Genomic DNA, 117,222 nt, shown 5'->3' with positions numbered 1-117,222 from the left:
ATAACCATTTTTTTGATTTGGAAATTTCAATTTCTACTCGGTTAATGGCAGTTTGACCCATATAATAATCGTAGTTAACTAAACTAGAAACCAAATTGATAAATTACAAATATATAAAAACATATATAATGTGATTACATATTATATAATATTTTAATAATTTAAATTAAATTTTTTTTTTTATAACGATTTAAAACTTAGGTTGGATACTTTTTTATGTTATGTTTTTAGATTTGAATTTAGATTATGAATTTTGTTTGTGTTCAATTCATGGTGGATGTTAATTTAAAATTAATAAATTTAAAAATTCTTATTAAGTTTTGAATTTTAAAATTTACAAGTTGATTATATGGAAGAGAAAATTATTAATTTGTATTTATTTTAGAATTTTTAATTGAGCCTAAAAGTTTGATTTGATTAATTATTGGCTGTCAGCTGAAAAATTAATTAATTGAATTTTGATTAACCTTTTTAGAAAATAGTTTGACTTAAGTTTGCATTTTTTGACAACATCAAGTTTCGACTAGGTTATGATTCCAAGGGAATAGTTCATTTAATCAAATCATATCCAACTTTACTTATATGAAATGTGAGTATCATTCATTGTTACCGAGAAATTTAAAAATCCAATTCCTCATTCTAGTTTTCCAATCAATAAATATCTCAAAAGTATGAAATTATGATTTTTTTTATTGCAATTTATGGTCTTAATTTAAACCTTTTTTAGGTATTGTGTGAAACTTAGAAAATCTTAGAAAAAAAAAAGAAATATAAAGAAATATAATTTTTTTATATTTGATTATTGAAGAAAGTAAAAAAGAAAAAAATATTTTAAATTAATAAATAAAAATATGATTTTAAACATCATTTATATTTGATTTAAAAAAATTTTTAATCATATTAAAATAATTTTTTATTTTTAGTTGTATTTGATATAAAGAGAAAATATAATAATAATAATAATAATAATAATAATAATAATAATATAAATTTTTATTTTCTTTCTTTTCCCAACTAAGAACCTTATCCAAAGGCATTATGCTAGCTAGTATATTTTCTTTATAATGATACTCATAAATCTTTGTCTCAAAATGGTACAAAATGTCGTTGATAACTTTTTTTTTTTTTTATAGTTACAAGAAATGTTATGTAGATTTTAAGTTTTTAATACATGTGCCTTATTCTCTAATATTCCTAAAAAAAGCTATAAACCAAGAAAGGTTCATAATGAGAATAAGAAAAATTCACAAAAATTAAGAAATCAAAAGGATTTTGGGAAAAAAATAAATAACGATTTTATTTGTAGAAAAACACAAAAATGAAGAAATCAAAAGGCGTGTTAATGGAACCAATGAATAAGAAACTGAAAAAGACCCTTCAAAAGCACAAAATAAAATTTTTTTAAAGAAAAGAAAAAGTGTAAGGTGGGCTCTTTCACTTCCTCGGAAAGTGCACTCTTGCGATGTTAATTTGTTATTAGAATGACTTGCATAATTTTCACTGATTCCTCGGGAAAAGAAAGGACGTGATACTTGTGGAAGAAAGGTTTAAAATAATTAAATGTTAGTATCTATATCAACAAAGTGTACTTTTTCTTTCGGGAGTCTTTTCATGAAAACTTCATGATTAAACATGCTTAACTTGGAGTAATCCTGGGATGAGTGACATTTTGAAAAGTTTTCTCAAGAAGTGTGTGAATGAAGACAAAACAAATTGAAAAAGATATGTATTGGTCTGTGGGGTCAGTCATTAATCCGATAAGGTCCGCCCCCCTGTTGTCTGGTCCAGGTGGAGAAGGAGAGACGTAGTGCTTCCTAATAGACTCAGATTGGGGCGTTACAAAGGAAAAGTAAAAAAAAGTTATTTTCTCTTCGTCTTCCTAGAAAGTAGCTTCACCCATTTTAGAGCATGCTTTTGTGGTTGGTTTAATTTTAGCCTTGCAATTGCATTCATTCTTCATTGAAATCAATCAATTGATTAAACAATCTTGCTTCTCCTGAATCTAATTTCCATTTCCATTACATACCTTCGTCTCGTTTTAAATAGTAACTCATTTAACGAAGGATCTAACTGATCTATCTAACTACTTACTTCTTTTGTCATCTTTCAAGTATTATAGGCTTTTTTTTTTTTTTTTTTTTTTTTTTCATTTTTCATTTTTACTAAAAAGGGTGACGCATCCTTTTATTTATTAAAATGCTCTCACTTTTGACGGAAGAATACCGAAATTACAAGACAAGCAAAAGGGAGATTGGGGTGAGAAAAAATGAAATAAAAATTTGAATAGGGACGTGATGAAATCAAGGGAGAAATTCAATTCTATTCCTATTGGTTATATTCGATCAATTACTACAAACCAAATATGCAAGAAGTACTATTTGTTTATAGTTGCATTTTAATTTTATTTGTTTTTTTTAATAATTTTTAGTTTAATTTTTATAAATATACAATATATAAACATACCAACTAACAAGGGTTCAATCCAATCCTCAACTGGTTTGTTTTGTGGAATAGCTAATTTTTGGAATAAAATGAAATATAGTGAAAATTTTGGATGTAAGTAATAGTTATTTCTTGATCATTCTTTATTATTTGGACACAACAATTTAATTAATTTGATTCAAAGTTTTCTCTCTCCTTTTAAGTTTTTATTTGACAAATATTAGTAATAGTTATTATTAGAATAAGTTCCAAGATTTTTTTTTAAAAAATGTATACAAATTATCTTTAAATTTTTATTAGTAATTAATTATATATTGCAATTGACTATTAGAAAATTATGATTGATATCTTTAAAATAAGTTTCAGATTAACCTAATATTATATAATATATATATATATACACATATGTCATGCTAACTGGTTCGACTAATGGTTTGACTAATGGTTTGACCCATCATTCTAACAAGTTCCACGAGCCCAATAGCTTTATCGAGTCGGCCACCAGTTTGGGTTTAAAACCATGTCTAGGAGTGTCAAATTAAAGAAACCATCTTGGCTCTTCATTTAGAGCTAATCTATGCAATTTAAATCTATCTAATAAGACTTACTTAGAGCTCATGTAAATTTTAACTTGAGGGTCCACCAATCAAAATATTCTTAAAGCATGATTAAAATTTTGAATTTTCATGTTTGAGAGGTATTAGATTCAAATTTTAGAAAAGCTGAAAAGTAATATGGCATGAGAAATGAGCTACATTTCACTTTTAATTTATGATCTTTCGATAAACAAACATTTAATGTTTTTATTATCTACAAGTGTGTAAGAAATATTCATTAATATATTGCTTATAGATTAGAAAATAAATTTATATGTTTTTCTATATTTTCTAATTCATTAAGGTAGATGCAGCACACACACACACACACATATATATATATATATATATATATATATATATATATATATATGCACATGCACACTTAAAAGAGAGAATTGTAAGTACAAAAATATCATCATTATTTTATGATATTTTAATTTCCATCCAATTATCAATTGTGTCATGTGTAGCATTTGAAAAAAAAAAAAAAAAATTTAGTTAATTATTTTTTTTTTCTGTTTTGATTAAAATTTTTATGCTTTTCATTTATTTCAAAATTAGTTTTCTAAAATTAGCAATAAAAATTAAAATACATCGTCCAATCAAATTTTAATTTTTTAAACTTTAACATAGAAGAAAATTCAATCGTATAATTGGAAAAATAAGTCTAATTCAATAGAAATAGCATATATGTATCTATGTTGACCCATGCCTCCCACTTGATTCTTCGCCATTTATGACATTGGACCAGGTTAAAAGTGTGTATGCATTGTAGGTAGCTAAAACCTTTGATGTGTGTGGATATATATATATGGGAAGATGTGTTTTGCTTGAACTACTTTATGTAATTTCAAAATCATATATACGTTCAAATGAACGTATAAATCAATTATTTATTCATAATTAACAATTCATTTTATTTTAGTTAATAGGAAAAATTAGGATATATTTAGGGGAGTTCATGTAGATACCCGAAAAATTTAATTTATGAGAAAATAAGGAAAATGAAAGAAAAGAAAAGAAAAGAAAAACAAGGAAAAGAAAATTTGAAAGGGCACATAGTAGGGACTCGTCGACGAGAGTCCTGCGCTCGTCGATGAGGAGATCCTAAGAGTTAGGGAATTTCAGAGTATTTAAGGATCGTTGACGAACCTGCTTCCGTCGTCGACGAGTGTTCTTCATTGACTCGTCGACGAATCTTATGTACTCGTCGACGAGTACACATGGACAACTGTCTATATATAGGCTTAAAATCACTTTCCAGCGAAGAAAAATTTCTCTCTTCACTCTCTCTTTCTAGATTTCGGCCCAGCCTCCTTCTCTCTTCGATTTCAACTCAGTTTTAACCCAATTCGACGATTAGGAACCACCATGAGGTTCTAGGGACGATTCTCTGTAAGTTAACCAGAGCGATTTTACAGTTTTGGGTTCTTGGACACCACTCCAAAACTAAGGTAAGTAAGATATGTTAGGATTTAATTGATTATTTAGAGTATTTCGGCCTTAGAAATGTGAATGGGATTATTATTTTCGGGTTGAGTTGATTGGGGTTTGTGGAATATAGGGTTTGGTACGAATGTCGTAGGCATAGGCTTAGGATCCTTGTGTGCGTTTCCTTAGGAAATTAGGTAAGGGGATAAGTTATGCCAGCTATGTTTAAAAATTTTACCAGCTAAAGTATAGTATATGATTTTTCTAGATATTACAGGTTATGAAATTATGGGTGTGAAAATTATGGTTTTCATATGTTATACATATTCGGGAACTTAGAAATTCGGATCTCAGTATAGATGACATGTTAATTTCATACAGCAAAAATATAATTTTTCCATACAGTAGAAAATACAGTTTTCCATACAGATTATAGTATTGTTTGTGTTACTCAAATTGTGTAGCGTGAGAAATATCAGTTTAGTACAGAGTTTTATTACAGAATTTTATACAGTTATTATGAACCATGATTTACAGTAATTACAAAACCATAATATACAGTTATTATAGAACCATGACTTACAGTAATTACAAAACCATAATATATAGTTATTACAGAACCATGATTTATAGTAATTATAGAACCATGATATACAGTTATTACAGAACCATGAGTTATAGTTATTATAGAATCATGATATTACAGTTATTACAGAATTAGGGTATTACAATTTATACCGAATCATGGTAAAACAGTAATATATATAAATATTATTATATAGTATCAAAACCCTAATGGACTAGAACAGAATACAGAGCACGATACTGTAGCTAATACAGTATAGATAGTGCAACCACACATCTTAGATAGAGTGTGGTGTTGACAGTCGATTGTGCCTCAGAGGAGAGTAAAGGAGTTCCCTGGCAGTCCGGACCAGGTTGAGCAGGCCTATCGTACTACAGACGAGTTATAGTTTGACTTAACCTAGTAGCCCAACCATGGTTAAGTCCAGCCTATAGGGCGCACAACCCGATCATGCGGGGTTAATTCATGATTACAACTATCTATCTAGGGAAGTTTTCATAGTTATATATATATATATGTACAAATTTACAGAAAACAGGAACTATGTACTACGACAAAAAGTATGATCAAATAGAAAACTTATTTTAAATGACATAGGTGTGAGTTATAGTATGTATTTACATTCAACTGATATACAATTGTAACTTAATTAATGGTTATGTTATGTATGTAAAAGTCATTTGCCACATACTAGTTGTAACTTATCTCATCTTACTGAGAGGTGTCTCACAATTATATATACAAAGTCTCTCTCTCTGGACAATGAAAAATCAAGTATGTCCTCTCCTCCAAGATGCGAGCCTCATCTGATGGAACCAAGCGTTCTCATTGTGATAATATGAAACATACTCGTGATACTTGCTTCAAACTACACAGGTATTCCGATTGGTGGAATGACCTTCAGGCTCTAAAACGTCGTGATGGAGGACCAGGTAAGGTTGCGATGGCTACAAAAGAACCGAGTCTCTCTTTCTCCCCTCACGTTAAGACCTCTAAGGGAGATTTACCCATCACCGATCTAGGTAAATATGGTATTGCTCTCTATAGTTCTTCTCAAGACGTGGATGAAAATGCTTGGCTGCTTGACTTTGGAGCAGCCGACCACATGACCTTTGATGCCTCTAATTGATTTCACACAAACTTCCTTTCCACGGCACACCAGCATTGCAAATGCCAATGGGGTTCTCTCTCCGGTCACAGGGGTTTGCACTGTGAAGCTATCACCCACTTTATCACTGTCCCATACTTTGCTTGTTCCCCCTCTTTCCGTAAGTTGCCATCTATTAGTCAAGTTACCACTGCCTTGAATTGTTTTGTTCTCATGTATCCTACCTTTGTCTGATTCAGGATATTCTTACCAAGGAACATTGGGCGTGGTACTGAGAGAGGGGGGCTATATTATATGTAGGCTTTTAGTATGGGTCGTGCACATCACATACATCCTCCGATTGACAAACAAGAGCGACAACTTTGGCTTTGGCATCGTCGGCTAGGACATCCATCTTTTGGTTATATGAAACATTTATTTCCTGTTTTTTTTTCTAATATGTTGAAATTGGACTTCAAATGTGACACTTGCATTCTAGCTAAGAGTCATAGAACTGCATACCATTTGCGTATGAATAAAAGTTATGTTCCTTTTGCTTTCATTCACTTTGATGTATAGGGTCCTTCCCTAGTTTCAACTATGCCTGGTTTCCGCTGGTTTATGATATTTGTTGATAATTTTACTTGCATGACTTGGCTTTATTTGCTGAAACATAAAGAAAAAGTACTGAGTGTCTTTCAGTCTCTATATACAATGGTTCAAACCCAATTCTCAATGAAGGTTCAGATTTTTCGCTCCGATAATGGTGGTGAATATGTCAACCACCAGTTTCGTGCTTATTTCCATCATCATGGTCTTATTCATGAGACCTGATGCTCACAAACACCTAAAAAATGGTGTGGCTGAGAGAAAAAAACTGACATGTCCTTGAAACAACCCAAGCTCTATTACTTGGAGCTTATGTACCTAACAGGCATTGGGCTGATGTTGTTGCCATAACTGTGCATCTCCTTAATTGGATGCCCTCCAAGGTTTTGAATCCTAAGACTCCACTTCAGACTCTTTCGACTTATGTTTCCTTACCTACAATGTTACTAATTCCTCCTTAGATTTTTGGATGTGTCGCATTTGTCTACCTTCATAAGAACCAGCGCATGAAGCTTGATCACTGTGCCATAAGATGTCTCTTCTTGGGGTATGTTGTGCATCAAAAAGGGTACCGGTGTCATGATCCAGTCATCAAACACACATAAGTGACTATGGATGTCACTTTTCTGGAATCTAAATCTTTCTTCTCTTCTTCATTACCCAATTCTCCTCTTAAGGGGGGAGATTAGTGATAAAAAGCTGAATTGGTTAATATTCGATTGGCTGGGATTTTTTGACATTGAAATCACAGTCAATGAGGAACCAAATTCAGAGCTAGGTGTGTCTTCAGAAGCTTATATAGGTTCCAGAGTAGTATCTACACCACCAAAAGCTGAAATAGAACTCTCTCATATCTCAATACCTAAAGACCCATCTCCCGAGAATATCCTTGAGGTAACCTCTCCTACTATGTAACGACCCAAAATTTATTTCATTATATATATATATATAAAATAATAATAATAATAATAATAATAATAATAATAATAATAATAATAATAATAATAATAATATAACTATATACTATTCCAATATCTGTATGTAATGGCACCCCTATGCAACAAAAAAACATAAATATCCATATATACAAATATACCATACCAGAACTCAGTATTTCCAAACCACAGCTATATAATACATCTCTCTCTAATATCTCCTAACCCAAAAATACACCACTCTGCACATACTTACCTATAACTAAGGTAACCAAGTAATCTCTATCCGCGAGTCTGATCTGCTCGCCTAGCTGGCTCACTTGAAAATGTTAGAATAATTGGGTGAGTCGACGCTTAGTAAGTGGAAATATGCTATTACTAGTGTGTGACAACTAAATCACATAACCATAATAACAACATTTGATACTGTAAAATCTGGCAAATCAGTAGAAATATCTTACATTTATTGTAACTTAAAATATAACTGTATCATCTGAATTGTCTATCTTTCATACTGCTAACATCATACCATATTTATCAAATGCTGTAAAACTGTATATATATATATATATATATATATATATATATATATATATATATATATATATATATATATACAACTGTGTTTTTTCCTTGGAACTCTATATGTCATGATTTGACCCCTGATGATAGGGTTGTGCGGCCCGTAGGCGGGACTTAACTCTGGTTGGCCCACCAGGTAAGTCACTATACTCTACACTACCTTAGCCCAGCCAAACTGCATCCTCTCCTAGACACTGAATTGGACTACTACCTCGTCAAACTGGCCCCCTCCATCCAGCGAACTGGGGAGCTGCGTCCACTCCGAGCACAATTTGATGGTATTCACACACTATCTAAGATATGTGATTGCACTCTATTCTATATATAGCAACTGTACTGTGCTCTGTAAACTGTATCTGTCTGTCATATTTCATAGGGATCTAATATTATATAAATATATATGCTATAATTATCTTTATTGTTTTCATCATGTTTCCAAAATAACCATAACACTATAATTCTATACTGTAAATATTGTAATCTCATATGTAACGACCTGCTTATTAAATTGATTTTTTTTTTACACTAATATACTACATGATCTGATACCATGCTGGGGGTAAATCCAACCAAAACCTAAGCAGCAAGAAGCGGAAATCATGTAACATAACCATAAATCATTACGTACAATACCAGAGTTCTGAAATGTTTTTCAATATATACATATATATCCGCTTTCCCAAAATACCCTCAACTAGCAAGGGTAATACAAAAATGCTCCCAAAAATGATACTCACTCTCTGTCAGGGCACTACAAAAGCCCTTCTATTTGCGAATCTGGTTTGCTCGCCTACTTGGATCACCTGAAAAATATATCAACACTGGGATAAGCCAACGCTCAGTAAGAAGAAATATGCTATTACTAGTGTGTGGCAAATGAGCTAATATATATCATGAAATATGTTTCATATATAACCTTGAATAACTGAGTACAAAAGTATAGCACAAATAATAAAGTACACTACCCCTTTTTCCCTAATGCTTGACATATCAGTATTATGGTTATAATTCAAAATACTTCTAGTGTATATAGTAGGATCCCCGTTTCTGTAAATCAATATGTAAGTAATAGTAACTGAAACTGTTCCTTGTGGCTATCTGTGTCATGACATGCCCCTCATAATGAGGTTGTGCGGCCCGTAGGCTGGATTTACCCTGGCTGGCCTGAAATTTGGATAGCTTCCCAAGAGTTGGGTGAATTGGGAATTTAAAAACTTTCTTTTTAATTCCTTTTAAGAATACTTAACTTCTTTTATTGTTTATCTAATTCTTTTACTTGTTTGTTTAATTTGTCAAACACACAATAACTTGGTTTCTTTTATACAATCAACAACACAAGCACTTAAACAACTAAATCACCAATCAACCTTTCAATTAACCACACTATCCAAACTAACCAAACACAATTTGAAGGCAAACAACCAAACCAAAATTAAGATATACAATAGTAAGAAATTAGGATGGTTGTTTGTTTATGTATGCCTTATAAATATGAATCAAGCCTTGTAGTTGAATGATATGCTTGTTAAAATAAATTTGCTTCTTTTATATGATTTACAACCACACATCCACACTCTTCCCAAAATTCAGAATTCAAATAAACTCTTAGTTAATTTTCTTTAGGTGTTTTAACCAAGTAACGTACTCCTGTATGGTTTTCGCAAAGTATGGTTTAACCAACGTACTCCCTTTCGGTTTCCGCAACACAAATCAAAATTAAACTTTAAGTTTGTTTGATTTCCAAATAAATGTAGTGTATATGATTTCAAATTTAAACCATCCACGCAATATAAATATGCTGAAAATAAAGAGTAAGGGAAAGAGAGAGTGAGACACAGGATTTTACGAGGTTCGGCTTCAACACAGCCTACGTCCTCGCCTTTGGCAAAACCACCAAAGGATTCACTAAACCTGTTCCTTTACCGGGTGGAACAATACCTTTATACACTCCTTCATAAGGCTAGAGCAGCACCTCTCTAAGCGATAATCCCTCGCCTAGCCAACGATTCAGCAAACCTGGAATCGTTACAATCTACAAGAATATAATATAAATTCTGCATACAAAAAATACTCCCAAAATTTAGAGCAGGTTGTACAAATTGAAATGTAAATTGTACTTTAAAAAACCAAAGCAAAATATAATATATGAAGCTCTAAAGTTTTTAGAAGTCACCAATGGTTCGTTTAAAAGAGAAATGGAATTGCAACTTGGAACCGAACTTTGATATTTTCAATCTACCAAAATTGTAGAATTCCTCTCTAGCAAAAGATATGAGCAAAGAAGAACTTCAGAAGAATTTCAGCACAAGATGAATTTCAAATTTTGTCTGATTTCTTTCTTTTCTTGTGTTTTCTAGTATTGTGTTGTTTTTTCATTACTCAAAGAGGTATTTATAGGCAATTTAAAAGATTAACTTCCATATCAAATTAGGTAAACTTTGAAAAAACATTTAATTTGTTAACTAAATTTTGAATTTCAAAATTTTGAAAGATCAACATTCACATCAAATTAGGTAAACTTTGAAAAAACATTAAAATTGTTGACTAAATTTTGAAATTCAAAATTTTGAAAGATGTTGTCCATATCAAATTAGGTAAACTATGAAAAAACATTGAATTGTTGATTAAATTTTGAAATTCAAAATTTTGAAAGATGTTGTCCATATCAAATTAGGTAAACTTTGAAAAAATATTAAATTGTTGATTAAATTTTGAAATTCAAAATTTTAAAAGAAGCTTCCCTTTGAGATCTAAAATTTGCTCCACGTGGCAGTCATCTGCCATGACATGGCAGTCATCTGTCATAGTTAAAATTTAAACCCAGAATACTTTTATTAAATCCTTTAACTTGCCAGTCATCTGTCTATAGACAGACAGTCATCTATCAAGTGCACTGCTTATCAGAAACTCACTTTTTATTTTGAACACTTTCCTTCCTTTAAGACCTTTGTTACTTTAATTTCAAAAACATGTTTTAAGCTCTTTAAAACAAAGTGTTTCTTAGTTTCTTTTGATTTTATAAAAGCTTCACATATCTAAATGACATTTGATTTTGAAGCACTTACAACAGTTCTTCTAATTATGGTCTTCTTAAATCCTTCAGGCTTTTGAGGTTCACTTTTGACTTTGGGTTTGCTTGCCCTTAAGCTTCTTCATTTGTTATTCATTGCCTTCAATATTCTGAGACGCTTTCACTAGATTAATATTGAGCTTCAACTTATCAACCTTGAGAGTTCTTTTACCTAAAACACATCACTTAACATCATATGTTAAAGCATCCTTCATTTTGTTATCATCAAAATAGGATTGAAAAGTCCAGTTAAGTCAACATGGCCAACCAAGAATAAATCACTGAACTCCGCCAGTCGACCTGCCCACCTCAACCCATATTTGGATGGGGAGCCTAACCTCTTCAAGGGCCTAAGTGGTCGACCGTACCATGTATATCTGAATAGGTGGTTGCACTCATAAAGTAACATAGTATTTGTAGCAATGGTACCATGCTTTGTAGCTTCAAGTCCAGCAGGGTCTGATATCATATAATATATTTCTATACATAACTAACTGATTTACCATGATTCTGAAGCACTGAATTAATCATGATGTTGCATAACGTACTGAAGTCTGAATAATCATAATATAGAACTGCATATTTGTAATACTGGAATTCATATAATCATGGTGCTAAAATATCGTAAAATCATGATACTGAAATCCATAAAATCATGATACTAAAGTTCGTATAGCCATAATACTGAAATTCATAAAATCATGAAACTAGATTCATAAAACATATCCTCGTACCACATATACGTTTCACAAGCCACACCATACTAAAATACATAATTTTCGTAAATAAATAAACTATATAATATTTAGAAATTTCCTAGCATAACATATTTTCCTTACCTTAACTTTGAAAAGCCCCTAGGGAATACAAGCCTAACACCCGCAGAGCCTTCTACAAAACACCCTGAAACCAACATATGCCAGAACTAAACATCAGTATTTTTCTGCCTACATCATTTCCTATGATTACTAGAAAGTCAAAAACTGGATAAAAGTTCTTACCCTGAATTTGGGATGAAATCCAACTCTATGTTCCCGACGATCCGCTCTGGCATTCTTGTAGAGAACTCTGCCAGGAGCGTCGTGGTAGCTTCGGATCGTCGATCCGGTGAACGGTAGGGCCGAAAATGAAGAGAGAAGGAAGAGAGAGTCGTAGGAGAGAGAGAGGAGCGGTGAAAAATGAGAATTATCCTGGATTTCCACTATTTATAGGGTCAGGTTCGTTGACGAGACCCTGTGTTCATCGACGAGCCCTTCACAAAATTCGTCGATGAGGCCCTGTGTTCGTCGACGAAATTCAGAGCAGCCCGAATCGTCTCTCGGTATTTTCTCGTCGACGAAATTTTGAAGACCTTCATCGACGAAACCCTGTGTTCATTGACGAAACTTGGAAATTTCTGAAATTTTGATTATTTAATATTATCTCCAAAATGCAATGTTGTTGATGAAGTCTACGGCCTCCTTTTGTTTTTGGTTCTATTTTCTCTCCCTCTAGTATTTAAAATGCTATTATTCTTTGGGTCACTACATCATAACTGTAGCATCTTGATGCTATAACTGTATATCTGAATGTATAAACTGTCTATATAATCTGTCTATATAAACTGTCTGTATAACATGCTATACTAGAAAAATTTGTACAAGTTTTATATCAGTTAAATATCTACTTAGGCCACATAAACATTTAAAACTTCTTATTCTGTATAAACTGGATAATAAACTGGTATATATATATATGAAATCTCTGTTAACATTGTTAAAAAATCCTAGCATAGCATATTTCCCTTACCTAGTTTTCTGAAAAGCCCCCACTGTACTCTAGCTCTATACCCGCAGGGTTTCCTGTTCAACACCCTGAAAACGACATCCCTCAGAACAAAATATCATTATTTCTTTGCATACAACATTTCTTATAACTGTGAGGAAAGCAAATACTGAATAAATTGTCTTATCTTGAAATTGGGATGATTTTCAAACCATCTCCACCAGCGATACGCTCCGGCAGACTTGTAGAGAACTTCCCCAGGAGCGTTGTGGTGGCCTCTGATCGTCGATCCGACAAAAAACAGGGCTAGGATCGAAGAGAGAAGGAGAGGGAGACGTTTTAGAGAGAAAGAGAGAGGGGTTTTCCTACGCCAGAAATCTATCAAAAATATGAATTTTAGCTATTTATAGAGCAGGATTCATCGACGAGACACGTCATCTCGTCGATGAGTCCCTGAATAAGTTTGTCGACGAACCTTCACCCATCGTCGATGAATTTCAGATTATCCAAAAACCCCCTCTCGGTATCTTTTCGTTGACGAGACGTGCCCTCGTCGATGAGGTCCTCGTGTACCCTCGTCGATGAATCCCCTGTGTTTGTCGACAAGGCTTTGATTAATTTCTTGGGTTATTACATACTATACCTCTAAACTCTGATGATATGGATAATTGTAAATCCCTTGATACAAGAGTCAATCTTAATTCTAGCCTACAATTAAGTATAACTTAGAATAGATAGAATTCTTTACTATATATACATACTAAGTCATGTACAAAAGAAGAAGAAGAAGAAAGGAAAATATTTTTTTAATGAATTGAAACACTTAACCACCCTCTTGCTTTGTTTAATTTATATTGAATCCAACTTTACATCAAGCAATGCAAGGCTTGCACCAGAAGCAACAATAGCAGCAGTAGCAGTATATGCGCATCAATTAAACATAATTAACTGCAGTACATACTCCTTAATCAATATTGTGAACTTTTGTATAGTAAGAATTAAATTAAACCCCACATACATACTTATATATATATATATATATATATATATATATATATATATATATATATATATATATATATGAACCTAGTTTAGTGCATGAACTATTTCCTAAACCCTGGAGCGGTTCTTCCCAATATGGGGCCCTAGGCGAATGATTTAATTAGGAACCCTTAATATTTTAATTAATTTTTATTTTTATTTAAAATTAATTTTTCTAGGTACATCAAGTAAATTTAGCTGCACTGCATGTGCACTCCACCCACCAAATACGTGAATTCCATGAAACTAACAATGATGGAGAATGGTGACTGCATGCAGAAGTACTGAGTATTGACATAATAACTAGTAGTTACATATATTGTTGACATTATTATATTTAAAAAAAAAATTTGGGGGCCCCAAAATTTTTGGGCCCTAAGCAAGCACCTTAATGACCTTAATGAAGAGCCAGCCCTGCCTAAACCATTGCATTTTTATAAAATTTTTATTATATTCTTATTAAATTCTATTCTTCCCAAAAAATAATTATTTTTTGAATAAAAAATAATACAAATCTTTGGTGTCATCTTACAAAAAATAAGTATTTTTTGAATAAAAAATAATACAAATCTTTGGTGTCATCTTATTTAAATAAGTACATCATCATTATTTTTTTTATGTAAATATCTCAAGAACCTTGTGTGTATGCTATATATATATTATAGATTTTTTTTATTAATTTATGCTGCAGAACGTCACCAGATTGTGGAAGTGTAGTCACAAATATTATCTTTTTTTTTTTTTTTGGATATCGTCTAGGTGTCCCCAGCCGGCATCTACCAGATTACCCTAAGATGCATCACAGCTGAGACTAATCCCCATGCCCCACAGAACCCACCCCAAGGCCCTGCAGGGAGGTAAATCGAGATTTGCTCAAGGCAGCAGGAATCGATCCCGAGCAACTAACCTGGGTCACAGGCTACCCAAAAGCACCTGACATATATAATAAGATGGTGCTTTAAATGCTTAAAGTTTTAACACACAATATTTAAAAGATTTTATTTAAAATGATCTTACGCCGTCGTTTAGTTCATATTAGTTTATGATGTTATATATTAAAACTTTAATCATACAAAACATTATTGCAGTTGATCCTAAGCCCAAATTTTGTACTTACCATTACGCAGAACTCTATTTCTTTTGATAGAGCAATTTACAGAAAAATAGTTGTTGGGAGGAAGGGATCCTAGAGCAACAATCACATACGAAGAATAAACACAAATACATCCACACTGGAACACCGAAAATTATGTGGTTTGGTTGAATCGACCTATGTCCACAGAGCACACACCACTGCACTATATTGGGAGAAATATTACAAGGAGGAGCCGTTGCTTAACTCTCTCTGTCTCTCTCTTCTCTCTCTCTTACTGCAACTCTCTGCACACACTCTCGCTTCACGCAACTTACACTACTCAACACTCACTGCAACTCACACATACATAGCTCACACTGCACACACACATACATATATATATATATATATACACACACACACAGGGAGGGGAAAAATTCAAAGACAGTGGCTGCAGTTTCAGCAAAGTCTACAAAGTAGGTGGCCATCGGTCTTCAATGTCCAAGTTAGCGACTGGGCTGGTGCGGCTGTCGGCGACTCCACACGTACAATCTCAACAATCTCCCACTTGGAGACGGAGATAGCATCTCAACCAGTTTATAGGCAAATGATGTGCTTATGTCTGTCTTCAAGCATGAATACCAACTGAAGTTGAGCACAACTTCAGTTTCTCTCTAGTCACCACCTTCCTGTCTGCTAGATTTTTGCAAACTAATATGATGGTTGTCAGGTTCACAACTGGTGCAAAGATGCCCGTGCAGTCAATCCCTTCCTTCTGTTTGAAGCCTTTGACTACCAACCGAGGCTTGTACCTTCTGGAGCCGTTATGCTCCTCTTTGATTCTGTACACCCACTTGTTGTGAAATACCTTCTTACCTTTGGGAAACTCAGCTAGTTCCCACGTTCTATTGGAGGTGAGGGACTTCATCTCGTCCTTCATCGCAAGCACCCACTTGCTCGCATCTCTTGCCTGACATGCTTCATCATAGCATTCGTCCTCTCCTCCATCTGTAAGAAGTAAATAATCTATATACCTTCTGTTTGGTACATGGGGCCGAGTAGATCTCCTAAGCTCCGAAGTTGGAGTAGGAGGCGGTGGTGTGACGTTCTGCTCCATTGGTTCCTCCTCCTGAGGATTCTCGACATTCTGTTGTTGTGTCCCGACACATTCTGGGACATCATCCATATTTACATAGGTTGATTCTCTATGAACTGGTTCGGTGGACTCTGCTATGTGTCTATCTTTGTACATCACCTTTTCATCAAAGATCACATCTCTACTTTTGATCACCTTTTTGTTTTCATCATCCCAAATGCGGTATCCAAATTCATCTCCACCATAACCGATGAAAGTGGATTTCCGAGATTTCGAATCCAGCTTATCCCTGACATGATCATTGATATGTACATATGCAACACAACCTAAAACTTTCAAATGTGAAAGTCTTACCTCTTTGTTACTCCAAACTTCTTCTGGTAGACTATAGTCCAATGGTACTAAAGGACTTTTATTAATCAAATAAGCTGCTGTGTTGACTGCTTCTGCCCAAAACATCTTTAGCAAGCCTGACTGCATACGCATGCTTTTGGCTTTTTCTGTCAACGTTCTGTTCATGTGCTTGGCTACGCCATTATATTGAGGCGTACTTGGCACAGTCCTTTCCATTCTGATACCATGCTCATAGTATAATTTCTTGAATTCGGTGTCAACATACTCTCCACCGTTATCTGTTCTCAGCCTTTTGATTTTCAAACCAGTTTCATTTTCTACCATCGCTTTCCAAATTTTAAAAGCATAAAAAACATCAGATTTATACTTCAGGAAGTAAACCCATACCTTCCGTGAATGATCATCGATAAATGTGACAAAGTAATGCTTTCCTCCTGTAGACGAAATGGTTGTTGGTCCCCATACATCTGAATGGACTAGCTCAAGTCTCTTATTCTTTGGGGTACTTATGTTTGTCTAGAAACTGACTCTCTTCTGTTCCCCAAATATGCAATCCTCACATGTGTCAATCTTCACCGACTGTAAATCACTCAACTTACCCTTTGAGTGCATCACCCTGAGTCCCTTCTCACTCAGGTGTCCGAGTCGTTGATGTCATATGTTGCTATCATCATTTCCTGTAGCAACTGTAATAGACATACATGCATCAGGAGTTACCTAAAGAGTACCACTTTTCTTACCTCGAGCAATTGTCAATGCACCCTTCAAAATCTTCCATTCATCACCAATGAAAGATGTGTTATAACCTTCATTTGCCAATTGACCAACTGAGATCAAATTCTTCCTTAGGTCTGGAATATACCTAACATCTCTCAGTTTCCATACTGACCCATCATTTTGATCTTCACTATCCCCTTACCGGAAATGTTGCAAGGTTGATCATTGCCCAGATATAATTTACCAAAATTACCTGATGTATACTCCTTTAGGCAATCTCTGCTGCAAGTGGCATGGAATGAAGTTCCACAGTCTAACACCCAAGACTTTTTTTTGCTCTCCAAAGAGTAGATCAACAAATCATCATTTTCGGAAGCAATATTTGCTTCTGTCTTTGCCCTCGTCTCGTATTCTTTCTTCTGACTTCTGCATTGGTTCTTGTAATGACTAGTTTTTCCACAGTTCCAACACTCAATAACTTTTGTGCTATAGGAACCTGTGTCCTGAGTACCTTTGGGATTTCTGGATTTAGACCGCCTAGGCCTAGATTTGCCGCGGTTGTTTGATCTTCCATGCTTGTTTCCACTGCCTCGACTCTCCATGTTCAAAGCTGAACTCGAAGTGGAGCCATGGTTTGACTGCATTCTGATTTCCTCCGTCAAAATCATGCTGACGACCTCATCGTATACAAGCTTTGATTTTCCTGTGGAGCTACTGATGGTAGTAACAACACCATTCCAACTTTCAGGTAACTGACAGAATCAATAAAGCCCGAATCTCATTATCAAACGTTATCCTGATTGAAGCGAGTTGATCCAACAACTCGTTGAAATTATTCAAATGTCTGCTGAAACTTTCACTTGTAGACATGTTCATCGTAAATAGTCTTTTAATGAGATGTACCTTGTTTGCGGCTGAAGGCTGCTCGTACATATTAGAGAGTGCATCCATCTGAGACTTGGTGGATGTTATATGCTTGATATTAAATGCCACAGACTTTGACAACGTCATTCTAATGGCTCTGAGGGCTTTTCGGTCAAGCAACTCCCACTCGCTCTCCTTCATGGATTCTAGCTTCTTCATCAATGGTAAGTGCAACCCTTTACCAAACAAATAGTCTTCAATTTGCATTTTCCAGAAATCGAAGTTTGTGCCGTCAAACATCTCGATCTAAGAGCTCTTTTCATTTGATATCTTAATTTGCTGATTTAGAGATGAAATTAGCTCAAATGGATAGCACAGTTGGATCCAGAACGGCCAAAAACCTTAGAAATGGCTTAAGTCGTTTGAAAAACTGACCCGAAATGGCTTCGAAAAGCCCGGTCAAACTTTCGGTCAAACTTGGTCGACTTTAATGGAATATTCCTCTCACGAACAGAATATTCCCTGACGGCGTTATTGACGCCGTTAACAGGCTGTTTGCTGACTTGGCACGTGGGGCCACTGCTGACGCGGCAATGTGGGGCCCACATACTGACGAGTGATTGTGGGACCCACTTGATGATGTGGCGTGGGAGCGGGGCTGACGTGGCGGCTGGCTAGGCGCGGGTCCCGCCTGACGTGCGCTGACATGGATGGGGGATGTGGCGCTGACATCACTCATCTTTAACCTCCATCTATTCTCCGGCGCATGGTTGTGCGTGTGGGAACCTACCGAGTCTCTGCCGGCGCGTGAAGACACGTCTAGGCACGTGGAAACATCCCCTATACGTTGGAGGAGCGTGCGGTCTTGTCTGTGGTTGTTTGAAGCTCCAGTTACCACCGTTAGCTTCGTCTAGACCAGAGGAATTCGATGGTGGCCTCAAAATTAAATTTTGAGCTACTGGACGGAGGCTCAAAATTCAGGAATTTTTCTCTGAACTGGTGATTCTACTCCAACCAAAGCTCTGATACCAATTGTTGGGAGGAAGAGATCCTAGAGCAACAATCACACACGAAGAATAAACACAAATACAACCACACTGGAACACCAGAAATTACATGGTTCGGTCGAATCGACCTATATCCACGGAGCACACACCACTGCACTATACTGGGAGAAATATTACAAGGAGGAGCCACTGCTCAACTCTCTCTGTCTCTCTCTTCTCTCTCTTTTACTGCAACTCTCTGCACACACTCTCACTTCACGTAGCTTACACAATAACCTCCCTTGAGATTATAAAAAATTTGGAGACATTCTTGTAGATTTCAAAATTTTCATAAACCTCTCATGAGGTTTTCTAATAAGTATTTTGTAAAAAAAAAAACAAGAGTTTTGAACTGTATAAGTGACCCCAAAAATAAATGTCAAGAAAGGTTTATGAAAGTTTTGAAACCTCAAGAAAGGTATTGGAATTTGTGCAACTTCTCAAGGAGGTTAATATCTTTTCTGAAGGGAAACCAATATCTTTTGGTCTTATCATAATTTTGATATAGCCTTTGTTTTTATGTATAGGTATTAATGTGCTTTCCTTTCATTCCTCTAACATTCTCTTAGTTTTTATAATAAGACTAAATAGGTTATTTAACCATATAATCCTTCTATCTCCTAGACATTTTCAAATTTCATTGCGATATTATCGGATCTTATAAATTTCTCACTTTCATTTTTTCAAATCATCTTAACTACAGCAGCTTTGACTCTGTAAGTAAATTTTATTGGCCAAAATAAATTAATTGAAGGGTATTAGAAGATTTATGATGTACCTGTTGGGAATTAACACGAAATTCCCTAACTTATGGGAAAGAAAAATAGAGAAACAATCCACGCTAAAGAAAAATAATCACACGCACAAGACAATATTTACGTGGTTCGACAATTTTGTTTACGTCCACGGAGTTGCACGGATTTCACTATAATCAGAAAGATAAATACAAAGAGTGCACTGTACAATAATTTTTCTCGCTCTCTCTCTAACTATGACGGCCTAACCTAATCACCCAAAAACTGATAGTTTTATATGCTGCGCACAGGGTTCCCAATGGGCTACAAAATGGGCCCAAAAGATTTTTTTAGGGGCCACGACTACGGCTTGGGCCGCTTAGTCAATGAGCGCCGAGGCTTGGGCCCGCTCCATGGACTAAGCCTTACAATAGAAAACTCTTATTGAAGAAACCACGCAGCATTAATTCGAATTAGATCATCATTCAGTTCAAATAAAGCCCAACAGTACCTGCAAAGCATACATAGGGTGAATTGATGTACATACCCATGTTGTCATGCACCATTACCCATGACGAGCCAGTGCACTATTGTTGAGATTGTAGGTGTGGAGTCACCGACAGCCGCACTAGCCTAGTCGTTAACTTGGACATTGAAGACCGGCGGCCACCTACTCTGCAGACTTTGCGGAAACTGCAGCCACTGTCTTTGAATTTTTCCCCTCCCTGTGTGTGTGTGTGTGTGTGTGTGTGTGTGTGTGTGTGTGTGTGTGTGTGTGTGTGTGTGTGTGTGTGTGTGTGTGTGTTGTGTGTGTGTGTGTGTGTGTGTGTTGTGTGTGTGTGTGTGTGTGTGTGTGTGTGTGTGTGTGTGTGTGTGTGTGTGTGTGTGTGTGTGTGTGTGTGTGTGTGTGTGTGTGTGTGTGTGTGTGTGTGTGTGTGTGTGTGTGTGTGTGTGTGTGTGTGTGTGTGTGGGTGTGTGTGTGTGTGTGTGTGTGTGTGTGTGTGTGTGTGTGTGTGTGTGTGTGTGTGTGTGTGTGTGTGTGTGTGTGTGTGTGTGTGTGTGTGTGTGTGTGTGTGTGTGTGTGTGTGTGTGTGTGTGTGTGTGTGTGTGTGTGTGTGTGTGTGTGTGTGTGTGTGTGTGTGTGTGTGTGTGTGTGTGTGTGTGTGTGTGTGTGTGTGTGTGTGTGTGTGTGGCGTGTGTGTGGTGTGTGTTGGTGTGTTGTGTGTGTGTGTGTGTGTGTGTGTGTGTGTGTGTGTGTGTGTGTGTGTGTGTGTTGTGTGTTGTGGTGTGTGTGTGTGTGTGTGTGTGTGTGTGTGTGTGAGTTGCAGTGAGTGTTGAGTTGTATTTTTACCAAATTTCAAAAGAAATTAGTATTTTGTGCTTATAATAATTATCATATAATTAAATTAATGAGTCATATGATGAAACAAGGGAAAGACTAATTGAACAAGGAATGAGAATAGAAACTAGGGTCTCAAATAATCATTTTGGTCTTATGTTTGAGAGAAAGTCTATTTACTAAAAATATTAATGGAAAAGTTTAAGGAAGAAAAAGAGGGACTTGCATATTGACTTAGAAAAAGTATATGTTGATTTTATAGAGAATATGTAAAGAAATTTTTTGATGGGTTTTGGAAAAGAATTGGAGTGTGCACATAATAGATATAATTAGGTTGTAGGACAAAAATGCATATCGAGCTTCTAATACTCCTGGATATGTATAGCCCAATATCGCATAGAGAGATAAACATATGATAGATAAATTTATTATAGAAAATACAACAATTTTTTAAATATCACACAATAAATACAAACAACAAGACTAGAATTTAGGACCTCCTAATAATCAATTTCAATACTATGCTGGAATATCACTTTACCTAAAAGTTTAAATTGTTAAATTGTAAGTCAATAATGTATATCAAGCTTTTAACAAATCTATTTGAGGTTTCATTAGTACATAACTATTTAAAAATTTTAGTTATCTCAACTTTATATAAGATTAACCCCTCACCATTAGGCTTTGGTCTAATATCAACTCCTTAATGTAACTTTTACTTTTTCTCCATTTGCTAACTATGTGTAAATAATCATAGTTACAATCTCTCTCTCTCTCTCTCTCTCTCTCTCTCTCTCTCTCTCTCTTTTTGGGATTACGCCGGGTTTCTTAGTTCATTAGGTGCCGACCCTTGTCAAGACTAGTTCCACGCTTGCGCTAGCCGAGCCCACAACCATCACCTTCATCCTAAATTTCTGACACCAGCTCCTACCAGAAACCTTAACTCATTATTGAAATTGGACCTCCTTATTTTAACTCCCCAAACTTACAATATAATCCCAAACTATAAAATTAAATGTTAGTCCACATGTGAAAGACTTGATTGAAATCTTATAAATTCTCTATTTTTGCCTCTAGAGATGAGATGGACAAAAAATAATTAAATTTTTTTTGAAGTTCGAAGAGGTTCTTTTTTCTTTTTTCCCCATTTTTTAAGTTTCTATACCCCTTTCTCACACATTTACCTCAAGTTTTTTACGGAAATAATAACAAAAAATAATAAAAAAACATAAAAATAGATAAAATATGTAATATTTACCAAATTATACCCAACCGACTTTCCAAAAGTCGGTTTGGGTTTTGAATCCAACCCCAGCCGCAACTTTTAGTTTTTAAAAAATAAAATAAAGGGATGGGGGAAAGGCTGTCAGGGAGAGACGTTTTGGGGGGTGGGGGGGCCTGGGGGGAAGGGAGATTGATGGGAGGGGAGGGAATTTTGATTGTCAAACAAAAAAAAAACACACACACAAGGGGGTGAGGGATGTACGTGCATGTGTGGAGCGATGGGGGGGGGGGGGACGAATTTTTTTTTTTATAAAAAAAGGAGACCAAACTAAGTTTGGTGATCAATCTCACTATTTAATTTTAATTTTTTTTAGCAAAATAAATGTGAAGTCTTAAACTTATATATGTATAGATTGGTATGTTACTTAATATAAGTTTATATTTCAAAATACAAAAATTTAAAGTTAAGATTTCAACTTCAATTTGCTTGAATAGTAACTCTGTATTTGGGAGTATAAATTTAAAACCTTATATGAATTCAAGCACAAATTTAGATAAAATATAATATAAATTTATATTATTTTTTAAAAAACTCATGAAAATATAATATAAAATTATATTAAGTAAGACCTAAGTGATTGGGATAGTTTATTTAGGTAAAAAGTCGAGGGCAATCCGGGGGCAAAATCGTCAGCGTTCACGTCAGTGTTTTAATTTGGATCAGAAGAAATCACAATTGTAGCAGTGGCTGCACATTATTATGTGAAGTATAGGGAGAGAGGAACATTAAAGTAAGAATGATGCAAGCAAATTTACTTATTTTTTGTAATAGTCACAAGATATGTACTAATTACAAATTTGAAATTAACAAGTTTTTGTTAAGTAAATTTTGTTTTATTTTGGTAATTTTAGCAATTTGGTATATCGATTATATATTCAACTTTAATATTCTTTTCTTATCATTCATATTTCTTACATTGTTCCAGTTGTTAATAATTTATTTTTTAAAGATGAGTCATGTGATTATAAAGCTATGAGGGGACTTCTGCATGCATGCCCGGGAGATGCATGCAGAGAGGTGAGGCTAGGCCGAATTTTTTTTTTTAAAAAAAGGGGAAGCATAATAAAAAAAAAAAAAAGAAAAAAAAAAGTGAGGGATAGGTGTCGGGAGGGGGAGAGAGAGAAGAGGGGGGGCTCACCTAACAGTTGCATGCATAAGTACATGAGTAGTGTGCAAACCGACTTTTGGAAAGTCGGTTTGGTATTAAAAAATTAATTCCTGCATTTGGACATGCATGAATAGTGTCCAAACTGACTTTTGGAAAGTTGGTTTGGTATTAAAAAATTAATTCTTCAAAATAGTGTCCAAACCGATTTTTGGAAAGTTGGTTTGGTATGAATAGTATCCAAACCGACTTTTGGTAAGTCGGTTTTGTTATGCTAGTCTCCTATATATTTGTTCATCATCCCTCAACCATTACTCAACCTTTCTCCTTTTTCATTTATTTGTTGATCCTCCAACCTTCTTACCACCTTGCAGATAAACTCTACTTTTGATAAGTCATAATGACGTCAAATTCATCAGTTAATAAAGTTACGGTCTTATTATACATTGACTGTGAGATTATTCATGGATCAACCGGTATTGAGTACAACGCTGGGCCAACGAAAGCCATTCGAGTTCGAAGGAGGATGAAGTTAGAAAGTTTGAAACGCAAAATATATGAAGGATTAGATATTGATCCAAAGGAATACATGTTAGAACTGACATCGAGATATCCGCAACGAGGGGGTGGTGGAAATTTGTTCTACATTGATGTCCCAATAAAAAATGATGCAGACGTCGCGATTGCGTTGGACCCGTAGAGTTCTTGTCCGGACGTATATGTTGTTGAGATTTTTGTTAATCGCAGTCCTTGAAGTAGTAGTATAGGTGGAGCCCCAACTTTGCAAGGGGAAGCATTCATCCATTCTCAACCATATACCGAATATGGTACCGGTGAGACGAGCAGACTATTTGATCACCTTTCACAGGTGACTGCAGCGTTAGATTTGAATGACATCCCCAGTACATCATTTCAACCAGAATTCTTGACAACAGAGCTTCGACGTGAGGAGTCTACCTTGCAGGGATTCAATGTGGGAAGCAATTATTATCACGAAGCAGAACAATCAACAAAGTATAGGCATGACCGAAGTTCAACTGGAGCTGTGTCCATACCAAACTTCCAAACAGTTCCATCTATTGTCATGAATGAGAGGAGGGCATACACGGTTCGGCCAATGCTACTTGATATGGACTGCAACCGTGAATTTGAGGAAGAAGAGGATATAGAAGAGGATTTTGAAGAGGCAGACGCAGGGGTAGATGAAGCTGGTGAACAAAATGAATATGGGGTTCACCATGAAGAATTTGTGATGCCTCCTCAGAACACACATGTTGGTCGCAGGTGGGTACGTGACGTGTAGCCGTTAGCATACATGGTTGATCTTGAATCTGGTCATATTAGAACTGAAGTTGAAAGTTCACTCGAGGGCACCCGATGGGATGGTGTATCAGAATTTGGGAAAGGTATGATTTTCAACATGAAGGATGACCTCATTCACTCCATGCGCGTCCACCATGAGCAAACACACCACAACTTTAAGGTGGTGCAATCCACCCCAACAATGTGGATGGTTAGGTGCAATGCAGACGAGAGTTGTATTTGGCGGTTGCGTGCAACTCAACGTAAAAAGCATGGGCTGTTTGAAATTACACAATACAGAGGGCCACATACATGCATAAACGAGACTCTCTCGTAGGACCACCCACAACTGAAGTCTAGCTTAGTTGCAAATGAAGTCGTAGAAATTATCAAAAGTGATGCCAGTGCTTCTATTGCAGCTTTGCAAGCACACTCTAGGTCAAAGTACCAGTACCATGTATTGTACAGAAAGGTATGGCTCGGGAAGCAATTAGCAGTTGCAAGGGTGTTTGGAGATTGGGATATTTCATATCAACTGCTTCCAAAATGGATGCATGCTATGTGTGAAATAAATGCCGGTACAAAGGTGAAGTGGGCGTGGACAGAAATCCCTGATGCTAACAACGCTGCTATTTTGACATGTGTGTTTTGGTCATTTGCAGCATAAATAGAGGGATTTCTTCATTGTCCTCCAGTTCTCTGTGTGGACGGAACACACTTGTACAGAAAATATTAAGGTAAATTATTAATTGCAATGGCCCTTGATGCAAATTAACAAATATTTCCAATAGCGTTTGCCATCGTTGAGGAGGAGAGTTTGCGCACATGGTCCTGGTTCCTTAAGTGCATTCGGGATGAAGTGATTGATCGCGATAATTTGTGTCTTATATCAGATAGACATATCGGTATTCTTGCTGCCATTCGTCAGAACAATGACTGGAAACCGCCGCGTGCGCACCATCGGTTTTGCTTACATCACATTGTTAGCAACTTCAACCAAAGGGTGCACAATACGATGCTCAAGCAGATGGTTGAAATAGCTGGTAGGGAGCACCAAGTTTGGAAATTCAATAGTATGATGGAAAGAATCCTAACAGAGTGTGGGCCAATTGCAAAGTCCTTTTTTGAAGAGATACCTCCTCACATGTGGATGTAATGTCACGATGGTGGTCGAAGGTACGGAAACATGACCACAAATCTTGTTGAATGTTTTAATGCCATCTTGAAAGGAACTCGTAGTCTACCAATAACGGCTATTGTCCAGATGACATTTTATCGCGTTGCACAGTACTTTAGTGCCTGGCGAGAGGCATCTCACCAAGCAATGGAGTCGGGGAATGGTTACACACCACATATGTTGTTGCAAATGCAGAGGAGGGAGATGGCGTATGCTGAACATGAGGTTATCAACTTCAACATTGAAAGGGGGTTGTTCAGCATTCAAACTGCACCGCGGCCACCAAATAAGGGTCGAAATATTCAAACAGTTGACATAAAGGGACGTCAGTGTACATGTGGGAAGTGGCAGAATCTACACTACCCTTGTTCTCACTTGTTAGCTATCTGTGGTGCAAGAAGATTGGGGTATAGAAGCTATATTGACCTTTGTTTCACTGTACAGGAGCATTATGTGACATATGCGATGAATTTCATTCCCATCCTCCATGAACAATATTGGACGGATCCAGTAGCTCCAATATTATACGGTAATCAAAATTTGCTTAGGCAGAAAGGACGTCCTAAAAGTTCAAGACTTTGTAACGAAATGGATGTGCGAGAGGGTAGTCGGAGGATGCGGTGCAGGTTTTGCCACGAAGAGGGTCATAACCGCAATCGATGTGCAAGGAGGACTGGAGGTCATGACAATGCTGGACCATCATAATACATTCAATATATGTACTTAATGTGTAATGTACTTGAAATTTGTGAGTTGCCATTAAGCTTTTTAGCTTTTGAAATTAGTGAGTTGTACTCGAGTTCTATTTCGTTGTTCTATTTTGTTATTAATTTATTTCATGGTCAATTTATAAATATAAATTTAAAAAAATTTCATACAAAAAATTTATATACAATTATTTTTTATTAAATATGATTATTATTATTCATTGCTCGAAAAAAAAAAAAAGCATTAAAGTATACGTGCTTAATAATGTACTCTTGCGTCACTAAGTCCCACATGGTCGCGGTCTCCTTTGTCTCGGCGGTTGTTGGCGTCGTTCTTGCGGAGGTTGACGTTGCCTTCTGCGATGTTTAGCTGCCCCTTCCGCACCATCGTTACCTTCAGCTGTTGGAGGGATATGTTCCTCTAGTTCGGCATCAAGCGACCTCCCATCAACGAAAAGATCGAATGGGATCGGCGATGAGCTTGGAAATTGATGGTATTGCTATTGTTCCCGATACATTGGAGGTGGGTCGCTTTGTATGGACTGCAGAGCCTCTGGATGGTATGGTGTACTGGTGGATGCCCCATACTGATGCTGATAACCCCCATATGGCATATGGGAAGAAGAAGCCTCTACGTGCCACATGGAGGTTTGTGCCGGTGTGAACTGTGGTGTTGATGCTCCCCAATCACTTTTTGTTCACTGGGATGGTTGGGTGGGAGCCCCCCCCCCCTCAACTTGAACACGCCCCCCCCCCCAACGACTCCGACGAAATCCACCACGACCTCTTCCATGCGATGCCTGCTCAGTAGCTGTGACGTCATCATCTGATTCGGGATCCTTTGCGTTGGCGTGGTGAGACTTATGAATTGATCGACGAGCTTCCTCAGCTATAAACTGCATACATGCCTCTGTAATTGGTCTAGCGGGACATGTCAGGACACAGTCTGATAAGTGGATGGTCCCCATCATATGCTCCTACAAAAAAATATGTTGGACATAATACGAATAAGTTAATGATATAAAACTAGTATGTTTTTTACATACGTTTAGTTATTTTTTCACTCACCACTGTCATGTGTAAATTGGCGGTTCTACTCACGCAGCGAATCGTGATGGATCGATACCAATCATTATATTTATCTTCCGCCAATGAAGGTGTATGCTTAAGGAGTGGAAGCTCCCTAAGTATATAGATGGCATTGTCCAGCCTGTGTTGCCACATCTGGAGGGTACGCTCGTACTTAGTGCGAATGTTGATTTGATGACTGTCGCGTTGGTCACAGTCATGTAGATCTGAATGATAGTTGTTGGGGTTGTAACCTGTCTGAGCTGGACGAGGGATCTACTGCCCCAACCCGAATTGCCGCATTACATGATCCGGCAAGTGCCACTCCATGATCTAAAAGAAAATCATAAGAGTGCGAACAAGCCAAATTTGTACACCTATAAGGCATATAGGGGGTAGATTCGTGTAGACATCTGCAGTGTACGACATCCATATAAACTGCTAACAATGAATTTATATCAGAAAATTACTACGAATAGTAAACTTTCCGAACCCATAGTGAACGATTCAAATGAAATAAATACAATATTACCTGGTTCTCACGCATCATATCAATGTCATATCGATAGGACTGCAGAGTATGTTGAGGGATGTGTGCAGCATGAAATGAAGCTCGCCATCTAACCGCAAGTGGGAATGGGCCATCATCGACGTCAGCAGGCAGATGTGGCATGCCAACTCTAATTGGAGCAAGAAAGGGCATGTGCTCCCATGCCCAAACCTGTAGGAGGAATAGCACACCTCCAATTGATTGCGTCTGCACACGATCAACTTGGCACATCTTTCTGTACAACCATGCAAGTGCAGCGCTACCTCAGCTATACGTCGATGCCCTCTCCAAGTCACTCAACAGAGGGAGGAACATCAACGACGCATAATGTTACGACTTGTTCACGAATAACAAGCCGCACATTAGACGTAGTATGTACCCTCGAGTGTACTGCAATACGACCTCCTCAGATGCTTTATCAAGAAGATCAAGTAAGTTCCCATCCATCCATGTCATAGATAAGGACGCGCCGTTTCGTTCGCTCCGGCCAGTGGGGGGTTTGCATCCGAGTAGGCTTTGACACATCGTCTCCTAGTCTTACTGCATCGTGCTCGTAACAGCGTCACCATCAATAGGTAATCCTGTGATGATTGCGACATCCTGCAACTTTATCGTTGCCTCGCCGCAAGGAAAATGAAATGTGTGTGTCTCAGGCCTCCAATGCTCCAACAATATACTAATTAAATGATGGTCTAAGCGAATATACCGAATCTAGTACAGTGGATAGAACCCTGCTCGTTGAATTCAAAGAATGCTTCTAGGATGGGCATGCCACATGGTTTCTAATGTACGCACACACTGACGCCCTTTGAAGGCATCAAAATGATCCTCCTCCCATGCCCTATAGGAAGGATGTACAATCCCCAATGTCAATATAGATGAATCAAGTGGACCAAACTTCATCTCTAAGTGTTAAATATAGTGGGAGTGTGCAAACAAAATAAATATTTTTGACAACGAAACTAATGCAAATAATGCAATTATAGAAGTGATAGTAGATGAGAGCAGTTGGAAGATGATATGAATATATAGAAAGTCGTTTTGGTCCTTTTTTAAAAAAAAAAAAATAATCCGGCCCAGCCCCCCCTCTCTCCCTGCCTTGCTGTGCATGCAAAATTTCAACAAAAAAAAAAAAATTCGCCCCCCCCCCCCGGTTATCTCCCTGCCCCTCCACGCATGCACGTAAGTCCCTCACCCCCTTGTGTGTGCGTGTTTTTTTTTCTCTGACAACCAAAATTCCTTCCCCTCTCCTCAATCTCCCTTCCCCCAGCGCACCCCCCCCCCCCCCAAAAACCTCTCTCCCTGACAGCCTTTCCCCCACCCCTTTATTTTATTTTTTTTTAAACTAAAAGTTGCGGTTGGGTTGGATTCAAAACCCAAACCGACTTTTGGAAAGTCGGTTGGGTATAATTTGATAAATATTACATATTTTTATCTATTTTTGTGTTTTTTATTTTTTTTTATTATTATTTCAGTAAAAAACTCCATTTACCTCTAGCATAAAAGTCTCAATTCTTTAATTATTAAGATGTCTATCGATGCGACATTTTGTTTGGAGTGCCGATGAAGGGAATAACGATTTCCAAACAAGAAGAGATTGAGAAAGAAAGGAAAAATAGATAAAAACATATGCAATATGGGGTTGCCAAATTATTCTTTTTTTGAAAATGAAGAAAAAATAAAGAATTTTTTTGAAAAGTCTACAAAAATCAAAGAGTGAGTTTCACGAGTGTATTTATGCGAAAGAAAGGTGATTATCTAACTATCTCATAGATGGTTAGTCAATCAATACCTCTATCAACATTTTGTTCACAAAATGATTATGGCGATTACATATGAATGTTTTCGAAAGAAAAGAAATAGAAAATGAAAAAGAAAAATCTCTTGTGGTCCTCAAGTTGTTAGCATCAATATCCAATAATACTCCAACATACTTCAAGAAGTTTAGAATATTACCGTGAAAAGGGATTAACTTCATAATCCTAATTTGAAAAAAAGTATAATGATGATGATGATAGAAAGCATTTGGTTTGAAAAAAATATATCATATTTGTATTACCAAATTAGAAATAAAAGTTTACAAAAATACTGAATTTGTATTACTAATCTTTGAAGAAAATGAGTGAGAACATTATCTTAAATAGAAATTTGAGTTAAAAACATGATTTGATGAAATGCATGAATATATTTTTTTTAAATGACTAAGGCTTCATCATGTCCATTAAAATTAAGAAAACACTTAAAAATATACATATTTTTTAGAACTTTTTTCAAACACAAACTCCAATACTGGTAAACAAACTTGTTCATTTCATCTAACTCTATTAATCAATACTATACACCCTATTGAATCATTTAATTTTTTGCAAATTAAAATTTTTTATTTTTAATTTAAAATAAAACGGTATCATTTTGGTTTACACATGCGCGTGATGTATGCACGTGCGGTCATGCGTCAAATTATTCTAATATATATATTAATTTTCAAATATATTTTAATATCACGTCTTTAAAATTTTAAAAATTTATTAAAATAAATAAAAAATATGTGAGGTCTTCAAAAAAAAAAAAAAATCATCCTATTAAACCTTAGTGAGTGTTTTGCTTTTCACTCACAAATAGCATTGCTATATTGATAATATAATAAAAACATACATTTAAAAAAACACGTTAAAATTAATAAAAATATTTTATTAATCTTTTTTTACAAATACAACTGTACAAGGCCATCATTTTATAGGAGAAGAAGGCATACAAGGGTACAAGGGTATTTTAGGAAGATATACTAACATCCCCCTCAAACTCAAGGTGGTATCGAAGATGATATTTGGAGTTTGCAGATTAAAACACGATGACGATCAGGTGGATAAGCTTTCGTGAAGATATCAATCAACTGATCAGCCGAAAGAACTGACAAGAGGTGAAGTCATCTTCGGCGCCCGAGCGGGGGAAGGATGGGACCAGAGGGATTTCGGTCGACGATGGCAAGGAAGGGTGTTCAGAACTCGTCAGATTTCGTGAGCGGCAGCAAGGAGGTTTTAAGAAAAAAGAAATTAGGTTAACTTGGCTCTGATACCACGTTAAAATTAATAAAAAAAATTTATTAATTTTTTTTTACAAATACAACTCTACAAGGTCATCCTTTTATAAGAGAAGGAGACATACAAGGGTACAATAGTATTTTAGGGAGATATACTAACAAAACATTTTTGTAATTTTTTAAGAAACGAGTCCAATTTAATTAAGATTTGAGGCAAAATTTAGAGGTACAAAAAAATTATTATTATATAAAAGTAAAATAATATTTTTTAGAATATAATCACACTAAGAAAGCTAGAAAAAAAATACTCTAAAAAACTCGTTCAATATTCTACCTAATATAATATATAATAGCAAGTCTATCCCAAAAAATGAAATCATAATATGGAAATTGAAACATCAATATGTATTAAACAAATAAAATGAAATCACCCACTTATTGGAATCAACCACGATAAAAATAAATTTATTATTTTATTTTATTTATTCTTTGCATTCAAATTTCATTTTGTTGTACATCTACACCATTCTACTACGCAGTGGTAAATGCTTTTTGCAATCCCCAGCGTCAAACGGCGTCGTATTCTAGTAGTTCGCTGTTAAGCAGAGGACAAATTCGGTCATCGGGAAAAGTGTAGACATCTTCCATTTCCAACTCCTCTTTTTATTTTCCTTTTTCTCGGTCGGTGCTCTCTCTCTCTTTCTCTCTCTCTCTCTCTCTCTCTCTCTCTCCAAAATCCTCCCAAAGCCTTTGAATTATGGCTGCGTGGACAGCTGCAGCTTGTCAGGCGGCGCGTCTGGTTCGCCTCTCCTCTCCGAAATCAGCTCCTCAAGGTGCTTCTCTCATCCACCGGCGCGGTCTCGCTGGCGGCGGCGGTACTCTCTCTCTCTCTCTCTCTCTCTCTCTCTCTCTCTCTCTCTCTCTCTCTCTCAGATTCATTGTTTCTTAAGGATCGGATCAAGCATTTTACTAAGGAAAGGAAAATAAGGAGGAAAACTTTTCCTTCTATTTTTCTTCTCTATTGAATATATAGGATTAAAAATGAAGAAAAATTAAATATTAATGGTATGTAGAATTAAAATTTTGTATATAAATTTGGTATATTTTTTTTTCTCACTTTTCTACATAATCAAATATGAGAATGTGGATTGGTTGATATTTTTCTTTTATTTCTTCTAATATTTTGTAAGTTCCAAACGGAGCTTAAATTCCTCCGTTTGATTCTTCAGTTAATCCTTGGAATTTATAATTGTGAGCAGAGAAAATATTTATCTCTACTTATCTGCGGCTACCAGGACTGTTTTGGTTCGTTAACGATTGTTTTTCCTGAATTTTGAACCTGGAACTACAAATGAGTTCTTTTGCCCCCTTCTCACTTTGTTTCCTAAGTAATCAAGTGGTGTGCTTCGCGAGATTTTAGCTCTTTGTAGACATAAAACTGATTGCATTTCATGTCGATAACGTGGTTTTATTCGTCGTGCGGGAAATTTGCATTTTGATAAATTATATTGGATGTGGATGAAAACCTCAAAAGCAAAAAGATATGTGATTGGCTTTGTTTGGGTAAAGAATTTTGTTTGAGTGAAGGAGTGGAAAACAAGAAGGAAGAAACCCATTATCCATTGTAGTTTCTTTCTTTATAAAATAATATTAAAAATGGAAATGCGTTTTAATATGATCAAAAATTAAGAAAATAAAAATGGGTGAGGTCAAAATTTTATTCCTTGATTTGATATATATATACATATTTCCCCTTTTTTCTTGATAACCAAATGTGAATTCTCAAGTTCCACTCTTAATAGAAGTATATATATATATATTTCCCCTTTTTTCTTGATAACCAAATGTGAATTCTCAAGTTCCACTCTTAATAGAAGTATAGAACAGGGCAAAAAAGGAGAAAAGGAAAAACGGAAAAACCAAGAAATAGCAATCGTGCGATGAGGATGGCACCGGGTGTTTTGACAACACATCATTTCAAATGTTAATTGTCCTATTAACTTTGCTTCATTATTTCATTTTTTCCCCATGAAATGGGACTACGGGAGGGTGCCTCTATAAATTTGCCTTAGCCCACTACTCCCAAATTCCATAGTATTCCACCGTCAGCCGTGGCACTAGTTAAAGTTGGCTACACCGGCCTTGGGATGACAAGGACTAATTTGTACCTATGGCTCAAATTGAAGACGAAGATACTTATCTTGGCTTTGCCCTCCCTAGGCTGGCTCCCTTGGCAATTTGTTTTTGCAATCTCTGTATGTTACTAGTTAGATCATGCACGTGTGATGAAATTGATTCAACTCAACTCACATGAGTGGTTTGGGTTGGCTACTTAGTTGTTGAGCATACTCTATTGTCAAGTCAATTTCATTCAAAAATGCCTTAAACCTGACTGATTGGGCCGGTTGGATTACACTATAATGCCTTTTCTTTTGTCGCAAAAACTGTGATATTAGTTCCCTTAAATCAATTGCAATTGTGGATGCCAGATGTACATTCCTTTGTGTCACAAGCCAAGCTTGTTCATGGCATTATGCTTGCATGTGACCTCTTGTCTTGTACACATGGGATGGGTAACCATCATGTATATAATAGTGTACATTTTATTCTTTGAGTAAGACAACACGTTTATGTAAAATGGAAGTATGACTCCTCAGTCAATTTCATGTTTCCTAATGCCAGAGTTAGAATAGCATTAAATGTTCTTAATGGGGAGGTTGAGTGCTCATTAATCATTGTAAAACTTTCGAACTTTTGTAAACATGTTTAGCCTACTTGCTTCCCTCTCTAAACACACATTGCCTATGGAGGTGTTAATAATGAATTGGGTTGTTTTACAATTGACCACATGACTTTTGCATATTTTCATGGTTGTTTTTGTTTCCACTTAACTTTGTATTCAATTGTTAAAAATTTGTTCATATGGTGAATTTGCAGTATACTTTTTGGCTGACTAGTTAAGCTAGTTTGCTAAACCAGTGCCGCAAGGCCCTTCACAACTTATGAAGTGTTCGGTCTATAACACTTTGGCATTGTAAAAGAAGCTGAATTTTTTTAATGTGCATTGCTATTTGAATGAAAGTGTTAAGAAAACGTTGATGATATGTTGGTCTTTCTTTTCTGTTGCGTGCCACCCCAGTTTTGTGGAAACTGCTATTCCCTAATGCTATCCTGTTGAAGAAATGGGAAGAAAATTTTGTGGATCTTGTAAGATTTGTATTACAAGCTTTAATTATGTCATTATATGTTTGTGCCGCAAATTTTATGGAACTTATGATGCATGCAGAAGGGTGAGAGAAAAAGATATTTGATGGCTCAGCTAAGGACAAATACTGAAGATTTATAGTTTTTATATTCATGACTTATTCATCTTCTACTTTCTGTATTGCAGATCATCATGGACCTCCAAAAGTGAACTTTTGGCAAGATCCGATGAGTCCATCTAAGTGGAAAGAAGAACATGTGAGTACTATTTTGAGTATTTTTTGGGATGATGTGATTTCTGTTTCACTATTTTTGTCATATTTAAATAATGTTCCCTGTTTATGCAAATAAATGAACTGTGCCACATCTGTTTCACTATTTTTTGTCATATTTAAATAATGGTTTCTTTTTATGCAAATAAATGAACTGTGCTATTCATACAAATTTGTATCCATTGGTTGAATGGATTTTTCATTTCATCTGTTTCACACTCACAGTTCAATTCATTGGACTTTGCACTTTAGAAAAAGCCTATAATCTGAGTTCCTTATATAATCTATAATACTAGAAAGAGGATTCCTCTTATTACCTCTGGTTTGTCAAATACCCAAGATACCCATATAACTGTCTCATAAGAGTCATAACTGCTAACCTAATCAAATTAAAATACTTTTCAAGTCCTGCCCATCTTCACTACAGCTATTGAAATGCCCAAAATATCCCTATAGCAGCCCCTAACTACCACCTAGTCAAACTTAAATACCCTTCTATTCCTGTCTATTTCCTTATTGTTATTTTTTTTTTAAAAATAAAAAAATAAAATTTAGAGAGCCGTGGAGCATGAGTGTAGTGTGTGTGTATGTATTAAGGGAAGAGAGCAATTTTTAATCAACATTTCTCCCCAAAAACTGTAAATTTAAGATTGTGGAACACACACATAATGTGTAGTGTGTACCCATGGCTGGTATAATAATAAGCCAGGATAAGCTGATCTGATCATTGCAAAATAACATATTTTTTTGCTTTGTTTAAGAAACCTATTCATAATAGCGTGGGTTTTCTACTAGGAAATATTTCAGCTAACTTGAATCTTTTCTAGCCAACTTGGGACGATTCCAATCAATCTGGTCTTTTTGTAGCACCAATTTGAAATCATGTTGTTGAAGTATTGGTTATAGTGACTACTCTTGACATTGTTGTGGTTTCAAAGACTGTAGTTCTTGGACAAGGCATTGTAGAAGCCGTACACTTTCAAGGTTGACAACAACACTAACATCATGTTTGGTTTTTAGAATGGAATGGGGTAGGAAAGGAATGGAATGAAAATTTGAATGGCGAGCATGATGAAATTAAATGATAAATTCAATCCCATCCCCCCTCTGATTCCATTCCATTCCTACATACCAAACATGATTGTTGTTATGTCAAGCTAATTGGAGATTATGAAATCTCACTCGAAGACTACTCCCAATTAATATGTTATTCATAGTAAAAAGAAGTTAGATTAAATCGTTAACAACCTATCCAACTTGATTTTGTGGGCGTGACAAGTGGCTGTGTCTAATTATATGATGGGATTGTCAAATGTTGACCTAAAAAAGTATTGAGAGTTGTAACCATAACTAGTTGTATCCGCGCGCGCGCACGCGCGTGTGTGTGTTTAACACCATAGATATGAATTCATCTTTTAATTTCTTTTGCACCCTCTTCTTTCGATTTGTAACTAAGCAAACTTTTTTTTGGCCATTTGTTAATGATGTTTGCTGAACACATGTTCGACATATATTCATGTCTTACTTTTGCAGTTTGCATCTTCGGTTGGCTAGGTTTTGCTTTGGGTATGTGTGTGTGCACACATGTGCATGGTCATGCTCACACGAGTGTATGCACAATAATCCATTATAGCTCACATTAATAGGTTCATTTTTAAAGTATAAATTCCTTATTTTGCTTTAAGTAAGAGGGCACACTTTTTATGAGGTGTAGAAATAAGGTACTTTAAAAAATGTAAGGAGGCAATAAAGGATGTAAAGAAAACTATTAGTGAACCTAAACTTAGAGCTTACAATAACTTCTATATCAAACTATACACTATAGATGGAAGAAAGGCATAAAACCTTGCAAGGCCTAGAGAAAGAAAGAGCATAGACCTAGGTAATAAGTGAAGATGACAACATTATTTAAAGATATCTTGGATCTATTACGCAAGTTGAAGGGGAAATTGAAAAAAAAAAAAAATGTAGTAAATAGAATTAAAACAGGTTGGGTAAAATGGGAAAGTGAGTCACGTGTGGTGTGTGATTATACAATACCCGTAAAATTAAGAAGAAAGTTTTATAAGATGGTTATAAGGCCAGTTATATTTTATGGTTTAGAATATTAGGCAACTAAGAGACAACATGTACAAAAAGTAAAAGTTGTTGAGATGCGAATGTTGAGGTGGATGAATGGTTTACAAAGTAAGAAATACACATATAAGCAATCATTTAGGCATAACACTGATTGAAAACAAGATAAAGGAGGGGGCGAGTGAGATGGTTTGGGCATTTGAAACGTAGGCCTAATAGAGCATTTGTGAAGAGTGAGTTAGTTATTGTTTTTTGTATGAAAAAGGATAGGGATAGACCTAAAATAACTTGGAATGAAGTAGTGGGGAAGGATTTAAAGATGTTGACAACATTATTTAAAGATGTTAGAAAAATAAAGACGGTAAGTATTTTAGATTTTCTTTGAAATCATTTCTCTGTTTAATTTTGTACTTTCATTTTTGTATAGTGAAGAAACAAATTGTGACAATGCTTTTGTTTATGTTGCCAATTTTTTTTTTTCTTTCTATTGTTGATTTTTAGCTATTTTGAATGAAAGGAAAACTAAATTTTATGGTTCTCAAATTTTTTTGGTAACATGCCAAAATGCTTTAGGGCCTGTTTAGTTGTGGAAAACATTTTATATTTTCCATTTTTTTAAGTTTTCCAAAGAATCATAAAAATTTTGGCTTATATTTAGTTTTTCAATATTCATATTAAAAAGGTAGTAAATAAATAGTTTGTTTAAATGTGAAAAATAGTTTGGCATTTTTTTTTTCTAGGTTTTAAAATAATTGCAAAAAGAGAGAACTGTTTTTTCATTTTTTCAAAAATTATATGAGGTCATGGATTTTGGGGTTTGAATTTGGAAGAAATTAAATACATAATCCACGTGAATCAAAGTTCAAGATTTGAATTTCTCGATCCCACAATCAAGGTAAGGTTTAGAAAGTTAGCAAATAATAAAAAGATGTTTTCCAACTTTATGTATAACTTTAGAAATACGGAAAAGAAGGTGATGGTTTTGTAATTATTTGAAAAATTGGAAAAAGGAAATAAAACTATTTCCAAGAGCAAATTGTGCTAAATTTTTTTTAGTTTTGTTCGTTTAATTCATACAAGTGTTTTAAAATTAAAAAATTAGCTAATTTAAAAAAAAGAAAGAAAATAAATGGAAAATAAAATTTGTTTTCTAGAACAAACAGGTCCTTAGTCTGCAGAATGAACTTTTGTGAGATAAATCATTCAATTTATTCATAATTTTAAAGTTGTATTTCTAAAGAGGATGTTGACGTGTTATTAAACTAGAAGAGGTTTTGTTTGTGAAGTAGATTAATAATGAGTAAAACTAGAAGAATAATGCAACAATTCTCCACTTCAAAAATAAGAAAGTAACTTATGTGAAAAATATTGAATTAAAGCTTTCGGTTGTTAGATCTAGTGTCCTGAAATAAAAATCTACCTTGTTTTGAAACTTTTGTAGCAATTGTGGCTCAATAGGGTTTAGCATTTTTTGAAACTATGGGCTAGGCATAGCACTTGTAGAAGATAGTAACGATGACCAATTAGCATTCCAATAAGAGTAATTTAGTACTCCTTAGAGGTCGTAGGAGGGGTATTGCCCTTACTTGGTGCAAAATGGGAGTAAAGGATTCATATAGCTGACTTTTCCCAGTGGCTTCGTGGTGGTGGTGGGCGTGGTGGTTTGTTATATGCATTTTTATCCCATGTTTGGGGAGCACTTGGATTCTGATAAGATGTAATATAAAATTATATTGAAATTTGTCCAAATTCGCTCAAATTTAAATTCAATGTCTGAAATTCATACTATCAAATGCAGTGTTAATGAAATTTCTTTTTGGTGGTATTTATTGGAAGGATGTTTGGCATTGATATTGTGTTTTCTGCAGTTTGTTATCGTCTCTTTAACTGGCTGGGGCTTGGTCTTTTTCGGGGGTTACAAATTTTTCACAAAAGGCAAGGACAAGAAGGACGAGGTACCTTAACAAGTAAATACACACACAGGCACACACTCCCACATCCAGTCTCCAGACACCCCGTTACCATGCATCTCTTTTGCTGAAATAACAATGCATGTCTTTGCAGAAGGTTGGAGAAGCATCACACTAGGTTTTGGGGCAGTTCAGGAATATATCTGGAGATTGCTCGGTCTTGGAAAATGATGTTTCTATTTTGTGAGACTTCAATTTTGGCAGTTTTAGTTTGTACATGAACGTTTTGGCAAGTGATGGGTGATGCCGACTCTCTCATTCTCACTCTGTAATGCAAACTACACCATTCTGTTGTTTTAATAATCTCTGGGCCTTTTCATTCTCAATGTATTAGGGTTTTGGTGGTATGGTAGCCAGGTTATCCTGAATGCTTAAGAATTGTGCACACAATTGCTTTACATTTATTTCAAGGAATTGAAATTAAGGTTACTTCCAAACTCTTAAGATTTCACCTCGAACTGTCCTAGAAGTGCCCCTCTTTCTAGCATGCTACACAAGCCAAACTTTGATCTGGCTCTTCATTGTTGGTAGACATTTCCGGCTGTTCGTAACCTTTTTTTTTTTTTTTTAAATGCCAATTCCTCAGTAACATGCTGAAGTCTGTTCTTGGGCTGTTCACTCTGATCTTACCCACCTTCGTGTCTTACTCAAATTGGTTATGATTCTTCACGGTTTGATTTTTTCTAGAAATCATTGACAGCACCAATTACTGTCTGGGCTCTTCTATTTTCAGATCGACTATGCTCTCCCTGCCCCCACTCAATTTTGATGAAGGCATTCCTTTTGAGCCTATGAGCAAATTGGTCCTTCCAAAAGATACCTGTACATTGTTCTGTGTCATGATTGATTGTTGCTGTGTGACACTTGGGAGGTCATGTCATGAAATTGAGACGAGAAAATAATTTCTTGTAAAGAGGTAAGATTGCATATGTATTGTAGTCTGTCCTTTTCTTAGACACCATATATACTGGAGTTTTGTGTACTAAATTATTCTTTTTTTATATTAATAAAATTACTAAAAATATATAGTTATGAAGATTTTCAATTGCTTGGGTGGAAGCTCAGGGTAATTGACAGATTTGCTGCAATATAAAGCCATTTGCCTGAGCAGTACAGCTGAATTTCCAATTATTAGCGCCTAGAAGAGTTAATCCAACTTTGGTATGGGAACTCAAAAATCATTTTCAAGGACAGAGATCAATAGGTTGCCTGCAGTTTAAGCCCTGAAACATGAGTAGCTATTGTAATACATGTTATTGGCAAAATATAAGCATTGTTAAAATAGAAAAAAATTAGAAGGAAATGGCGAAGTAATTGAACATGCATTTCATTGTGACCTTTGCCATACAACTTAGAGCTTTGAAAATCAGTTTATAAGAGGCAAGCTAGCTCTAGGATAATAATAACAAATTTTGACCACTACCTGAAGGCATGACCAATGTTCTACTGTAACCATCCCAAACATTGGGGAATAAAAATAATGTTGGTAAAATTTGGGAATACCGTCTCCTGTAACCATCTTAAACATTGTCAAAATGTTTTCCATCATAATAAAATATAGTAAATTTATCTTAAAAAGTGCAGAATTGATGACACCCAAAGATTGATCAAAATTTTCTTTAGATAGTGTCCACATACAATCTCAAGAAATTTTTCTTCCTGCATACAATCTCAAGAAATTTACAAGCACAAGACCACAGGAAAAAGAAAAAATTCCCAATAAATAATAGACAGGTCAAAATACAGTTGAGAAGTTGATTTGCTCGCTAGAGAGCGCACTCCTGCAGTCCTACTCCAGCGTGATGGGTTCATTCTTTCAGAGTTTCATTCAGTTCACTGAAATAGATATACAAATGCATTAATGGTCGTAAAAACTGTCTCAGCAATTTGCAGTGGAGGCATATCGTAATAACTAACACCCATATTTTCTTCATGACAAATGCCAACAAAAATACGAATGATGAAATTTATACGTGTTTGGACATGATTATTTTCTTTTAAATATAACTTTCCCCCACTGCCACAGCTGGTGGCTGTCCCCCCCTAAAACCCACACCAAAAAACACAAGCGCGCACACAAGGCCAAAAAAACCAGGAACTTAGAAATATTTTCTACCTTTTTTTTTTTCTCTTCAAAAGGAAAAGACCAATTGATTTCTTACCAGTGTCATCATTTTTTTTTTTTCTCTTCTACGAATTCAAATTGGGTATATTTCCCATTTTACATTTGCTAACATTTTAGTTCACAATTAAAACCCCAAACTGCAAATCCTTCCCTGCAATAAATAATTCAAGAGGTTTCTTTGCAAAAGTAATCTCCAATAAGTCAGCAACATCAAACAAATGAGAACGATCCAATCAAGAATTATAAAGTAATTCCATACCATTTCTGGTCATTTGAAACACAACAATATAGATGGCTTTCATAATTAAACATGACAAGATCCTGAAGCTGAAGGACACAGTATATTATTTGTTATCATCTGGGAACAGGACACCATCCAGAACTATAAGGAGGGTAAGCAAAAATTTTAAAATAAATAAGTAAATTCTATTTGGTCCTGCATTCTTGACTTGAAGCTACTAATCCAAATTACGCAATCATCAAATGCAACAGAGCAACAAATCAAGCCACCAGGGTTCGCACAAAAGCAACAAAGAGGTCTAGAATTTCATTTTGCATTTCTTAATGGAGAAACCAAGATAAGGAATTCAAATAACAAAATAACAATAACTGCTAGATTACTTGTGAGTCATGCAGGAGAGAGATATAGGCAGGTGCAATTAGAGGTACCACCATATTCAAGATTTAACAAAATAGAATAATATCCTGGGTTTTTTCATTATTCCTCATCCATCAAATAAAGTAGCTACTTTTCCCTAGAGCAGATTGTGTGTGCATGTGCATGTTGATGGGCGCACACAATTAAATTAACATAGTTACCCCAATACAGCATTAGTACTTCTCACTCAGATTCAAACTACCTCCATTCTAGCTCCAATGCTACTTAATCTATATGATTCATTGAGGAAATTATAAGGCTTGTTTGGATCAGAGTAAGGAATAGAAAGGACAAGACAATGCTGAAATTGGTTTAAAATAGAGTCAATGAACTTCTTTAGCATTTTTTAGCTTTTGAGTTTAATGGTAGTTCTTTTGAGTACGCAAAGTTCAAGTCACAGAGACAACCCCTCTGCATGTTCTGGTAAGACTGCACGCATTAGACTATCCTCCCCTTGTGGGAGTCTAATGCACTTGGTTGCAATTTCTCCCCAGTCCTTTCCAAGATTCAACTGTGAGCTGATGTGTTCTTATGGCAACACAAGCTTTCAGTTTTTATACAAAATCCAATTAGTAACTACATATATTTTACAATCCAATTGAAAAAGAACAAAGAATACCAAATCTATCAACATTACCTGCATAAAAAAATTATTAAACACTGATAAACATAAAATATAGACATACATTCATAGAAGCCTCACTCTATTAAGCCTAGGTTTTCTAATTTGGGGCTTTAGGCCCTGAGAAGCCCCTTTAAAAGAGCTGTAGGTTAGTATCAATTTTTAGACCTCAAGTCTCAGAAGCCCACATTGGATGACTGGTTAAAATGGTGTCAAACCAAATCTATTGAGAAAGATTAAAGGCTATAAACATATCAGAAATGACAATGCTAATTACATTGTAGAAATTTGCCATTCCAACATGCATGCAGTATTGTATCTCCCTTTCTAATGCTGCCAGTTCCATAATAATTATAAGAAACAAGAAAATCTTGAAGTACAGACAACAATAGGTTCCATATTTGATGTCCAAACATGCCTCATGACCAGTGTGATATAATGCCAACACAAAAATCAGATTTTCTTTGGGAGGTAAACAGGTTTCTTAAATTTAAGGATCTTACTGCATATGAGCTGATTCAGGGTAAGCAGCCTCAGTCTGCATCTTTAATGTCTGCTTCAACATCAACAACTGCAGCAGAAGAATCCTTACCTGTCCAGAAAATGGTGATAGATTCTATATTACTGAATACTTCAGAATTCTAAACTAATACTTAGATTTATCAACTATTTCAAATTCATCTCCTGTCATTCATAAAAGAAAGAAATAAAGAGAAAAAGTCAGTGGTGCAGAAGTTAATGAACAACTCAAGACCACGCTGAATATAATTATATAAATCAACATGAAAATGACCTATTGAAGGATGCTATAAAAACCGGGAGACAGTTGCTTCTCTCACTGTTTCTTAGTGTAAAGAAATGCACTTCAGTTACAGATTGTCACATTTAAAGCCAATGTTTTGCCTTTTCCCCCTTAAAAGGGGATTTCTGTTGATTCTGCTTGTTTTTACAAAGCCATATTCAAACAAAAAAGTTCATTTTGGAGTTAATTTCCTCATTAGACAAGATCTCTATACATCAAAGTAATAGCAGCCCAATTTTTATTCCATAGAAAATTATTTTTTTCCGATTATGTGATGTTCCGAATTCAGAGGAAAATTATTCTTAAAAATCCGAGCATAGATTTGTTCTTGTTAATTGTTATTTTAGTCTTTTAGTATTATTATTAAGCATGTTAGTATGTTAATTAGTGAGAGTTAGTAAGGGTATTACAGTCATTAGAATGTATTTGATTTGTATTATAAATAGAGGGGGAGACCTATCTTCAAGTTAGGTCATTCATTTAATCAAAATCTCAACACAGTATCAAAGCGTGATCTCACCTACACTGGATCACACTCAACCGCAGCAAAAACACCCTCCCGACACTGCCCTTCTCAGAACCACCACAACCCTTCATTATTTCACAAAACTAGCCATGTAGCCAAAAACAGAACCCTCTGAAACCTAACCTTAAAAAATCCCATTGCTAGAAAACTCCCCACGTGCTGACATGCGCCGGCTGACTGCTGGCAGTCCCGACCCCATGCTCCAGCATGTGAGAGAGATTCCGGCCACCTTTTCTGATTTTTTTCCTCTATCATATTCTAATGCCTTCCCTTAGACCATATTATCAAACTGTTGGGCATGTTTTTTGCTCAAAGATCCAACCCTTTTCAACCATGCACTCATGGTAAACCATAGTTGTTGTTCGGAGTCTGTAAAGGATTTTTGTGAGTTTCTTGGAGCAGTGGCAGTGTTGATTAGTTGTTTTGTGATGCCATGGCAGTGTTATATCAGTTTGTAGGTGGGTCACCTCATCTGTGGTTGTTTCAGTGCTTCATCTCAATTGTGGTTTTCCCAATTAGTTTTGATTGTTCTTATTGTTTGACAATGGGGTGGCTGCTGATTTGTGAGTGTTGGGATGGAGTCTATGAATCCAAAAAACATGCTTCCTTCATTGCTGCCACAAATAACAACTGAAAAGTTGGATGGAAAGGATTATGTTCAGTGGTCTAAAGGCTGTTTGGGTTTATTTAGCAGGATTAGGAAAATCTAACCACTTGCTCCAAACTAATCCTTTTGATGCGAAGAGAAAAGAAGTGTGGATTCAGGAAGATGCCTTGAATTGTTTCCTTCTTGTGGAATTCGATGCAACCCCAGATTGAATGGATGTGCATGCAACTAGATACATGCAAGGAGTTTTGGGATTATGCCAAGCTTCTGTACTCTTAAGTCACATTATATGTATAACTTATCCCAGGAGTACTTTCAGTTACAACAAGGAGATAGAAGTATTGCAGATTATTTTAGAGAGATGAAACGCATTCATGAGGAGCTTAACGTCATGCAACTTATAATTGCTGATGTTCGTGAGATGCAAAAGTAGTGGAGCAGATGACAATTCTTCGGGTTCTAGTGGGCATGAAACCTGAGCTTGAGGCAGCCCAATCCCAGATACTTAGCAGTGCAGAGTTGTCATCATTTCCTGATGTTTATTCTCGCGTCCTTTGTGCTTCCTTTAGCACATATTCTCTTGCTCTTGCATCTGGCTCTAAGAGGACAGCCTTTGCCACACATGGTGATTCTAGTTCTCTACAAACAATTGCAGAAGTTATCAAGATGATTCAAGTGGTTGTGGTGGTAGAGATGGACAAGGTAGAGGCACTCCTCGCAAGTGCGCTCATTGTGGACGAGCTAATCATACTATTGAGCAGTGTTGGGATCTCCATATTAGACCTTCACATGTTGCCAATGCAGCCACCACCAAACCCACACCTTTAAGGGCAGCCACCACCAACTCCACACCTTTGGGGCCAAGTGGGGAGCAACATACTGCATCTATGTTAGAGGAAGAGCATTCCAAGTTCCAGCAGAATCAAGCATCACAACAAGCTTCCCTTCCCATTGCATCTCTTGCCCAAATAGGTAATCCCACAGCATGCCTGCCATCCAATACTCTTCTTATCCTAGTCCTTGGGTTATAGACTTCACTGCCACTGATCATATCAAAAGTATACCTAATTTCTTCTCTACTCTTCAGTATCCTAAAAATTTACCTTGTGTTACTCTCTCTGATGGATCCATCACTGTCGTTAAGGTAATTGGGACTATAAATCCCACTTCTTCTATTTCTCTTTGGTTTTGTATATTCACAAGTTTCCTTTCAATTATGGATGTAACAAAACTGACTGAAACCAACAAAACTGACCGCAACGAACCAAACCAAACTAACCCGAAATTAGTCGATTTTGTAGGTGAATTGGTTCAATTCGGTTTAGGTAATGAGAGAACACTTTCAGTTTCGTCTTCGGTTTGAATGTTTAGAAAATCGGCAAAACCAAACCAAACCATAAATATTAAAATATTTTATATTTAGTTATTTATTTAACTTATTTATGGTTAAAAAATTAAAAAAATCGGATATTGGTTTGTTATATGACCTAGATTCATAAATTCAAGTATGCAGTATTCATTAATTCATTATTTCTAATGAATTAAAAATGCATATTGCAAATGAAAGGATCATTCACCGGGCTGCCCTTTTTTAATATTTTTTTTGTTGGCTGAATTAAAATTTCATTGGTCAATTTTTTTTTAATTAAATTGACTCTTAAGATGGTTGGTTTTTAATTAACAAGCATAATTGAGATCAATAAAAAGCCACATTGAGACCTAAACGGACCAACAAAACCAAACCGAACTGAGAATAGTTGGTTCGGTTTGGTTTGACTTTTAGGCAATTTCAATTTCGGTTCGGGGGTTCGATTCATAAAAATCCCGAATCGATAGAATCTGTTTAGGTGTTGAACATGCCTAAAAACCAACCAAACCTAATTACACCCCTACTTTCAATCTTATGTTCATTAGCAAGATTACAAATGCATGAATTGTTTAGTTACATTTTTCCCTACTTTTGTGGTCATTCAAGATTTGAAGACGAGGAATATGATTGGCCAATAGTATGAAACTGGTGCACTTTATCACTTTGAGCTACTATCTCTTTCTACCATTTGCATTACTTGCTGCCACACCTCTCCAAATTCATTGTCGCCTTGGTCATCCTTTGTTAGAAAAGTTGAAATGTCTAGTTCCTAATTTGAGTTCAATGTTGAGTCTTGATTGAGTCTTGTGATTTGGGAAAGCATCATCTTGTCTCTTTTGCTTCCCAAGTCAATAAATGGACCGCAAGCCCTTTCATGTTGGTCCATTCTGATGTTTGGGTCCTAGTAAAGTTGTGTCCAAGTTGGGTTTCCAGTACTTTATAACCTTTGTGGATGATTATTCAAGGAATACTTGACTACATTTAATAAAAAATCGTTCAGAATTATTTCATTTATTTTGTGTCTTTTGTTCTGAAATAAAGACTCAATTTGGTAGCTAGTTTGAATACTTTGGAATGGTAATGCTAAAGAGTATTTCAGTACTCAATTCATTACTTACATGACTCGATTTGGTATTGTTCATCAATCATCTTGCGCTCACACTCCTCAACAAAACGAGGTTGCAGAAAAGAAAAATAGAAATATCCTTTTAAGTCACTCGCATCTTACCTTATCAAATACATGCAGCTAAAGTGTTTTGGAGTGCTGTTGTACTTACTACTTGCTATCTTATCAACAAGATGTCATTCTCTATTTGTAGTGGTAAAATTCCCTACTCCATTCTCTTTCCTAATTCACCTTTATTCTCTCTACCTCCTCGTATATTCAGGTGTTTGTCCTTTGTTCATCAACTAATTCCCAAGGTGAATAAATTAGATCCTTGTGCTATAAAATGTGTCTTTTTGGGCTACTCATATACTCAAAAAGGGATATCATTGTTATAGTCCTACGCTGCATCGCTTCTTTGTTTCTGCAAATGTTACCTTCTTTGAGTCTACACCTTACTAGACTTAGTCCCTAAGTGCTTTTGATCTCAAAAAGCCTCTTCCTCTGCCTAATCTTCCAAGTTCTAGTTTATCGTCCTTATCCAATCAACCACCTGTGTCTCCATTTGCAGATGTATTCAGGACGGTAGCTCCAAGGAAGAGGGTCCCCTCTAGCTTCCACTACTATGCCTTTGGTTTCCTCGTTTAATGATCATATTTCCCATGATGTTGATCCTAGATTGCTGTCTAGAAAGGTAAACGCGGATGTACATAACATCCCATTTCCAACTATGTTTGCTATGACTTCTTACCACCCTCCTATTATTGCTTGTTACTACTTTATCATCTGCTCCCTTCCTAAATCCGTAAAACTTTAGCCCACTCAGGGTGGAGAAATGTCATGGTTGAAGAGATGAATGTTTTATACGACAAAAGTACTTGGGACTTGGTATCTTTTCCTCCTGACAAGTCTGTGGTCAGTTATTGCTAGGTATAAGTTGTGAAAGTCAACCTTGACGGTTTTGTGGCTCATCTAAAGGCATGTCTTGTTCCTAAGGGGTATACTCAAATGTATGGTTTAGATTATCCTGACATTTTTTCTCCGGTTTCTAAACTTACATCAGTACGTCTGTTCATCACCTTGGCTACCATATGTCACTGACCCTTGCATCGGTTAGATGTGAAGAATGTCTTCTTGCATGGTGATTTTGAGGAGGAGGCCTATATGGAGCAACCACCTGGGTTTGTTGCTCAGGGGGAGTACGACTTAGTGTGTCAGCTTAAAAAGGCCCTATATGGTTTAAAATGGTCTCCTAGAGCATGGTTTGGTTAATTCAATACTATTTTACTTGAGTTTGGCCTTCGACGGTGTGCAGTGAATCACTCTATGTTTTATCATCGTACTTCATTGGTTAAGATCCTTCTTGTTGTGTATGTGGATGTGTCAACAGAACAGCAAACAGCAAAGCAAAAGATTTCTTTCCTTACTTCAGCCCACATTTATTTCCTTATATTTCAATTCATTATTTTGTACAGTTAGCATATATTTAGTTTACATGTATAGGGCTTGACAAATTATAGTTTACTTGTACAAGGCTAGAATCATGCTAGACCTTACTTTCCATGTATAGCATTCTTGTAAAGTCTATATATAATATACAGAACTCAAGGCCAATTCATTCGGCCATTCACAAAATATTTGACATGGTATCAGAGCCAGCTGACTGCTAGGATTTTTTTCCCTTCAATTTTTTGTCTTCTCGGTTTCGTGGCTGTTGTGGTTTTGTTTTCTCTTCTGGAATCTTTCTCTGTTCTTTCAGTACTTCTGTGGCTGTGTGGTTGTCAGCACAGTAGGTTTCTAGGTTGCCATTTATTCCTCCAGTTTATGTCCTTGTGATTCTCGGCAAGCAGGCAACAGTTTTCTGTTGCTGTTTGTGACTTTCGGCAAGCAGGCATAGCAGGTTTCTGGTTTTCCACTTATTTCTCCAGTTTCTGTTGCTGTTTGTGACTCTCGGCAAACAGTCTTGTGACTTTCGGCAAGCAGACACAGCAGGTTTCTGGTTTGCCACTTATTTACCAGTTTCTGTTGCTGTTTGTGACTCTTGGAAAGCAGGCAACAGCTTTGTGTTGCTGTTTCTGGTACTTATCTACTCGGCACAACAGGTTTTTGGTTCAAGATTTAATTTTTAGTGCAGGGAGGTTGTTCTTGGTTTTTCTTTGTACCTGCGTTGTTTATTTTGGGCTTCTAGATTTTCTGGTGGTCTGTTTCTTTCGACACAATCTGTTTTTTTGGGCTTCTCGATTTTCTCCATTATTTAGCATGGACTCTGCACCTGTGTGCCAAGTTTATGGGCAACAATTATTCTACGTGGGCTTTTCAATTTGAACTTTTCCTGAAGGGAAAAGATCTTTGAGGTCATATTGATGGCATAGACTATGCACCCAATCCTGATAAATCCAAGGAGTCCGCAGCTTGTCCTTCATGGGTTGTGCTTGATGCTCAGATTATGTCTTGGCTTCTTGGCTCGGTTGAGCCACATATTGTCCCCAACTTGTGACCTTATCGCACCGCTCAATCCATGTGGACTTATTTAAAAGCAGTATATCATCAAGATAACAATGCCCGTCGTTTTCAGTTAGAGCATGTGATTGCCATATTTCAACATGATAATCGTTCCATCTAAGACTATTATTCGGGGTTTTTGACTCTTTGGAATGAATATTCTGATCTGGTTACTGCAGATGTTCCTGTGGCTTCTCTTCCCATTATTCAACGTCTTTCATGAGACTAGTCGTCGTGATTAGTTTCTTATGAAACTCCGCCCCAAGTATGAATCTGTTCACTTGTCTCTGCTAAATCGCTCTCTTGTTCCTTCTCTACATGTTTGTTTTGGTGAGTTACTTTGTAAAGAACAACGACTGAGTACTCAAGTTACTCTGGCACAATCTCATGGTAGTTCCGAGTCTGCCCTGTGGCTTATGCTACTCAACGATGAGGACCGCCTGCGCATTCTAGCACTTTGTAGTGTTTTTGGAGCAAAGAATTTGGACATATCGCAGCTAATTAATCCAAAAAATTCTGCTCTTACATTATCAAAGAATGTCGTATCCGCTCGCAGAATCGTCAGGCCTAGGCATTTTAAACTTCTGTTAGTGTACCCCCACAGTGACTTTTGCGGCCCCTAGCTCTTCTTCAAGTGACTTCTTTGTTCTTGCACCTTCTCTAGCGAATTATTGCACACTCGAAATGGTGCAACAGATGCTAATTTCAGCATTATCAGCAATGGGGCTCCAAGGTAACAATTCTACTAATCTCTGGTATGTGGACTCGGGTGCCTCTAATCACATGACGGATAATCCCACTACCTTGTGTCATGTTCGGCCCTACGCTGGTCAATCTGCTATTTAGACTGCCAATGGCAATTCTTTGCCAATAGCTACTGTCAGAAATGCCTCCTCTAAGTTTACTAATGTGTTTCTTGCTCCTCAACTTTCCACGAATCATATATCTGTTGGTCAATTAGTTGATAACAATTGTGCAGTTAATTTTTCTGATAATGGTTGTGTTGTGCAAAACCAGGTAATGGGGGAGCTGATCGCGAAGGGATCTAAAGTGGGGCGCTTGTTTCCACTACTTTTTCCTGTTCCAACACATTCTCCAGTTTCTTCTATTAAGTCTTTTGCTTGTAATAATGTTTCAGATCTTAGTATGGTGTGACATCGTCGTTTAGGCCATCCCAATACTCAGATCTTATCTCATGTATTGAACTCTGGTTTACTTGGTAATAAAGAACGTTCTTCTTTATCTTTTGAGCGTGCCTCTTGCAAACTTGGTAAAAGCAAACTCTTTCCTTCCCTTTGCATGCTAGTAGAGCTTCTCAGTGTTTTGAGTTTATCCATAGTGACGTTTGGTGACCTTCCTCGGTTAGTTCACATGAAAAATTTAAATACTATGTGACTTTCATTGATGATCATAGCAGATTTACTTGGGTCTACTTTCTTCACTCTAAATCTAAGGTTTTTGTATTTTCACTAAGTTTTTAGCATATGTTGACAATCAATTTTCTACTTCTATTAAGACATTACGCACAGATTTTGGTAGTGAATATGTGTCAACTGAGTTTCAATCATTTTTGGGTTCTAAAGGCATTATTCATCAACGTTCATGTCCTGCTACTCCCCAACAGAATGGAGTAGCTAAATGGAAAAATCGCCATCTCCTAGACGTGGTCCACTCTCTTGCTTGAATCCTCTGTTCCATCCTTGTTCTCAGTTGAGCCTCTGAAAACTGCTACTTTATTAATCGTTTACCTTCTCAAGTCCTACTCACGGAGTCTCCCTATTTCCGTTTATTTGCTAAGCGACCTAGTTACGATAACCTTCGTACCTTTGGTTGTGTATGTTTTGTTCATTTACCTCCTCACGAGCGACATAAATTATCTGTTCAATATGTTTGATGTGCATTCTTGGGATATAATGTGTGTCAAAAGGGATTTGTTTGCTATGATCCTACATTACATCACACACGCATTTCTACGAAATGTTATTTTCTTTGAAAATCAACATTTCTTTCCTGTCTCCTCTGTACCCTCCTCTCCTATTGTGATTCTCCTACCTTTGAGGAGCAGTTCTTGGATCCTCATCCAGTTAGTTCTTGTTTTAAACTAGGTATTGTGTATACGTAGTGCCTCCGCCCACAGCCTCTTCCGGTAGCTCATCCGATATCTAATCCTACCATGCCCTAGATTCAGTCAGTTGCAACACCTCTAGAGCCTTTGGTACGTCGTTTTCTCGAGTGTTTGTACCCCCGGACAGGTAAGGGTTTCCCTCTTCAAGTTCTGGTAACTCTGTTTCAGCTTTTACTACTGCATTGTCCAATTTAGATATTCCCACTTCCTACTCACACGCTGCCAAAGATGAGTGTTGGTGACAAGCTATGCAAGAAGAAATTGCCGCTTTAGAGGCCAGTCACACCTGGGACATTGAGCCTTGTCCTCCCACCATTGTTCCTCTAGGTTGTAAATGGGTTTACTCAGTCAAGGTCCGATCTGATGGAAGTATGGATCGTTACAAAGCTCGCCTTGTTGCACTTGGGAATAATCAAGAATATGGTGTCAATTGTGAAGAGACCTTTGCTCTTGTGGCTAAGATGACTATTGTTCGAACGATTCTGACTATTGTTGTTTCTAGTGAGTGGCCGCTACATCAAATGGATGTCAAGAATGCTTTTCTTCACGGGGATCTTAAGAGTGTATTTATATAAAGCCATCCCCGAGCTTGTTTCCCTCTCCGACTCCATGTGTGTAAGATTCGTCGTTCTATTTATGGTCTCAAACAAGCTCCAAGGGCCTGGTTTGATAAATTACGCACCACTTTATTACAATTTTCATTCAAATAGAGCAAGTATGACACTTCATTGTTTCTTCGGAAATCAGACATGGGTATTGTTGTTCTTTTGGTTAATGTTGATGATATTGTGATTACTGGTGGGTAGTCTTGTCTATCTCACCATTACTAGACTAGACATTTCTTTTGCTCTCCCATGGAATTAAATGTCAAGCTTCGCAAATAGGAGGGTGACTTACTTGCTGATCCCAGTTTATACCAAAAGTTGGTGGGTAGTCTTGTCTATCTCACCATTACTAGACCAGACATTTCTTTTGTTGTACAGCAAGTCAGCCAGTTTCTTCAGACTCCTCTTCATCTTCATTTTGGTTGCGGTCTGTAGGATCATACGCTATGTTCAGGACACTTCTGCCCGTGGTTTATTTTTCCCTGCAGGCAATTCTACTCACCTTGCTGCTAATAGCGATGTTGATTGGGCTGGTTGTGCGGATACACATTGCTCCATCACTGGTTGGTGTGTGTTCTTAGGTGATGCACTGATCTCTTGGAAGAGTAAGAAGCAAGACAGAGTTTCTACGTCATCGACGGAATCTAAATACCGAGCGATGTCTCTTGCTTGTTCTGAAATTATTTGGCTTTGAGGCTTGCTTGCTGAGCTAGATTTTTCTGAAATAGATCCTACACCTCTACATGCCGATAATATGAGTGCTATCCAGATCACAGCCAGTCCTGTCTATCATTAGCGCACGAAGCATATTGAATGCGATTGTCACTCTATCCGTGAAGCATTTGAAACTCATGTTATCACTCTTCCACACATTTCCATTGAATTACAAATTGCGGATATCTTCACCAAGGCTCTCACTCGTCATCGACATTGCTTCCTAAGTAGAAAATTGATGCTTGTTGATGAACTTGCATCAATTAAAGGGGGGTTGTCAACGAAACAGCAAACAACAAAGCAAAAGATTTCTTTCCTCACTTCAGCCCACATTTATTACCTTATATTTTAATTCATTATTTTGTATAGTTAGCATATATTTAGTTTACATGTATAGGGCTTGACGGATTATAGTTTACTTGTATAGGGCTAGAATAATGCTAGACCTTATTTACTTTCCATGTATAGCATTCTTGTAAAGTCTATATATAATATACAGAACTCAAAGCCAATTCATTTGGCCATTTACAAAATATTTGACACAATGATATTGTTATTACGGGTGATCATGATCAAGATATTCTAAGCCTAAAATATTTTTTATAAACTAAGTTTCAAACCAAAGATTTGGGATCATTGAAATACTTCTTGGGTATAAAAGTATCTAGATCTCATATAGGAACCACTTTGTCACAGAGTAAGTATGTTATTGATCTATTGGATGAGATTAGACTATTGGAATTCAAATCGGTTGATACACCCATGGATCCTAACAAGAAGTTAGTGTCGGATATGGGCGATTTGTTGCCTAATCCTAGATCAACCAGAGACTTGTTAAAAAAAGTTAATTATCTCATAGTCACTCAGTCGAACATATCTTTTGCAATCAGTATTTTCAGTCAGTTTTTGGATTCTTCGATGACAAGTCACTAGGATGCATCACATCTTGAGATATCTCAAAGGTGCACCTGGGAGAGGTCTTTTATATCAAGATTAAGGTCGCACTTATATTCAGGGGTATACAAATGCAGATTGGGTCAGGTCGCTTTCCAATTGAAGATCCATAACATCATACTGTATCTTGGTTGACGGTAATTTGGTTCCTACGAAAGAGTAAGAAACAAATTGTGGTGGTCAAGTCAAGCACTGAATTAGAATATAGAGCTATGACTCAAGCTACTTGTGAACTTGTTTGGTTGAAGAACAAGTTCGAAAAATCGGATTTTCCACATTCTCATTCAATAGAGTTGATGTATGATAATCAAGATGCTCTTCCTATTGCCTTCAATATGATATTCAATGAGCCAACGAAAGACATTGAAGTTTATTGCCATTTTGTTCGAGAGAAACTTGTGCAGAAGCTCATTACTACCACTTATGTGAAGTCTGCTATGTAGGTTGATGATTTGTTTACCAAAGCTTTGGGGGATGCTCATGTTAAATTTATTTGTAACAAGCTAGGAACATATGATATCTTTTTTTTTTATCAGTAAACAGTAAATATATTGATCAAAAGGATATGTACAGTATACTTTGGGCATACCCAGGAGAAAGGGAAACAAAAGTCCCAATCAAAAATGCAAAGCATTACACTCAAAAGGCAAGCCAACTTGGCTCCCCAAACAATATTTTACAAGAAATAAGCATCATAAGCCAAGTAAAGCCATCAACATAAGCACATTAATATGAAAACAGATTATATTTGTCATACACAATTCTATATGTTTGTGTTTGGATTATCTTCACCAAGCTTTAGGGGGAGTGTTAATGGTTATTTAAGTCTTTTAGTATTATTATTAAGTGTGTTAGAATGTTAATTGGCGAGAGTTAGTAAGGGTATTATGGTCATTAGAATGTATTTGATTTGTATTATAAATAGAGGAGAGACCTATCTTCAAGTTAGGTTATTCATTTAATCAAAATCTCAACAGTTTTTATTGCCTTTTTCTAGCATAGAAGGCAATCACATCAGTTGTAGTTGTTTCTATTCGAAACAACTGTTTAATGTAAATAAATAAATAACATGAAGCTAGGACTTGTTCCCAATAGAGAATGGGGCTTATGTTAGATTGGCTAAATTATCTAGCAAGTTTTATTTTTGTCTTATAATAGGAAAGAGATTCTTAGTCATCAATGCAAATACAGGGTGTGGATGGTCTGGGTCCTGGGAGAAGTTATCCCAGACCATCTCTGGCCATAACCTGTTCTGTCCTTTCTTTCCTTATCTTTTCTTTTATTTAATTGAAACCCAAGTCATCTATTATCAGATTTCTTTGATTTATAACATGGTTCAAAGCAATAATGTCTTCCAAATCTGATTGATCTTAATTGGTTTTAGTCTTTTAGATAAGTCTTTGCCCCCCTTTTCTTTATCTGTCTACATTCAATTTTTAAAATCGGATGTTCTCTCTCATTTGAGAGTCGTTTGGGGACTCTTTTTTTTCTCAGTTCGGCTACATGCCCATGATTGGAGTTAGTTTCAAGACTTGCAGTTGCTTTTGTGGTCTGTCCAGGTGTTATCTGTCATGTTTCCTGCTCGATGGCTGCAAGCTTCCTGCCTGCTGTGTGAGGGTGTTTTTCTGCTGACTTGCTGGAGCATAGTTTGTGCATTGTAGATTGCTCTTAAGTGAACTTCTAATGCTTCTATGGATAAAGTCTCCACCAATAGTGTGAATGTGCAGATGAAAGCCATTAAGTTGGCTTTTTCCTCTTGTGGTTGCAGGCAGTAAGGGTGTATATCAGTGCAAAAGCGACGGCAAATTACTACTTCCAAACTCCTCCAGATCCTGATTTTCTAAAGAATACGATTGGATTAAAGAGAATCACATGATTCTTGTGTGGCTATGGAACATGATGGAACCAAAAGTGGCAGCCAAGCTCAAATTGTGACTAGTGCAATTGTGCCTCCAGGCTCAGATTAAGTCTAGTGCACTTCTGGTTTTTCAGATCTCTAGTTGTAGAGATACTGTCTTTTCCCTCTATTCCTCTTCGCTCTGTTGTGAATGCAACTAAGTTTTCTTTCTATTCGTTATCAGTTAGTCACTTGACAAGGCCTCTAACCTGCTTGATGACTATCTACTATCCATCTTATTATTTTATACAAATAAAGAAGGTTGGCTGAAGCCTTCAAAAGACAGGCTGCATTATTTTGATGGAGGTGGTGGTAGTTTAGGACCTTTAGGTTGTTCTTATATGGTGTCTTCTTTTTCTTCACCAGGTGTTTCTTTGCACTAGCGGCTTGCTTGATTGGGATATCCATCCTTTCTAAAGATTCAGCAATGTCAACAGTTTTCAAATCTATTTCCCATTTTTGAGTGTCAAGTGTGTCAATTAGGGAATCCTTACAGATTAGCAAGAGAGCTTTTGAAGGATCAGCTACACCCTAACAGGTTAGAACTTAGAAGTTGCTATGGTAATGATCTGGTATAGTGGGCTATTTTTAAATGACACTTGTAATTCTAGACTTTTTGGACACCCTGCAGTGTGGGTGATCTTTGTCTTTTTGTATTTGGGTCACATCCCCTTGATGCCCTAGTTAATTAAGGAACCATAGTAGGTAGGCCTTTCCTTTAGTCTAGGATTGAATCTAGTAATAAATCTACGTTTCCCCTTGCTCATTCAAATATTTTGTTGTCTGTATAGTCTCAAGAGTCCTAGTTATCAATACTTTTTGTCCTTTGTAATATGGGATTTGGTTATATTTGTTGAAAGTTTTGATTTCCTTAAGAGCATTCATTCAATTTTGTGATGAAATCATGAAATAAAAATCAATTTGGTCAGTATTTAATTTTTTTCCATTCTAATAATGCTTATCAGTTTTATTGGTATTAATTTTTTTTCATTCTACTAATGCTTTTGAATTTGTTCAAAATTAGATTCATTTTTTTTTTTCTTAGATAAAGGGATAATTCATCAAATTGCTTGCGCCTACACTCCTCAGCAAAATGGGGTTGTTGGGAGGAAGAATAGGCATTTACTTGACACTATCCAGTCATTGTTGTTCATATGCATGCTCTCAAAAATATTTTGGATGGATTGTGTTCTTACAGATTGCTTTCTAATGCAAGGAATGCCTTCTAGTGTCCTAGAGGGAAAAAGTTCCCTTCTCTTGTGTATCCTAAAAGAGCGTGCTTTCTGTTGTCCCTTGTGTCTTTTTCAATGCTTGTTTCATTTATATTCAGTATGGTTGGCACAAGCTAAAATGTATCTTTGTTGGATATTCTAAAACTTAAAAGGGCTGTTGGTGTTATTATCCTCAAATTTGCAAGCACTATTACAGTGCTAATGTGACTCTTTTTGAGGACACACCTTATTTTCCACATGGTGGGTGTTCCTTAGATATGATCATTTTTATCATCTGTTAGAGGTTCTCCTTCTTGACTAGACCTCCTGATTTTTGTTCTCATTTATGTGCAGAATGTCACAACTTTTATGCCCCCAATAAGACATATGTAACTACTCCATAGAAACATTTCAGTTACATTTGGTTCACCCTTCAGAGTATCTGTTCCTAGGAATTAAATGATCATAATATGAAGATTACAGAAGGATATGTGTTGCCAATTGCCATCAGAAAGCAAATGATCATGCAAAATATTTCATGAATTCATGACATGGAATCTTCCCAAATTTCACCATGGGACTGTATATATTCCATGTTGGATAGAGTAACACAAGCTTTTGCATGATTGACTATTTTCTATTTTAGTATATTCTCATCTTATTCTATTTTATTACTACGAATGCACATCTTGTGAACCAAATGTAACCATGAAGTTTTATGAGCATTATAAGAAGAGCTTCCTCTTCAACCCATCCCTCTGTTGTATTGGATTCTGGTTTTGGAGATCAGCCTCAGCTAAAAATTTGCCTACTACTCATGACAAAGGCACCAGATTTTGCTCTTAATTGTCCCGGTTGCCTGCCTTACTACAAATTATATTTCCTTATCTCATCTTCCTCCTACTTTTGCGTCATCGATTTCATCTATTTCTACCTTTCTACTCATGTTGAGGTCCTCGCTCATCCTAAATGGAAGCATGCAATGGATGTAGAAATGGAGGCTTCAACTTCTTGAGGGGAAGAGCCTTAGTGGATCTTCCTTCTGGTAAGAAATTGGTTAAATGTTGCTTGGTGTATACCATTAAGTATCATTGTGATGACATTACTGGAAGGCAAAAGGAGCAGTAGATCACCAAAGGGCACACTTAGACTTGCTCAGTTCATTACTTTGTGACATTCATCTGTAGCTCAGTTGAATTCTGTTCAGGTTCTAATTTCCTTGGCAGCTTAGTCTGAATGAACTTTATATCAATTATACGTTAAATGTGCCAAACAACCTTCAGGGGATGTTGCTTAGATGAAGAGAGGCAAATTGTAAGTTGCATAAGACCACTAATCTAAAGCAACCCAGTGCCAAGACTGACAAGTTCAGCAAAAATTGGGTTTTGATTTGACTTTGTACAATCACTCTGATCACCCAGATTCTGTTAAGAGGAAAAAGAGAGGTGCCCTGCTTCTGATAGTTTTCTCTTTTCATTGTCACTTCTTGTAGATGTGAAGTGTTCTCACCAAAAGAAATTTTAAATCAAAGGCCCAGGCACACTTGGCATTGAGGTTGTCCAGTATGGCAAAGGCTTAAATTTGTCACTCAGAAAGTATATGCTGGATTTACTTCCAATGCAAGTATATTTGGAGTTAAACTGGCTAATAGTCCTAATGACCTGAATGTGAAAAATATCCAGGGATAGACCAAAATTTGAAGATAAACATCGGCACAGGAAGTTGATTGGCTAATAGTCCTAAGGCCTGATAATTCCTTTGCTGTTAGAGCTTTCAATCAGTTTACAGAGAATCCCACACAAGCATTCTGGGATGCTGCATGTTTGGATCCATCAGTATAAAGTTGGTTCTCTTGGTAAAGGCCTAGAATACAAGTTTGACAAAAATATTGGTATTGTAGTGTACTAGTTCAGTTGAAGACCAGAGATGTACTATTGAGCGCTGTACCTTTGATGGTCGTAATCTTGTCCCCTGGCATAGCAAGCAAGAAACAATAGTTGCAAGATCTAGGGCTGAACCAAAGTATCAAGTTATATGACCCACAATCAATTGAGGGAATGTGATTGAGATCTTTTCTATCCAGTGCTCTACGGAAGGGCAAAGTACAACAAAGTAGACTGTCATATGTTGTGATGAACAAGATGTGGCTGCTCTATTTGTACAGTTCTGTAAACAGCCAGAAATTTATTCACAAAAACCTTGCACAGACCTGCCTTTTCTAGTTGTACCAAGCTGGGATTGGGTGATATTTTTACCTCCATCTCATAGGAGACTGAGATTCGTGTTAGTTCTCTAGAAATGGCTAATTTCTTACCTATTGAAAGAGGTTTTTTAATCTTCAGTAGTGCAAACTTCTATAATAATAATAATAATAATAATCTTTAAAAATGCAAACAAGAAAGTATCCTATCTGTCCGTAACATATCCTCTCCTTTCTTTCTCCTTTTTTTCTCATCTGTTTTCTAGTTGGAGCTAATGTCATCTATTGCTTGTCTCGCCCACTTAAATTTTTATAACAAGCTCAAGGCATGGGCTCCTATTTATAGCAAGGTCTAGGGAAGGTGGATAGTGAACAGCCTTCAACGCCCATGTCTATATATATATATACATATAAAGGAACTGCCTCAGATTCTGGGATTTGAACCCACACAACATGCTAGGTGATGGGCAGATGAGCACTTGCCATCACATAAAAGTTCAAACTTTGCTGTACCCGAAACAAGACCTTTAAAAAAAAATTTAGAAATTTTAACATTAAAATAATCATAAACACAGAAGCCACAAGATCCACATCATACTAACTCATCAAAATAATACATTCAAGCCAGTTGTCCATTATTCAGAACTAAATAATACAATTGTTAGTATTATACATCTGTCCAATTTCACCAATCGGATCTAAAAAAGGAAAGAAAACAAGGCACGCAAGAACTACCTTTCTTGGTGTGAGGAGAGAAGTCATTGAACATTTGTCCAAATGTCGAAGATTGGTTGGAGAAATTTGTGGAATCTTTCACGAACTTATTGCCCACCACTGGTATTCAATTAAATTATCATAAAATAGAAGCCCTTATTTAAAAGGTCAATAATTTTCTTTTAGATGCAAGAAAATAAATAGTAAACAAACTACTAGGTTGCTGAAAATCTAAGCCACTATCACTATTAGTGCAACATGTTGTATCTTAGAGAAAACCATGCAGTTATGATCTTCATGATTGAATCGAGAGATTCTGAGTTCAGGAATGGATAACTGATTTTTATCATTTGATCGACAATTTCATTAGAAAACTCAAAAACAAACAACTTTAAGAAGTTGAGAACAAAGTTGGTGGAGATTTCAACCCATCATTAACCAATGCCCAGGGGGTCAAGGCCCTATGGGCGGTGATGTTTAAAAATTTTGACATCTTATTTCAGTGTCACATAATTTGAAATATTGTAACTCCACAAACAATTTCTCAGAATTCAAAATCCATTCAACTTCGATAGGGTAACAGAAGTTTAAATATATAATTTAGTTTTAATTTTTATCAGATAAACAAATTTTGAAGTCAATGTTGTAGAATACAAGTAAGCATCAGAGGTGTCACTATTACATTCATTCATGGGTACTTCTTTAATAAAAATTGTGTCGAGGTTGAGATCTCATTATCACAAAAATGCTTTATAGTGTTTTGTGTTTTCAGCTAAAAATCATTACACTTTCTAGCATAATTGTATAAGTCTTTTTAGACGATGAATCACAAATGTGCATTGTGCAGGCACAAGCCTTAAAAGCATCCAAGACATTCAGAAATGCTAAGATTTAGAAGTAACAACTACGTTCACCACACCTCTTTGGAGACCTCCTTGGTGGGACACCATTGTTGATGAGTTCTTTAAATAGATTTTTTTAAAAGCAATAATATCTCCTAGAATTTTGGAGCAAAGAAAATCCCAGTGAGATTATCCATACTGAGATGAAGAGTTTAAGGGGCTTCACCTGAGAATGGTTGACTGCAGAAGGGACACAGCTGCAATTCATCATTCAAAGACGATCTGTAACAGATTACACTATTGCCAAGCTTAATAACTTGCGATAAAATTCCACAAATGGATTCACAATTTAACTTTCTTCCACAATGAGATTAAAAGGCACTTACTTGAATATTTGAAAATTATTTCCACAGTTCGGGCACTGCATATACACCAGATAATGTGAGGGCAATTCGATCAACTAAGGCAGAAGACGAAACAGCTGGTTCAAAGATTTCCTTGACAAGTTCACATATCACAAATACCCAAAAGAATGCTTTCAAAATTCAAACTAAGCATCTTCATGTTACAACGAACTGAAACATACAATTCCTAGGAGGAACTGCACTGCAGCTACTGGGAAAATATGACTTTTGCATTCCAAATGAGGTAAAAAAAAAAAATGATATTCACAAGTGTGCCAGTAAGCAATTCTGTCCAAAAAACTTGATTCAATGATCGTTCACTGCACAGCATATGTGAATAAAAAAGTCACCTGGAACTTTTTTCCACATGAAGAAAACCTATTGAAGGACTTTGGTAACATCTTACAAACTCATGGAAACTACAAAGAGAACTTAAAGATATTTGGACAATTATGAAAAGAAGAGCAAAATTCATTTGATAATGCCTTTCTCGATATTTTTTTGTGAAAATAATGTAGAATTATACCAATTACGACATTTAGCAAGCATTCTCAAAAAGATACATATGATAACACTCTAGGTGAGGTTTCGGATGAAGTTGCATATGAATGACCCAATTTATAGAAACCACATATACGACTTCTCCCTCCCATCAATGATGATTTTGCAAACATTTCCTCCACAGTTGAGAAAGGTGCAAAAAAGCTTAAAATTGTGCCCAAAGTTGGAAAAATGGTGTTCCTTTTTCCAATAATTTGTCACCATGTTGCAATTATACATCACCAAAGACCCTTAAACAAGTGGCTAACAATCCTCAATCTTTTCTTGGAATCCACTGTCTAACACCGATTTTGGTCTGGGGGTGTGCTGATGAATGAGACGCTACGTGGCAATTTCCCTAGATAGCAAGGTCGAAAGGATGGACAAAAGCTCTAAAAAGATACAAAAGTTTGAAAAAGCAGAATTGCCACCTTTATTATTTTTAAAAAAAATGGAAAACAAAGGGAAAACACTAAGAGGTCTATGACCTAGAGAACAAGGGTTCGAGAGTACACTTGTACATAAGGAAGGTGGTGAACCAACCATTCTAAGGGAGATCAATCAACCAGCACCCCTATTGACACTCGTTCTAAGAACGGTTACCATTGTATGTGTGTGTATGCCAAAAGATAAAAAGAGAATGAAGGAAGATTCCTCCTTTTTTGGTCATTCGATGAAATATCACTGTTCAAGAGCCCAAACATCAAGGTTGAGAACCCTAATATACTATTGCTTCGAAAAGGGGTTGGCCTCGGGTAATCCTAAATTTTGAAAACAAAGAGGAAAAAGAGAATAGGATGAAAAAGTTATGATTGATTGTAATGAATAGGTTCAAATAGGGATCAAAGGAAGTTAGCATTAAAGGTTCTTAATTAAATCAAGGGTTGGATGGATGCATGGGAATCATTGATTGAGATGTGGATTAATGGAGGTTATGATTCGAGTTCCATGATTGAAATTGAGAATTTAATGATGATGGGTTTGAAAATATCTTGATTGACATCAGGGTTTAATGGAGATGGGAAAAAAATATCTTTGATTGAAATTAAGGAATTAATAATGAAGGGGTTGAAATATCTCTCAATTAACATTTAGGGTTTAATGAGGATCGAGATTGAACCTTTGATTAAAGTCAAACATTTGAAACATTTGATGAGGAAAGAGTTGAAAAATCTCCTAATTGGCAACTAGGGTCTAATGAAAATGGAGATTGAATTTTTGATTGAAGTCAAACATTTAATGAGACAAGAGTTGAAAATCTCCCGATTGATAATCAGGGTTTAAGGACGATGGAGATTGAATCTTTCATTGAAGTCAAATATTTAATGAAGGAAGAGTTGAAAAATCTCCTAGTTGGCAATCAGGGTTTAATGAGGACAGAGATTGAATCTTTGATTCAAGTCAAATATTTAATGAGGAAAGAGTCTCCTGATTGGCAATAAGGATTTAATAGGGGATGAAAATTGGATCTTTGATTTGAAAGTCAAACATTGAATGAGGAAAGAGTGGAAAAATCTCCCGATTGGCAATCAGGGTTTAGTGAGGATGAAGATTGGATCTTTGATTTGAAAGTCAAACATTGAATGAAGAAAGAATGGAAATCTCCCAAATGGAAATCAGGGTTTAATGAGGATGAAATTGGATCTCTAATTTAAAACTCAAATGAGGACAGAGCAGAAAAAATCTCCTGATTCGCAATCGGGGTTTACTAAGGATGGAGATTGAATCCTTTTCAACTTGCAATCAATCATTGGGGAGAAGATTCTTGTAGTTTCCAAAAAAAGAAGTTTCTTTCTGATAGATGATACCTAGCAAGACATAAGGAGTTTTGAAAACATTTCTACATTCATCATTGGCCAAAGGGAGTAACAAATAGGGAATTTTGAAAGGGAGTATTTTGGCAAAAAGGAATTCCAAATTTGCCCTTAATCTATCAATCCCATTGTATAAGCACCTATTCTCATTCACCCATATGGGCTTAAGGGAAAGTGCTTGTCCCTACCTAGGGATGAGAAGGGGAAAGGCACCATACGGTGAAATTCTCCTCTTCATCCCATCATAAGTTGAGCTAAGAAATCAAAGCGAACGAATTTGGAGATGACTATCTCCTAAAAACTATCTCAGTCAAACGGATTATAAAAGTGCAAACCATGTAGGAACAGATAGACATTAATCAAAATTTTCAAACATAAAATAGTTAGCAAATACATACAAAATAAACCATGCTAACTCTCATCTCTCTAGAAATCAAGCATTAAACATAAAGGGGATCCATGAAAGCAAATTATCGTGTTGAACAAACCTAATGATAAGAGCATGACAAAGTTACAAAGGCAAAGGCCTGTGAATGGCAAACTACAATGACACTCTTAACATTAATAAAACAAAACTCAATTATTTAAGTAAACCACACGAGAACTCTTCTTGTCTTTAGCATGAAATATTGCCATTATTTTTTATTTTACCTTTCCCCTCTAAAAAAAAAAATTCCCTTTTATTTTATTTTTTATTTTTTAAAAAGAAAACTTCTACAAAAAAAGAAATAAATAGACAATGGCAAATAAGCAAAAATAGCAAAAAACCAATGAACCAAGTGGACCAGCCAGTCATGGACCACCAATGGATCGACTTTTGTTTTAACTACATGGGAATCCGCATGTGGCTTCCCTTCTTCATGCTTGTCACCTGTGCTAGGGTTTCACTTGAAACCCTAGCCGCCCGCATGCATACAAAAAAGCCTTACCCAGGGCCGTCATGAACAAAGTCGTCACTGCCCTTCCCTTTCAGCAACCTTCATGTGGCTGCTGCCATCTAAAACAAGCAAAAGCTTTGGAGCTCCACACATGCCCAACTGTGGCCAAAGGGGGGCACTAGGGTTCACATGCCATACAAGGCACCATGGCAGCAGCTCAGATCTATCTCATGCCAGAACCAGCATTACCAGCAGATGTCTCTACCTCCTCTTCACCCCAGCTAGAACTCCTATCACACCCCACCCTTATGCGCACAGTCCTATGCTGTAGAACAAAATCTTCCAACCAGGAAGGGTTGCAAATAATAGAGTAGTAACGAAACAATAATAGAAGGGTGATAAGAAATCATAGCAACACAGTTGGAGATGGGATGTTGTGTACAAGTGTGTTTACCTTTTCGAACAACAATGGGAGGATCAACATCGTGGGGAATATGATCATCAGATGAGGAAACCAAAGGTGTGATAAGAAGCTAGAGAGGACTCTCTTCCTTGGAGCCGCTGTCATGAATACACCTGCAAATTAGGACAACTAAAATGACAAGAAGGACTCAAACTACATGGAGATGTAGGTGGTTGATTGGACAAGGACAACAAACTAGAATCTAGACGATTAGGTAGAGGAAGAGACTCATTGAGATCAAAAGCACTTAGGGACTGAGTGTGGTAAGGTATAGACTCAAAAAAGGTAACATCTAAAGGAATAAAGAAGCAAGGACTATAACAACGATATCCTTTTTGAGTATATGAGTAGCCCAGAATGAGGATCCAACTTATCCACCGTGGGAGTTAGTTGATAAGCAAAAGACGCATACCTGAATATAAGAGAAGCTAGAGAGAATAAAAGTAAATTAGGAAAGAGAAAGGAGTATATTTTACCACTAAGAATAGAGGATGGGATCCTATTGATGAGATAGCAAGCACTAAGTGCAACATTAACACTTTAGGTATATGCATTTGATATAATAAGGTGTAAGTAATTTCAAGGATATGTCTACTTTTCCACTCTGCAACCCCATGAGTACCGAAATACTCTTTAGCATTATCACTCTGATGTATTCAAATTGGCAAACCAAAATGAATCTTTATTTCAAAGTAAAAGGCACAAAATATATGAAATAACTCAGAACGATCTTTAATTAAATATAGCCAAGTCATCCTTGAATAATCATCCACAAATGTTACAAAGTACTAGAAACCCAACTTGGACACAACTCTACTTGGACCCCAAACATCATAATGGACTAACATGAAAGGGCTTGCAGCTCATTTACAAACTCAGGAAGCAAAAGGGACCCGATGATGCTTTCCCAACTAACAAGACTCACAATCAAGGCTAGACACAAGACTCAAATCAAGAACTTGATGTTTGCTCCTTTTCAATGAAGGGTGACCAAGGCGACAGTGAATTTGGGGAGGTGTTGCAACAAAAATGCAAGCGGTATAAGGAGATAGCGGCTCAAAATGATAATGTCCACGAGCTTCCATGTCTTCAAATCATCAATAACCACAAAATCATGGAAGACTATTACTAAACAATTCATGGATTTGGTAATCTTGCTAATGGACATAAGATTGAAAGGAAACTAGGGAATATAGAAAATCAAAGGAAGAGAAATAGAAGAAGTGGGGTTTACAATCCCAATTCCCTTAACCGCAATGATTGATCCATCAGCAAGAGTAACACAAGGTAAGTTTTCAGGATACTAGGGAGTAGAGAAGAAATTAGGTGTAGTTGTAACATGATAAACAGAAGCGAAGTTTATAACCCAAGGACTAGGACAAGAAGTAATGGATGAAAGGCATGTTGTGGGCTTTTTATATGAGCAAGAGATGCAATGGAAAAAGAAGTTTGTTGTGAAGCTTGATATTGTTGGAACTTGGAATACTCTTCCTTTGGCATAGATACAGTACATTGCCCCACACTTGGTCCCAAAGGTGTGGAATCGGTGGTGGCAACATTGGTGTTGCCCTCAAAGGTGTGGAGTCAATGGTGGTTGCATTGGCAAGTGAAGATTTACCATGTAGACCCCAACACTGCTCAATAGTATGATTACTCGAACACAATGAGCTCACTTGCAAGGAGTTCCTCTACCACGTCCATCTCTACCACCACAACCACTTGAACCACCTCGATAACTTCTACAGTTGTTTGGTAGGGAACTAGAATCACCATGCATGGCAAAGATTGTCCTCTTAGAGCTACATACAAGAGCAAGAGAATGGTGCCGAAGGAAGCAATAAGAACATGAGAATAAACAGTGGCAAATGATGGCAACTCTACACTACTAAGTATCTAGGACCGGATTGCCTCAAACTCAGGTTTCAAACCTGCTCAAACCTAAAGAATTGTCATCTACTCACTCTGCTTCTACATCTCATGAATATTGGCGATTATAGGGTGCATGACGTTAAGCTCATGAATAAATTTCATCTCTCTAAAATAATTTGTAATGCTCCTATCTCCCTAGTGTGATTGAAATTACTCGCAGGATAAATCATACAAACGTGTAATGTTACTGAAGGAAAAAAGATTGGCAAAATGCCAAATCTCCTTGCATGTGTCTAGATGTATGCACATCCATAGGGCTCCATCAAATTCCATAAAAAGGAAACAATCAAGGCATCTTCTTGAATCCACACTTCTTTTCTCTTCACTTCAAAAAGGATCATAGTGGTCAGATTTTCCTAATCCTGCTAAATAAACCTAAATGGCCATAGACCGTTGAACAGAATTCTTTCCATCAAACTATTCAGCTGTCATATGTGGCAAGGATGAAGGAAACATGTTTTTGGGACTCATAGACTCCATCCCAAAACTCACAAATCAGCAGTCACACCACAGTCAAACAAGAAGAAAAATCAAAATTAATCAGGAAAACCACAAACAAGGTGAAGCACCGAAACAACCACAGGCGAGGTGAACCACCTACAAACTGATATAGCACTGCCACAGCCTCACAAATCAACTTATGAACACTGCCACTGCTCCAAGAAGCTCAAAAAAAATCCTTTATGGACACCAAACAACAACTAACCAAATACCATGAGTCCATGGTCGAAAAAGGTTGGATCTTTGGGCAAAAAAACATGCCCAACAGCTTGACAATATGGTCTAGGGAAGGAAAAATCAGAAAAAGGTGGCCGGAATCTCTCTTACACACTGGTGCGTGAGGTCGGGACTGCTGGTAGTCGGCTGGCTCATGGCAGCACGTGGGGAGGTCTCCAATGACGGGATTTTGTAGGGTTATGTTTCAAAGGGTTCTGTCAAACTATATGATTGGTTTTGTGAAATAATGAGGGTTGTGGTGGTTCTGAGAAAGGCAGCGATGGGAGGGTGTTTTTAGGCGGCTAAGAGTGATAGGGTTTAGGTTGGATCACGCTCTAATAACATGTTGAGATCCATTAAACTTGTTAAAAGATAAATAGCTTTTATTGTTGATCTCCTAGGCATAAAACCATATTGATTTTTTGACTTCAAGGACTCTAATTTTGCGAATAAATTTTCTATTTTTAGTCTTCTCCCCGTTTGTCACTTTGAAGTTCAATCTTTCATTTTGGTTTTCATTAAATAACTTATCAAAGTATCTTTGCCGCCTCTCTTTTATGTCTAAGCATTATCATTCTCATTCTTTATACATTTTACATCACCTAAATCTTTGCATTTTCTTTCTTTAGCTCTAGCAAGTTTATTGTATTTTTCTCCTTCTTTTGCATCTATTTTAGTATATAACATATCATAAGCTCTATGTTTAGCTTCACCAATAGTATCTTTGGCATTTTTTTATTGCTTCTTTATATTTTTCAAGATTTAATATATTTCTACAATTGAGTATCAATTAAAAGACAAAAGGAAAAGCATCTTTTTATAAATAACCTATTAGAAGGGTAAGAGTGTAATTACCTATGAACTTTAATATAAAAACATTTGTGAGGAGCAGCCGTTCTCTTTTCAGAGAGAGAGAGAGAGGGTGGGGGAGGGAGGGAGGTATTACTAGTGCATTAATAATGTAGGGAAAAAATCCATAATTTATTTAATTTTTTAATCTTTTTGATTATTGGATTAATTGGAACATATTCTTCACAAAAAAATAAAAATAAAAATAAAAAAATCTGATTGCACAATCAAATGGGAGATAATTAGATATATGATTGTTTGGTCACATTAAGAAAGTTGTATTTGATAGCATTAATAGCTGGTTGGTTATGCAATACTTCTATAAATGAAACCTATTGAGGATAGTTGTAACTATTTAGCTTAATTAGAAATGTAGAATGCTCACAAGTATCTTTTGTATCAATTCTATTTTAATTAAGGGTAGGATTTTCCTACCTACTTTAATATAAAACATTTGTGGAAAAACCATTGATGTTTTTCTCCCGCTGATTTTGCTTCAAATAATGAAAAAAATCAACATCATAGAGTGAGGTAAAAACATATCACTAGTTTATTGTGTTGGCTTCAATAACGCAGGGGGAAATCCGTAATTTTTTTTTAAAAAAAAAATTCTGTATTTGATTTTTTGGAACATATTCTTTACAAAAGACCCCGATTGCACATTCAAATAAGAGATAACTAGATATATGATTGTTTGGTCGCATTAAGGCAGTGTTTGGGATCATGGATTTCAAGCTTAGATTTGGATTTGTGCTGATTTGATAGAAACTCAATATAATTTACACTGCATTTTATCCAAATCCACACAAATCCAAATCCAACCATTGATGCTCCCAAACGCAAGGTAAGAAATATTATACATGTATTTGATAGCATTATTTCTCGTTGGTTATGTGATGTAGGACAAAAAGCAAAACCACGGGAAGATCCTTGTTGGAGAATAATCCATAAAAAAATTGGGTCAAAAGATTGTTGGGCTTAGTTAATAGTTAATTGTGGGTTTATTTTAATTAGTATACGATTGTGTGTATTGGGGGATCATTTGTAATATTTGTGTATTTTAAGGGCATTTCTGTAATTTCATCTAGTTTTAGGAGCATATGTGCAATTTCATGTATTAGAGGCTTTCTAATAAATTGTGTGTGAAGTTATGTAAGAGGTACTTGTTGATTAATTTGAATAGATGAACGTGTGATTCTCCCTTGTATCTCCTTTCTCCTCTCTCATCTCTTCCCTCTTCCTTCTATTTCTTCTCCTTCTTCTCTCCTACATCTTCCTCTTCAATCTCCATTCTTCCATTTCAATCCACCCGTTTTCCCCTCATTCTTCTCCTCTTCTCTTCTTCTTCCTCCTCTCTTCTTTCTATTTCTTTCTCTGTTTTGTTCTCTTATCTATTTTTGTTGTTCTTCAATTCTGTTCTCTTCATCTAATTTCTCCCTTCTTCTATCTTCATTCTTACCTCTTCTTCATTCCCTCACTCCTATCTCTTTGATTCTGATTTCTTGTTCTCTGACCTGAAATTTCAACCCCCCGCCCCAAAAAAGAAAAGGAATAGCAATTCTGTTTAGGGAAAAGTAAAGAGACTTCCACATGGTTTTTATTGACCTAGAGAAAGCATACGATAGAGTACCTAAGGAAGTTCTTTGGTGGGTCTTAGAAGAAAAGGGGGTTTAATAGATAAACTGAGGTCATTAAGGATATGTATGATAGAGCAGTGACTAACGCTAAGACTGTAGAAGAGGAATCTAGAGATTTTCCAGTCACAATAGGTGTACATCAAGGTTCTACTTTAAGTTCTTATCTTTTTACTTTAGTAATTGATGGACTTACTAGAGATCTCCAAAATGAGATCCCTTAGTGTATGTTACTTTCAGATAATATCGTGTTGATTGATGATAGTAGGAGGGGAGTGAAATCTAAGCTAAAACTTTGGAGAGCCACATTAGAGTCTTAAGGGTTTAGGATAAGTAGGCATAATACAGAATATATGAAATGTAATTTCAATAATGTAAGGAGTAGCATTGGAGAGAAGATTAAACTTGATAATCAAGAGATTAATAGCACTAATAGATTTAGATATCTTGGATCTGATATGCAAGCTGAAGGGGAAATTGAAGAAGATGTAGTAAATAGATTTAAAACAAGTCGAGTAAAATGGATGAGCGTATCAAGTGTGTTGTGTGATCATAGAATACCCTTAAAATTAAAAGTAAAGTTTTATAAGACGACTATAAGGTCAGCAATGTTGTATGGTTCAAAATGTTGCGCAACTAAGAAACATGTACAAAAAGTAAAAGTTACTGAAAAATGTTAAGGTGGATGAGTGGTTCAACATTAAAAGAAAAAGTAAGAAATGAGCATATGCGCAATAATTTAGGCATAGCACCGGTTGAAAACAAGATAAGGGAGAGGCAACTTAGATGGTTTGAGCATTTGAAAGTAGGCTTAGTAGAGCACCTGTAAGGAGGAATAACTTAGTTATTGTTTGTCGTTTAAAAAGGATTTAACAGCTCGTAATCTAATAGAGGAAAACACTCCTGATTAGGTGAATTAGTAGAAAAGGATTCATGTAGCCGACCCCACCTAGTGGGACTTAAGGCTTGTTATTGTTGTTGTTGTACTTAAATACAAAGCTAATCGTTTTCTAAATATAAAAAGATATACCTCTTGATTTTGGTTTTCTTACAAGACTATCTTACATTTTTTCAATTGACTATTTGACTCCACAACTATTGATTATGGAGTCCATTAATGGTAAGGTAGCTCACTTGTCACCCATTGGTCAAGAGTTTCAAGTCCTAGGAAACAGCCTCTCTACATAAAAGCAAGGTTGAGGTTGCGTACATTATGATAACCCTCCCCCCTACCCTCGCAAAGTGGGGACACTTGAGGCCCAAAGATATCCTTTTTCTATTTTTGTTTTTTACTCCACAATTTTTGGTTGAGTGGGGATAATTACAAAAACGAATTTTTAAACCATTTTAAAATTAATATAAATGAAAAAAAAAATTTAAGTTTTTTTTTTTTTTGGGGCGGGGGGGTGTTGCCCACACTTGTATGCATGTGGATCCTCCTACATAAACACATAACACACCTACACATGCATCCAATCACAATACATACTCATATGGGTGGACAAATAACATTGATATTGGGTGAACAGGCTCCTCAATAAAAACAATTCCTCATTCTTGGTGAATAACATTAATAGGGATTCTAACCATCCACATGATAAAGCGTCTCTTTGAAAGGTTACTCCAAGCATAAAATAAAAAATTGTATGTTAACCCTCCAAATAACAAAATAATATTGTCTTTATGTAATCAAAATCAACCTTGCAAGTGCTTACTCAACTAGATAATCTAGATAAATTATTACAGCTTCCAAAAGGTGAATAAAAGGGGAGTAAATCACACCATTTATATTTTATGGTTAACTGTCCCATATCTCTTTCTAATCAGTCATTACTGTGTTTACCCACCAAAGAGTACACAAGTGTTAATCAAAAGATATCAGTTATAACCTCAAAAACTATATAGACGTTAGTAGCAACTTGTTTGCATTTTAGAACAACAATAAAGCCTCACATTCTTCTACGTGTATTATTTTCCACCATTCCACTTGATATACGATAACATGCTTTAGAAGTAAGTATGCCATCAAGCCCTTTCTTCCTACCTCAATTAATGTTGCCCTAGCTCTACCCCTTTCCCTCCCACCGAGTCCTACATCCTTGAAACATTAATTAAATCGCTCTTTCAAATCAATTACTATTTGATCTACATTTCAAGATCCTAAACCATATTAAATCTTAATTGCCCTTCATTTATGCTTATCTTCTGCACAGCCACTCCTAACTTACTACAAGTGTTTTCTTTTTTTCCGTACATTATCTTTCAAGGTTGTATACTCATAACCTATGCAACTCAACATTCTAATTTCAGTTACACTTGCTTTCGGTATATGTTGTTCCTTAGCATGCACCTTCACAAGATTACTATTTTCAATAATTCCGATATAATGTTGAACTAGTCAAAGCAAGCACCACCACCAAAAGGCACATTAACACAACGTGAAAATACAAAATTCCAAAAAGGGGAAAGACCACTTAATATTCCATCATCATGCCAGTATAAACTATTGGCTAGAGACATAAGATAAGCACTCAAATTATAATTTTTCTGCGCAAAAATGCTTACATGTATACTCAAGAACAACTGAACAACATATTTTTAGTAGCAACTACATAACTTGAATTAAAGAAGCCTCACACTGCTTTGAATTATATCCCTTCCAGCCCACCATAGAAAAGCTCCTAAACCCAAAATTGGCAGAAGCACTGCAAGAAGCTGATAGCAAAGAAATGTCAACCAATGATTCAAATACATAAATTGGCACCAGTCCACATGGGGCCATCAGAAAAGGCCTCTTAACATAAATTGCACACAGGTGGACTGTTCCAGTCTCACTATACCACGACAACTTATCCATGAAATGTCTCCAAATGTCCAAACATGCATGTGTATGCGTGTGCGTGAGACAATCCATTGTAGAGAATGAGGACAAGAATGGAGATACAATGAGAAAATGGTGGCAGAGAAGGATAAATATCGCCTAAACTGAATGTTTGGGGGAGGGCATCACATGAGGATATTAATTATACTCTGTTAAACATGCCCAATATGAAAACAAATTGAAGGAAAAAGAAATATTGAACATTCGCAATTAATCAGACAAAAAAAAAAACGATTAAGAAATTCAAAAGTTTTCTGAAGTATATTGGATATGAATAAGCACCAGTACGCCAAGTAACATTATTGCAGCTGCTGGCACACAGTTAGCCAATGCAGGGCAATCAAGTTATAGGGGGAAATGACAAAACTCGGGGCAAATTAATCCTCAAGATTACTAAACATCGACCGGCAGTTGCTTCAAAGACTAGTCAAAGCATCAAAGAAGTACAGCCCACACGAAAATTAAATATAAGATGGCATGGCACATCATGTCGCATTCCGAATGTGCAGGTCTCAGTGTATCAATGAACTATGAGATAAAAAATTAAGAATTTCAAAAATCTCACTAAGCAAAGCTTTAAAGTTGGAAGAACATATCAAAATTAAGGTAAAATCATCAAACACCCCATGGGCTCCTCCACTTCTTCTGATGTTCAGCATGACAAATAAATGAAGGACACAGAACGGTACAACCCAAAATATAATGACCCACATCACGAGAGAGAGAGAGAGAGAGAGAGAGAGAGAGAGAGAGAGAGAGAGAGAGAGAGAGAGAGAGAGAGAGAGAAATTACCCAAATGGAAACAATTGCATCCAAAACCCAACCAAGCTGGCCAGTCATGGAGAGATAAGTGAGGCCAATAGCCAAAGCAAGATTACCCAAGAGCCTTGCATTAGCACTGTTATCTCTCCCACCGCCGCCGCCGCCTCCTCCTCCTCCTCCTCCTCCATTAAGCCCAAACCCCTGCTTAAATCTAACTACAACCCCCCTCTTCTTTCTCCTGCACTCCTCCTTTCTGCTCAAAATCCCACCTACGCCCCTGCTCCCGCCCAACCCCATGAAAGACCATCTCTCTCCGAAACCCCCCTCTGCCACTGCGAGCCCATTTTCAGGAACACAGCCCATCTTTGTTCGCAAGAGTGAGTAGTAACAGTTAACGGGTTGAAGCAGCTTCCACCCAAAACAGCATTGCGTTTTTTTACATGGGTCGTCATGCAAACCGCTGAGAGCGGCGGAGAAATTAATGGAGATTTGCAGAAGTGTTGACATAGGAAAGATGCCAGCTCTAGAAAGGTTTTTCGTTGTTTATACTCATAGGGGATGCATGGCTCTTTTTTCAGCTGCAAGACTTCAAGTTTCTTTCCAAGAACTCTCTCTGAAGTTTTTCGTTTGCAGTCATTGGGAAAAGCGTATCGTGTGGTCGCGAGGAAAACTGGGAGGATTATTTGCGGACAGGAAAAATAGTTCATGAGATTGACATATAATTCATTTGTTTTAAATGAAAGTCTTAAACGGATTATGTATTAACATGGACCAAAAAGAATTATGCATTTAACATATCTGGTAATTTATAATTCAATTACAAAATTCAATCTACAAAACATGGTTATTTCTGAAAGGCCCAAGTGTAATTGTTTCACACGTCTTGACAAATAAATCCATCTTAGAAATTAATTAATTTATTTTTATTTTTGAATATGATAGAAAAATCATGGACACTTCCTCACATAGCAAAGGATATTTTTGAGACATTTCTTTCACTAAAACATTACGTTTAGTTTTTTTTTTTTTTTTATTTAATTAACAAGACCCACACACCCCTCTTGCTCTCCAAAAAAATATATATAGAAAGACTAAAAGTCAAGATGGTCTTTACATTGATTGCATATTTATATAAGAATGAAATTAAATTTATAACTTAATTTAATCATATTTTCCACTCAAAAATTAATTTCATTCATTTCTCATCTCAATCCCTATGCAAACATAACATGAATGGTTGACTTAGGTAACTCCCGAGGGGTCAACTACTATTCTAAACATAGTAAATCGGAGAACTGTTTTTCATTGGAACGCCGAAGTGCTAAGGTTGTTCCCATCATTGAAGTAGTTCGTTCCCCTGCGGATGATACCCGAATGGAGATCAAGAGGACTAAGTTGGGCCAACCTATTGTTATGCCAATAGCAGCGCCGGGCAGCTAAGTTGTATGGAAAAACCGCTGCGCCGCAGAAAATCCTTCCCGCCGTTCTCTATTTTGAGGGATATTTCAGGCTTCCCTACCCTTGGAGCGCTAGCACTACCACCCGGCCAAAAAATGAAAAAAACCTTTGATGAGTCATGCACTGCACTTGAGTGGGTAATTTTTTTGTTTTTTTGTTGTTGGATCAATATTAGTATTGTATGTTGATGATTGTACAAGGATATATAAAATGTGCAATTTATAATTTTGTATACTTATATTTCATTTTAAATCAACATTTCCAGAGTCTTTGTCATCTTAAGGAAAAACGTTTGTGTGTACATATATATTAATTTGGATATCCTTACTGTGTTTGTAGACCTTTTTATTAAAAAAAAAATCGTATTATTATGTCATTATCATGTCATATTTATATCCTGTATTGATATGGGTATTTTTTAATTAAGTTGTGATATAAAATAGGAGATAAATGAAATAACTATTGCACATAAATATAGTTTTTTCTTCAGATAAGTGAGATAAGTAATGTGGCATTTTAAATTTGTATTTTGGTGAGTTAATCATGAGATTGCCAAATTGTAAATCCAAAATTTACATCCAAAATTTTTCATTTCTCTTCAACTTCAATAGCAGCTGCATTCCTAACCTGCTGAGACAGGCACAGAATTAAGCCAGGAACATGCCTATTATCAAATCAGTAGGACTCAAAATTTACATCAGAGAAAAGGGAAATGAGAGGAAACTCATCTTTCATTATATTTTTTCCTCAATAACAAATACTATTAAAATTAAAGTTTATTCTTATAATTAAAAATTAAGAAAAAATAAACATGAATGGAACATAAAATCAAATTTTTATTCATTGATTTAATTTTTTTTTTATTTTCTTATTCAATTTTCTTGATAACCAAACATGAGAAATTGGTTTCATTTATATTTTTCTTTTCTTTCCCTCACATTTTCCAAGCTCCAAAGGGGCTTAAGCCTTTCTCTAACATGGTCCTTCAAAATATGACATATAGATCATTTTTTGCTGGGAAAAAATAACATTTGCTTTAAAATTTTAATTGCATGCAAGGAAATCAACAAGACAAAGATGCAATAGTAATCCCTAATCAGACCTGTCATTACCCTAAGATCAAATTTTAATTGCATTGCTGCCACCTAAACATCAATGGGCAATTTTACACAAATGCTTCTCAACTCGGCAGCTCAACTGAAACTCCAGGGAGACTGGTAAAGAACAATGATGCTATCAGAAGAACAACGATGCAACACCTAGTTCCTTGTTACTGTTAATTAGTTTCTGACTATATTGACTTCAAGACCTCTCCTAAAACAAGTCCCCACTGAGTCCAATGGGTCCCGCCCTGCATTGGAAAATTCAAATGAAAATGTAATTCGGAGTTAGCTACATTAAATAGACTTAACTGCTTCCTAAGATGTTCTCTTGGCAGCCCATGAATCTAAGATACTTGTATGTTGAGCTTGCATTTCTTTCTGATGACTATATTAGCAAATATGATTTAAGCTTCCATCAGCTAAGTGCCATGAAGCAAGCACACACCTGGCAGAACACGCAAAATGGCTTCCTAAGTGGACCATCGCATGAGAGCTCACTCGTACTCCCATCAATGAATGTTCCATCGGCAAAAATCACCTTAACAATAAGAAACGGCTCATTCAGGCTTACACTTAGCTTTAGAAAACAAGTGATTAATTACCATTCATTCTAAGATTTATCATTCAAAAATACACAATAATAAAAGGGAAAATTATGCATGCAAATACACAAAAAAATAAAGGATCAAAACTGGAGAGTTATACAGGGAAAATCAAATGGTGTGTTTGAGGAAATTTTCCTATGCCGCGGTCCTTGATGTGAAACTGAATCCTGCTTTGGGGCTACGCATTGAGGACTTGCAAAAAGGTAACCACTGCCTTTAATCAAGGAAGAATTTGAATTTATTATTCTCATGGCCTCTGTTTGGTACATAGGAATGGAATGGAACCAGGGAGGAACAAAACAGAATTTATCTGATTATGCCATTCTCTTCACTCAAATTTTCATTCCATTCCTGTCCTACTCCATTCCATTCCATTAACCAAAAATAACGAGAGTTTCTATTCATGGACCAATTGCCTCATATTCCTTGCACTCCGTCTAATTCTTGGAAAAATAAAACCAAGAAAAAAAATGCCAAAAACAAAAAAACCAACCCTCCCGTTTGAGGGTGATTGGGAAGTCAAGGAAAATGGTAGTAAAACAGCTTTCCCCACCTCTTATGTGTACGGCTGTCTCAAGAAAAAAACAAGCCCTTCAAATAACTGCTGTCCTAATTTCTGCAAGGAGCCACCTCCCTTGAATCCTTTCTGAATCTGTCAAGCCTTATTATGACAACCTTCCTCAAAACAAAAAATAGTTGTAACAAAGCATATTCTAGTTTCTTAAACTTACCCAAAAGTTAGAAGTAGAAGAAATGTGGGTTGGTTCTGTCTCCAGCTCAGGTGAAGGCTTCCTGTCTGGTGGAAGGTAACATGGATGGCAAGAGTTTCGTATTCTTCTCCAGTCAGTGGCCATCTCACAAGCAAGGAGATTCCTGACAAAGGGTTCTTATTTTTGGGTCAGGGGTGTCATAGCAGTAAAGGAGATTTACAGCTACTGGTGACTTTTCCAATGCTGAAAGATATTAATGTTCCAAAGGCAAATTATAGCAGTGAAAACGAGCCTAGACAGTACTGGAAACCATGCTGGCAATCATGCATTTTTGACTGGGTGATGGAGGATCGCTTGCAAATTATTCTAGGTGATCATATTTTGTTTGAAGATTTATAAATCAAGGATTATGTTTAAAATTAGTAAATTTAAACATTTTAGAAGTTCAGTTACTTTGCATTTATTTGTGTATTTTTAGTACTTTAGAGCTATTTTTTAATTACGCATTTAGTTGGGGTAATTTTTAAATGTGTGTTAGTAATAGTGGGTATAAGTGCTGGATATGTAAGTTTTTGTTTTGTACAGTCAATCGTTTTGAAATCTGAATTGCTGCAGTTACCCTCTCTCTCTTCCACAGGTTCTCCTTCAGCATCTTCTTATTCTTCCTCCCCCATCTCAGTTCCATTCTGCCCTTCTATAGTCTGTGTCTCTCTTACTCTATTCTGTCATCCTCTTCCTCTGTTCTGGTTTTGTCCTGTTGCCTCTTTCTTCTTCTGTTCTTCTTGTAGTTCTCTCCCCTAATTCTCTCAATTCTCTCTCTATTTCTGAATTCCAATACTTGTTCTACATCACTGGGTCTAGTCATTGTAAGACTATACAGGCCGGTTCAAATTGCACAACACTTTGGAGATTAAACAACTTAATCCAGAGCAGAGTACCTCACAATTCTTTTAATGAGAAAAAATGATGGTAGTTTTTCTATTAGGGAGGACCCCAACTATTTTTTTGAGGGGTGATTCGGGAGAAATGGATTGTGAGTTGGTTGCTTGATCAAAAATTAAAAAATAGGGTGATGAGTTTGATAGGCTTATTGGATGTTGTGAGCAGTAGGGGCATGAATTGGATTTTTTCGATGATCCAGGTGATGTTCCACATGTATCACTATCTCCTTTAGATGATTCAGGAGGTTGTTTCTATTTTTGAGGATGATAGGGTGGTTATCAACAGCAAACATCACCATTAAAAGGGATGACATTTTACCCACCACCATCGCTCCTGAGAAGCAGGTCAATGAGAAGAATATTGAAGCTCAAGAACTGGTGGATAAGATGGGTTGTGCTTGTCTGACAGGGAGAACAAGAAGTTGGATGGTCATAAGAGTAACTTGAAAGAAAGGGCTCATGAGTTGGCTAATTTAAAGTGTTCAATTAATTATGATGTTAAGGGGGTGAAGAAGTGTTTTAGACATTTACTACACATTTGAGTATGTAGGAGTGGAATGGAATAAAATTCATCACCTGATTTTGTCATGCTTCTCATCCAAATTTTCATTTCATTCCTTTTAGGTTCTTCTTCTTTGGAGGACTGCTTACCCTTCTTTTGATTGCATTTCTTTCTTCTCTTTCTTAACAAAATCTTTTTCTACCCGAAAAAAAAAAAAAAAAAGGACCTTCCATGCAACTTAGATTCACAAGCCATTTACTTTAATAAGCTATTTTGCAGCTCACCACAATTAGGGCTGGTCATTGTTGAAGGAGTAAACCCTGCGTTGACAATTTACATTTTCAACCATCATGCAACAAACCTAATGCCAGAAAATTTATAAGATAACCCTTACGTTGATAATTTCCATTTTCAATATTTATGTAAGAAACCTAATGCCAGAAAATTAATATTCAACATTATACAGTTAAACACAGAACTAGATATGGGCAAACCTCTGATGCATATCCAGGAGTTGAACCAGCAACTGGTTTGGTGAAAGAACCTACTGGAGAACATCTCTGTACAGCCTCACAGAAAGCAATGAGTCGCTCACAACTTCCAAGCTGCACTGCCTGAAAAAACACCATTGGAAATTGAACTCTTTTGTCAAAAATTCAAGATGGACATTCTGCTCCTGAAGTAGAAATTATGATGCATGAGTGCTACTATATTTATTTTTATTTTTTATTTTTAAAAACCAGAGCAAACAGATCAGCATTGAGGTATTGTGAAAGAAGAAACGATTGAAAAATATTTTCTTTATTATTTTGTTCATATGTACAATCCAATATATAATACAATTACCTTTCTAAACAAGGTAATAATTTCCTATTGAATAATATCAAATCCCCCATAATTACCCACTTTCCTAATTTGTATTTTATTTACAAAGATATTCGGGACTGATATTTTAACACTCCCCCTCAAGTTGGATCATAAATATTAATAATCTCCAACTTGCTAATAAGATCATCAAAGCTCTGTTCTCCCAACCCTTTAGTGAGAATATCTGCAGTTTGTTCCTTGGTTGGTACATAAGTCATACATATAATTCCTTCTTCAATTTTTTCTTTGATGAAGTGCATGTCTACCTCCACATGTTTAGTCCTGTCATGTTGAACTAGATTAAGAGAGATGCTAATAGCTGCCTTATTGTCACTGTAGAGTTCGATAGAAAGGTTCACCGGTACCCGTAATTCCTCCAATAATTTTCGTAACCACAATCCTTCACAAATCCCTTGAGCGACTGCCCTGAATTCAGCTTCAGCACTATTTCGAGCCACCACATTCTGTTTTTTGCTTCTCCAAGTTACGAGAATTCCCTGGACGAATGTAAAATATCCTGTGGTGGACCTTCTATCTTCCATTGATCCTGCCCAATTTGCATCTGTAAAGATCTCTACTTCCTTGCTTTCATATTTCTTAAAGAAGAGTCCTCTTCCCGGGGATCCCTTGAGATATCTAAGGATCTTGTATACAGCATCTAAGTGAACTTCCTTTGGTGAATGCATGTGTTGACTTACTACACTAACTGCAAATGCAATATCTGGTCTGGTATGTGATAGGTAGATCAGCTTGCCAACCAATCTCTGATACCTCTCCTTTTCTACTGGTTTTCCACAATCTTCAACCCTCTTTACTGTTTCTATCGGGGTTTCGCTGGGTTTGCATCCTAGCATGCCAGTTTCAACTAGGATGTCGGTAACATACTTTCGCTAAGAAACACTTATTCCCTTTTTCGTTCTTGCCACTTCCATGCCCAAAAAATACCACATCTGTCCCAAGTCTTTAACTTCAAATTCAGTAGCCAGAACCTTCTTCAATCTCTCCATTTCTACAGTATCATCACCAGTAAGGATTATATCATCAACATACACTATTAGAATTGTTCTCTTACCTCCTTCAGACTGTTGGAAGAATAGTGTATAGTCTAATTGCCCTTGTCGATACCCTTGATTCTTTAGTACCTTTGTGAATCTGTCAAACCACGCTCTAGGAGATTGTTTGAGGCCATATAACGATTTCTTTAGTTTACACACTTTGTTTTTTTCACCTGGTCTACTGAATCCTGGTGGTATAATCATGTAAACTTCCTCTTCTAATTCTCCATTTAAGAAAGCATTTTTAATATCAAGTTGTTGTAGTGGCCAATCTAAATTGGCTGCCAGAGACAAGAGAACCCGAACTGTATTTAAGTTTGCCACTGGTGCAAATGTCTCAGTATAGTCAATGTCGTAGGTCTGTGTAAAGCCTTTTGCAACAAGTCTAGCCTTATATCTTTCAACTGTTCCATCATATTTACATTTCACTGTGAAGACCCATTTACAACCCACTGGCTTCTTCCCTTTCGGTAGATCTGTCAACTTCCAAGTTCCATTTTTTTCTAAGGCTCGCATTTCTTCCATGACTGCCTCTCTCCATTCTGATATTTCTAGAGCTTCCTAAATGTTTTTTGGCATTTTCATCCTATCAAGATTAGAGACAAACGCACGATATCATGTAGACAAGCTTTTATAAGACTTGTATTTCGACCAAGGGTATTGAGTACATGACCTGTTTTGTTTTCTAATTGCAATCGGTAAATTGATATCATCGGGTGCAGAATTATCAGAGGAAGACTCAATTGCCAGATCGGGGTAAGGCAAGGGCTCATGATTATTCGGATCCATCACCGGTTCCAACGCTCTTGGTGCCTCAGGTTTGAGATTCTCCCTTTCCTTTGTTTTCGGCTTTCTTGAGTAAACCAGCATGTCTGCATTGTTTTGCTCTCCTGCATCTCCCCCTGAGGGTAAGTGTTTAGTTGTGTTTGGCAAGTCGGGAAGTAATGCAATGGAAGACTTAATAGATGGGTCAGGGAATGGAGTAACTGGAGTAACCGCAGATTCAGTAGTAAAAGGATCAAAGAACCGATCTTCACTCCATTTCTCCCCTTGAAGAGAGGGCTTTGGGAAATAAGGAGTGGTTTCAAAGAAAGTGACATCAAGACTAACGAACAGTCGTTTTGAGACCAGATCATAGCATTTGTAGCCTTTTTGGGTAGGTGAATAACCAAGGAAGACACATTTAATGGCACGAGGATCCAATTTATCATGATGGTGTGCAAGGACATCAACAAAAGTAGTACAACAAAAAATTTTCAGTGGGAGACTGGAAGGGAGTCGAGAGGTAGGAAAGTGTTCCTGAAATTTCTGAAGAGGGGTGAGAAATGAGAGTGCTCGACTTGGCATTCGATTAATGAGATGTGTGGCTGTTAAGATGGCATCGCCCCAAAAATAATGTTTCATGTGGGTAGTAAACATTAATGCCCTGGCTACTTCAAGTATATGTCTATTTTTTCGTTCAACAACCCCATTTTGTTGAGGGGTATCCACACAAGAACTTTGATGAACAATCCCATTATCTTGAAGATAAGTTCCCAGGATGGTATTAAAATATTCCGTACCATTATCAGTTTGTAGGATCTAAATATGAGTCTAGAACTGTGTATGAATCATGGTATGAAAATTGATGAAAATGGAGCGGACTTCAGTTTTGTCTTTCAGTAAGGAGACCCAACAAAGACGAGTATGGTCATCTATAAAGGTCACAAACCATTTTGTATTGGTGCGATTTAGGAAACGTGAGGGACCCCATACATCACTGTGAAACATAGCAAATGGGCGAGATGGTTTGTATATGGATGATGGAAAAAAAGTACGACGATGTTTAGCAAGCTCACATACTTCACATTGAAACTTAGAAGCCATTTTATTTGAACAAAGAGAAGGAAACAAACGTTTTAAATATTGAAAATTGGGATGACCCATCCGTGAATGTCATAACAAAAGTTCACTATTTCTAGAAGTAGATGCAGAATCAAAAATTGCAGTATTACATAGTTCACTCAAACTTGCCTCCTCAAAGTAGTAGAGTCTCTCATACGCTTTAGCAGTGCCAATCGTCTTCCCCAATGATAGGTCTTGAAAAACACAATGAGAGGAAACAAATTTAGCGGAACAATTCGAGTCTTTTGTTAACTGACTGATAGATAATAGATTGCAAGATAACTTGGGGACATGTAAGACCGATTGTAAAGTTAAGGAATTAGATATGTGAATACTTCCTTTTCCAGCAATTGGTGAGAGAGAGCCATCTACAATTTTTACCCCAAATTCCCGGCATATGGTGAGTAGGATGAAAAATATTGATAAGAACCAGTCATATGATCGGATGCACCCGAATCAATTATCCACGGACATTTGTAACAAGATGTGGTTTTTAAAGTTGACAGATGATTACCTCGGTGAGCCAGGGAACCAGAGGAAGACAGACCCGATGTTTGCATTGATGAAATCATCTTATATAATTGATCCAATTGTTCAGGACTGAATGCATTGCTAGACGGGGTATTGTTGTTCTCTCCTTGTGATCTTTCAGTTGATCTGTCAGTGCTGGCCTGGTACCCACGATTTTTTTGGTATTGTCTTGGTTTCCAATCTGCCAGTTTTCCATGAATCTCCCAGCAAGTATTTTTTGAATGACCTGTTTTTCGACAATGTTCACACCATATTTTTCCTCTTTGCGACCCGTTGACTAGGTCCCCCTGGGCCTTTTAATACAAGAGCTGAGGCATCCGGCCCAGAGTGTAGCCCATCTAATTTTTGGGCGGATACAGGTACAGGAGGGTCCAACCCTGCGGATTCAGTTTGAGGCCGCAGCATCACCCGCCTCTTGTTCTCTTGCCTCCTGACCTCTACGAAGACTTCTCGAGTTGAAGGGAGAGGTCGCCGGCTAAGGATCTGTCCCCTCACGTCTTCGAGCTCTCGATTCAGGTTGGCAAGAAACTCGAAGACCCTCTCGTTTTCGAGCCTCCTTCGGTATCGCGTGCTGTCGCCGGAGCACTCCCACTCCTCGTTGATGCTCAGATCGAGCTCCTTCCAGAGATGAGTCATCTCCATGAAATATTCGGTAACACCTCTCTCACCTTGCCTCATCTGCCACAATCGGGTCTTGATGTTGAAGATTTGTGAATAGCTTTCGACATCGGAGTACGTCTCACGTATGGCTTCCCAGACTTCCTTCGCCGTCGGCAAGAACAAGTAAATTTTTCCGACTGATGGTTGCATCGAGTTGATGAGCCAAGCCGTGACCATGGAATTTTCGGATCTCCATCTTTGCAAGGCTACAACGTCGGAAGGGTCTGGTTTCCTCCGCTCATCGGTAAGATAACCAAGCTTCCCTTTTCCCTCAATCACCAGTTTCATGGACTGAGCCCATTCACGGAAATTTTTTCTGTTTAGTTTTTCCAATGAGAGTGGAAAGATTGTGTTATCCAGTTCATTCATACCCCCACCCTGAGTCACCGGTGATGTTTGCACAGGAGGTAGAACCACTGCTGTTAGCCATCGTTTAGGTAGGTTTAAGAAACCCTAGCTCTGATACCATGAAAGAAGAAACGATTGAAAAATATTTTCTTTATTATTTTGTTCATATGTACAATCCAATATATAATACAATTACCTATTCTAAACAAGGAAATAATTTCCCATTGAATAATATCAAATCCCCCATAATTACCCACTTTCCTAATTTGTATTTTATTTACAAAAATATTCGGGATTGATATTTTAACATATTGCGACTGTTAAAAAGCTTGATACACATTGTTGGCCCACAACCTAATAGCTTAAGCTTTTAAAAGAAGTGGTAATCTAACATGGTATCAGAGCCAAATCCCTATCCTGGGACCCGTGTGTTAAAACTACCACTTTACCCAAAAGCTTAAACAGTTAGGTTGTGGGCCAACAATATATATCAAGCATTAACATTCCCCTGCATGTGCAGCCCAACAGCATGTCTACACGTGAAGAGATAAACACATGATAGACAACACCCATTACAAGGAATACAATAATTTTTTAAACACCACATAACAAATGCGAGCAACGAGATTAGAACCCAGAACCTCTTGGAAACCTGATGCCATGTTAGATTACACCTAAAATTGTAACCTGGTACCAGCGACAAAATTGTAATGTTAATGAAACTACGTGTGCAAAGTAACTTTCATCCGAGCCAACAAGTTGGGCTACATGAAAGATGAATTTAAGGTCTAAAAGACAGTTGACATTGGATTCATTTTGAACGTACATTTTGAAAGAAAACAATTGGGTAAACAAACCTGCACAGTATCATAACGAAGTACTCGAGGAAGTGGCTGCACCGTATACCCTTTTGATGCCATGACTTCAGCGATCAAAAGGCCTCCCTTGTGATGTAGAAGACAGAAGTCATTACCGGAAGAAGTAGCAAAACTACAATAAGAAATAAGAAGATGCAGAATGCAAATGCAATACCTTGACTGCCTCCCCAACCATTTGAGGTGAAAGGAATAAACCCTGGAAAAAAGCTCGCATAATATCACCAGGGGTTGAGCCGCAATCTATTCCAAGCCCTGGTGCAGAAAGACGAGCCGCTGCAGCTTTTACCCATTTCTCCTTCCCTGCAACATATCCACCACATGGTGCAATGGTTCCACCAGGATTTTTTATCAAACTGCCTGCTATTAAATCTGCACCCTGCCCACCACTAACAAATGACATCAGTATTCTTCAAAAGGAAGAAATGCAAAATGTATCACTTACCACCATTGGAGGTTCCATTGTTTCCACAAATTCACCATAGCAATTATCCACCATGACTAAGCAGTTTGGATTCTGCATCTGTATACAAACATATAGATACGAGAGGACATTGATGGAGGGAAAATTTTTCAGGTGCACAAATTCTCACAACCACCACTAAAAAATAAATAAATAAATAAGTGATTTAAAAAAAAAGCCACATCAACCATCAGTTTAAACTAATGAACTTATGTAATAATTTGGTTTTGAATCAATTGTGGACCCAGAAATTTTATACAGGGGGAAAAAAAAGCATGTGCAGGGAGAGAGAGAGAGAGAGAGAGAGAGAGAGAGAGAGAGTGAGTGAGAGGGGGGGAGAGAGAGCCTTTAGAGACGAGTAAAGAGAATGGAGCATTAATTCACCCACCTGTCCTTACTTGTTCATTGTGGGGCATAACTATACTTTTGCTCTGTGTTCAATATACCTGGAGAGCCCCCATTTCCTGGAATTTTAGTTTGGGCAATTGTCCCCACGGTCCTTAATGTAGATCTGGAACAATTTCCAATGGCTTGAAAAGCCAAGAACATTCCCTAGTTACTCAAAATTTGGACATTTAAGGCCAGAATTTTGAACCAGATTCCAGACGTCACCTGATCTAATGAGCTTGTGAGGTTGGGAGATTTAAGGCTGGGATCTCTTCTCTTCTTTTCTTTTCTTTTCTTTCTATGTTACTTTATTATTTTATCAATAAAAGAGAGAATTAATTAAGGCAGGGAATATAATGACAGTTGGAAGGTACATCCAGTCGATTCCAAACACTATGACATTTTGCTATAATGGAAGAATTACAGTAACCCCTCCTAGATAAAAGTTTAGTTCTGATTATAGTTACTGCCCAATGGCTTACCTTGATCATCTCAATTGCCTTTCCTATCTCATGTACACTTAAACTATGACGCCATGAATAGCCACATGACCTTTGTATGAAAGCACATCTTGTTTGAGGCTTCAAAGCACTGATAAGTGCATGCCAATCAAGTCCACCATCTTTGCCAAGCTGAAACAAAATCTAAGTGAGATGGAGCCAAATAATCAATTATTTATAATACAAATTAAGCATTGCAGAAAGTACACTTACTGGAACTTCTCGATATTTCACTCCAAAATCTTTCAAGGAACCCAGCCCAATTGAGTCTCTAATCCCGATAACTTCCTCTAAGGTGTCATAAGGAGCACCGGCAACGGCTAACAGCTGAAAATCATATAAATCCATACCATATTATAAATGCTGCATAAATAGAGAAATGACTGCAATTGTGAATTAAATGTATTATAGAGGTTCTATTTGAAAAATGCAAATCACCTCATCCCCTGGCCTCAATAAAGCAAATAAGGCACAAGTAATAGCATGAGTACCAGAGAAAAACTGCAGGTTAGAAACAAAGAAAAATTAACAAAAATATCATACATAACCTGGAAAGTAGAGAGTACAGTAAAACAGAACAACTTAGGCAAACCTGTGAACGGACTATTGCAGATTCAGCACCAAAAATTTCTGCAAAAGCTTGATCAAGTGCTTCGCGTCCCCCGGGTTCATCATGACCATAGCCAGTGCATCCAGCAAAGTGCTGATGTAGATATGATTATGACAACTAGCATAAGGATACAACATACAGACTTATTGACTAGGAATTACTGCCAAAAGACACCAACAGAATAATGCTCAGAAAAACACGTAGCACATAAAAGTTGTGCGCCCCCCCCCCCCCCCCCCCCCCCGGGGTCCCCACTACAAATCACTTGTGCAGTCATGATGGATAATTACATACTTGTGTGCCACAGGCTTCATAATTCACAGAGAATCAAATATTGCATGGAACTGGAAATAAATCTAATACACTTGACAAATGGAATCCTAATGTTAGATGCCAACTCCATGTAGAGTTAATGCACACCATGAGAACTATAACAGCAATAGCAGCAAGCTTGAGGTCAGACAACAGTTCCACACAGGATAGCAGCAACTCCCATGAACTGCTAGCTGTTGCTTTCAAATTGACTGAATAAGAAAATATAATATAAATTTGGGACATTAAATATCTATTTCAAACAAGCTTGTTTTTGAGGCAGAGATATGCAGCATATTTACATTTAAATGAGTCAAGCTTTAAGATGGATATGATTATATTAAACCCATAAATGAACTTAGTCAAGGTTATGAATGAACTTACGCTTGGCTAAATTTATAAAACAATCTCAAGAAGTTCTAGTTTGCTAGTTGAGGTAGGCAAAGCGCGTGTATGGTCCATACTCAAAAATCTTGTTCAAATTTCACTGCATGGCTACTTGGTTAAAGATGGCACCGCTTTGTGTTTGTTATGATCATTCGAGCTTGAACGGCTCAATACTTAGCATAGCCAATCACACCATTAAAAGTGATGAGGATTACTTCAGATAGTCTATGCATTGTTCCAGTCTAGAAAACATAAAACAGACCTCAAGCCAGGCAGAGGTTCCATAAATCATGTCCAAATACATAGATATAATTCATAATTCCTTTTTACGAATAAACATAACTTTGTGAATCAAAATTTTTGAATTATTATAACATATGATTCAAGAAACAATTACTTTAGAAATTATACTAAAGAAATGTTCCTCCTTACATGAGATCCAACCCGAGCATTCTGGAAACTTTTGAGAACACGGGCAGTATTGCATGCCACCAGACTATCCACAGCTCTGAATTCTGAATACAAAGCATCCACGGCTTCCACAACCTACATTGCAAAAAAACGTACCAAATCTGAGCAGTATCACTACAAAACAAGCTCTTAGAACTTAACATCAACCCTACTCTCTATTTCTTCATCAAGACATCTAGAATTTTCACTGCATACTCTTAAGATTTACATTATCTCCAAAACTATAGTACATTCCTTTCATTTATGGTTTGATAACGAAATCAAATCTGAGCATAAGACTTCGAAACCTCCCCCCCCCCCCCCCCCCCCCCCCCCCCCGAAAAAACAAAAAAAGCATAAGTATAGCAATATGTTGAAAAAAAAAATAGAAACTAAAATCTTACAACTTGTTAGAACCGGAGGAGTCCAAAGGTGTACTTGATACACATGGGTGAGCACCAACTTGACCCAAAATCTTAAGCCCATTGGGTCTTGGGTTACACCATGTATATAAATACCCATCAAATACTCACTTTTTTCAATGTGGGACAAATTTCACAAGTGGAATTCCCAACAATCTCCCCCTCACTTGTAAGTTCCAACTGCTCCCCCTTGAACGGAAGTTCCACCACACGTGAGTTCCAACTGCTCCCCTTTGAACAAAAGTCATCTTCTCTCTCACGGGACAAATTCTCCAACACTTTGCTCAAGTGGACCGTCTTACATGTCTCAGATTGTATTCCAAATGGCGCCTCCAAACCAATCCTACCTCCCACGTCTTGACCCAATTTGGATCCATCTTGGCAGCTTAGATGACCCTTCTTAATCTCGATCACACACTCCCACGCCCAGCGTTATGAACCGTCGGCTCTGATACCACTTGTTACCACCAGAGGAGTCCATAAATGTGCTTGATACACATTAGTGAGCACCAACTTGATCCAAAAGTTTAAGCCTATTAGGTCTTGGGTTACACCATGTATATAAGCACTTATCAAATACTTACTTTTTCCAATGTGGGACAAACTTCACAAGTGGAATTCTCAACAATTTTCTTCTCACTTGTGAGTTTCAATTGCTCCCCCTTGGACGGAAGTTCCACCACATGTGAGTTCCAACTGGTTCCCCTTAAAAGGAAGTCATCTTCTCCCTTAGGGAACAAATTCTCCAACAGTTTGCTCAAGTGGGCCGTCTTACGTGTCTCGGATTGTATTCCAAATGGCGCCTCCAAACCAATCCTACCTCTCATGTCTTGACCCAATTTAGATCCATCCCCGGCCTAGATGATTCTTATTGGCCTCAATCACACACTTGGTCCTCCAACTGTTAGCACGTCAAGAGAATTAGCTTCACATCTCGACTTTATGCTCTCGTTCGCCCCGAGTTACGAACCATCGCCTCTTATACCACTTGTTAGAATCGGAGGAATCCAAAGGTGTGCTTGATACACATAGGTGAGCACCAACTTGACCCAAAAGCTTAAGACCATTGGGTCTTGGGCTACACCATGTATATAAGCACCCATCAAATACTCACTCTTTTCAATGTGGAACAAACTTCACAAGTGAAATTCTCAATAATCTCCCCCTCACATGTGAGTTCCAACTACTCCCCCTTGAAGGGAAGTCATCGATTGTATTCCAAATGGCTTCTCCAAACCAATCCTACCTCTCACATCTTGACCCAATTTGGATCCATCTTGGCAAGCTTAGATGATCCTTCTTAGACTCGATCACACACTCCCACACCCAACGTTCCAACTGCTCTCCCTTGAATGGAAGTCATCAATTGTATTCCAAATGGCACCTCCAAACCAATCCTACCTCCCACGTCTTGACCCAATTTGGATCCATCTTGGCAAGCTTAGATGATTCTTCTTAGACTCGATCACACACTCCCACACCCAGTGTTCCAACTGCTCCCCCTTGAACGGAAGTCTTCTATTGTATTCCAAATGGCGCCCCCAAACCAATCCTATCTCCCACGTCTTGACCCAATTTGGATCCATTTTGGCAAGCTTAGATGATCCTTCTTAGACTCGATCACACACTCCCACATCCAGCGTTATGAAATGTCGGTTCTGATACCACTTGTTAGCACCGGAGGAGTCCATAAGTGTGCTTGATACATATGGGTGAGCACCAACTTGACCCAAAAGCTTAAGTCTATTGGGTCTTGGGCTACACCATGTATATAAATACCCATTAAATACTCACTTTTTCCAATGTGGAACAAACTCCAGAATTCTCAACACAACTTTATGTGCATATTTCATTGCCAGAGAGTAAAAAAAATCTGTTCTCCAAGCTTGGCCAAAATACAACTGTTTGGGCTTGGTAAAGGCGAGGTTTTTCGTAATTAACCAAAAAAGTCAACAACAACAAACCCTGCGTCCCAACTATTTGTCCGAGAACTAAACAGCATAAAAAATGTCAACCAAATTTTCCACTACTTTCTATATCCCAATTCTCTCGGCAGCCACCAACCAAACATAGGGTCGACGGATTCAAACATGAAACCCCCATTAAAGAGTTGTAAACAGAAAATAAATTCAGAAAACACAAATGAGAGAGAGCAGTTTACCTCTGGAACAAATGGAAGAGGATGAGGAGGAGGAAGGGGGGAGAGTTGAGAGGTCGACCGAAGTGAAGCAGTGGCTCTGAAAGGCCTGCGAGTGAGGTTAAGAGTGGCGGGGGCTATGCATGGTAACGCCAACATCCTCCACCTTACACCTTCCAGCGCGACCACCCTCCTCCCTCTGCAGAATCCTAAATGCAGAAGCAAGAGGCCCTTTCCCTTTTTGCCTTTCTTTTTGGTTTTTTACTTTACCGTTCTACGGCTTCTTTAACTTGGATTTAAATTATTAGGAAAAAAAAAGGATTCCACATTAATTGAGGAGAGACTAACATACAAAATAAATTCATAGCAAATTAAGAAAAAAAATAGTTTTTTTTATTTTCAATTTTTTAAATAATTACAAGATTTTAAATTATTTTTCAATTTTATATACGGAAAAGCTGTAATATAATAAAAACAAACTTCTAACTTTTCTATATTAATATTAAAAAATTTAGTAAATCATGTGACATTTTAATATTTATTTAAAAATTAAATGAAAACTAGAAAAAAATTTCACAATTAATACGTTCTAATTATTTATAAAAAATGCAGATCGTATTTACTTATAAAAAAAATACTCTTATTTTAAAATTTGAATTATAAATTTTTATTTGCTATAGATTTGGATGAAATTCAATAAAATGAATATGAGTCATGCTAAATCAACATAATAAAATATTTATATTTTATTCAACTTGAACATTTTAAACTCAAAACTCAACTCGGATTTAATTAATGTAAACTTACTAAACTCAAGTTAGACTCAATTTGATTTAGTTATAGAATGACCTTGATTATGGTTACTAGCATAGATATAATGAAGACCATAAATAATGAAAATGCAAGTAAATAAAGAGAATGCTCTTGATGAGTAAATGTTTAAAAAAAAAAAAAAAATCTGTGAAATCTAATTTAGGAAAAAATGATGAATTTGGCTTTCAATGCCTAATCTTACTTTGAGCTCCATATTGTTGTACTTTCAAGTTACATTTTGAAACTATAAAAATAAAAACTTATATTAAAATTTTTGTTAGATATTTAAACGACCACAATACAAAAATTATATTAAATTTTTAGAAATTTTATTTAATTCCAAATAAGAGAATTGAAATTCATCTAACATAAAAGCAATGCCAATAAACTTAAATATATGCTATATCGAAACTCTTGGAAGTTTGTTGTCTTTGTGATACTCGAATTCATAAATGTAGCGCTTCGACTTGCCACGTGGGCCTAGAGTGGTAGATAATACATAATTACTCTCTTATACCAACTGTAACATATATATATATATATATGCAGCCCACCCTAACCAGAGAATCCCGGGTGCAACTGTCATTACTAAAATTAAACAATATAACTGAAGATTTGTAAAACATCCAAACACTTTACCAAAATTATATCTGTTCCCAAATACATACATACCACTATCTGTCTATATATTACAATCTCAAAATAACAAAATAAGACATATGGTATCTCACCAGTTCTAATAACCACTCCCAGAAGTCCAATCCCAACCCCAAGGTAAGTTAGGTACGATTCCCTAGAGGACCTGAAAAATAATTTATATAATAGGGTGAGACACCTCTCAATAAGACAAATTATATTACTATCAGTGTATGGTTAGCATGAGTTCTCGTGTGAATATAAAACTTTCATTATTTAACTGAATATGAAATGACATTTAAAATGTACTACATCGTATATCTGAAAATACATACTTTCTGAATAATAAATTGTCGGCTCAATATAGCCATTTATAGTAAATTTGCCCCTATATACATAAAAGATACAACCTGAATTGATGTATTAGCATCGTCACACTATCATAATCTTATACGACATGCTTCCCCCCATGACGAGTTGTGCGGCCCGAAGGTTGGACTCAACATATGGTCGGCCGACCATAGCCGAGTTAGTAAAGGTAGTACGTACGATTGCGCCTACCTATGGTCGCCCCGAAATTGCCTCGGATGGGGCCCTCCGACAAAAACCATGGAGTAGTACTATGGCCCAAGTCACCAAATCGTCTATCCGTCATCACACTATCATGCCAGTGTGATTGCACTCCTTGCCAACATTTAGCTACGATACTATGCTCATGACATCACATTTCATATCCACATGGCTCTAGAATCATATATGACAATTTACAGAATAAAAACTGTTTTATTCTCATTTCATATAAAATCTGTCATTTATTAACTCTTGGCCCCCGGCCATCATATTAAATCTCGGCCCCCGGCCGTCATATTAAATCTCGGCTCCTGGCCATCATATCAAATCTCGGCCCCCAGCCGTCATATCAAATCTCAGCCCTCGGCCGTCATATCATATTATATAATACTAGTGAAAAACTTCTATTCATATATGTCATTTAAACCCTTCTCATGCCACACAAATTTTCATCTAATAAATCATAATTATTTCATCAGCTGAAACCCGTTACATCATACTAAATATCGGCTTAGATAAAAATATGGGTTTAATTATCTCCACAAATTTTATTTCATTAAAATACATACGTATATAGGAAAACAGAGATAATCAACCCTACTTACTTTGACCATTTATAAAACATTCATAATAAATTGAAATCAATAATTCCAACTGGTCAAAACATTCAGAAAATCCAGTACTTTAATCCGATAATCTCATATTTAAATTTAATCGGTTGGTTTTGAAAATAATATTTATTAACCGAACCCTAGGTTCGAAAACCTCAATTTGAATGGTTGGATTGGAAATAAAAATTGTAATCAGTTGCACATGAACATATACTGCATTTTAATCGGTCCATATTTTACAAAATAATTGACATAATATAATTCCTTTACCTGTTTTCCTGAAAACGACTAGAAACGGACAAAAACCCGAAACCCTAGCTTTCTGAACTGGCCGAACAATGAGATCCTACGAGCTGGAATAAGGGAGAGAGAACCGAGGAGCACTAGAGGAGAGTTCCCGAGGCTAGAGAGAGAGAGAGAGTATTAAAACCCTAATTTTAAAGAGAGAGAGAATTGTAAGTTATGAAAAAAATAACATAACTTAACCCTTAAGTAAGCCTACCCACAGGAAAATCGTCGCCGGTTTTCCTGAGCTTTAGAAAATCGGCACCGGTTTGCCAGCTAACTCTCCCAGTTGACCAAAACTGGCGACAATTTTCTCACCCTCTAAAAAACCGACGACAGTTTTGGCCCTGCCAAACCAACTTCCTTCTTTTTCTTTTGTTTTCCTTTATTTCTCTCTTTTATATTTATTTTCTTTTATTTTTTCGGTTCGCGTTACTACAATCTCTCCTCTTTATAAAAATTTTGTCCTTGAAATTTGCTAACTGATTTCCATCACATCCTCGGAATGATTACTGATCTGCCGATCCAACTCTAGGAAGAGCCGGCGGCCACTCACATAGCAACCCGGTCCCAAATTTATTAAATATCTTCACTTATGGCGGAGGAATACTGTGGTTACATATACTGTCTCGAGAGATTACAATATTCATACTAAATTCTCCTAAAGACCTACCACGAACAAAACAATAAACAACTGATAAAATTGAACAACCTATATACAAAATGATATCTATCGACCGTTTTACTTACCTGATATCTATAAATAGGTGGGCCCGGAGTGCCACTAACATACATAACATGAATCTCTCTAATACCATACATATACAACCCGCCTAAACAAGGGAAATACAGGTGTTCCATACATATCTGTATAAATATACACATCTATTTATACACACAAAAAGGAGAAAATTTTCAGTTAGTGGTGGGTTGATGAATGTAAATAAATTAAATAAAAATCAATCAAACAATTAGATTAATCATTCTCAGTTGGTTTAAATAAATAAAAACCAACCAATCAATTAGATTAATCACTATCAATTGGTTATAATTGATTGATCAATCAAATTGATTGACTATTCCCCTCTTGCTTATAAATAGAAGTTTCTTAAGAGAAATAGAGAGGAAAGAAAAATGCATTTTTCATATTGAGAAAGAAAGATAGAAATTAAGGTAGAGAGATTGAAGGACAGAAGATGTAGCTGGGAGCTGCTGAGAAAGGAAGCAAAAGAAGGTGAAAGGAGTAAAAGGAACAAATTAAGGATAATACTAGGATGACAAATTTTATAATCTTTGGGAAGCAAGCTAAATTGTCGGTTGGCACTGCTGCCCTCTAAGTCGTAGCAAAGCCTAAGATAGAACAAACAGTTGTCCCACTATTGATCGCACAAATCATTGGTCAAATACATCTCTTTTAGATTGTTGTTAGTTTAAAAACTTTTGAAACACAAAAGATAAACTTTAAAGTTATAAATGTGTTTGATGATGATGGACTCGGAACCAATTACAAAGAACCTATTCTACCAAGTATAATCATGGATAGATTATCTTCAATTAACAATGAATCTCAAACTCAATCATCACACTCACCCACCAGCATTGGTTTAAAAAAAAAAAAAGCTTATTTTTAGATGAATCGCCTCTAAAAAATGACGCCTTAGGTATGTTCACTTTTAATGCAATATTCTTATTTTCTCTCTATAATACACATAAATTTATCTACACATGTATGCACATATCTATGTACGATCACTACATTTAAACATGTTATTTTATGCCTTTGTAGCGATATACAAGGAAACACTCAAGGCGCAAACAAATGAAACAATGAACCTTCCTACTTTATAGAGCATCCATTTCTCACTCATTTCTGTTTTGAAGCTTCTTTTTGCCTTTTTTTTTTTTAATCCCGTGACAGTTTCATTTTTTGTTAGATTGTGAAAATGTGATTAGCTAACAATCAAATTGTCTATAAACCGCTAATGACTACTGTTTGTGCTACAGTTATTTTGAGGAAAAAACATAATATGTTTAATTATGTACAAATTTTATACAAATATCTTCTTCTTTTTTGTGGATTTTCCTCTCCACTCCACACCTTCCCAATACATTGCTTTTTGGCTTGCCCACCAAGCTTCTTCAATTGTCAAAAAATATTCTCTCTCTCTCTCTCTCTCTCTCTCTCTCTCTCTCTCTCTCTCTCTCTCTCTCTCTCTCTCACTCACACACACACACACACACACACACATAGATTCTCCAACAAGTTTGAATGAGCAGCTTAGAATAGAGAGTGACTGACTCTACAATGACACTTCCACACTGAGATCGTAAGTAGCTACCACCTACTTTCTTCTTTCTCTTATTCTCTATGTTCTTTTATTTTTGTCATGGCTCTCTCTGAACTCCTTTTTTCTCTTTGTTTTCCTTTTTAAAGATCTAAGTAGGTGGAAGAAGACAACAATCATGGTGGTGTGCATGAATGGTCTTTTGTTCTTTATTTAACAAAATTGTTACTTGGTAGTTTTGGTTGTTTAGCTTGAAAAATCATCCAGTTAAAACATAATTAATTTAGAGGAAAAGACTAAACAATGCCAACTGATTTTAGTCTGTAACTTTTTGTTATTGTTTGTTTTCTTTAATAATCTAATGCAGACTGCTCCTCCATTCTAATTATTTCTTGATTCTTTGTGCAGGTTTGGAGACAATTTTGTGACAATGAATGGTGATTGCGTAGTATTCATGTGTTCTAACAAGGACAAAAAATATATCAGTTTTTCATTTGCATCTCTCGCTTTCTTACTAAAATTCTATCTTCTTTCTATTTATTAGGTTTTTTGCTCCTCTATTTGATAATCATCTCATCTATTTTTTCTTCATTGAAAATTAAGTTCATTATTGTCATACAAATGTGCTAAAAAATCAACCGTGCTTTCTGTCTAAGGTATATAATGTTAGAAAATGTAAAATAAAAAAACAATAAACTTAAAAATAAAAAAAAAATACAAATATAAACATGATTCATAAATAGGCTAAGTCATAGATATCTCGCTCTCTTTAAGGAGATTTAAGCTCTTTGTGATTTTTGGCTTAACTCATGAACCGATGCAGCCGAACTCTTCAAGAATTATTTCCCCCAAGATACAATAGTCCAATTTGAATTGCATGACTCTCTTCAATTCAGCACAAATGGAAGAGTCTAAAGTTCCATAAAATAAAAACACATTTCTTTACTTGTCAAACTATCTAGACTTGAAATAAGGATGACATTGAAAAGAGATTAATATATGGTGCCAATTCCTTAAGAGACTATTTTTAGGCACAAAATGACATTTTATTTTCCATGCATTTAATAAATAAGATGCCTATATTAAATAGATACACACCTAAATTTAAGGTACACTCACATAATTAACTTATGAATTTATGAAATATATGAATGAATGACCTAATTAAATGTAGATACATAACTCATTTCAAGGTACATGCTCTTTTTCAAGATAATTAATAAAATAATAATATTAAACTACACCAACAATATAATTAATAAAATAATAATGTTAAAATACGCTAACATATGTTATTTGCTTTAGATAATCCAAAAATGAATTTAAATTGACATGAATTTCTGAAGCTTTATACTATTACATGGGCACTAAACTCGGTTATGCTTTTATCTCCGTTTGACTCCTTGATGTACATGCATCAAATAAATTTTTTCACACTTTTGGAAGGATGTTATAAAAACTCAATATGATATTTCAACACTAATAGGTATGAATACATTGGTAGCATTAATATTGTGTAAAGTTAAAGTCACATACATCAAACATAAAAGGAAATCCATTTTCTCTGTAATTTTGTTTTTGTTAATTACGGTTTGTTTTGCTTTTGCTCCTCCATGGTCCATCCAACGTTGGATGTTATGTTCCTTTCACTCTATTCAATTTATTCTTTTGATTAATTATAAATAAACTATGGATATAGTATTCAAAGTGCTTAAAAAAAACCATAAAAAAAAAAAAAAAAAAAAAACCCAACAAACTATGCACGTTCGAACATGGCTCTAATCCCATTTATAATCTGAACCTGTTAGATTACCACTTGACCTAAAAGTTTAAGTTGTTAGATTGTGAGTCAACAATGTATATTAAGCTTTAACACTCCTCTGCTTGTGCAGCCTGACAGCACATAGAGAGAGATAAACACATGATAAATAGCACTCTTAATAGGGAATGCAATAATTTTTTTTTAAAATTATGGGCACAAGACTAAAACCCAGGACCTCCTATTAACCAACTCTGATACCATGTTAAATTTGAATAAAGACATTTTTCTATATTATTCAACATTACAAGGGTGTATATATATACATGAGTCAAAGAACAAGATCCAAATTACTCCTAAATATCTGCTCTATAATAATTATACAATAATTGTGATATACCTCAAATATATCACTTACCATAAATCCAAAGGAGACTAGAGCCCAGCATTGATGAGGGCAATTACCACCTAAGTCAACTGCTCAGGCAGAGCAATTGACCCCAGCTCCATGATGACTAGAGCAATCTACGCCAACGTTATAACAATTGGAGCGATTCACGTTTGTGCCATAATTCTCTAATAAATGACACATCACCCTTGGGTCAAACTCCATCACTATAAATAGGGATTAGAGAAGAGGCTAAGATATCTCATTCTAAACTCTACTTTACTATTGCATAAAAAACCTCTCAAGTCAATCCCTGACTTAGGCATCGGAGCGATCCCCCGGAGTACACCCCGGGTCCTCCAAGCCTTGCTTATTTATCTCTTTTCAGGTGGTCGTGATCAAGGATCGTGAAGGTCTTTCAATTTTTGGTTGCAACAGTTGGCGCCGTCTGTGGGAACTTCTTGAGAGGTTTTCTCTTTCAATCCTTGATCATGACTACATCAGATAATTGAAGGTCGATGCATTGGCTCAATTAAGATCGTCCAAAATACCATCGTCCGACACCTAGACGTACTCGATGCCGTTTGATCCATCGCCAATTGGGATCCTACCTAGTGCAAACTCTTCATTCACGGAATTGGATGGGACACTACCATCAAGAACTTCCACAATCTCTTCTCCACCTATGGTGACCTCGAAGAAGCCATCGGGATCCTTGGCAAAGTCACCGGGAAAAGTAAAGGGTACGGGTTTATTACGTTCAAGCACATCAATGACGCTTTACTCGCATTGAAAAAGCCAAGTAATAAAATTGACGGACGAATAATCGGGACCCAGCTTGCGATATTGGGAAATTCCGGATCTAATACGAATCCGACTACAATTGATGTTTTTATGCACAAGATTTATGTAGCCAACGTGCCTATTCTCAAGGTATGATTTTTTCTCCATCATACAATAATAATTTTTAAAAATAAAAAATAAATAGATGTCATAGTTTCAATGCTTGAAGATCTCTGCCTTAATGACTAATAATAATTACTAGGATGTTCAAGATATTTAATTGATTGAACAGTGACCTATGCACTAAATGCATAGTGGGGTCATGACAGCTACACTGCCAGTCAAATAAACAAAGCCAAACTTTAAAATTCCAATGGGTTAGCCGAATGTACCATGGGGTCAACAATAATGACTCTTGCACATTCATGTGCACTGAACAGTGCTCTAAATAGTGAATTTGAAATTACAATTGGAAATTTGAGTTGATATTGCAATGCATACTGAAATTGCATAATTGTAGCAACTGTAATTGGCAAAACCTCCAATAGAAAAATCAAGCTCCTTAGTGACATTCTATCGAGCACCTGGAGCCCAATCAGCTGAACAATCCACACCATAATCAAAACTAACAGTAACAAAATCACCGTCGTCAATGGTAGACATCTCGCAGATCTCAATCTCAAACTTCAATCTACCATTGCACTCACAACCCCATCCAACATGGGACTCACGAATCAACTGGGATACAATTGAATAATATGAGTTTATAGACCCACATATGACACAGACAACACAAAAATAGTCTGCGAAATCTATAACATTGCACGCTTACTTGCAGTTCCTTTTGCCATAAATGATCGAACACTTGGTGCATACACATCCAAACCCTTTGAAACAAATCCATCTCGAACCGATTAAGAATCCTAACTGATATTGAAAATACCATGACTCACATCTTTAACCCCAATGAAATCAAAACTACAAGAACCTATCGAATTGAACAACCATCCTAGCATCATAAATTATCAAAATGTTACTGAAGATATAGCCCAAAAAATGAGCATAGCTCATTAGGTAAGGAAGAATCGGCCCAACTGATGAGCAAAGCTCGTGAGGCCAGAAGACTGCCCAAAAAATGAGCACGACTCATTAGGCAAAGAAGAATCAGCCCAACTGACGAGCAACGCTCGTGAGGCCAGAAGACTGCCTAAAAAATGAGCATGACTCATTAGGCAAAGAAGAATCAGCCCAACTGACGAGCAACGCTCGTAAGGCTAGAATACTGCCCAAAAAATGAGCACGACTCATTAGGCAAAGAATAATCAGCCAAACTGACGAGCAACGCTCGTGAGGCTAGAAGACTGCCCAAAAAATGAGCACGACTCATTAGGCAAAGAAGAATCAGCCCAACTGACGAGCAATGCTCGTGAGGCTAGAAGACTGCCCAAAAAATGAGCACATCTCATTAGGCAAAGAAGAATCAGCCCAACTGACGAGCAACGCTCATGAGGACAGAAGACTGCCCAAAAAATGAGCACAACTCATTAGGCAAAGAAGAATCGGCCCAACTGACGAGCAACGCTCGTGAGGCCTAAAAACAGCCCAAAATATGAGCACAACTCATTAGGCCAGAAATGACAAAAAAGAAGAGCACGACTCATGAAACCACAAGCAGCCCAAAATGCCTCAAGAAGAGCTACTCGACAAAAAAAAAAAAAAATACAATTTTCGAACTTTGGAAGCCAGCTTCAAAAATTTGAAACTGATGGGGGGACAACTGATATACCTCAAATATATCACTTACCATAAATCCAAAGGAGACTAGAGCCCAGCATTGATGAGGGCAATTACCACCTAAGTCAACTGCTCAGGCAGAGCAATTGACCCCAGCTCCATGATGACTAGAGCAATCTACGCCAACGTTATAACAATTGGAGCGATTCACGTTTGTGCCATAATTCTCTAATAAATGACACATCACCCTTGGGTCAAACTCCATCACTATAAATAGGGATTAGAGAAGAGGCTAAGATATCTCATTCTAAACTCTACTTTACTGTTGCATAAAAAACCTCTCAAGTCAATCCCTGACTTAGGCATCGGAGCGATCCCCCGGAGTACACCCCGGGTCCTCCAAGCCTTGCTTATTTATCTCTTTTCAGGTGGTCGTGATCAAGGATCGTGAAGGTCTTTCAATTTTTGGTTGCAACAAATTGAAAAATGAAAAGTGTAGATATTTCTCTAATACTCCCCCTCAAGTTGGAGCATGGAGATCCGTAATGTCCAACTTGCGTGATAAGTTTTGGAAATGTTCACGACCCAAAACTTTGGTGAAGATATCGACAAGTTAACTGTGGGTAGGAATATGCTTAGTAAAGAAAAGGCCAGCTTGTAACTTTTCACGAGCAATATGACAATTGATTTCTATATGTTTTGTACTGTTAGCATAAATACCCTTGTATATCTCCCTAAAATACCCTTGTAGTTTGCCTCCTTCCCCTATAAAAGGATGACCTTGTACAATTTTATTTGTACAAAAAGAATTAAAAAAGTTTTATTAATTTTAACATGGTATCAGAGCCTTCTAAACCTAATTTCCTTTTCTTAAACCTCCTTGCCGCCGCCCACTGTTTCTGAACACCCTTCCTTGTCTTCACCGGTCAAAATCCCTCTAGTCCCATCCTTCCTCCGCGGCCTCCTAGAGTGCCGCGACAGCCCCGCTTTGGAACCAAAGATCCGTATTGAAATCCTGAGCAATCTCTTGAACCAACCTCTGGAAAGGGAGTTTGCAACAATCTCTATCCGGCGTCGTTCCTCGAGCCCCCCGTCAATCTCCGATCCCAAAGAAGACGACTTGCTTGAGTCGATGTGGCAACACAGAGGGAGAGGCATCCTCAAGACCGTCCTTGACGCAGCCTTCTCCTCTCTCCTGCCCCTTCCCTCCCTTTGTAAACGACGCCGCGAAGCCACAAACGCCCCCAACGGCGACATCGAAACCGGTCTCTCCATCTCTAGTGACGCTCAAAATTGCCGAATCGAAACCCAATTGCAGAAAAATTCCATATCAGAGGCTCAAATCAACAAAGAATCGCAGGGTCCTGGCTTCCCTGTACACTGCTCTCGGCGCATCGCAGGCTTCCACCCAACTTCCCTTTGTTCTCCAGAAGCAGACAGAGAGTAACCCATTCAGAGATAGAGTTTCTAAAATCTGATACTAGATTGGATTGATACAAGCGTTCGAGAATTCATTCTTAACGTTCAAGACTTGATTATTCTTTTTTTTTTACTGTGCTTCAATTTTTGACTATTGTCCATGCATCTTTCTTTGGCCACCATGTGTAGGATATAGATAGCGTTCTTTGGCCGCATTCTTTCTCTGGCGAAGCACCAATTTTCATCTCTCAGATTCCATTACATTTCTATTTGCTCTGCATCGATCAATATTATCCATTTTTTTTATGGCGTCTTTAACTGATGTTGCCCGCCCTATAGAGATTGTCTTGAATGGCTCCAACTACAATGCTTGGACCCAACAAACGTTAGTTTTTTTGATTGGTCGGAGATTATGGCATTTTGTCACTGGAACAAAACAAAAACCCACAAAAATTGACACGCAATCAATAGAAGAGTTTGATGAGGCTCTTGATGAATGGGAAAGTACACACTGTAAGATCCTTTCCTGGTTTATTAATACATCTGTTCCTACTATTCAGAGTCTACTTCCTAAATTTCGTAATGCCAAACTTGCTTGGGATTTTTTGGCCAAACAATACAACTGTGGCAGTGATATTGCTCTCGAGTTTCAGTTGGAAACTAGGCTTTCCCAGCTGCGTCAGTAACCTAGACAATCTATTGCCGAGTTTCATGCTCAGGTTAGTGGCCTTTGGGATAAGCTTTCTCAAGTTGACCCTACTTTTTCTGATGAGCAGTCGATTAAACTTTTGTTGCATATCGGGATTGTCGTCAGTTTATATACTTTATGATGCATATCCGAGATGAATTTGAGAATATTCGAGCTTCTTTATTACATCGCTCTCCTCTTCCTACACTTGATGTTGCTCTTGCGGAGCTCATTTCTAAGGAGACACGCCAACAAACTCGTCGGGTTCATTCTCCAGATGTGGTTTTAGCTACTGCTCCATCTAGTTCCTCTACTCCGGCTACTCCTGCTGCAACTGTTGCATCTTCTAAACTGCGTCGTTTCAATGGTCAGTGCCACTATTGTAAGGAAGATGGTCATCGTATTTCCGATTGTCCTAAGAAGAAGGCCAAGGATGCTAGAGATGCTCTCAAGGCTAAGGCCTCTTACTCTTCCAAGCCTGTTGCTACTGTCTCCACCAGCTTCTCAATTTCTGCTCCTTCTTCTACACCTCCTTTTTCGTCTCTTTCTGTAGCTGACCTTGAGGCAATTATCACCCAGGTTCTATCCCGCACTTCTACTGCCTTATCAATCTCCACAGGTACCTCGACACTTTGGTTTATTGATTTTACCTATTACAATCATATGACCTCTGATTCCTCTTTAGTGACACATAAGCAGTCTTTAAATCCTGTTCCCTTAATTTATACTACTAATGGTTCACATATGTCTATTAGTCATCTTGGTCATATTTCTACTCCTACTTTTTTCGTGCCTAACACATATGTTGTGCCTAACTTGTCTTTTAATCTCCTTTCCGTTGGTCAACTTGTTAAATGTGGTTTGATCTTAACTTTTTCTTACAAAGGTTGTGACGTGTAGGATCTGAAGACGAGTCAGCTTGTTGGGACCGGGCATAAAGTTGGTCGCCTTTTCAAGCTCACATCTCTGCATTTGCCTCATTCGTGTTCTCCTCCGTCTCTTTTTGCTGCAGTGTCTTCTAGTGTTTGGCATTCTCATCTCGGTCATGCCTCGTTGTCTCGTGTTCAGTCTTTAGCTTCTAGTGGTTGCTTAGGAAATGTTAAATTTGAACATTTGAATTGTATGCCTTGTCAACTTGGGAAATAGAAAGTTTTACCTTTTAATGAAAGTAATTCTTTGTCTTCTACACCTTTTGATTTGGTTCATTCTGATATTTGGGGACCTGCTCCTATCCTTACTAAGGGCGGGTCTTGTTACTTTGTCATTTTTATCGATGATTACTCTCGGTATACATGGATTTATCTTTTGCATGATCACACTAGGTTACTTAATGCTTTTTGTGACTTTAAGCAGATGATTAAAACTCAGTTTGCTCGTACCATTAAAGTATTTCAGTCCAATAATGCCCTAGAATATACTTCCACCCCTTTCATTGAAGAACTTAGAGAGGCCGACACCTTATCCCATCGATCCTGTCCATCCACCTCCCAATATAATGGTCATGCCAAACATAAGCATCGTCACATTCTTGACACTGTTCACTCTCAACTCTTCTCTACATCCCTGCAAGAATCCTTTTGGGGTGAAGCTGCTTTTACCGCTGTTTACACTATTAATCGGGTTCCAACCCCTACTCTTTCCAATAAATCTCCATATGAGGCTCTCTATGGAAAGGTACCTGATTATTCTCTTCTCAAAGTCTTTGGTTGTGCTTGCTTTGTTTTGCTTCAACCTCATGAACATACAAAATTTGAACTTCGCTCTCGTCTCTATTGCTTTCTTAGTTATGGCATTGAACGCAAGGGTTATCGGTGCTATGACCCTATAGCCAAGCGTCTTCGAGTCTCTCGGCATGTTCAGTTTTAGGAACACAAAATGTTCGCTAGTATCTCTCCATTTTCTTCCGATTGTCCCTCATACTCCCCCATTTTCACTGATCCTAACATCCATCCCTCTCCCGCTTTCTCTTTCTAATGCAAGTCATGCTAGCTCATCAGGTGATCCCTCCGCATCTGCCGCTCTCGAACCTAGACCGTCTGATGATCCTGTTGTCGCTTCCACTCCGCCTGCGTCCACTGATTTAGATGTCCGTCATTCTAGTCGAGTAAGGGCACCTCCTACCTATCTTAGTGACTATCACTATTTTTCTACTCTTGACTCCCTTCACAAACCTCGTAGTTATTGCGAAGCTTGTTCTGTTCCTGCTTTGCAGCAACCTATGTTTGAAGAACTTGACGCGCTTCACTAAACTCATACTTGGGACCTAGTTAACCTGCCTCTTGGTAAAACTGTAGTTAGGAACAAATGGTTGTATAAACGGAAAACAAACTTCGATAGTTCTGAAATACGACATAAAGCTCGTTAGTGGCAAAAGGCTTTACTTAGGAATATGACATTGATTATGAGGAGACATTTGTCCTTGTTGCTCGTATTACCTCTGTTCGCTCCCTTTTGGCTGTTGCCTCTGCTCGACGATGACCTTTAATTCATATGGATGTCAAGAATGCCTTCTTACATGGTGATTTGGCTAAGGGGGTATATATGCAGCCCCCTCCTGGGTATCCTCATTCTCTTGGTCAGGTCTGTCATCTTCGTCGTGCTTTATATGGGCTTAAGCAAGCTCCCCGTGCTTGGTTTGCCAAGTTCAGCTCCACTGTTGCCCAACTTGGGTTTGCTTTTAGGCCCTATGATTCAGCCCTTTTTAGCCATCACACTGCTACTGACATCACTTTTCTACTACTATATGTTGACGATATGATCATTACTGGTGATGATACTTCTGGTATTCATGAGCGTAAGCAATTTCTGTGTCAGCAATTTGAGATGAAAGTCCTTGGTTCTCTTCGCTACTTCCTTGGCTTAGAAGTGTCCCCTACCTCTAATGACTACTCCTTGACCTAAGCCAAATATGCCTCTAATCTTCTCACACGTGCTAGTCTCACCGATTGTAAGATAACTGATAGTTCATTGGAGCCCAACATCAAACTTTGTCCTACTGATGGGGAGCTCCTTCCCAATGCCACTCATTACCGACAGCTTGTTGGGAGCTTGATTTATCTCATTGTCACTAGACCAGACATTACATATGTGGTGCACTTTGTTAGCCAGTTTATGTCGGCTCCTCGTTCTGTTCACTATGCAGTTGTTTTTCACATCTTACGATATGTGAAGGGCACCTTATTTCATGGCCTTTTTTTTCCCTCTCACTTATCCTTGACGTTACAAGTTTATTTAGATGCTGATTGGGCAGGGGACCCTACTGATCGTTGGTCTACCACTGGTTTTCTTTTTTTACTTGGTGACTTTCTTATCTCTTGGCGAAGCAAAAAGCAGACCGTTGTTGCTCGCTCTAGCCCTAAGGCTGAGTATCAGGCCCTTGTTGATACTACTTCTGAGCTTCTTTGGCTTCGTTGGCTTCTCCAAGATATGGGAGTTCCTCTACCCTCGAGTACTCTGCTTTATTGTGACAATCAAAGTACTATCCAGATCGCTCACAACGATGTCTTTCATGAACGCACCAAACATATTGAGATTGACTGTCATTTTGTGCGTCATCATCTTTAGGACGGGACACTTAGCCTCTTGTCAGTTCCTTCGGCTGATCAGTTGGCTGATATCTTCACGAAAGCTCATCCACCTGGTCGTCATCATGCTTTAGTCTGCAAACTCCAGATGATATCTTCGATACCACCTTGAGTTTGAGGGGGGATGTTAGCATAACATAAATACCCTTTTATATCTCCCTAAAATACCCTTGTAGTCTGCTTCCTTCCCCTATAAAAGGATGGTCTTATACGGTTTTATTTGTACAAAAAGAATTAATAAAGTTTTATTAATTTTAACATGTACGTTCGTAGGAAACAGGATTCTAGGTAATGTGAAGAGCCGCTTGGTTGTCACAATATAAGAGCATAGGCTGGGAATGTGGTACACCAAATTATTTAAAATAGTTTTAAGCCATGCAAGTTCACAAGTAGTGGAAGCAAGTGCCTGATACTCAACTTCGGCAGAGGAGCGAGAGACTGTAGTTTGTTTCCTAGTATATGTATGTGCATGAGCATGATGAAGATCACATTCACAGCGTGGGTATAAGTACGTAAGTACGTACGTACGTACAGTTAGCATGCATAAATCGCAATCTAAAAAAATCGTAAATCTAGCTTGAATGCTTCTTTTGTCTTCTGTTTGGTGGGTATACCAATTACCATACCATGCATGTACACATCTCAGCTAGCTAGCTAGCCCGTACCTCCATCCAACCCTACCCTAATGGCTTTTGTGTCTCGCTCGCCGGCCGGCCACCCCCTAGCTACTCCCCGCATGTGTAAATAATTCCCACTCGATCTCATTTCCAACCCCCGACATAGCTAGCATGTAGGGCACAGTGGCCTCATAACTCCCAGCTGTTCTTAATTTCCTTTGCTCTTTCTTTCTTTCTTTCTTTTTTAAAGCAACTCGTTCTTTGTTTTTGTTCATACTCTTTTCATTTTCTTCTCTCTATTTCAATATAATTAGAAATTAAAGTTTAATTGCTCTAGCATGATTCAAATTTTTAAAACTAAATATTATTGACGTGCAAAATTAAAATTTTACTCATTGACTTGTATACTTCTATTTTCTCGGTCACTTTCTTTACAACTAATAATATAAAAATAAAACAAATAAAAAGACAAAAGAATAGATTTTTCCACGATCTGCGTGCATTTTAATATCAACATTAATGTCTAAAATTATTTAAAATAGTTTTAAGCCATGCAAGTTCACAAGTAGTGGAAGCAAGTGCTTGATACTCAACTTCAGCAGAGGAGCGAGAGACTGTAGTTTGTTTCTTAATGCACCAGGAAATTGAACTAGTACCCAGTTGAATGAAAAAACCAGTGGTGGAGCGGCGAGTGAGGGGACAACTAGCCCAATCCGAATCAGAATAGGCTGAGACTTTAGAACTGCTCACAGAGACGATGTGGGACTGGACGCACACTAATACTCCCTCTTAAGCCCATAGGGAAAATGAGGCGAGAAGAACCCATGAGGGAGAAATGAGGCGAGGAGAAATCTAACCCACGGAGGAGCCAAGCAGCCCAAGGCTTAACTATGATACCATATTAGATTACCACTTTACCTAAAAGTTTAAACTGTTAGGTGGCGGGCCAATAATGTATATCAAATTTTAACAAAAGCACATAGCAAACAAAACAAATAGTGAAAAGTAACCAACTGCCTCAAAATTTAATCCAAGACTAATGGAATGTAAACAACATAACATTTAATAAAACAAAATTCTCCCTATTATTGATTTCCGGCCGTAGAAAAGTCCGCAAGTTATGATAGATGTCTAAAAGTAATGCTCGTGACTGCAAGATTCATCACATAGGAATATAATCACAATCTGTATTTTGATATATAATTTATCTACATCAACTTGTTTATTTATTCAAATCATTATTTATATATATACAATTTTCTTAGGCTGACCAACTATGTCCCGCTGCATGGTGCTGGCATTTTCGCTAGTTCAAAATGAATTCAATCCAGGTGCTGACTTGCAAGCCATCCTTAACTTAATCATTGAATCAAATTGGAGTCATCATGAGAAGAATTCATGTTTCAAGGTGTTGGCAGAATGGTGTTGGAGCATTTGGAAAGACAGAAATAGGCTGGTGTTTGAGGATAAAAATTGGAACTCCAATGAAATTATTGTTGCTGTTTCTAACATTTCATCAAATTCTGTTAATTTCTTTTGTTGGCAGGAGAAGACAAATTCCAGTAGAGATCAGCACAAGAATTTTTCCCAGATTTCTCTTTTGGACAGAATGGGCAATAGGAACTCTGTTTGGTTTGATGCTGCTTGGCAAAAGGAATGCAACCGCGGGCCTCATCTTGAGGAATGCAGAATGGAGATCATTCTAAATTGTTTACAGAAAATTTTTGTGTGCATCACCAGCTCAGGCGGAAAGTTGCTAATCCTCTCCTATGCAAAGGATACCATGGATGCTGAAACTTGGAAAATATGAGGAAAAGAAAAGAAAAACATAAAGGAATCCTATTTCTCATACCGGGTTATTGAGAAAATTGAAAAAAAAAATCAAATCAAAGAACAAAAATTTGATTTTATACACCATTCATGTTTAATTCTCCTTAATTTTTATTTATATTTGAACAAGCTTTTATTTTTATTAGTATTTGATATGAAGGAAAAAAATATAATAAAAAATGAGTTTCCTTCTCATTTTCTTTTCATGTACATTATATAGCAAAGTGTGCTGCTTTTTGCAGGGAGGAGTTCATCAGAACCCCACTTTGGTCTCCTGACTTGAAATGACAATGTTAGCAGACAAGCACACAAAGAGTTTGAAAGAAGAGAATGGAAGAGTTCTAAGATGAAGAGAATGAAAGAAAAACAAAGGGAATTGTACAATAATTATCTCCTTCTTGTTTGGATATTTTATTAAAATATACAAAGAAATAAAATGGTGAATATTATATTTACTCGTGTTTTATTTAAAACTCCTCAAAAGGGAATCTGAATCTCCCTTCTCCTCATAAAATATAAACTTCCAACATAATAGTATCTAAAATGCTTCCTTCCATTTCTTTCCTTTTTGCTTTCTTAACCTCCTTCCAAACATGGTAGGAGAGTATTTCTATATTTTGAATAGCTTTTCTCAACTTCTCTTCAATTTGAACTCTTCTTTAGCGCCTTTTTTTTGGGCATCTCTATACTTTTCTTGTCTCCAAGACCAGCCTTCATTTGCTGGGAATGGCTTTAAGTTCCTTCTTGCATCTGCTACATTTGCTAGAATACCATTGAAGATCCTTGTATGCATATATAATACCATTGTGTACATACTACATAGAGTGAGAGATGAACCAACTTACCTTGTGAATTTAGAATAGGATCTTAGATTTAGATGTGTGAATTTAAAAATCTATTATGAAAGTATCCTAGATTTTATAGAACCTATTCAAATTCAAATTCAAATTCAAAACTCAAAATCTTTGCTTTTAAATACAATCTAAAAATAATCAAAAAGAAAGACACAAGTGGAATTGCATAATTGTTCGTCTCAGTCAAACTTGAGCTGAAGCATAATGTAAATATTATGGGGCTTTTATCAGGTATTTGGTAACAAAATAGTTTTTGATTTGCTTAGCTTATTTATTCCTATGTTTCTTATTAGATTCTCAAATCCTTTGATCATTATTTTTGGAAAATCTTTGGATCAGGAATTAAAACTTTAGTTCAAATTCTTTGGATCAGGAAATAAAACTTCAGTTCAAATTCAACATTTTTTTTTTTTTTTTTACGCACAAGGTGGTTGGAGACAATTTTTTGTGTTAAACCTAGATGGGCATCTCATCATAATTAAGATGATCATGAATTGAATTTGGACCAATCTTAATACAATGACATTCAGATTACTTCATAATTATATTCTTCAATCAGAGAAATTCAGATTCGCATAGAAAATGATTAGCTGGAAGAACAGATTTGTTTCCTTTGAATGCTTAGTAGGCCTTCTTTTCTAACTGCAAGGGCTCAGGATGCAGACACCAAATTTTGAATCCAAATTTCATCCTTTCAAAACCCAACATTTGTATATTTTAAAACCAAGGTCTTACAATTGAATATGAGGGCCTTAATTACTTCTCCACATTATTGTAATTAACTACAAAACACAATTTTAATTGAAAACTAGCCCTAACCAAATTTCGAGCAACCGTGTAATTAACCCAAGAGTCACCGATGGCAACTAGAGATTACCAAAGTCAAAATTTTCTAGTTCTTCCTATGGTAACTTTTTCTAAAATCCAAGATTGAACACCCTTATCCCCTAAACCCTAGTGCCACTCTATTCTTCTAACAATACATGGAACATAAAAACAACATGCACTTATCTGCTCCTCTTTCTACTTTGCTCCAACTCTGTGTGTTTTATTGGAGTATTTTAAAAGGAAAAAAAAATCATGTTCTTGTTATCCAAATCCAACAATTAAGAAGGGCAATGCTGATATTAGAATCATTCACAATCATGTCTACAACCTGACATCCAAACAATAACCATAATCACTTTTATTAGTATAATCATTTTATGTTCACCATCCAAACACTGAACTAAATATGCATACAATCAATTATATCCTAAATAATAATGCAAAACCAATAACCAATAATGAATCATGAAGCCCTAACATCCCCAAACAGATGCCTGAATTGAAGAATATTTTGCAGTATGTAGCCTGTAAGTAGTTAATTCACACTCTGCATAAAATGTTTCTTCTACATAACTAGTTTTAACTAAGAAATCTAATTTTTGCATTCAGAATTACAGTGGAGAGACTTGTTCTGTCATACTTTCACAATATAATGTAAGGGAGCACTTTATAACAGAGTTTTTTTAAAAACTGCAAATTTGCACATTGCTGCATCTTCTCTTGTAAACAAATTTTTAAAAACAAGGGTCGTGACTGAACATTGCTATAGATGGTGTAGAATAGTAGAAAAGTACCTAATGTAATTGACCCATCGGATAGAACTTAAGGCTTGGTATTGGTGTTGAACAAGGTTGTGCGTCAAATCCATTCTCACGACTTCAGTCCAAGTTATTACACAAGTATACCTCTCCCTCTACCTATAGCTTTGATCATTACCTAAATCGCTCCTTTCATTATTTGGAAGAACAAGTGCCTAGCATAGGATCCCTTATCTTCTACAAATTCCAATCTACCACATGTCTATTTCATACCTAATGCCTGTTCACCATATTAACATTCCCACATTTACCTTTTGGATTTGTTAACATCTCCACAATTCCTCTTAAAATTACTAAAATTGCATTATATATATTTTGTCCTCCTACTTAGGCTTTGTCACAGAATCTCCATAATTCTAGTATAGATCCTGCTATACATCTAGTTTTTATCTATCAAAAACAAATTTTACTGATGAAAAATATACACATTGAACTTCAATTTCAATTATGTCTGTTAGCCTTAATTATTTAAGTAATTGTGGGGATTTGATTAGCCTTTAAGGAATGATTAAGGATTTTGAAGATTGTACAGTGATTCTTTCCTTCTTTGTATAGCCTCCTCATGTATAAATACCCCTTCTACAATGATAATACATCATCTTATTTTCTCCCATTCTTCTTGATCTAACATGTTATCAGAGACCTAGAAATTTTTTAGCCTCTTCCCTTTACGGCTTCTGCCGCCGCCGCCAGCTCAATCCAATCCAGGCTATCTAAGATCTTTTGGCAACCCGACCAATCCACCAGCATCCCTACCAACTCCGGCCTCACTATCGGCTTCGACACCACATCACACCGTCGACCTTGGAACCCCCAAGAAAAACCTCTCCCTCGTATTCGACACTGGTAGTGGCCTCACTTGGACCCAGCGCCAATCTTCAAACCCGCCCAATCCACTTCATATTCCAACATTGCCTGTGACTCGGACCAGTGCTCCCATATTGTCAACTCCACCGTTATCTCACTGGCTTGTTCCGACTCCATTTGCTCCTACGACATCCTATACGGTAACCTCTCCGTCGAGTTCTCTAGATGTACGAAGATCTTTTTGAAGTTTATGGGTTTACGGGCATTGGATGTAAATATGGTTTATTGTTGAAAAATTGAAGGCCTAAAAATAAAAGAAATAAAATAAAAACTTGTTTTTTTGGGTTTGTTTGGATATGTTTCTTTGAGTTATTGGTGTATCTAGCCTCCTATTTAACGTTCTTTTGCACAACTTGCCACCATGGAAAAAGCAGAGTTTTCTTAACCTATATACACCATTCTTAATGGATCTAACTATAATTTTTGGGTTCAAAGCATGCGTAGTTTTCTCATTGGATAGAAACTTTGGCGAATCACTACTGGTGAACTTGGTACGCCAATACTAAAGGGAGGGGAGTCTCAAAATAAATTTTTTGAACGAATTGATGATTGGGAAAGTAAGAAGAATCAAGTCATTACTTGGCTTCGGAACACTTCAGTCCCATTGATTCATATTCAATTTGAGCCGTTTGATATAGCCAAGGAGATTTGGGATATTCTTGCTTATCGATATACTACTACTGTTCTAGCTCATCAATATCAACTTTGGACTCTTTTGCACAATTTGAATCAAGAATCTAGATAATCAATCAATGATTTCTTGGCACAGGTTCAGCCTCTTTGGAATCAATTTGCTCAATCCCAAATAACTACTGATCAAATGCATCTCATTCAATTTTCTTATGGCCTTGCGCCCTGAATAGGAACCAATTCGCGCTTCCTTACTGCATCGGCATCCTCTTCCTACGATGGTGCCATACCTGAGATCATTTTTTAGGAAACTCGTCTTGGCATAAAGAAGTCTTCTATCCCTGATGTTGTTTTGGCCACTGCTCCTCAACCTTAGTATGGTGCTCGGTCTCCTACTGCATCCGGTCAGCAGTTTTGTAAGAACTGCTATAAAAAGGTGCTTTCTAAATGTCCTAAGGTCGAATGTCGATATTGCCATCGTTTTGGTCATATTATTGACAATTTTCCTACTCGACCTCCTAAACCTAATGGAGATCAACCTCGAACACCGAATAACTCCAAGTCTTCAGTTTCATCTGTTGTTGTTGCTGCTGAATCTTTAGAATCCTCCAACTCCCGGTCCTCTTTTTCTCTAAAAGATTTAGAAAGTGTACTCAAACAGGTTATGTTATCTAATAACTCTTCTACTTAGGCTACCATCTCAAGTACATGTTGGTTCTCTGATTCTATTTGTTGTAATCTCTCCCACCTATGCACCAATCATTCACACAGCAAATGGTTCTTCTATGAAAATGAATCATATCGATCATGTTTCCTCTTCCACACTTTCATTGCCTAATACATACTATGTGCCTAGCCTAACCTTGAACCTTATTTCTGTTGGTCAAATTTGTGAACTTGGTCTTGAAATAATATTTTCTATTGATGGTTGTCGTATGCAGGATTCACAGACAAGACAAATTCTTGGGACCGATCGTAAAGTTGGAAGGTTGTTTGAACTCAATTATCTTCATGTTCTAGTTTCCTAATCCCTTCCAATTGCTTCATCTACAATTCTTCTAAGTCTCTTTTTCATCTTTCGCATCTTCGGTTAGGTCATGTGTTAGCTAATAAACTTCGTTTTCTTGTTTCTTCTAGGTTATTAGGCTCAGTGAAAGCTAAATCTTTGTATTGTTCCCATTATAACCTAACTAAACAATCAGCTTTGTCATTTAATAAAAGTGATTCTATTTCTACTAATACTTTTGATTTGGTGCATTCTGATATTTGGGGCCCGTCTCCTATTCCTACTATGGGAGGTTCTCACTACTAAATTTTGTTTGTTGATGACTATTCTCGGTTTACCTAGATATATCTATTGAAAAATAGATGTGTTGCCCCAAGTTTATATTACTTTTGCCATTATGATTCAAACTCAATTTTTCTGACCCATTAAAGTCTTGCATATGGATAATGCCATGGAATATAAGGTTTCTACTTTTCTCAATTTTCTTCAAAAACAAGGCACCATTGTCCAATGTTCTTGCTCGGGCACATCTCAAGAAAATGGATGTGCAGAACGTAAACATAGACATATTCTTGATTCTATTAGGGCAATGCTTTTATCTGCATTTTGTCTTGCACAGTTCTGGGGTGAAGTGGCTCTTACTGTTGTTTTTACGATAAACCATGTTCCTTCCTCCGTTCTTCACAATGAGTCGGCATTTGAAAAATTGTATGGTTATTCACCAGATTATAAAGCATTGAAAGTGTTTGGTAGTGTCTACTTTGTTCTTGTTGCTACCAAGAATCGTATGACTTTTGTTAAACCGTCCTTCGACCACAACCACCTAAAAGGAATCAAACAAGAATGACTTGGAAGATCGAGAGTGTACTACAGGGGATCACTCTGATGCCTAAGTTAGGGAATTGGAGGTTTAGATTGCAATAGTACGTGAAGCGCAAGTGAGAATAAGATGCTTACCTCCTCCTGAGATCCCCTTTTTATAGTGGTGAAGGCAGATTCCCCCTCAGTTTGGCATTTATAAGTGTGTCATTATGCTTCAGGGGGTTTTGGGTGACTCAAGACAATTATGCAGGACATCAATAGTAGCTCTTGTAACTGCATCGAGGGTTATGAATAACCTGAAAGCGGTTATGCGAGATATTAAATGTTGTCCAATGTTGGCCTTACAACTATCCATATAGGCATACCTGTCAATTTTTGGTGTACCAATTTTGGGTGTATCAGTTGCCCCCACCCCCCAATACTCCCCAATATTTGAAATAAATTTCTCTTATTCGAGAGTAGTAATTCGAACCAGTCCCCCTGAGTGACTTAGAGAGCTAACTATAGGGCTTCCTACCTAAGCCATACTAATTTGGAACTACTTAGTGGTCCAAATGGGTCATTCAGGTGAGCCGTGCTCACTCCTCTATGCTTCATGAACCATGCTCATCAAGTGGGCAGGTTTACGGGGCCTCACGAGCTCTGCTCATTAGATGGGCCAATATAGGTGAGTTGTGCTCACTCCTCTATGCCTCATGAAACGTGCTCATCAAGTGGGCAAGTTTTCAAGGCCTCATGAGTTGTGCTCATCAAATGGATCATTATGGGTGAGCCGCGCCTATTCCTTTGTGCCTTATGAGCGGTGCTTATCAAATGACCCATTATGGGTGAGCCGTGCTCACTCTTTTGTTATCTCATGAGTTGTGCTCATCAATTGAGCGTATTTTTGGGGCATCATGAGCAATGCTCATCAGATGGACCATTGCGAGTGGGCCGTACTCACTCCTTCCTTGCCTCATGAGCTGTGCTCATCAATTGGGCGCATTTTCGGGGTCTCATGATCAATGCTCATTAGATGGGCCATTGTGGGCGAGCCATATTCACTCTTTCCTTGCCTCATGAGTTGTGCTGATCAAATTGAGCGGGACTTCAGGGCCTCATAAGCTGTGTTCATCAGATGGGCCACTACAGGTCTAGGCATGTTGATCCACGCCATTCGGATTCGCGTTGTTGGGGAACCTGCCTTCCTGTTAGACACTGCTTCTATCCAGTTAGCCTTCAGACCATGCTCCCAATGATCCTTTTTTGATACAAGATTATAGTGAACATGTATTTTACCCTTTCCTAAAAGGCTAGAAAGTCACTTAGTGACACACTTGGGTTATCTGTTGGAGTGAAATGAATTGACTTGGGTGATTAGTTTCTCCTAGCGGGTTCTAACTTGGAGTTATGCAATGTGGTCATGGTCAAGGACAGGAAACCTCCCAAGGGTTCCCACAGACAGCACCAATTGTTGTTGCTAAGAATCGTATGAATTTTGTTAAACCGTTCTTTGACCATGATGACTTGAAAGGAATCAAATAAGAATGACTTGAAGGACCCAAGGTGTACTCTAGGGAATCACTCCAATGCCTAACTTAGGGAATTGAAGGTTTGGATTACAACAGTAAGTGAAGAGTAAGTGAGAATGACTTGCTTACCTCCTCCTAAGATCCCCTTTTTAGAGTGGTGAAGGTAGACTCCCCTTCATCTTGACATTTATAAGCATGTCATTATGCTTAAGGGGGTTATAGGTGACTCGCCATTATGCTTAGGGGGGTTATAGGTGACTTAAGGCAATTATGCAGGACATCAATAGAAGCTCTTGTAATCGCATTGAAGGTTATGAATAATCTGAAGGTGGTTATGCGAGACATTAAATGTTGTACAATGTTGGCCTTACAACTATCCCTGTCAATTTTGGGTGTACCAATTTTGGGTGTATCCATTCTATTACAATCTCACGAGTATACCAAACTTGAACCCCGAGCACGTCTTTGTTGTTTCTTATGTTATGGTATTGAACATAAGGGACATCATTGTTGGGATCCAATTTCAAATCAACTTTGAATATCTCGACATGTTACTTTTTGGGAGCATACAATGTTTTCTTCTCTCAAAATTTTAGGGTCGTGCCTCATCTTCTTCTCTATTCTTTACTAATCCATCCATTGACTTGTTTCTTGATAGTTCTCCTATAGACTTTACTGTTGAGCTCAACACCTTTGTCCTGTCTTCTACGACCTCGTCCTACGAATCTGCACCATCTACTGAACCTGTCTGATTCTTCTTCATCTGTTCCTCCTCTCCTTCGTTGTTCTAACTGAGTAATTCATTTGCCTACTAAATTTCGTGACTATCATTGAATGAACCTTGTTCTTACAAGGAAGCTTGCTCTAATCCTATGTGGCAACAGGCAACGATCGATGAAATTCAAGCCTTGAAAAAGACACATATTTGGGACTTTGTTAATCTTCCTCCTGGTAAAACTTTAGTGGGTTGTAAGTGGGTTTACAAAATTAAGACTTGCTCAAATGGTTTTGTGGAGCGTTACAAGGCTCGATTAGTTGCCAAAGGCTTCACACAAAAGTATGGAATTGATTACGAAGAGACCTTTGCACATGTAGCTCGAA

The 117,222-nt window shown here is 36.8% G+C and overlaps 3 protein-coding genes across 8 annotated transcripts; 1 reads left to right on the top strand and 2 right to left on the bottom strand.

Annotated features, from left to right (window-relative positions):
- The first annotated feature begins 32,229 nt into the window (after positions 1-32,229).
- Positions 32,230-39,453, top strand: LOC131144041 (uncharacterized). The gene is made up of 4 exons (XM_058092389.1): positions 32,230-32,480; positions 34,997-35,067; positions 39,026-39,112; positions 39,222-39,453. The coding sequence occupies exons 1-4, from the start codon at positions 32,363-32,365 to the stop codon at positions 39,243-39,245; spliced, it is 300 nt and encodes a 99-aa protein (XP_057948372.1). The 5' UTR covers positions 32,230-32,362; the 3' UTR covers positions 39,246-39,453.
- A 1,277-nt stretch (positions 39,454-40,730) lies between these two features.
- LOC131144017 (uncharacterized) lies at positions 40,731-74,353 on the bottom strand. 6 transcript variants are annotated; one of them, XM_058092361.1, is made up of 7 exons: positions 73,607-74,353; positions 72,571-72,648; positions 61,092-61,165; positions 60,932-61,002; positions 59,885-59,983; positions 43,036-43,124; positions 40,731-40,963 (listed from the first exon to the last, which is right to left on the bottom strand). In XM_058092361.1, the coding sequence occupies exons 1-6, from the start codon at positions 74,081-74,083 to the stop codon at positions 43,066-43,068; spliced, it is 858 nt and encodes a 285-aa protein (XP_057948344.1). In that variant the 5' UTR covers positions 74,084-74,353; the 3' UTR covers positions 40,731-40,963; positions 43,036-43,065. The 6 variants fall into 6 exon arrangements, with proteins under 6 accessions (XP_057948344.1, XP_057948348.1, XP_057948354.1 ...); XM_058092365.1 differs by having other exon boundaries at positions 60,932-60,987; positions 73,607-74,313; XM_058092371.1 differs by having other exon boundaries at positions 61,092-61,126; positions 73,607-74,313.
- Positions 74,354-76,116: 1,763 nt separating this feature from the next.
- LOC131144011 (uncharacterized) lies at positions 76,117-91,059 on the bottom strand. Its single transcript, XM_058092356.1, has 12 exons — positions 90,808-91,059; positions 88,207-88,320; positions 87,058-87,168; positions 86,904-86,966; positions 86,679-86,792; positions 86,448-86,597; positions 85,561-85,638; positions 85,273-85,494; positions 85,098-85,184; positions 79,390-79,509; positions 76,583-76,675; positions 76,117-76,385 (listed from the first exon to the last, which is right to left on the bottom strand). Exons 1-12 carry the CDS (start codon positions 90,940-90,942, stop codon positions 76,326-76,328), a joined length of 1,347 nt encoding a protein of 448 aa, XP_057948339.1. The 5' UTR covers positions 90,943-91,059; the 3' UTR covers positions 76,117-76,325.
- Positions 91,060-117,222: the final 26,163 nt, after the last annotated feature.

The sequence above is a fragment of the Malania oleifera genome, chromosome 1 (assembly GCF_029873635.1).
Source record: "Malania oleifera isolate guangnan ecotype guangnan chromosome 1, ASM2987363v1, whole genome shotgun sequence".
NCBI classification, from domain to species: Eukaryota; Viridiplantae; Streptophyta; class Magnoliopsida; order Santalales; family Ximeniaceae; genus Malania; species Malania oleifera.
This window is presented reverse-complemented; position numbering and strand designations above follow the sequence as displayed.

What these genes read in the sequence shown, in the direction of transcription:
- LOC131144041 (XM_058092389.1), top strand. Translation starts at nt 32,363, where the DNA reads ATGGCTGCGTGGACAGCTGCAGCTTGTCAGGCGGCGCGTCTGGTTCGC. An exon ending in CTAAGTGGAAAGAAGAACAT is followed by an intron (nt 35,068 to 39,025) that starts GTGAGTACTATT and finishes TGTTTTCTGCAG; the next exon opens with TTTGTTATCGTCTCTTTAAC. An exon ending in GCAAGGACAAGAAGGACGAG is followed by an intron (nt 39,113 to 39,221) that starts GTACCTTAACAA and finishes ATGTCTTTGCAG; the next exon opens with AAGGTTGGAGAAGCATCACA.
- LOC131144017 (XM_058092361.1), bottom strand. Translation starts at nt 74,083, where the DNA reads ATGTCAACACTTCTGCAAATCTCCATTAATTTCTCCGCCGCTCTCAGC. An exon ending in ATGCAATTGTTTCCATTTGG is followed by an intron (nt 72,649 to 73,606) that starts GTAATTTCTCTC and finishes CTTTGCTATCAG; the next exon opens with CTTCTTGCAGTGCTTCTGCC. An exon ending in CTCTCCTCACACCAAGAAAG is followed by an intron (nt 43,125 to 59,884) that starts GTAGTTCTTGCG and finishes TTTTCTGGACAG; the next exon opens with GTAAGGATTCTTCTGCTGCA.
- LOC131144011 (XM_058092356.1), bottom strand. Translation starts at nt 90,942, where the DNA reads ATGTTGGCGTTACCATGCATAGCCCCCGCCACTCTTAACCTCACTCGC. An exon ending in CTGCAATAGTCCGTTCACAG is followed by an intron (nt 86,967 to 87,057) that starts GTTTGCCTAAGT and finishes TCTAACCTGCAG; the next exon opens with TTTTTCTCTGGTACTCATGC. An exon ending in CATTTTGCGTGTTCTGCCAG is followed by an intron (nt 76,386 to 76,582) that starts GTGTGTGCTTGC and finishes TTTCCAATGCAG; the next exon opens with GGCGGGACCCATTGGACTCA.